General features: G+C 57.7%; 7 protein-coding genes across 12 annotated transcripts in view; 3 read left to right on the forward strand and 4 right to left on the reverse strand.

Annotated features, from left to right (window-relative positions):
• The window catches only part of CNFN (cornifelin), a 1,373-nt gene extending 118 nt beyond the window's left edge, over window positions 1–1,255 (forward strand). The window contains exons 2-4 of the mRNA XM_052655792.1: window positions 365–475; window positions 931–1,067; window positions 1,166–1,255. Coding sequence (XP_052511752.1) covers window positions 365–475; window positions 931–1,067; window positions 1,166–1,255 — 338 coding nt within the window. The remainder of the gene's footprint in view (window positions 1–364; window positions 476–930; window positions 1,068–1,165) is intronic.
• Window positions 1,256–4,905: 3,650 nt separating this feature from the next.
• Window positions 4,906–45,990, reverse strand: MEGF8 (multiple EGF like domains 8). Of its 2 annotated transcripts, XM_052655756.1 has the most exons (41): window positions 45,196–45,990; window positions 39,305–39,468; window positions 38,862–39,068; window positions 37,721–37,901; window positions 37,546–37,634; window positions 36,429–36,844; window positions 35,839–35,984; window positions 35,596–35,718; window positions 33,521–33,675; window positions 33,066–33,185; window positions 32,589–32,733; window positions 32,332–32,495; window positions 29,886–30,086; window positions 29,303–29,503; window positions 28,650–28,886; window positions 27,711–27,829; window positions 27,484–27,615; window positions 27,294–27,407; window positions 26,603–26,851; window positions 25,902–26,101; window positions 25,452–25,662; window positions 25,107–25,356; window positions 24,457–24,589; window positions 22,738–22,985; window positions 22,536–22,646; window positions 22,257–22,375; window positions 21,676–21,883; window positions 20,978–21,158; window positions 20,043–20,206; window positions 19,263–19,407; window positions 18,010–18,241; window positions 16,755–16,878; window positions 16,404–16,617; window positions 16,035–16,249; window positions 13,084–13,291; window positions 12,728–12,887; window positions 12,111–12,303; window positions 11,264–11,434; window positions 11,044–11,174; window positions 10,239–10,371; window positions 4,906–7,816 (listed from the first exon to the last, which is right to left on the reverse strand). In XM_052655756.1, the coding sequence occupies exons 1-41, from the start codon at window positions 45,380–45,382 to the stop codon at window positions 6,548–6,550; spliced, it is 8,370 nt and encodes a 2,789-aa protein (XP_052511716.1). In that variant the 5' UTR covers window positions 45,383–45,990; the 3' UTR covers window positions 4,906–6,547. The 2 variants fall into 2 exon arrangements, with proteins under 2 accessions (XP_052511716.1, XP_052511717.1); XM_052655757.1 differs by lacking the exons at window positions 4,906–7,816; window positions 11,044–11,174 and having other exon boundaries at window positions 10,245–10,371.
• A 628-nt stretch (window positions 45,991–46,618) lies between these two features.
• On the reverse strand, window positions 46,619–56,377 carry TMEM145 (transmembrane protein 145). The gene is made up of 15 exons (XM_052655772.1): window positions 56,258–56,377; window positions 55,324–55,398; window positions 55,140–55,217; window positions 54,974–55,060; window positions 54,792–54,893; window positions 54,607–54,691; window positions 54,432–54,503; window positions 54,245–54,313; window positions 53,839–53,919; window positions 53,674–53,752; window positions 53,431–53,524; window positions 52,530–52,702; window positions 50,521–50,641; window positions 47,823–48,029; window positions 46,619–47,348 (listed from the first exon to the last, which is right to left on the reverse strand). The coding sequence occupies exons 1-15, from the start codon at window positions 56,375–56,377 to the stop codon at window positions 47,100–47,102; spliced, it is 1,692 nt and encodes a 563-aa protein (XP_052511732.1). The 3' UTR covers window positions 46,619–47,099.
• A 1,884-nt stretch (window positions 56,378–58,261) lies between these two features.
• On the reverse strand, window positions 58,262–59,439 carry PRR19 (proline rich 19). Its single transcript, XM_052655780.1, has 2 exons — window positions 58,821–59,439; window positions 58,262–58,734 (listed from the first exon to the last, which is right to left on the reverse strand). Exons 1-2 carry the CDS (start codon window positions 59,437–59,439, stop codon window positions 58,262–58,264), a joined length of 1,092 nt encoding a protein of 363 aa, XP_052511740.1.
• Window positions 59,440–63,173: 3,734 nt separating this feature from the next.
• On the forward strand, window positions 63,174–65,961 carry PAFAH1B3 (platelet activating factor acetylhydrolase 1b catalytic subunit 3). Its single transcript, XM_052655785.1, is given in 7 exon segments — window positions 63,174–63,198; window positions 63,201–63,309; window positions 63,506–63,599; window positions 63,800–63,889; window positions 64,571–64,687; window positions 64,766–64,888; window positions 65,664–65,961. Coding segments are annotated over 7 exon segments (849 nt in total). The 3' UTR covers window positions 65,955–65,961.
• Window positions 65,962–66,803: 842 nt separating this feature from the next.
• On the reverse strand, window positions 66,804–94,284 carry CIC (capicua transcriptional repressor). 4 transcript variants are annotated; one of them, XM_052655759.1, is made up of 21 exons: window positions 94,253–94,284; window positions 88,287–91,082; window positions 76,160–76,309; window positions 75,838–76,072; window positions 75,608–75,737; window positions 75,330–75,512; window positions 75,084–75,249; window positions 73,709–73,911; window positions 73,395–73,620; window positions 72,698–72,801; window positions 71,336–72,551; window positions 71,058–71,245; window positions 70,558–70,679; window positions 70,295–70,461; window positions 69,906–70,196; window positions 69,487–69,809; window positions 68,951–69,204; window positions 68,698–68,852; window positions 68,485–68,616; window positions 67,891–68,022; window positions 66,804–67,787 (listed from the first exon to the last, which is right to left on the reverse strand). In XM_052655759.1, exons 2-21 carry the CDS (start codon window positions 91,069–91,071, stop codon window positions 67,420–67,422), a joined length of 7,530 nt encoding a protein of 2,509 aa, XP_052511719.1. In that variant the 5' UTR covers window positions 91,072–91,082; window positions 94,253–94,284; the 3' UTR covers window positions 66,804–67,419. The 4 variants fall into 4 exon arrangements, with proteins under 4 accessions (XP_052511719.1, XP_052511721.1, XP_052511718.1 ...); XM_052655761.1 differs by lacking the exon at window positions 94,253–94,284 and adding an exon at window positions 93,467–93,576 and having other exon boundaries at window positions 68,698–68,849; XM_052655758.1 differs by lacking the exon at window positions 94,253–94,284 and adding an exon at window positions 93,467–93,576.
• Window positions 94,285–106,163: 11,879 nt separating this feature from the next.
• On the forward strand, window positions 106,164–112,971 carry ERF (ETS2 repressor factor). Of its 2 annotated transcripts, none has more exons than XM_052655773.1 (4): window positions 106,164–106,288; window positions 110,709–110,943; window positions 111,330–111,445; window positions 111,565–112,971. In XM_052655773.1, exons 1-4 carry the CDS (start codon window positions 106,267–106,269, stop codon window positions 112,848–112,850), a joined length of 1,659 nt encoding a protein of 552 aa, XP_052511733.1. In that variant the 5' UTR covers window positions 106,164–106,266; the 3' UTR covers window positions 112,851–112,971. The 2 variants fall into 2 exon arrangements, with proteins under 2 accessions (XP_052511733.1, XP_052511734.1); XM_052655774.1 differs by lacking the exon at window positions 106,164–106,288 and adding an exon at window positions 107,368–107,420.
• The last annotated feature ends 4,059 nt before the right edge of the window (window positions 112,972–117,030 follow it).

Below are 117,030 nucleotides of genomic sequence, written 5' to 3' on the forward strand. Positions count from 1 at the left end.
GACAGACGGCGCCTGCTTGCACCCCAGAAGCCCTGAAACGCGGGAACCCAGCACCCCAAGCCCAGACCTGGAGGAGGCGGCGGCACGTCTCGGCCCCGCCCACATGTGGCGCCAACCTCCCCTAGACCTGCAGGATGCACCCCTTACCCCCAGCTGAACCAGACATGCAGCAACTCCGGGGACAGAACGGGGGTGGCGATGCCGAGAAGTGGCGGCAGGGACTGGGAAGACGCAGTGGTGTCCCCTCGGTGGGCGGCCTGGTGGCCTTGCCCGGACTGCCCGGCAGAGGGAGGGGCGGCAGAGGTGCCAGGGCCGGGGAGGTGCTGCGAGGCTGCCCGCTGACCCCCGCCGCCTCCCTCTGCAGCCATGTCCTACCCAGTGACCAGTCAGCCCCAAAGCGCCAGCACCTGCTACCAGACCCAGCTCAGTGACTGGCACACCGGCCTCACGGACTGCTGCAACGACATGCCCGTCTGTGAGTACCCTGTCGCTCCCTCTCCAGACCTGGGAAGGAGCGGGAGGGGAAGAAGGGTCACCCTCCTCGCCCTCCTCACCCCACTCCCCCCGGTCCCTTCCGTGGGCCTTGAATTCCCGGTCTCTAACCCTCCCGCCTTTCTCCGACGCCCGATACTCCCTAGGATCCTGGCTTCACCACACCTTCCAACTCTCACGGGGACCCTCCTCGTCCCCCTTGCACCCTCGACTGTTTTCCTTGTGGCTCCAACTCCTTCTTTAAACCCTCTTTCCCGCTCTGGAAACCCTAACTCTTCGGGCCCCTAATTTCCTCTGGGACTTTCACTTCTTCCAACACTCAGTAGCCTCTGGGACCCTCACCCGGCGCCCCGCGGACCCCGCCTCGCCCCTCTCCGAGGCGGAGCCGCCCGGAGGCAGCCGGTGGGCCCCGCCCTTAGCGCCCTGCGTGCGCTCCAGGTCTGTGCGGCACCTTCGCCCCCCTGTGCCTCGCCTGCCGCATCTCCGACGACTTCGGCGAGTGCTGCTGCACGCCCTACCTGCCGGGAGGCCTGCACTCGCTGCGCACCGGCATGCGCGAGCGCTACCGCATCCAGGTGCGTGCGCGCCCGGGGCCCGCGGGAGCCGAGGGCTGGGGGACTGGCCTCCTCGGGTGCCAGGTTAGGGCTGCTAACCTCTCTCTCCCACCCTCCAGGGCTCCGTCGGGAAGGACTGGGCGGCCCTCACCTTTTGTTTGCCCTGCGCCCTCTGTCAGATGGCACGGGAACTGAAGATCCGAGAGTAAAGAAGTTTCCCCCACCTTCTCCTTGCCCCCCGTCCCCACCCTTCTCCTCTTCCCCACCGTGACGCCTGCCCTCCTCTGCCCTCTCCTGGGAGGGCCTGCCCCTCCACCCCATCCCTCACCAAAAATGCGACCACAATAAAAACCTGAAAACCAACTCCGCCTACATCCTTTTTCTCCCAGGGAAGGAATCTGGGTGGAGAAGGAGGTTCGATGGGGGAGGCGGAGACACAAGGGAGATGCCTAGGTGTGCAGGGAGTTCCAGAGGAAGATGCTTGACCTGCATCTGCTGTGTACGTCGTTGGCAAGTCTCTTCCTTCACTAAGTCAGGGAGTCCTCGCTAACAAAGTAAAACCACTAACTCCTTAGCTGCCAACCTAAAGCTCTGACCGGAGCCTGAAAAGAAGCAAACCCAGAAAGGCTGTCTGGGAACCATGCAGGCACTAACCCTTCAAAGAACAAATTTAGAAGAGTCCCCTTGCTCAGTCATTGCCTGTGGACTCTTGGTCTACATACAGTGCTAACAGATTTGAGGGCTCTGTCTTCAAAGCACAGAACTGTCAGGTTTAAAATTCTAGAGCTGAAAGGAACACTCAAGGATCATCTGATTCAATCCACCCTCTATTGCAAAAGCAACTAGCAGATTAGAAACTGTTCAGGTTTCAACACTGGACAGACCTGTCCAGTGACTCTTGCCACTTCCTAGCTGTGTTATCTTAGTAAATTAATAAAACTTTCTGAGCCTCTTGCCCCCACAAATTCTGGTGGTTCTACTTGCAGAACATATCCAGAGTCTCCCTTCTCCCCACTCTACTGCAAGACTTGTTCCAACCACAGTGGCTCCGCCACTGAGCTTCCTGCCTTACCTCCAGCCCGTTTTTAGTTTCTCCCCCACAGAGGAGCCCTGTGGACATGTGTGGAAGTAGATCACATGTCTCCTGGGCTCAGAACCCTCTGATGGCACCTCCTGCATGGAGGAAAAAGCCAGAGTTTGGGGACTTCCCTGGTGGTCCAGTGGTTAAGAATCTGCCTTCCAATGCAAGGGAAATGAGTTCAAGCATTGGCCGGGGAACTAAGATCACACATGCTAGAGAGCAATAAGCCTGTGAGCCACAACAAGACACAGCTAAGGTATGACACAGATAAAAATAAGTATTAACAAAAAAAGAAAGAAAGAAACAGCATCCCCACAGCAACTCAAGGACCTGCACAATCTGCCTCTTTTTCCCCCTGTGACCTTCCCTCTTTATTCTCTTTATTCCACAGGAGGCTCTTTATTGTTTCTCTGAAATGTTAGGCACGCTCCCATGTTAGGATCTTTGCTCTGGCTCTTCCCGCAACTCAAGAGTTCTTTCCTCAGATGTCCTTATGGCTGATTCCTTCACTGCTGCTCACATCATCTTAAGAGCGAGGCCTCCCTGGGACTTCCCTGGTGGTCCAGTGGCCAAGACTCCGCAAGTCCAGTGGCCAAGACTCCGCAAGTCCAGTGTAGGGGGCCCATGTTTGATCCCTGGCTGGGGAACTAGATCCCGCATGCCACAACTAAAGATCCCGCGTGCTACAGCTAGGACCCAGCACCGCCAAATAAATTAAAAAATCAAATGAAAACTCATGCCAAGCACCAAGCACAGTGCTGGAGTGCTGTAGGCCCTTGGTAAAATTTCTCCTGAAGTCCCTAGGATGTGAGTGGCCACACACAGGCTAGAATCCAGGTCCCTAGCCTCCCGTGTCCAGGCTTTCTCTCACTTCACTATAAGCCTCTTGCATTCAGGTGTGTGGATACTAGGGAGAGGTGCCAGGCAAGGGGCTGACATGGAGGAAGGAGGAACACACGCCATGGGGCATCTGTACAGGGACATCTACATAGCAGGGTTGGAGGGAGGGTAGCTCTGTCCCAGAGGAAAAATCCAGTCCAAGAGCAAATGTTCTGCTTAGGAAGGCAAAGTCACAGCGTGAGTGTTAGGCAGAGGCCTTCCCAAAGGGTCTGAGCACAACATGTAGGAGTCTGGAAGAACCTCAGCTCCTTTCTGGTTATGCGTGACCACTGGCTCCAGGCTCCCTGAGGCAGCATGTCCCACTGCTATCTAGCTTCCCCAGTTGGGCAGTTCTGCCTTATCCTGAGCACAAATTGGCCATTTTGAACACCGACTCCTGGCGTCTGCTCTGCGCTGAGATAGCTTTCAGTGAGGTCGATCTGTGCTGAGTAATGCCGTCCTTCCTTGGGACGTGGAAGAGCCTGGTGGTCAGGAACGTGGGTGAGAGAGTCAGAAGGTCTGGGTTCATATGGCAGCTGTCACTCAAAGAAAAAGAAAGTGAAGTCGCTCACTCGCATCTGAGTCTTTGTGACCCCATGGACTGTAACCTACCAGGCTCCTCGGTCCATGGGATTTTCCAGGCACAAGTACTGGAGTGGGTTGCCATTTCCTTCTCCATAATGTCTATGAAGTACTGTTTTTTCATCTGCAAGATGGAGACTACGTGGTACCTACCTCATACAATTGGTTGTTGGAAAGATAAAATGAAAAGATCAAGCGAGCCATCTAGCATTGATACTTAGCGATGTAAGTTCACAGTCACGTCTTGGAGGTCAGGTGTGACTATCATCTCATGAAGGCAAAATGTGTGTGGGCAGAGCAATCCCCCCAAATTCCTTAAACTGCCCATCAAGTCTGAAAAAATCATGATAGTCACAGGCTGCACTGAAGGCTCACTGGCCCCCTCGATGCAACACATTTCTGTGTTCTTGGCTAAATAGCAGAGGTGGCCAGCCTGTGCCTCAGGGCTGGGTTTGCAGAAAGTTAACTTAAAAATTTTTTTTTCATTTATTTTTGGCTGCGCTGGGTCTTCCTTGCTACAAGGTTACTCTCTAGTTGCAGGGCGAAGGTTTCTTGTTGCAGCGGCTTCTCGTTGGGGAGCATGGGCTTGTCGGGCCTCAGAGGTTTTGGCTCCGATGCTAGAGCACAGGCTCAGTGGTTGTGGCACCTGGGCTTAGTTGCTCCGTGGCATGTGGGATCTTCCCAGATCAGGGATCGAACCCCTCTATCCTGCATTGGCAAGTGGATTTTTTATCACTGAGCCACCAGGGATGCCCCCCACAAGTACACTGTTGAACACTCCCAGCCACACTGAAGGGATGGGGTCTCCTGTCCCTACCTTCCCTCACAACAGGGCTCTTGCTCACCCAGGGGACTGGCAAATAGATGTTTCCATGCTGCTTTCCATTTGGGTTGAGAATCTACTTGAAATGGAGAACACTCACTGTGCCAAGGCCTCATTTCAGTCTTTGTGCTGCCTGAGTTCACTTAATGTCAGGGGCCAGAATAAAACCCGAACTTGGGACCAAGGCAGGCTGTTTTCCTTACTGAGCTGAGTAAGGGTCTCTTCTCGATAGGGATCTGGGCAAGGGTAAAAGGTCTCACTGCCCTCAGGTCCCCTCAGTTCACGCCTTCTGGGAAACAAGAGCTTCTGTAGTGATACCACCCCCATGCCCACCAGAAGACATGGTGAAGAGTCAGGCCCTGGCCACATGGCTTGGGGGACGGGGGCACCAAGATAAGGATGTTTATCCGAGGTAACCAGCTCTCAGGTGCCAGGTCAGAGAGCCAAGCCAGCCCATCTCCTACAGACAGCACTGGATACCGGGTCTTCCACACACTCTTTATTTGTTGCTTTTACTGCTCCCCCAATTTCCCACAGCCTCTGATGGCACACAGGGATCAGCCTCTTAGACGAAGGCCCCCAGCAGACAGGAAGACACAGGGTCCCCGCTTTCCAAGGTTCAAAACACAGCTGGGGGGGGTGGAGTCTTGGGAAAGGAGTCCGAAGTTCAAGATGGTCAGGAATGGGGGAGGCGGGGCAGTCCTAGGGACAGAAGGGCTCAGAAGTCCAAGGTGGCAGCTGGGGTGAGGGGAGGCCCTGGGGAAAGGCCAGATGCTGCTTCAAGGCAACGTCATCTGGGAAGAGAGCTGTAGGTTGAAAACTGTCATTTCTATTCCCAACCTGGAATAGTTCTATTCCCCTCCCCCACAACCTCAGGCAGCGGCTTTGTCTCCTCATGCGCCCTGGCAGCGCAGCGACACTGGCCCGGGTATCGGGGAACACCACCTGAGCTCGTCCCTGCAGCCTCGTGGTAGCAGAAACAGCATCTTGCTGTGGCTCGCTGGGCGGCTCCACTTCCAGTCTCCTCTCAGCAGCACCCCTCCTTCACTACTGGGCCAACCCCCACACTCAGCCCCCTCTGCCGAGATCCTCAGGGCAGCGGCTGTGTCCCTGATGGGACCTGACTGAGGAGATGTCGCTGAAAGGCATCTCAGGTCTAAAGCTGGACTCCTACTAATCTTCCCCCACAGCCCGTCTGTCCCACCTTGGCCCACACTTTGGGCCACAAAGCTGGCGTCAGCCTGGCCTCCTTCCCTCCCCTGCTCCGATGTCCATGTATGCCGTCCTAACATCCTTCCACTCACCTCCCGCTTCTGTCCCAGACTCCTCTCACAGCCTCTGCCCTGACCTGGCCCATCTCGGGTCCTGTCCCCCTGCGGCTTCTCTCGGCATCTCTTGTCTATTCTCCACACAGCTGAGTGACCTCTTAAATACATCGGATCCTGTCATTCTCCCTCAGAAGACTGTCCAATGGCTTCCCAACGCCCTGAGAATAAAACCCCAAGCCCTACTCGGGGTCGATGGGCCCCGGGTGATCCGCCCCCTGCTCGACCCTGACCCCACCGCCTCTGCACATCTGGTCAGGGCCACACTGGCCAGCTTTCCGACCCTTTTCAGTAACATCAGCCACTTCCCGCCTCTGTCCTCGCAGTTCCTTCTGCCTGGATCCCGCTCCCCACAGCTCCTCCCACAGTCGGTTTCCTTCTTAAAGTTGAGCTTCGAGCTCCGCACACTGAACAACTGACGACCCCAAGGTCCCTCACCCCGTTGCTAACTCACACCGCTAGCCCGGTTCAGACATGCTTTTCCTCGTTTGCGCGTGGGCGCGCGCATGCGCACGTAGACTGACTCCCGGCACTGGGCCCTAAACTCCCGCGAGACCAGGGACCTTGACTGTCTCGGTTCCTACTCACGCCCAGTGTCTTCAACAGTGCCTGGCGCATAGTAGGTACGCATAGTAGGTAATCAGTAAGTAATTGTTGAACGCAGAACAAAGAAGGCTCTGTCTGGGGACCCTCCCCCCAGGGGAAAGGAACCGGAGGTCTCTGAGAACAGTGTCCCAGTTGGAGGGACCCCAAGTCCAGGGCGGCCACCCTAAAGGGACTCGACTGCTGGGGCTGAAGGTCCCGCCAAGGGTCAGAGGGACATGCTGGTGAGGTTGTCCTGGCTCAGCAGCCCCTTCCGGCCCGCACCAGCCCCGTGCCCACTGCCCCCAGCGCCCCCGCCGCCACCGCAGTACTCGTGCAGCCGGTGCCGCAGTGTGACGAGCGCTGACCCCAGGCAGGCGCCGTTGGGTGCGTGGGGCCCACCAGGCAGTTGGAGCAGCAGTGTGGCCACGCCGGCCATGCCATCCTCTGTGGGCTCAAGGGTGATAGGCCCGGCTCGCAGGCCGGCAGTGGTGGTGGGGATGGCCGGTGGGCAGCAGCCGCCTCCTACAGGTCCCCAGGGCCCGCCGGCCCCCGTCAGCAGCAAAGGTGCCAAGAAGGGCTCAGAGCGGCGGAAGGCGGGTGGCGGGAGCCCGGCAGGCTTCCAGGCAGGGGCTGGGGCGGCAGGGTCCGGCGGGAAGCAGACGGTGACCTTGGCGAAGGGGCGGCTGGCCATCTTGGTCATCTCCTGCAGGTGCCGGCGCTGTTCCTGCCGGTGGTCCAGGGCCTGCTTGGCCTTCCAGAGCAGCACACAGAGCGAGAGGAAGAGGAAGAAGCAGGAGAAGAAGACGGAGAAGAAGACAAACAGGTCAATGTGGGCCTGGTCCTGCCGGAAGAAGAGCAAGCCCTGCGAGTCAGCTGAGCCGTTGGCACTGGGCCCACTTGGGTCTCCCACACCCAACAGGAGCAGGTAGAAGCGGCTGGACTTGAGGGTGTGGTGCTCGTGTGGGTAGGTGATGACCAGCCGGTCCCTCACGCCACGGACCACCAGCACCGCCGACGGCTCTGTCACTGTCACGTAGGTGATCAGGCCCCGTGGCCAGACCTCCCGCACTCGTGGCTCTGCTGGGGTAGCCGGCCCACCTCCAGCCCCGGGTCCCCCCAGATCCCCAGGTCCCCGGGGACCACCGTCAGCAGGGGGTGGGGGGGGTGGGGGAGGCGGTGGCGGCTGGATATGCACGGTGTGGACACCGGTGTCAGGAGCCACGCGGACCACGAAGGTGTCATAGGAGGTGGAGACATAGAGGTCCACGGCGCCAAAGGTCACGTCCAGCGTCAGGCGGATGTCCACATTGGTGAACTTGGGCTGCACTCCAAAAAGAACAGTGCGGCCGGGGCCCAGAGCCCGGCGCTTGGGCTCGTGGAAACAGTTGGTCTGGGACGTGGGGTCCAGGCAGTACTCCTGCTCCACGGAGATGAGGCGGTAGCACTGCTGGCCCCCTAGCGGGCTCCCGTGGAATGACTCTCGGCACTTGGCACACTGCGGGCAGGGCAGGGTGAAGCAACTCAGTGTCCAGTCCTCCAAGGAAACAGACTGTATTTTGTACCTACTGGTAAGTAACCTCTGCCACTGTACCAGGTCCTCTATTTTGTATCTACTGATTAGTTGTCCCCATGTCCCAGCAGCTTCCCTGTGACCCCGCCCCCCCCAAACGTCCCTGACAGTGTGGACACCAACAGCAGCCTACACTCCAGCACTGCGGTTCCTGGTGTTACCCCAGCAACCACAGCACCCTGATGGCGAAGCCTCTGGAGCTCTGAGACACAGCGATGCAGAGCTCTGTTGAATCCTGGCTTGACCACCTCCCTAGCCGTGTGGCCTTGGACTAGTGACCTACCCTTGCTGAACTGGAGACTTCCTCTGTACCCGGGGAGCAAACACTGCTGAAATCATAGGCTCCGCACGAGTGGGCCCGCCTGGCCTGCTGGCCTTGCTGTTTCTGACTGTAACAAGTAGGTCCTCCCTCGGGGCCTTTGTACTGGTTGAGCCTCTGCCTGGATCGCTCCCCTGCTCCCCCAAGTCTGAATGTCCAGTGTCCTCACGTCCATCGGGTCTTTACTCAAGTGTCACCTTGAGTGACACTTACCTTCTCGCTCAGGCCTTTCTTGGCCACTGTATCTACCATTTCCACTCCCCCACACCCCCGAGCCCTCCTCTCTGCTTCATTTTCCTCCTTACTGCTCATCACTAACACCCTGGGTGTCTGACTTATTTTTCTGTTTATTGCTGGACTTCTCCATGAGTTTGCCAGAAAGTGAAAGCATTAAGTCACTCAGTCATGCTTGACTCTTTACGACCTCATGCCCACCAGGTTCCTCTGACCGTGACGTTCTCCAGGCAAGAATACTGGAGTAGCTTGTCATTTCCCTCTCCGGGGGATCTTCCTGACCCAGAGATCAAACCCAGGTCTCCTGCATTGCAGGCAGATTCTCTACCGTCTGAGCCACCAGGGAAGGACAGAACATTTTGCCTGTTTTGTTCCCTTCTGTGTCCCAGCCCTCTGCGTAGTGCCTGGTGTAACTAGGTGCTCAGTAAATATGTGCGGAATGAATGAGTGGATGGGTAACAGCTCACTTGATTCCTGCAGTCCAGTAGAAATCACTCAGTCTCTGAGGTTGACCAGAGCCAATCCAAGCTCCAAACCCACGCAGCTGTTTGACCCCGGACAGGTCTCTGAGCCTCTTCCTCTTCTGCCCACAGCTCACTGAGGCCTCAGCACAGCCTTCCTGAGCCTTCCGTGTGTGCGCTGTCTCCACTGTATCTGTGGCATAGCTCCAACTCAGTGGCAAGCACTCCCTATATAGTAACTACCACTGTTATCACGGGGTGCTTCCCAGGTGGCTCAGTGGTAAAGAATCTGCCTACCAATGCAGGAGACGCAGATTTGATCCCTAGGTCAGGAAGATACCTTGGAGAAGGAAATAGCAACCTACTCCAGTACTCTTGCCTGGAGAATCCCATGGACAGAGGAGCCTGGTGAGCTACCATCCATGGGGTAAGATTCAGACATGACTGAGCAACTGAACAGCAACAACTGCTGTCATTAGAAATGAAAGAAACTGCTTTATCAGAGCCCCCAAACAGAGCTGCTGGAGGAGAAGGTCTGAACTCATCTCCAAAGCTGTCTGTTCAGACAAAGACCAACAGGCCTTTTGATTAAACATCAAGAAAGCAAAACTGGTCCTGGGTGACACCTGTCCCGGGTCAGACAGCTGTGGGTTTGGAGCTTGGACTGACCCTGGTCAATCCCAGGTGTGAGCACCTGGATCTGGCCAGTCCTGAAGGCAGACTCCAGAACTCAGTTTTGAGAGCCACATTTTGTTTTTTGCTCAGCTACTATGATATGAGTTTTCCAGCATTTGCCATCTTTAAGTTGTGACTACCTGTAATGGAGCCTGTCTCCTTACCACCCTGAAAGCCCCCCAGGAGGCTCATTTCTGGGTTCCCAGTATCACGCTGAGGGCCTGACACTGACTGCTGCTGCTGCTAAGTCGCTTCAGTCATGTCCAACTCTGTGCGACCCCACAGACGGCAGCCCACCAGGCTCCCCTGTCCCTGGGATTCTCCAGGCAGGAACACTGGAGTGGGTTGCCATTTCCTTCTCCAATGCATGAAAGTGAAAAGTGAAAGTGAAGTCGCTCAGTCGTGTCCGACTCTTAGCGACCCCATGGACTACAGCCCACCAGGCTCCTCCATCCATGGGATTTTCCAGGCAAGGGTACTGGAGTGGGGTGCCATTGCCTTCTCCGTAGGGATCAGTTTATCAAGCTGACCTTGATCCCCAGGACCACATATACCAGAACCATATTGTCAGTCCTGCCTGAGCCAGGCTGCCTCATCCCAGCTCGGACCTCTTCTGGGCTTGGTGCCCTTGACCCGTAACTTGCATCTCCAGCCGTACCTGGTATTTGTAGCAGTCTCGGCGGTCACTGGGGGAGCTGCCCTGGCACGTGCCTGTCTCTGTGTTGTTCTGACATGGGCAGCCTGTCCCATCCTGCTCATTACACGTGTCCGCGTGGCCATTACACTGGCATCTGAAGAGAGGGAAGAAGATGCGGGTTATAGAGCTCCCATGACCTACAGGGGCCAGGCTGGATGCTACAATCCGTGAGGCCAGAAGAGGAAGCTGAGGCTCACAGCAGTCAAGCCGTTTACCCCAAGGCCACAGAGCTGTTCGGTGGCTGAGTCAGGATTAGAACCTAGGTTGGACGGACTCCAGGGTCAGAAGGAAGGGGATGGAATGGGGAGACTGGCGTGAAGCGTCTCCCTCAGGGTCCTATTTTTTATTTTTAAATTAAAAATGTTTTTTAATTTTTGGCTGTGCTGGGTCTTCGTTGTGGCATGTGGGCTCTCAAGTTGCAGTGCACAGGCTTAGTTGCTCCCCAGCATGTGGGATCTTAGTTCTTGGATCAGGGATGGAACCCATGTCCCCTGCATCAGAAGGTGGATTCTTAACCACTGGCCCACCAGAGGCATCCCAGGGCAGTCTCTCTGCCTAACAGTCTCCACCAGGGCTGCTTAGCAGCCTGCATTTCAGTACCAGCCTCTGAGGTGGAAGGTCTCCTACCTGAGTCTATCTATTGCCCCCAACCCTGGCCTCATGGGACCCCATCCTTGCCTGAGGGCTGAGGACTGGGGAGAGGACTCGGGCTCTCAGAGCTGCTCCTATTGGGCAAGGTGGAGGTCCCTGGCCCGCCTCCACTTACTTGGTGCATTTCCCGTCGAGGAGAAAGTAGCCGTGGAGGCAGCTCTCACACTTATCCCCGTAGCTGTTATTCTGGCAGTGCACACACACAGCCTCATCTTCACTGGGACCCTCTGTCACCCACTGTTCAATCTGGCCAAGGGAGGACAGGGCGATCGCCAACCAACACGGACCAGACCCCTCCTTCAGACCCAGGAGCTCAGGACCCCAGCCTCTTTCACCTCATCTGGATCCAGCGAGTATTTCTCCGGCTCCCTCCTGGCTATCTCAAGCTCCTTCCTGGAGACGCAGACGTGGCTGTTGCCGCGACAAAAGGCGTGGCAGGGCCGGCAGGTCCCTCCCCCCACGGCTGAACCCACGAACAGTGGGAGGCACTGCTCACAGTGGCTGCCCTGGAAAACCAGGGACAGAGTGGTCAGAGGCAGTGAAGGGTCCTAGCGGGTGTGAGAGTGGGGGGAGGTTCTGAGAGCACCCAGCTTCCCTGGTGGCTCAGACAGTAGAGAACCTGCCTGCAATGCAGGAGACCCAGGTTTGATCCCTGGCCTGGAGAAGAGTGGCTACCCACTCCAGTATTCCATGGACAGAGGAGCCTGGCAGGCAACAGTCCACAGGGTCGCGGAGAGTTGGACACAACTGAGCAACTAACACTTTCCACTTCCTGAGAGCACCATGGGAAGGCAGCAGTGGCTCCGGCATTTGGCTTGGGCCACCCCAGCCCCTCTACCGTTTGGCCCTCCACCTTCATTTGCACACCTCCATTGACGGGGTCTCAGTCCCCTTCAGTCCGGGGTGTTGAGGTCAGAAAGCCATTCCCTACCTGATCCTAAATGCTGTTCCACGTGCTCACCCTCCCTGGCCCAGCACTAACTGTCACACTATTCCCAGGCACCCCACTGTGACACAACCCCAGAAGGTGTCCCCATGGTCCTTCATCCCCCCTGAGATGGGGCTATGCCTTCTCCTCCCTGCGTCTAGCTGACAGGGGCTTCGGACAAGGCTCAAGATGCCTGAGCGCAGGCGGAAGGCCAGCAGGGCCCGGGGGCAGGCCTGGAGATCCCGGACGGCCACCTTGGTGTGGTTGTGGCAGAGCAGGCAGTGGTCGCGGGCCCCCACGCCGGCGCAGTCGCTGTGACGGTTGCAGCGACACTCCGTGGAGCAGTTGCGGCCAACGAAGCCGAAGTGGCAGCGGCAGTGGTCGGGCTCCACACACGAGCCATTCACGCAACCCTGGGCGCACACCGGGCGGCACAGCCCCGTCACACTGCGGGGAGGGGGTGGGGGTCAGGGCAGGGCAGCAGCCGCCCCCTCCCCAGGGCAGACCTGGCTGGCGTCAGGGTCCTCACAGCTTCTCAGAGCCCACCCCAACCACCCACCCTCTTCTCCACTAGTCCACCCTGCCCCAGGTCTGTTCCACCACTGCCCTGCTCCAGGGTCCAGCCCAGAACCTCCTGCGGGAGCGATGGCCCCCCATTCCAGGGCACCCTCTCAAACCAACATACCAGCCTGCCCTCCCTGGACCGAGCGCCTACCTCACGCCCTCCTCCACACCTTGGACTGTGTTTCCTTGCATCCTACTCGGGTCCATGCCCCATCCTTAACTGCTCCTCACAGGCTCTCCCACTCCACGGTCAGTCTGGCCTGCTCCCCTCAACCCCACCAGAGCCCTGGTCCAGCCGGAGCCTCACTTGTCCATGGTGTAGCCTGCCTTGCAGCTGCACTCGTAACCGTGGGGCCGGTCGTGGCAGTTCTGGGTCTCATTGCAGTCATGGTGCCCGTTGGCACATTCGTCCTCCGGGGGGCAGGAAAGAAAGGCCCAAGAGGCCCCAGGTCGCCCACACGTCAGCCCTGATATGAGGATACCAGGCTTCGCTGGGAGGCAAGAGCCTCTGTACCTCCCACCCAGCCACCCTGGCCCTTGCTCCCACTTTCCCTGAACACCACCTGTGAGGGCCCGCAAGTTCATTCTCCACACCAACCCCCATATCGGAACCCAGACAGGCGCCAGCCCTCCTCACCCCATCCCCAAAGCCGTCTGTCTCACCGTCACGGGGGCCACTGAGTCCACCCTCCAGGCAGCGGCCGCCCCCATCCTGGGCCCCCCAGGTACACCAGCCACAGTGGGGGCGCCGCAGGCAGAGGGCGCACTGGGTTGCCTGAGCACAGCCCAGGGAGCAGCTCTCGGGTCCGCGGAGCAGCCGCCCACAGCCTCCGGCCATACACCGCAGGGGCAGGTAGGACGGGCTCAGACACTGCGGAGAGCAGAAATGGCAGAGGAGGGGCATCAGACACACGTGTCCTGGGGAGCTCCCTGGGCTGCACCCTCTTCTTGGAGATCTCACCCCTGCTGGCCACAACCAGGTGGGCCAAAACGGACATCACCTGGGGCCACAGCATCCTCCCTTCTCAGCCTTTGTAACTGGAAGTTCAGACTGGATGTCAGGCTAGGGACAGCCTTAAAACTAGACTGTGTGGACCAGGGCTGGCCGGGCCGTTTGGATAAACATGTGACAGCAAAGGAAGAGAGTGGGGAGGGGCAAGGAAAGAGCAGAGGCAGAAGGCAGCAGAGATGAGACCCACACACACTAAAGACGAGAGAGGCAGCCTTCCGGGCTCCGTCTCCAGTGCCTGGCTGCACTTCCCACCCGCCTTACCAGGGGCGCCGCTGTGTTGGTGTAGCGAGCCCTCTCTACCACCTGGCTTGGGATACAGCCGTTTCTTACAGTCAAGGAAAGGCAATGGTCCCAGATGGACACAGAAACAAGATTCAGGAGGGGGATGCCAGCCACAGTCTCTTAGAAAGAACGTGAAGAGGCTTCCCTGGTGGTCCAGGGGTTAGGACCTTGAACTTCCTCTGCAGGGGTTGCAGGTTCAGCCTCTGGTTGGGGAACTAAGATCCCTCATGAGGCACAGAGTGGCCAAAAAAAAAAAAAAACAACCACTTTTTTTAATTAAAAAAAAAAAAAGAACGTGGGCCCAGCCGTTGGGGCAACAGGATCCTCCTGCCCTTGGCTGGGAGGATTTGGGATCTGTGGTCAGGCGCTGCAGTGCAGCTCACACACCATCACTTATTGTGTCCGGGCACTCAGACAGGGTATGCAATGAGGTCAGGAACTTACCTCACTGTATGATAGCATTTTATTTACAGCTCTGGCCTTAAGTAAAGTACAAGGGGAAAGGGATTAGTCTAAGCTGTCTGTCTGGATGCACTCAGGAAGAAACAAAGCAATTGTGCATTCCTGAAATAGAAAACCCTGATTGCTGCGGCCGGAGCTCTGAACCCACTGCGGGCTATGCCGGTGATGAGCTGAGCCTGGCTGAACAGCCGGAGCCAAATTCTCCTCCAGGTCAGGCTTCCAGATTGAAAATTAGTGCCCCTTGACAGACAGCAGGGCCATCGGGAAGGGGGCCGAGAGAAGCCCAAGGCTCCAGTCGGCCAAGTGTTCTCTTCTGGGACCACTGTAGTGGCCCAATGCGATGCTGCCCAACACCACTAACTGCGTTTCCTGGAAGAGACGCAGGGTCCCAGCTTGTCTGCTGACCTATGCCCACCGCCTGGCAAGGTGCCCAGCATGAGGAAGGTGCTTGGTGATGAATTTAGTGAAAGAAGAAAGGGAGGGAAGGAAGAAGCCAGCCAGTCAGTGGGGAAGACAGCACCCTGTTGCCTGCCCCAGGCTCTAAGGCCAAAGTCATTCAGAACAAAGTCTGACAGTTACAACGTGGCTGCCCTTGAGCCACAGCACAACAGGTCTTGTCTGCACACCTGTTACATTTGATCTGTTGTTGGGGGATGGGCAGCAGTATTTTTTTATGTTTTTAGTTTTGGGGGGTTTTTTTGGCCACAAGGCATGTGGGATGTTAGTTCCCTACCAGGGATCAAACTCGCAGCCCAGCACTGGAAGGTGAAGTCTCAACCACTGGATCGCCAGGGAAGTCCCCTTAACCTACGTCTTTTAAAAAAAACCCTGAGCCAACACACTTTAGTTTTTAACTGCTTCTCCCAGAAGTCAGACGTGGCAGCGGCCTCTGACATTCCCACGCAGCTTCAGCTCCGTGGTATCCACTCAGCCGCCCCACCACTCCCTCTCGCCTCCCAGCTCCTCAGCTGCCTGCAGGCTCTCTGGTGTTGTCTTCCAGTCCCTGGAATCCCAGTAAAGACAAATAATACCAACCTCAAAAATACTTAGGGAGACCTTGTATCACCAGAAGGAGCCCAGGCTTGAGGATGAGAGAGGCCCTCTGCTTGTTTGAGGAGCCACTGCAGGGGGCCTCTGCCCTTGCAGCCACACTGAGCGCCCCCACAGGGAGCAACCCCCACCCCCAGCCACTGTACTGACCCTCTCCGTGTGGCACAGAGAGTTGAGAATGGAGATCTTCCCGGGGGTGGGCGTCGGGGGGTGGTATTACTGAGTTTCTACTGAACAGCAGGCACTGCTCCAGGCTCTAAATAATTCTCCCATCTAATGTGGACGACCCTCCTATGGGATGGAGTGGTATGACGCCAAATATATTTGGTCTTTGTCCCGGGTTCCTGGTACGGAGCTACTAAAATGCACAGGGGTTCCTGAGTGATGGGACGTCCTTTGTTATTCACAAGGAACCCCTTTACACCTAAGTTTATGTTAATGGAGTGACTTAGGGGAGTTACCAGTCACCAGGGTTTAGGGCAGAGACTGAGGTCTCTAAAAACACTTGAACAATGAGATTCAGGGACTTCCCTGGTGGTCCAGTGGTTAGGACTCTGCGCTTTCACTGCTGTGGGCACAAGTTCAATCCCTGGTTGGGGAACTAAGACCCCATAAGCCCCGTGGCGTGGCCAAAAAAGAACAAGACAAGGAGGAAAGAGATGTGAGGAGAGAAAGTGGGAAGGAAGAGGAAGGGTGATGGCGGGAGCAGACCTAAGCAGAGGAGGACTGGGGCAGAGGCGGTGGTGGTGAGAAAGGTGAACGTGGCGGGGAGGGGAGGCCCACCCGCACCCCCGGCCGGGTGTGGTACCTGCTGGAGGCTGCTGCTCCAGACGCAGTGCTGCCAGCCCCCGTCAGCACCCTTGGAGTCCAGGCAGGAGGTGCAGTTGGGCAGGAGGTGACAGGGTGTGGGGCAGGGCAGCGGGGGTGATGACTCCACCGGCATCGGGGATACATTCAGCAGCGAGTGGCTGAAGCACGTCCAGTCGTAGGTGGGCTGCACCGAAAGGATGCGGCGGGTCTCCCCTGAGGTTGGGGGGTGCAGGGATTAAGAAGTGGGTCCAGGTCCCTTGCCCACTCCCCACCTCCCCCCTCAGACCAGGCCGCTGAGCCCCTGGCGTCCCTGGAGCAGGATCCAGGCCCCCGGACTCTCCTCTCGGGGAGCAGGCCTTGCACTCACCTGTCCTCTTGAACTGCCGCGTCCACATGCACTTGCCCTCCCTGGTGCACTGCGCGCAGTCGGCCGCCCCGCACACGGCCTCAGAGCAGTTCCCGGCCCAGAAGACCTCACGCTGGTTGATGCGGCAGTCGTTCTCTGAGGTGCAGGACCCACTGCGCCCGATGCAGGCACCCTCGGGGCAGTTGGTGCACCACTTACAGCGGGGGGCAGCGGCCTGGGGGGGGGCACCGGCTCAGAGGGGTCGTCAGGGCCCCCAGCACCCCCCCAGTCTCAGCTGTTGCCACCTGATCCAGGTGAAGAGCCCCGTGGTGCCTGACACACGCTCCCCAACCCCCCTGCCCCATCACTCACCTCTCCATCTCCAGGCTGCAGGGTCCGGGGATGGCGGGCCAGGCACTCGCTGCAGGTCCGCAGACGTCGACATTCCTCAGGGGAGTGGGGCATAGGGGAGCAGGGGGCGCCGCCACAGCCCAGCCTGGGGAGGCGGGAGGCCTGGCCCATCATGCTCAGCCAGGCTCCATCCTCCCCGTACCCAGCGCCCCTCCCTGGTGCCTCCTGGACTCTGGTCTGCAGGCCCCGCAGGTCCATCCCAGTCTCAGCACAGGCCTCCCAGACTGGCCCCTCCTGAGCTCACTTGGTGACGGTCCCACGGCCACCTGTCATCCCAGAGACACTGGACAACACCCCATGTCCTCCTGGCACTCCGCCCATGGAGGCCTCTGCCTCCTAACTTCTTCCCTGACCACCCCCTCCTCCCCAACCCCTGCAGCCCCCTGCCCAGGTCAAGGCTCCTCCTCTCAGGCCTCCACCTGCAGCCTCCCCTCCCCATCCCCTCCTCCATGAGCCCACCCCTGCCCTCTCCTGCTCACCCCTTCAGTGATTCCCCATCACCCACGTGGAGGCTAGCAATCCCTGACTCAAAATCCTTGAAGGAATACACGTTTCAGAATTTTCTAGGTTTTAGAAAAGCAGTGGGTATACCCACTGTTATGTAACACCCCAAGCAGAGTCTGGGGGAGCACCCTAAAAATCAGACCCTATAATAGTCTGTAGTAAACACGGTGACACATGTAATGGGACAAAACAAAGCCCATTAGTAGCCTCACGTCAGCAGAGGGTAACTGCGGCCAGTACAATTTGTGCTAAACCCAGCAAAGTACTTTCAGCCTCCCAAGATAGATGCCTGGATTCCCAAACTACAGAAGAGGAGTCTCCGGAGCTGGACACAGCCCAGGGCGGCTGGGCCCTGGAGCCCCCTCTGAGCAGACCCACCCACCTCTCCAGTCTCAGTCTTCCCCAACTCAGGTGTTTCTAAAAGCCACTAGACACAGCCCTACTTTCAAATCTTCGTGGTCTAAATGACCCCAAGCTGGTCATTTGGGGCCCAGTTCAGACTCAGCTGCCCCAGCCCACAAACAGGGCTCCCCACTCAGGCACTCCTCATGCCTGCCCCGCCTGAGATGAGCTGGCCCTTCTCCCAGGGGAGCTGGTGTCCCGACCAGACAGTACCTTCCTGAGGCCTCCCCAACAAGCCTGGCCCAGCACAGAGCCCCCTTTGGACGGCACCGGTACCCCCCACCCATGTGCTGTCGGTCTCCACGGTTACCTGTGGGCCTGGTCCCCGGACAGGCAGGCCCCATGGCACCAGGTACAGGCCCCAGTCTGGTTACAAGCTTCAGGCAAGGGCAGCAGGCGGCAGGGGTCAGGGGGCAGGGACAAGGCCAGCAGGCGGCCCAGGGCCACTCCCCCAAAGCCTCCTGAGATAAACAGGCGACCCCCTACCGCATCCACAGCGTGAGCCACAGACTCTTCCATTGGCGGTCCCACAGAGGCTGGGCCTGGGGAAAGACAGAAAAGTTCAGAGACACAGAACAGGTGGCTGGAGGCAGAGATCCACACACAGGAGCCAGTCAGAGAGGGATGCTGGGCAGAGAGACGGCCTAAGAAGAGCAGAGACAGGCAAGAAAAGGCAGGGAGAAGACAGACAAGGCCAAACAGAACAAGACAATCACACACACAGCAAGACAGAAAGAGGGAGAGAGACACACCAACAGGAAAAGGAACAGAAAGAGTGGAATAAAACCAGAGGCAAATTTTGTGGAACCAGACCACATGGTGGTGCGTGAACAACACTGCAAAGGTACTGAACGTCACTTGACTCATTTTACAGTGGCCAATTTCATTACCTGAATTTCCCCTAAATTTTCATTTATTTATTTTTATTGGAATATAACTGCTTTACAATGTTGTGTTAGTTTCTGCTGTACAACAAAGTGAACCAGCTATATGTATACATATATCCCCTCCCTCTTGGACCTCCCTCCCACCTCCATCCCACCCATCTAGGTCATCACAGAGCACCTACTCTTTTTTAAATCCTAAAAAAATAAATAATTAACAGAGTGGTGGAAAAAATAGATTAAAAGCAAAAGAAAACTAGAGATAGAGGGACAGAGAGAGAAACAAAATGAAAAGGAGACAGAGCCAGAAACACAGTCAGTCACTTACGATGGTCAAATGAAATACGAAGGCAAGATACAGCCCCTTGCCAGCCTATGAACTAAGAGGAAACACCCTCACATATGACAGTCATCTCTAGAGAATGGGATTATGGGGGATGCTTTTTTTCCTGTTTTACAAATTACCTACCACAACTTCATAATCAGAATTTAAAACATTCCTAACAAAAAAAAAAAAGGAAGGAAGGTGTTTCCGTGGGTGTTGAGATAATGTGGAGGACGGGAGCTTTGCCTGTCAGTCTGAAGGGGTCCACGTGACTGCCAATGAGTGGGGGGTCTCAGACCAGGCCAGAGCGCCCCCTGGTTGTCTCGAGGCCTCCCGGGAGGGTGGCGGACTCACCGATGAGGTCAGGCAGGAGCCAGGTGTTGCAGTTGACCTGGTAAAGCAGCACGTCGCTGCTGAACTCGTCGGGGTCTGAGCGCCCCCCAAGGACCACCATGGTGTCCCCTAGCAAGGCCGAGGCGTGGAAGAGTCGGGGCCGGGGCTGTTGGGGGAACACGCGGCAGGGTGGCCTATGAGAGCCCACATCCTCCACTCCCTCTTAGCCTACCCAAGAGCCATCTCCTTTTTGTGAACCCCTAGGACCCTCATGCCCCATGTTGTTCCCCAGGAAGCCAGCCTGGATGGCTTGAGATGAACCCCTGGTTTCTCGTGTGACCTCGCCAGCTGAACTGGGGGTTCTCCTGCTGAGGCTCGTACTTCCATCTCCCTTGCAGTCTAGCCCCAAGAAGGGCTTGGAAGCTTGTTCACAGATGGAAAATGCAGCTGTCTCTAGGCACCCAGGTTCCTGCTCTCACTCACACTGATGCCTTTGGCCTTGGAGGTGGAAGCACAAGAGACCTCAGCTCCCTGCTTCATAGCTGGGGGTGCCAGAAAGGGGAGGGGCCTGTCCAGGCCACACCCAGAGTGTGGGAGCACCAGGTCAGAACACAGGCCTCTGATCTCCTGGTGGATGATTCTTACCTCCAGGTCAGATAGAAGAAGGGGAGACTTGGGGGAGGGAACTGGAAAGGAGGCAGAGTAGGAATCCAGGGTTGAGCCACTCCCTGGGGCACTGGGAAAGGAGGGGCCCTCCCGCCACCACCCCCCCGACTCATCTGTCTGGCCCTTTTTCCTGACCTTTGCTCCCTGAGAAGGGGCCAGCAGGCTCCAGGTGCGGTCAGGGCAGTGCAGGGAGTAGAGCTCAGGGGATGGGGCTGCCAGCTCCACGTGGAAGCGGAAACCCCCAAACACGTAGAGGGAGTCGGTGGCCTCGTGATACACAGCAGAGTGACCGTAGAGACCTGGGGGGAGAGTGAGCACAGAGGCTGGGGGAAGAGCTGGGGGCCGAGAAGGCCCCCTGGGCTCCCCTTCTCATGACCACGACACCACCCTACCAGGCCCTGACGCCGGAGACCTGGGAGCCTTTCTCAACCCCTCCCTCTCCCTTCAGTGCTAAAGGACAGCCACTGGAGACTCTGGGAAAGGGAAAAGAGAGAGACAGGGTGATCAGAGGGACCTTGGGAACAGTGATCAAAGAACGGCAGAAGGAGAGGGCCTTCCCTGGTAGTCCAGTGGTTAGGAATCCATCTTGTAATGCAGGGGATGAGAGCTTGATTCCTGGTTGGGGAACAAAGGTCCCACAGGCCACGGAACTAGAGAGCCCTCATGCTACAACTACTGAGCCTGTGCGCCACAATTGGGCAGTCTGTGCGCCACATCGAAGGATCCCACGTGCTGCAACTAAGATCCGGCGTAGCCAAAGAAGGAAAGAAAGAGGAGAGGGAGAGAAAGGAAAATATCTGAGGGGCAGTGTTCTCGGGCCTGGGAGAGGGAAAGTGTCCCACTGCTACTAGGCAGGAGGCGGGGCAGCTTCTCAGGAAGTCTGGGAGGGGTAAGGAGAGAAACTGAACTTCTCAAAAGACAGCATCCTGAGAAGGTGGGTGAGTGATGGGGTACACAGGGAGGCAACAGGCGTAGGGGCAGCGACCACAGACCGGAGGGGGTAGAGAGGACGGTCAAGAGTCAAAAGCGCTGTGCCCAGCCCCCAGGCCGCGCCCTGTTCCCAGGCCCACCTGTGGGGGGCGTCCCGCTCTGAGCCCCGGACACCCAGGTGCCAGTCGCCAGCTGGTACTCAAGCAGCTGCTGGTTGAAGCCATTTTCCGGGGAGTAACCACCCACCAGGAGCAGAGATAGGCCTCGGCGGGCAGTAAGCGTGTGACCAGCGACGGCTGGCAGCTCCACAGTCTGAGGGGCCTGGGGGATGAAGGGTGGAGGTCACCAGGGAGTGGGGCAGAGATCAGGGGTCATTTTGTGCGTAGAAGCAAGGCTCAGAGCTCCCCATTCTCCCCTTGAACCGCTAAGGGGGAACAGGTCAGACCCCAGGCCTTCCCACCAGTCATGGTCCCGGCAGGTGAGCAGACCTGTCACTATTTCTGCCTGCTTGGTGTCGCTTCTTCAGGTGGGAATAGCCCGGGGTTCCTCTGGGAATCCCTTGCTCCCCGGCTCTTACCCTGGCTGCACAGGGCTGAGTGTACCAGCTCGACAAGGGGACTGTGTCCCAGCCTGGCCACCCAGAGGGTCAACATCCCCTTGGCTGGGGACTGGCTCAGGAATTAAATGTGACCCAGGACGGCCAAAGAAATTCAACTTCTGGGACTTGTGCTGGGGCCCCAGGAGGAAGCATCCTCCTCTGGGGGCAAGAATGGCTGGAGCTGCTCTCGCCATCTCTGCTGGAGCCTGGCTGTGGGGACCTGGGGATTGAGATGCTCACCTTCTCCTGCCGCCACTGCAGGGTGGTGAGGTTGAGGACCCAGAAGTCCCGGGAGACGCCCCCAGCTGTGAGGCCCCCCAGCAGGTACATGGCCCCACGGCCAGCAGGCACGTAGGCAGCAGCGTGGAAAGAGCGAGGGGAGGGGCCTGGGCCCCCATCCTCGGCTCCTGCCAACATCTGTGTCCACCGCCGTTCACTCACCGAGTACCTGGGGCCAAGATGCCAAAAAGCAGCCTCACTATGTAGCAGTCAGCCCATAACCCCCTGGGGCAACATCCCCCCACTGGTACCCCAGCATCCCCTGGAAATCACCCCCCACTTGGCAGGTACCCCAACACCTCTAAGGTGATCCTCCTATGACAATCACTGTACCATCCTCTGGGGTACCACCACCTCAATAAGCACCCCAGCCCCTGAGGTAAGCCTCCTGTGACAAGCATCCCAGCATCCTTTGGGGTATCCTGCACCTGTGGAGATTTTTCTGCACCCTCCGCAGGGGACTCTTATGGGACAGGCATCTCAGCCTCCCCCGAGGTGACCTTTTGTCATTCAGGTGTCCCACCTTCCCAGGCCGTCCTCACCTATACAGGTTTCCCAGCAGCCCCTGGGGCAGGCCCAGGCCCCCAAACATCCACAAGGTGGCATCAGGTCCCTCCACCATCGTGTGCCCCAGGCGGTGCAGGAAGCGGCTGGCAGTGTCCTGGGGGTGGGGCACGGACAGGAGAGCTCAGGTGAGGTCATTACCAAGTGGCAGGCTGGGTACAGGGTCTCTGGGGGTAGTCTGGGGAATGGAGCAGGGAGAATGATCCAGGAGGCGGGCTGCACAGCACCTCCCTGGGGAGTGGTGTCCCATAACTCACAGCTGAGAGGCGGCTGTCCATGAGGGTCTCCCAGACCAGCTGCCCACCATCCAGCTTCGTGGCACAGTCAGGACCCCCGAAGCCCTCAGCACAGACGCACACGCCCAGGCTCTGGGGGACATCAGAAGAAGCTGGTGGGGGGGTTGCCCTGATTACTACTCCCACCCCCCGTCCCACCTGGCTTGCTCTCGTCTACCCGTACCTGATTACACGTCCCCGCCCCGTTGTGGGCATTACAGTTCTCAGGACACACAGCCATGCGGCAGTGCGGGCCAGCCCAGCCTTGGGGACACCGGCAGAGTCCACCACCTGGGACCCCATCCTGGGGCACACACTCCTGGGGGACAGGGCAGCTCCCAGGGCCCCCTGACCCACAGCGGGCAGAGCCCACGGAGGCGTTGAAGCCCCAGGATGAGGAGCCATTGGCCTCCCAGTGAAGTACCAGCAGCCCTGTTGGAGGAAAGAGTCCAGAGGCTTGTCACAAGGTCGCAACAAAGTGATATTTAAAGAGACAGGGGTTGGGTGTCCCTGGTGGTCCAGTGGTTGAGACTCCGCACTCCCCATGCAGAGGATGAGTTTGATCCCTGATCAGGGAACCAGATCCCACATGCCGCAACTAACTGCATGCTGCCAATTAAGAGCTCACATGTTGCAACTAAGCCCATGCCACAACTAAGACCCAGTGCAGCCAAATAAAGAAATAAATATCTTTTAAAAATACAGTCGGTAGGCCTGCAGGCTCTCTGACCTCATACCCTCTCACCCTTCCAGCTCTTTGCACTCCAGCACCACTGGCCAGCTTCCTATTCTCAGAACAGGAAGTTATTGTTTGTCGTCGTTGTTCAGTCGCTAAGTCATGTCCGACTCTTTGCGACCCCCTGGACTGTGGCCTGCAGGGTTCCTCTGTCCACTGGATTTCCCAGGCAAGAATACTGGAGAGGGTTGCCATTTCCTTCTCCAGGGGATCTTCCTGACCCAGGGATCAAACCTGCGTCTCCTACATTGGCAGGCCAATTCTTTACCACCGAGTCTCAGAGCCTGGGCATCTGCTATGCCTCCCTCAATAGTCGTCCTTGCCCACACCGCCCCCTTCAGGCCTCAACTAAAATTTCACTTCTGCAAAGAATCCTTCCTCATCTGCCCAGACAGGCCAGGTCCCCAGTCCTTTCCATTTCCTCTCGTTCCTTCTCAAAAAAGTGTCACTATTCTGACTATAATTTGTTCACTGCTGTTTGTCACGTTCCCTTCTGCTGTGAGTCCATGAAGGCAGCGCCTGTGTCCCTGATTCCCTTCGACACGCCCAGCATGGAGCCCAGGAAGGCCCAGCTTGACAGCAGGGTGCTCAGTAAACATTTGCTGGGTGAAATGACACAGAGGACCCCTCAGCTCTAGCAGCTCGCTGTGCAGGGTCTGGGTTTGCATGCCATCGCCAGCAGAACTCCAACTCTGCCCTCTCACAGCCTTGTAGCCACTTGGTTTTACAATATGAAGAGAAGCATTTCCAAAGACAGGCCCTTTCACTGCAGAGTAGTATCCCTGGCCCCCACTCATGGGATACCCCTACCCATGGGATACCAGTAGTACCTCCAATTGTGACAATCAGAACATCTCCAGACACAGCCAAATACCCCAAGGGGCAAAGTCACTCCTGGTTGAGAACCACTAGGCTGAAGAGAGAGATGCTCGGGGGCCACACCAGCTACATTCTGTGTCCCCCACTTGGACCTTCTTTCCAGAGACACAACCCAGGCAGTGCAATCTTCAGCTGAAAAAACTGAGGCCCAGAGGTGGCAAGGAATTGCATCACCCAGCAAATCAGGTGCTGGGACAGTCAGGCTGGGTCTTGAGCCCACCTCAGGCAGCAAGGTACAGGGACAAAGGACAGTCCAGGACCGCAGTCCCATTCCCCCAGTGCCCATACCAGACAGGGCCTGCACAGTGAGGGGCCGGTCCCGCCGCTGGCCGCAGAACGCAGCGATGAGGCTACGGTCCGACTGGACAACACCAGTGTCCAGGAAGCGTGGGAATCCATCAAAAGCCAGGACGTAGCTCAGCTGGAGGGGTGAGGAATCAAGGATCAGGGGATGATGAGGAAGAGACAAAGCGATCCTTGGGGTCTGGGAGGAGAGGAGCTCAAAAAGAGATGGCAATCTGAGACGGGGGCAAAAGCTGCTTGAACCACCTAGTTCGACTGTCACGCTGTGGCATGGAGGCCACCATTCCCAAGCCTGTGTTGACAGCAGACATGGCTAATCAATCAGGCACTTGTGCCTGGAGGCTCTTTCTCAATGCACAGATCCTGGCAGCCACTACCAATCGATCAGAGTTGGCACTCAAGGTACAAACGTTTACCATGCCTGGACTGGGGAATGGGAAACTGGGGTCCAGGAAACAGGAGGCAGCCTGGCAAGTGGGAGGGTCTGTGGGCTGAGGAACAGAGGGGTAGGGGCCTGAGGAATAGAGTTGGGAGTTTGATGGATGAAAAAGCAGGGACGTGGGGGCCAGGGTCTGTCTGAAGGTTCCCCCTAGGTGGGGGAACGTGGGCCTGTCACGAGCGCCCTTGGTGCTCACCGTGCACGGGGTGCTGCTGTCGGGGGAGAAGGTGAGGGTAAGCGGGGGACAGAGGGTCCCGGGGGCACAGGGCTGTAGCACCTCAGTGGCCGAGACAACCCATACACAGTAGGACAGGCCAGGCCCCGCTCTTGCTGCCCCGCCACCTGCAGGCAGGAGCCCCCCAGACCGGCGTGAGCCCAGTGCCACTGAGGACACGTTGGTGAGGAGGGCACGACCCCCACACTCCCGGAAGCAGGAGCCACCTGCCCTGTGGAGAAGAGAGGAGAGGCAGCGTCAGATCAGTCCTGCCCCGGCCCGCCACATCCCTGACCCCCACCCTGGCCTGGCTGGCCCCTGGCTCACCGAGGGTCCCCGTAGTAGCCAGGGGAGCAGAGCTGGCAGTGGGCACCCTCAGTGTGGTCCTGGCAGAAGCAGAGCCCGCTGAGGTTGTCACAGTGGCCTTGGCGAGGGTCCCCATGCCCATTGCACTGGCAGGGCCGGCAGCCGCCGGAGCCTGTGGCGTTCCCGAAGCTGCCAGGCCGGCACCGCTCACAGTGCTCCCCCCACGTCCAGTCTGTGGAGGTCCCCATGGGCAGGAGGCAGGGTCAGGGGCCAAGGCAGGAAGGAGCCCGACCCTGTCTGATCCCACCTGGCTCAAAGAGGGGCAACTGGGACCCAGACTGAGGAGGAAGTGCAGATCCCAGGAGGGAGGGCGGGCGCTGAACAGGCAGTGGGACCGAGGGACCTGGAGCTGGGGGGTGGGGACTCAGGAGCCCCAGGGAGGTGCCCGAGGCCAGCGGGCTGGCTGCTCACCCTGGCACTCATCGCAGAAGCCGGGCCCCCGCTTGTGGCAGTGGCTGTGGAAGTTGCAGCCACAGTCCCGTGAACAGCGGGGCGCAGGGGGGCCGGGGGCAGGAGTTGGAGGGGGCAGGTCCGATGTCCAGCCCAGGTCACACACGCAGGTGAAGTCTGGGGGGCCACTGCACACACCGTGGCCACAGTCCTCCAGGCACCTGAGGGGGCGTGGCGGGGGTGGGGGAAGGATAGGCAGGCCTGGAGCCCCCAAGGCATCCACCCTTCTCCCTGCTCCACCCCAGTATCTCCATGGCAACACCATCAGAAGCTACTGCCTGTTCCAGGATCCTGGACTCCGTGGGTCGCCCTGTCTCCAAGGTAACCCCATCACATGTAGTAACTCCTGTCTCTATAGAAACCAAATATCACCACTGGTGATCTGTTCTCTGTGAAAGAGAGACCCCTTTCCACTTGGTCCTCCTCCATCTCTATGGCAACTGCGGCCTCTAGTCCAAGGGTGACCCGTCTCCACAGTAACTGTGTAACACTGAGGACCCTGTCGGTCTAATGAGGGCCTGTTCTGCCAGGTAAAAACCCAAGGCTCACTGCGGAGGCTGGCTCCAGGGAAGGCAGCCTAACACCAGCATCAGTTCCGCCCAGCGTCACCGCCCGTACCCGCCCTGGGCCGACATCTCCATGGAAACCCAGGCCCCACTCACGTGCGGTTGCAGTAAGTGACGCCATCGCCCTGGTAGCCCCTCTGGCAGTGGCATTCATAGCTGAGGGGTGTGTTCAGGCAGGTTGCCCGCAGGTGGCACCGCGCCAGGCCCAGGCGGCACTCGTCCACATCTGGACAGCGGGCATATGCCCAGCGGGCGGGGAGGGCCACAGACAGCCCCAGGCCCTCCCCGACCCACAGGGAGCAGTTCCCCCCACTCAGAGGCCCTGAGAAGTCCCCCTGGAGGCAACTGCGGGGAGAGGGGTTGAAGAAGGCAGTTGGGGTGGAGGGGCACAGTAAGGAGAGAGACAGAGAAACAGGGACAGGGAGAGAGGAGATAAACCAGAGAGACACAAAGATGAATACGGAGACAGACAGAAAGAGAAATGGAAGACAGGGAGAGAAAAACCCAGGGAAGCCAGGCAAAAAGGATTTTAAAGGACAGGAGAGGGGGCCAGGATATAGACAAAGGGAGGCAAAAGAGAAACACAAAGATCAGAAGAAAGAAAACAGAAGGGAGGATGAGAGGAAACAAGTCACAGAAACAGGGAAAGAGTTGGGAGGGAGAAAAGAGAGAGAGAGAGAAGGGGGGAGAACAGAGAAAAAGGCCAAGGGGCAGAGAAACAAAGAGGCCGTGAGAATCAGGGTGGGCAGCGAGCCCCCGCGGCCCCGCCCCAACCCCGCCCCCTCACCGGCCCAGCGTGGGGTTGTCCTCGTTTCCACACCAGCCACACTCGTGGCTCTGCAGACACTCGTGACAGCTCGGGAATCGGTCACAGCTCCGGCACCGAGGCTCCGAGTGCACGCTGCGGGGAGGTGGGTGTGAGGCCGCCGCGCCCCATCTCCACCCTCCCCTTCTGCGCCCCTGCCGCCCGGCCGCACCTGTCGTCCCAGCCTCGGCAGCCCCCGTGCGGGTACCGGGCCAGGTAGGCGGCGAACAGGAAGCAGGTGCGGGTGGACTGGCACCAGGCGCACTGGCTTGAGTTGGCCAGGCAGTCGTCACAGGTCAGCCGCCTGGGGGCAGGCAGGGCACAGGGGCACCGGGTCAGGGCGCCGCCCAGCCCCCCTACACCCTCACACGCCCTCTCCCAGGGCCCAGCGGCTCTCACTGGCTGCAGAGTGGGGGGCACTCTTCCGGACTCTTCAGGGCGCCCCGACCCCGGCCGCGCCGGCTGCACGCTGCGTCCCCCTTGCGGCTGGTGCTCTGATGCCACTCACAGAAGGGGTCCTGGGAGGACGGAGGAGGGAGAGCCCAGCTGAACCTTCCCCTGGGCCTCCTGGCGCCAGGTCCCCAGCACCGGCTCACAGATCCCTGGTCCAAGCCCACCTCCCTCCTGCAGCCAGGGAGATCCACGGGTTCTGCCTGACCCACACGGCTCGCTTTGGGGGCAGCAGCACCACTTTGTGTGGTCCAGGTGGGGCTGACCCAATCCCCAGGATCCAGAGATGGGCAGGGGTCACCCTCTCTTCCCCCAGCCTCACTGGTCCAGGAGCCGGCACCAGCCCCAACAAAAGCACAGGAAAGGCTCTTTGGCAATCTCTGTTGAGCTGAGGGATGAGGGTGCAGTGGGGACAGGAAGGTGTTGTCCTTCCCCTTGGGACTCGAGTGCCCGGGGTGGGAGTGGGGAATGAAAGTCTGGAGCCCTTGAGGCTCCCTTGACCCTCCCAAGGAATGAACTTCTAGGGAAAATGAGGACATGGAACAGAAGGAGGTGAATGGCTGACTAGGTGGCTTGAACTTCTGGAGCCAGCAGGCCTCAAGACCTGCTCTCGGGCTCTGCTCTCCAAGCAGATAACGCCCCTCTGGTGCAGAGACGTCCAGCTCGGTTCTCCGGTCCCTGCCACATGCAGAGTCATGCCGACGTCAAGCCTGCTCTCCAGCCCCTCTCCCACCTGACTCTCACCTGCTAACACAAGGGCCCCAGATGTCTGTCCTCACCACTACCCAGGGTCTCTCAGCCAGTCCTGGGGACCCTCCCCCTAGGGCTGAGTCCGCCTGCTCTGGCCGACTCCATGCCAAGACCTCCCAGCTCCAGCCTGGTGGGCACCTGGGTGCAGGCGTGGCAGTCGCGATGCTCCTCGCAGAGCGGACAGAGGGCAGGCACCAGCACGAGCAGGGACCCACCGGCCCCAGCGTCCCCGCAGTGGGCGCCGCTCTGGCGCAGGTGGCAGGTGGCACTGGCCAGGCACCAGCCGCAGCCCTGGTCTGCCAGGCAGCCCAGGCAGGAGGAGTAGGAGGCGCAGGCCGACGAGCGGTAGGGCTCCAGGAAGAAGAAGGAGATCTCCTGGGGGTGGGGGTGTCAGAGGAAGGTGAGGGCTCCATGCTCTAGGTCAAGGTTTGGGATAGGGATCAGTGTTTGGAGCGAAAGACTTCAGGGTTTGGAGACAAGGCTGAGAATTTGGGCATGCAAAAAGTCAGGATCTAGGACACTGGCAGACGAAAGGGGATCAGGGTTTGAGAGAATCTAGAGATCAGAGGTCAAAGTAGGGAGGGCAGAAGTCAGGGTCAGCGAGGTCAGGGTGGGAGGCGTCGGAGATGTGGACAGCTGTCAGAATATGAGACCAGGTCAGACGCCGGAGGTCAGATGCTGGGGTCTGGGAGGCTGAAGTTAAGGCCCAGAGTTCAGGAGTAAGGGGTGAGGGTCAAGGGAGTTAGTTCATGGCCCTGGGCTCAGCAAGTCCAGGGCGTCTGGGTACTCACGCTGCCACCTGGCACGCCAGTCCGGTCCCACAGCAGGGTGAGCTCGCTGTGCCCGGGGCCTGCTGAGCCATTGAGCTGGCCCCGGATCTCTACTGCATACTTGTGGCCCCGGCCGGGCAGTGGGAAGAGGCGAGCTGACCCTGGGCGCTGCAGCCGCCTCGTCTCCTTCTCCTGCTGTGCCACCCAGCGCCCCACCTCCTCCTGGGGGACAGACGGGGCCCCTGAATGTGCCACCCACACTCTGGCTCCTGAAATCCCCAAGAGCCCCAAACCCACCGAGCACCCACTCCCTCCAGGGAAGAGGAGGGCCTCAGAGTTCCTTGGATCCTAAGAACCTCCCAGCACCCCCAAACCTCCCAGCAACCCACCTTCTCCTCAGCAGAGTCTGACCTGGTAACTGAGAGCTTCCACTTTTTTTCAAAATTCCTCTCTAATTCTGTTCAAATGAAGACCCCCTCAGGCCCTCCCTCCACTAAGGATACATCCCAGGCCTCCAGTTTCTCCCCAGTGCTGCTCCCCGCCACACACCCACACCCCCTGTATTTACCGCAAATAGCCCGCTGAGTCTCCCAGGCATTCTTACCATGTTTTCTGCATCCGGGCCCCGGGCCATCCGGGCCAGCACATGCAGGCGCTGCGCCCGGGCCCACACGGCCACATCCTCAGCCCCAGACCCTCCAGGGCCTCCCGGCAGCAGCGGGTGGATGAAGCCACGGTAGACCAGGGACACATCGGTCTCTGAGCTCGGCGTCAGGGTGATGGTCGTGCTGCGGACGATCAAGACCTGTGCCGGCCAAGGTGGGGAGGCGAGCTTGAGGACCTCTCTGCCCGGCCCTGTGCATCTCAGGCCTCTCCAGCCACAGCCGAGCCGAAGAGACCAAGCAACCCAGTCTCCTCCTGTTTTACAATATGGGAGTCTGAGGCCAGGATTAGGGGTGCAGCAGAGACGGAAAGCTCACCCATCATTACTCTAGGAAGGGAGCTGGGCTCCAACTCGGACAGCAGGCAGCGGGGTCCCTGCCCCTGCTCATCTCCACCTCCCAGTAAACTCCAGGGCCCTGGATCTCTCAGCAGCTTCTTCCTCAACATCCTATCTTTCCACCTAAGCCCTTAAGAGTCCAGCTCCCTTAACTAGGGGGTTTGGAGAACTTCCAGGTTACAGGTCAGTGAACACATTCATGTTCCAGGAAGATGTCTCACCCTAACTCCGTGGGGACAGGTCAGATCCCTTCAGGACCTCACCCTATGTATCCTGTTCTTTGTTGTAAAATGAACCAGTATGTAAGTTATACGTTAAAAAGATAAAAAAAAGAGTCCAAATCCAACATTCAAAGTAACAGACATATTACATGATTTACTGCTAGTATGTGTTTTTATAATTGTGAAAGGGGGAACAACCCAAGTATTCATCATGGGTACGTGTATGCTAAGTTGCTTCAGTCGTGCCTGACTCTTTGCAACCCTATGAACCATAACCCAACAGGCTCCTCTGTCCATGGGATTCTCTAGGCAAGAATACTGTGGGTTGCCATGCTCTCCTCCGGGGGAATCTTCCCAATCCAGGGATCAAACCAGTATCTCTTATGTCTCCTGCACTGGCAGGCAGATTCTTTATCACTAGGCCACCTGGGAAGCCCATGCGAGACTGTTTAAATAAACTAGAACACTGCAGCATTAGAATGTAAATGGAATATTATGAAGCTGTTAGAAAGAGAGAGAGACAGAGAGTGTTTCCTAAGTTCTGCTACAGGAAGCTTGCCAGGATACACCAAGAAAAAAAGGGAAGTGGCAGTACAGTGTAGACGGCATGTTACTTTTTCCGCAAGAAGCAAAAATAATTAAATATCAATTTACTCATATTTGAATAGGTAAACTGTGGAAGGATAGATTAGAAACCCAAATCCGCCACAACTACTGGGCCCCGTGCACCCCGAGTCTGTGCTCTGCAACGAGAAGCCACTGCAATGAGATGCCCGTGCACTGCAACAGACTATCCCCCTCACTGCAACTACAGAGAGCCCACCCGCAGCAACGAAGACCCAGCACAACAAACAAACAAATTTTTAGAAAAGGAATAAAGGTCTGACACATGCCACAACACGGATGAGCCTTGAAAACGTTTGCTGAGTGCATGAAGCCACACACAAAAGGCCACGTATTATATGATTCCATCGTACGACCTATTCAGTTCAGTTTAGTCGCTCAGTCGTGTCCGACTCTTTGCGACCCCATGAACTGCAGGACGCCAGGCCTCCCTGTCCATCAGGGTTAACATAGCCAGATACAGAAAAAGGTGAGTGGTTGCCAGAGGCCAAAGGGAGAGGGGAGTGGAGAGTGATGCCTTAGTGGATCTGGGGCTTCCTCTTGGGGTGATAAAAACATTTTCAAACTAGAGAGTGGTGATAGTTGCACAATATCGTGAATGTGCTAAATATCACTAAGGGTAAATTTTATGTGATGTGTTATCTCACCACAGTTTTTCGAGAAAAAAAAAAAGAAAAATTAAGTCAATAAGGAAAATCAGATTCTTGAATGTGAAGACTTTAGGGGTAAACACAAGAGTGATAAAGGTCCATTTGAGGGCTTCCCTGGTGGCTCAGTGGTAAATAATCCACCTTGCCAATGCAGGAGACACAAGTTCAATCCCTGGTCCGGGAAGATCCCACGTGCCATGGAGCAAATAAGCCCCTGCACGACTACTACGGAGCTTGTGCTCTAGACCCTGAGAGCTACGACTACTGAGCCTGCGTGCGGCAACTACTGAAGCCCACAGGCCCTAGGGCCCGTGCTCCTCAACAAGCAAAGCCACCACAGTGACAAGCCAGTGCACTGTATCTGGAGAGCAGCCTCTGCCCTCTGCAACTCGAGAAAAGCCTACGCAGCAATGAAGACCCAGCACAGTCAAAGCCAAAGATAGACAAACAAACTTTAAAAGTTTTTTTAAAAAGATCCATTTGAAAAAAAATGAGAACTCTTAAGACCAGGCCCTTCGACACTCCATGCTGGGCTCCTCACCCTGGCTTCCCCACCTTGTCAGGCTGGGAGGCGTTGGGTGGTTGCTGGAAGGTGAGCAGGTGCAGGCCAGGCAGGAAGCTCTGGGTGACACAGGCCTCCAGGGAGGTCACAAAGACAGGAGCAGGCCCCCACCAGCCCACGGTGCCGGAGATCTGCTCCCCACGGCAGCGGGCCTGCTCTGTGGGGACAGGAGGGTCAGGAGAGGGAAGTCGGTGTGCGGTGGCTGGGCCGCCCCCCACCCCCCCCGCCCACACTGCCACTGGACACTCACCAGGCCGAGGGAGGCAGCTCTCATTGTGCACACACCAGCCCAGGGCACCGGGTCCCCGGGGGGGAGCCGCACTGCTGCTGAACGCCAGGCAGGCCTGGCAGTCACCCAGGAGACGGCTCAGGCCCAGGCAGCTGGCAGCCAGACACTGCAGAGGAGGGACACATGGCAGTCACCACCCACGGGAGCCTAAGGGACCTGACACTCAGGAGTCTCGGGGCAGAAAGGTCAGGAAACTGAAGAAAGGGACTGAGAGCCGAGTTGGAACCAAAAAGATCAAGAGGACAGGGTGGGGGATCTAGGGACAGATCAGAAGTACAAAAGGATGGGGAAGAGGGTCAAGGGTCAGGAATGCCCATCTCAAGTGTGAAAATGAGTCTCCCAAGTGCAGCAAAGTCCGTCTCGACTTGGTTTAGGCAGAAGACGACACTGAGGACCAGGTCTTGTGCTAGGGGACAGAGGACGAAGACAGTCACTCACAGCCCCCGAGGGAGTCCCAGGAGGCGGGGCGGCTTGGCAGGCCCCCTGACACCAGCTGCATTCGGGGTCTCGGGAGCAGACGCTGTGGTCCGTGTACATGGAGCAATAGTCCAAGTGGTACTGCAGACAAGTGGGCAGGGAGGAGGGGCTGCTCAGACCTGGAGCCTTCTCCCACACCCCCACTCACTCTGATGGTCCCAGGGGACCCCAACTGCTCAGAACATTGAGGACCCCAGTCCACTTCTCCCCAGCCCCAGGGACCACTGCTCCTCTGCCCTCAGCCCCAGGGACCACCATTCCTCTTCCCCTGCACCTGGGGTCTGACCTCCCTCCCATCACAGATCTCAGGATCTCTTCCCTTTCTCCCAGGGACCCTCCCCTAACAACTTCCCTTAACCATGGGAACCAGGCCACCTCCTCCCCAGCCACCCTCTCCCTGTCACCCCAGTGCTCACGTCTGGAGCAGGCGCCTGGAACACAAAGGGGGGTACTTTGTAGGCCATCAAGTCCCCACGGGGCCGGCCACTGTACCCCCCGGCCACCAACAGGACGCTGCCACCAAGCACAGCCGCCACGTGTGAGTACCGGCCACTAGGAGGCGCTGCTCGGCCTAGGAGAAAACAGACCCCACAAGGACATGAGACCACCCCCGCAACGCCCCCTCTCACCTTCATGGTTACCCACCTAGAGGACCACCCCTGACCCCCCCATGCTTCGACCCCACTTGTCAAACACTCCCAGCCTGCCTGGCCCTGCTCTGGCACAAGTTCTCTCACCTCCTGGAGCTCCCACACCGCTGCCCGAGTTATCTTTCAGACAGAGCATGCTCTCTGGGATCAGAAGGACTTGGGTTCAAATCCTGGGTCTACCACTTCCTTGCTTTCAAATCACAGATCAACTGCTGACTAGTTGTGTGACCTTGGGCAAGAGACTAGATTTTTCTGAGTCCTGGTTTCCTCCTCTGTAAATGGAACCTCGGGGAGCCGAGGTGGGCTACCTGGCTCACATCTGTCTGACACCTGCGCCTCCCTCCAGGGACAGCCTCTGCATTTCCTCTGGGAAACCACCCCTCCCACTCACACTCCCCAAGACTCAAGTCAAGCTGGCCTGGACTCTGGCAGCAGTGGGGCTTGAGCCTAGGCTGATCAGAGTCAGTGACTAGTTCAGGGAGGGAACGTAATTCCTACTATTCCTGGGGAAAAGATACTGTCTTTTTCCCAGGCATTTTAAAAAAAATTATTTTATTTTTAATCAAAGGATAATTGCTTTACAATATTGTGTTGGTTTCTGCCATAAATCATTATGAATCAGCCATTGGTATACATCTGTCCCCTCTCTCTGGGCATTTTAAAGGGGGTGACTATAATCACAGAGCTGCTGGTGACCATCTACAAATGCAAACCTGCCAGAGACTGAAGGAAACCGGGCTGAGAACTGGAGGGAGACATGGCTGAGGCCATCACAGGAGCACCTGGGTCCAGGCCAGCCTGCAGCCAGTTTTCACGCAAGGGAGTCAAGACATTCTTCTTTTTGCTTAAGCAATGGGCTTTCTGTTGCTTACAACCAAGAGTCCTGACTGATGGGTAAGTGGTCAGGGACTGGTGACTCCCTCACTCTCTTACCTAAATGTTCTGTAGGTGCAGGGGACCTGGCCCAGGGATCAAAATCTATGAAGAAAGAAGAGGCCTCCAGAAGCCTCACACTCTGGGATATCCAGTGAGGGAGCCTAAAGGGGGACTGGGATTGGAGGCCTCCAATGCTAGGCCAAGGCTTTATTTCTGACGGTCAAACAGAGTTCCTTAGGGACCCCTCTTCCTGCCCACCCCTTAAACGTTACTGTCCCTTCTCTTATGCTTGTCCTTTGTCCCCACCCTTCTATTCAGTAGGGTGGGGGGAACAGATGGGCCTCTGGGAAGTCCAGAGCCCGCTGAAAGGATATGCCTGGCTTGTGCACACAAGTGTCTTTCCAAGGAGAGGGCCTGTGACTTTCTTCCTATTTGCAGAGCTACCCCTGATCTCCTGAGCTGGCAAGGTTTCTCCATGTGCCCTCCAGGTGAGCCCTCTGGCCCTGCACTCTTAGGACGGTGTGTTGGGCCCTCCCTGGACAGTGCTCACTTGTTCTTCACTTTATCAATTTATTCTCATCACAGCCCGGAGGTTTAAGTGCTATTACAGTTTACAGAGGGGGAAGCTGAGGTACAGAGAGATTAAATGATGGCTTTTATACAAAAGGTTGTTGAGGAATGGCCATTCCACTTCAGCATTTGCCCACTGTCTGATCTTGAGAAAGGCGCTTTGGAGGCAGTTCCCTGGGACGGCTGAAAACTGGCAAAACCTCAACTACAACCCAGATCTGATGCTACTGAATACGTCTCCCATCTCCACAGCAACAACAGCCTAGGCCTGCCTCCAGTGCAGCCACGCCTCCTGAGGCCAGCTCCAAACAGGACCGGGTGGCTTCTGCCCCACATCACGGTGGGGGCGTGAGTGACCCTCAGGAGCCCCTGACAGAAACAGAGGGGCCACTCACCCTCCGGAGTTCCTGGAGGGGCAAGCTCGGCCCCTGACACCCACTGATGGCAGCCCAGGTGGTAGAAGAAGATGCCGTCTTCATAGCACTTTTCCTCCTGGTAGTGGGTGTGCACGTTGCCCCCTGGGGAAGGAGGAAAGGGGCACAGCTGGCCAGCCTGGGGGAGGTGAGGGCATCCATGCAGGGGGTCTCAGCTCAGACGTGGGCCCCTGGCAGGCGGGCGGGGACAGGGCGCCTCCTCACCATAGACCAGCATGTAGTTGCCCAGGACGCTGGCCGTGTGGAAGGCTCGCTCCCGTGGGCCCTGAAGTCCCTCCCGGCCCTTCAGGGTGGTCCACACACGCCGATCCACGTGGAAGAGCTCGGTGGAGTTCACCCGCACAGAGAATCTGTCGGGGAGGGGTGGGAGAGGAGCTCAGGGCCGGAAGGGCCTCTCCCTCCTCTGGGTTCTTAGGAGTCATGATCCCCCAGGGTTGAGACTGGCTTTACTAGATATTTATCCTCTTGGAACTAGCAGCAACTCACAGGCAGGACCCAAGTCCGACACATCTCTGGGTTCCCTGCATAATCTAGCCAGGGCTGGACACCAAGCAGAGGTGAGGCAGATTGATCGGCGAGTGGGCATGCGTGGGGAAGCATGTGACCGAGAGGCTGGATGACAGAGTAGAGACCGGGTGAGTGGGTGAGCGAATGAATGCATGAAGGAAGAAAGGAAGGGGTGGCTGAGTGACCGCAGGAGTCTATCAGTGGGCGAAGACCGCCAAAGCCTAGAGGCCCAGGGTGTCGGGCCATGCCCAGCTCTGCAAGGCGGGGGTGGAGGGAAGGTCACTCACCGGGCAGTGGAGGGCCGGTGTCCACCGTGAACCAGCAGGGCACGGGAGGGGGCGTGGAACACCATGGAATGGCCGGTGGCGGCAGGGGGCCGCCCACCTGCTGGCATCACCTGCTCCCAGTAGCCCCCACTGGTGCCGTCGAGGCGGAAACGGAAGAGGCCGGAGGAGAAGAGGTCGTGCTGGGTGCGGCCACCAGACACATAGAGCCACATGTTGTCCACGAGGGCTGCTGCGTGACCTGCCAGGCCGGGGGGCCCCGAGGGACTGGAGGCAGGTGGTGCCAGAAGCTCCCAGCGGCCACCACCCATTGGGCTAAAAGCCCAGATGTCGCTGGTGAGGGTACCATCAGCCAGCTCACCGCCCATCAGCACCAGGGAGCCGGCCCAAGCCACAGCCACGTGGGAGTGACGGGCAGCCTGCAAGGAAGAGACCAGGATGCAGAGATGGAGAGGGAAACAGGTGGTGCTACCCAGAAGGACAGGGACAGCCAGCCAGACAGAGATGCTGAGACAGGGCAGGACGGAGAGACAGACAGAAGATGCAATAGAGGCAGAGAGAAAGACAGACACGTGCTAAGAGAGAAAAGAAGAGAGACCCTGAGAGACAGACTCATGCAAATATAAAGAGGTGTGGCAGAGAAACACAGCAAGAGAAGGAGCAGTCAGGGAGAAATGACGGAGACCAAGAGAGTCAGAGACACAACCCAGGGAGCAGGAGACGCAGAGACCCAGGGAGCAGACAACTCAGAGTCAGGGACAAAAAATAGAAAGATGAACCGAGAGAGACGAGAGACACGCGAAAGGTAAGATGCAGAAAGGAGGATAAAGGAAGAAGAAAGAATGGCAGGAGTGGGAGGGGCCGGTGGCCCTGCATCAGGCTGCAGGGGCTGGGGGTGTGCGGGGCAACAGGGTCACTCTGGAGTGCCATTACTCAGTGGATCTGAGTTTGAGCAAATTTGGGGAGATAATGAAGGACGGGGAAGCCTGGTGTGCTGCAGTCCCTGGGGTCACAAAGAGCCAGACATGACCGAGCTACTGAACGACAGCAACTGGGATGCCCTGGCTGGCTCTGACAGAGGGGACAGGCACCCCTGGCGAGGCAGAGGTGGGGTCCATACCGGGGCAGGGCTCAGGTCCCAGCGCTCCCAGCTGTTGGCAGAGAAGTTGTACAGGACGAGGTCCCCCAGCGCGCGGTTGAGGTCCTGGCCTGTGGAGAGGAGGACAGTGTCAGGCCCTGGCCACAGGCTGCCAGGCCTCCAGACCCCAGACTCAGATCATGTGCCATCTGCTCACCTCCGAAAACAGCCAGCAGCCCCGGTGGGGACAGGAAGGCCCCAGCTGCCCCGATACGGGCAGAGAAGGCGGGGTCCCCGGCACTCACGTTGTGCCACCAGCCAGCCCCCTGGTTCTCCCACAAGTGTAGGTCACAGGCACGTCCCAGGAAACCAGGCTCACAGCGGCACGGTCCCAGGGGCTGGGGGGAAGGGGACACACAGGCAGGGACAGACAGACAGACAGGGAACAGAGACAAGAGCCAGAGTGAGACAGGCAGAGCAAAAAGTGAGAAGGAAAGAGATGAACACAAAAGGGGACGATGGAAAACCGAGAGGCAAGGAGAGAGACAGGAACGAGACGGCAGCAGACAGAGGAAGAGACGGACACAGAGACACAACCAGAGGGAGGTAGAGAAGTGGAGAGAAGTCAGACCAGCAGAGAAAGGAAGAGAAAAAAGACCCGGAAAGAAAAACGAGGACAGACAGACAGACAGGTTGGAGAAAAAAAGACAGTGGTGAGGTCAGGGTTGGCCTAGGCTGGAAGAACTCAGGTCCAGGGAGGTTAAGGCAGAGAGGGCTCAAGGCTGATCCAGTCCCAGAGCTGGACACGCACGGCTTAGGCCCCGGGTCAGTGGTCAGAGGTCAGAAGTCATGGGATTTCCCTGGCAGCCTGGTGGTTAAGATTTCACCTTCCAGTAAGGGGGTGCCTCCCAGCCAAAAAACCAAAACATTAAACAAGCAATATTGTAACAAATTCAATAAAGAGTCAATAAAGACTGGGGGAGCGGAGTCAGAAGTCACAGCTGGGCACCCAAGCCAGACAGAGTGGAGGGGTGGGAGGATGGAGTCGGGCCTGGCTCGAGAGGAAGGCAGCCAGGTTCACAGGTGACAGGTGGGTTACAGGTGAGGCTGGGACTGGGTTCAGGCTGAGGAGGGGCCCCCTGATGAAGTGGGATGGAGTCACAGGTGGGGGAGTGGGGTGTGGACGGAGAGGGGAGTTCTGTAGGAGGGAACAGGGTCCCAGGGCAGGGCTGGGGGGGGGGGGTCAGGGCATGCTGGCAGGGGCTGTCTCAGGCAGGGGCAGAGTCAGAGCCAGGAGGTGGGGCTGGAAGGTGTGACCACAGGCCGGGGTCCAGGGGGACACGGGGGGACAGGCTCACCGAGGCGCAGGTGCCGTGGCTGCCGCAGTAGGCTGAGCACTCCTGCAGGCCGCAGTCGGGGCCCCCCCAGCCCGGCTCGCAGACACACACCCCCGGGGGTCGGCACTGTCCATGGCTGCGGCAGCCGCCGGGGCACAGGGAGAAGCGGAAGGAGGCGTTGAAGCCCAGCAGGTTGTAGTTGGCATCGCTGAAGAGGTGCAGCAGCATCTGCAGGCATGGGGTACAGGGCTCTGGGGTGACACGGAGGGGGGTCTGCTCCTGTGCCCCCCACCCTGGGGCGCCCCATCTCCTGTCTTTGTCTCTCTCCACCTTTTTTTGTCCCTGTATCTTTCCGATGGATATCAAGTGCCCCGGCCTCGTGTTTCCCTCTGTGTGTCTACCCCCGTGTCCTACACACTCACTTGGCTCCTCCAGCCACGGCCCCGCAGCCCAGCCCCACCAACCTTGCCCGAGGAAGCCTCGATGGGCGGAGGCCGCGTGCTCCCACTCAGACTGGCCAGCAGGGGCCCGCGGGGGGAGTCACCGTCATACACAAACAGGTAGTCGTAAGTGCATTCTGTGTCCAGGAAAAGGAAGTCCAGTAGGATCCGGTGCTGGGAGCTCGGGGCTAAGCGGTGAGAACAGGGAGGCAGGGCTCAGACGTGGACCCTCCCCTTCCCGCCTCCACGCAGCCCACCCACAAACACCAAGCCCTGCTCCTCACAATGCTGGAGCCCCAAGATGAGTCAGGCCTGGGCTTTGCCTTCAAGGGGCTCCCAGGCTCCCAGCCCAGGGAGGATGGGGCTGCAACAGCAAGAGGGACAGAAGCTCAAAGAAGAAAGGACAGTATCAACCCTGGGAAGGGCTCCTGAGATCAGGCCAAACACCCCCTATCATTCAGAAATTGGGAAAATTGGTGTGCAGAGAGGAACCCCATCCCAGTGGTCACAAAGAACTGTTCCCATTTATTCTTGAGCCTTGAACACGCCTAAGCCTGAAGGTCAGGGTTCACGCCCGAGCAGAGAGGCAAACTCCCAGACGGAAAAGGGCCTTTGTGGGCATCCTGTGTTCCAGGCTCAAGAAACTCTAAGAGAAGAGGCCTATTTCTTCCCCCTGGGCAAAGACCGAAACTTGGAGCACCACAACTCCTCTCTGCTCTGACCCAGTCTCTTCTCTCTGTGTATCATACTAGCTAAGGGCACAGCCTCTGGAGCCGGACTGCCTGGGCTCAAATCTTGGCTCTGCCACTTACTAGCCACTCGTAAGTTGTGTGACGTCGGGCAAGTCACCAGACCTCTCTAGATCTGTTTCTTCATCTGTAAAATGGGGATATGACCACTGTGGTCGATTCAAACTTCTTGGTCACTCCTCCCATCAAGAGATGAGGGCTGGACTTCGCCAGTAGTACAGTGGATAAGAATCCACCTGCCAATGCAGGGGACACAAGTTCAATCCCTGGTCTGGGACGATTCCACATGCTGCGGAGCAACTGAGCCTGTGCTCTGGAGCCCGTGCTACACAACAGGTCACCGCAATGAGAAGCCTACACGTCATAACTCGAGAAGCCCCCCACTTGCCGCAACTAGAGAAAGCCCATGCACAGCAACGAACACCCAGTGCAACCAATAAATAAGTAAATTTTTTAAAATTAAAAGAGAGAGAGAGAGAGAAGGGCTGATTCGTGACCCCTTGTATCTGGGAAGAGACTAGCTTGGCCAATACACAACAGCAGACCTGAGGCTCTGGGACTTTCACGGCTAGATCAGAGGAAGCCTACCACTTTTACCTGAGCCTCGTAGAATACTCCTTCTCAGAACCCAGCTGCCATGCTATGAAAAGCCAGCATCACGTGGAGGGGCCATGTGTGGGTATCCCAGCTGTCATTCCCAGCTGAGCTGCGAGTTGCCATCAACTGCCCGCCCATGACGGAGCATCCTGAGTGCCTGGCCCAGGGGACTGTTCCGATGACTGTGACCACATGGGAGGCCGTAACGGATAAGGCGCCTTAAGTGCTGATTTATGATGGGGCCTCACACTTCATAATGCCACTACTCCTGGCACTGTCACCATTATTGCTCTCTGTCTGGTTCCAGAAGGTTCTCTGACCCCATGTCTCTCACTGGGGGCTCAGGGTGGTCTTGTGGGCTCGGGCAACTAGGAGACCCGGGTTCCAGCTCTGCTCGGACCTGCTGGAGGACCAGCACCCTTTCCCATGCTCCTCACTACACCCATCTGTGCACTGGAGGTGCTCATCCACTCTTCACCAGTTCCTGGGGCTCTTGGGGCCTCAGTTTCCTTGATGTAATTTGGGGATGATTCTCACCCACCAATGCTGGTGTGACGATCCCAGATGGGGACTTCAACATGCCAGGGCAGGCCTCCTTCCTCACCTCCTGTCTTCCCCTGACATGACTCCCTGAAGGATCCCCCTGGCTCGACCTCTGGTCCTTACCCTCCCCTGCTCAAAAGCCCTCGGTGATTCCCCACCACCTCCAGGAAAAAGTTCAGCTCCCTAACTGGGGGTTTGGAGTCTCAACCTGCCCCACATCTCCCCACGGCTTACAGTTCGATCAGGAGCTGGGCCTTTGCACAAGCTCCTCTCTCTGTCTTGAGCGCGTTCTCCCTTCCTGCCAGCACACTTCCCCCCCTTCTCCAGGAAGCCTTCCCCGATGCCCCCTGGCTGGATGAAGGGTCCTTCCAGGTTCTCACTTTCCAATACAACCTCCATTTCTCTGGGCCAGGACCATCTGTGCCCACGTCTGTCTCCCCTGCAACTGAAGAGGCCCACAGGACAGGGCCTGGGCCTGCTCATCTTGGGAGTCCCTCCCCGATTCTGCCCAGCACAGGGCCTGGTGCTGAGCAAGGGCTCAGGAAATACGGGATGAAGGAAGGAAGAAATACACCAGACAGAATACTGAAGCTGGCACCTCCCCTCTTGGCTCTGGCCGGAGCCCCCAAGAACATCACGCAGAGACCTCGAACTGTGGTCTGGAGTACGCAGAAGAACCATTCAGCCAGGCCGGGCAAACAGACCTCCCGGAATCTTACCAGCCTCAACCACACTATAAAGCTCTGTCCCTAGAATCACAACAAACACATCTTTGTCAAGTGTCTGCTGGCGGCCGCCGGCTCACCATCTGCCTTCCTGAAGTTCCTCCCTGAGTCCAAGTCCTTCTGTTTCCATCCAACAAGGGCCTAATCCCTAGACCATGCTGGACAGAGATCTGAGCCCAAACGCCCCTGCTTTTCAAAGGCTTAATGCCTCTTATTCATAAGGATGTTATGAATCCTTACGAGGACTGTGCCCAGTGAAGTGTGAACATGGTGGAAAAAAAAGAGTAAGTGCATCATTTGTTTACTTTTTAATAGATGGGGGAACATGTTGTTTCTTAGAGGTGACAGACACTGGGAAGGATAGTGCCTCAAGGAGGGATCCAGAAGTCTCCCAGACTCCTCCTGACCCCAACATCCAGCCAACCGCTCCCCAGGTCTCATGGGTGAAACGTCACACATCTCTCAGCATTCTCCATGCCTCTCCACCCACTTAGTTCCTACCCCAATTCAGAACTCATCCTTTCCTACAAGACAAGCACACCGAGTCTCCAGTTTGCCCCTCACCCAGCCTGACAGCGACACCTCACTCCTCCTCAAAATCCCCCTCTGGCTCCCCATCAACCCCCAGAGAAAAGTCAAGCTGCTCATTGTGATATTTAGGGCCTTTCCTCCCCTGTTTCTGGCCTGCTTTGCTCTTCCCAGCCAACAATTCAGCCAGATCAGACGAGCTGAGACATGGCTCTGAGACCCACCAGTCCTCTCTTTTATTTTGCTGGCGGCACATGGGATCTTAGTTCCCCAACTAGGGATCGAACCCATGTCCCCTGCAGTGAAGACTTAACTGCTGGACCACGAGCAAAGCCCTACAAGCCCTTCTTTTGTCTTCATGGGGCTGTTTCCTTTTTCACCCGGTATACTCCTAACCCTGAATATTCATTGGAAGGACTGATGTTGAAGTTGAAGCTCCAATACTTTGGCCACCAAGTCCAAAGAGCTGACTCACTGAAAAAGACCCTGATGCTGGGAAAGCTTCAGGGAAGGAGGAGACAGGGGTGACAGAGGATGAGATGGTTGGATAGCACCCACAGACTCAATGGACATGAGTCTGAGCAAACTCCAGGAGATAGTGATGGACAGGAAGCCCGGCGTCCTGTAGTCCATGGGGTCGCAGGAGTCAGGCCAGACTTAGCAATTGAACAACACTCCAGCGCATGTTTCAGAACCCTGCTCAGTGGCTGACCCTCTGTGACTCCCAGCAGAGTCTTTTCACTCCTCTAGGCTCGTCTACCCAACCAGGCACCTCCTTCCGTCTCAGCCCTGAGCACACTGGAGGCTGAATGTCTGTGTCTAGCCTTACCATCCCCAACCAGCCTGGAGCTCTTCAAAGCCAGAGAATAATTTACATCCCCAGTGCATACACAAACTTCCCATTCTCTTCTCAACCCCTAGATGAGGATGGCCCCCACACTGGGGACAGACACACTCAACCCCAAGAAACATGCTTCACCCATACCCCACACAACAGCCATAGAGATCTTCTAAACCATAAACTGAATCATGACTTTCCCTGTTCGAAAACCTTCCAAGGATGCCCTGTGTCCCCAGATAAAGACCAAGCTCCAAAGCCTGCAAAAGGAGGTCTGGCATGACCCCGGCCCTGTCACACCTCTGGTCTTTGCCCAGGATCTCCTCTGGGGGACTCCCACCTCTCTCTGGAGGCTAGCTCCTCATTTGCTGCCAAGGGAGGCCTTCCTGGACTTCTCTAGCCACTGCCTTAGATTGCTCCTCCACCTCCTTATTGTCCTCAGGGCACAGCTCAAAATCACCACATCCTACACCTTCTGGTTCCTCCCAACCCTCCAACCACTGTCTTCTTGGATTCTGTCCTAACACACAGATATCTTAAATAATCTGCCTGCAATGCAGGAGACCTGGGTTCAATCCCTGGGTCGGGAAGATTCCCCTGGAGAAGGGAATAGCTACCCACTGCAGTAGTCTTGCCTGGAGAATTCCGCAGACAGAGGAGCCCGGTGGGCTATAGCCCATGGGGTCACAAAGAATGGGACACAACTGAGCGACTCACACACACAAAAGCATCATATACTCTTATTTCCGGGCCTTTGCATGGGCTATTCTCCTTATCTGGAATGCCCTTTTGCTCTCTCCTACATACACCTCTGGTTTCAGGCATAGCCCAGGCTAAGTCAGATGCCATCTCTGAGGTTCTCACTCCCTAGGGGTGGGTTTGTTTCCCCCACTAGACTGGGAGCCCAGAACAGTAAAGATGGGGCCTTTGCACAGGTTATTCCCTCTTCCTGGAATGCTTTTCTCCTACTCCTGGCTGATTCCCATAGGTCTTTAGTCCTCAGCTCAGACATCTCCTCCTCCAGGAAGCCTTCTCTACTTTCACTCACCCCACAAGATTAGGTACCTCCTCTGGGCATCCCCAGGTCCGTGGGGTTCCTCCATCACAGCCCCGACCACTCCGGGTTGGACTATTAATGTGTTTGTCTCCCCGACTAGATTCCAAACCCCAAGTCATCATGGATTGCTGAGGCTTGTGGGTATCTCTGCTGAATCCCAGTGGCAAAGACAATACCTGGCACATGAATGACTGAAAAAATGCTTTCATTGAAGTACTTTAAAAAGAACAACACTAATAATCCTAAGGACATTTATTGGATATTTACTAGGTACCAGGCACAGTAAGTATCTGTTCTCATTTAATTGCGATAGCCCTATGAGGTGAGTACTATTACTATCACCACATGCAGAAAGGGAAAGCCAAATCTTAGAGAAAGGAAGCCACCTGCCTAAATTCACAAAGCTAGGAAGAAGCGGAACCCAAATCTGAAGCCAGGTGGCTGGGCTCAAAGCCTGAGTTTCCAACAACTTTTTTTTAAATGAAGCTTAAAAAAATTTTTTTTTAACTTATTTTTACTTTTTTGGTCACATCAAGCAGCATGCAGGATCCTAGTCACCACCAGAGATGGAACTCACGTCCCCTGCCCTGCAGTTGAAGCACTCTTAATTGCTGGACCGCCAGAGTAGTCCCTAAGTATCTAAGGATTACTCAGAACAGCCCGCACTGATGCTGTGGCTTGTAATTGTCCATCTGGGTCTGGTTGCAACTCCCCGATCAGACTTCAAGGCCTTCCAAGGCAGGGCCCAGGTTGGCTGCATTTTAGAGCAAAGGGCCTGGACCAGAACGGATTCTGGGAACGTGGTCAGTGGATGAATGAGGGCACAAATAAATGAATTAGCGCACCAGCGGGTGTGTGACCCAGGCGGCCCCACTCACCCTCGATGAGCCATTCGCAATTGCCATTGACGCTGTAGTTGCCCGCACCATCTGTCACGAAGCCTGGAGCCTCCCGCAGCACTTGCCGCTGCCCCTTGCAGTCCCCTGCCTGGGCTCCAGGAGATAGTGGCCCCAGCACGGCCAATGATATAGCCAGCGCCACAGCCAGAGCCCGACCCAGGGCCATCGCCGCCTCCTCCCGTACTGACGGGTCGTAAAGCCCCGGTGAGGGCCTTCCACCCCGTTTGAAGCCCTGCAAATGCGACCTCTATGGATGGGACATGGCCTTGTAGACCAACGGGGTCCAGGAGCCGCTGGGACAGCCGCTGTCGCCGGGTTCTGGAGATGGCGGGGTGGGCCCTACAGACCCATGGAAAACCCTATAATGGGGGTCGTTATGGACGGGGCAGACCCTTAGGGGCCATGCGAGTCTCTTGTAGACATGGGCCCCCATAGGCTAGCTGACCCCATAAACGATGTCCAGCAGTTACAGTCCCAGGCCGCTGCAGGCCGAAACGGACCTTATAGACCACTCGGGTCCCCAGTGGGCGAAGGGGTGTACAGTTCGGCGGGGGCCTACATCAAGGATGCGGGCACGTCCTGGACCGGAGGGTCCTCCGAGAGAGAACGCTCCAGCCAGGGGCGGAGCGCGAGCGGGAGCCCAGGGCGGAGTCAGTCTTCAGGGGCTCAGGCCTGGACCCCATAGACCAACTCGCTTGCTCACCCACCCACGACTCCCGTCCGAGCCGGATGAGCCAGATCAGAGAGACGAGGGGACGGGAGGGCGAGAGCGGCCACGGGAAGAACGCGGGGAGGACCGGAGGGCGGGGGCCTAGCGGCCGCTGTGGAATAAAAAATAAAGAGGAGGCGAGAAGTTGCAGAGACGCAGGTCAGAGCGGCCCTGGGAGGACTGCAGAGCACCCAACCCCACCCCTCCACAAAGGGAGACTTCCGGAAACTTCCCCGCCCATTTGTTCCTAGACGCAGGCGCAGCAGACCGCCTCGGCCGGAGAAGTGAGAATTACACATGCGCGGTGCTAAAATCTTAATTCGAACTCCTGGTGCAGGTGGCTGAGCAAAGCATCGGCCACTGGAGGGCGCTTCTACCTATAACTGGGGCAGAGAAGGTAAAAATAAAGCTGTACTGTAAGAGGACTCTGCTAGATAATGATTCATACCTTCAGGGCTCTCCGATTATGGGTCAACAAAAGGGCAGGTTATGCAGGTCCCTCACAAGATACCATTTCACAGTTGGGCACACTGAGGTCCCGAGCCTGGAACGGTTCGTGTTCAGCCCGGTCTCTGAGCACTATCAAGATGTGAAAGAGTCCATCTTAAAGATAAAAACTCAACGAATCCTCTTTATTTTGGCAAGAAGGGGGAAAAGTCTTTCTGCCAAGGACCTGAGGGAGGGCCTCCGGGATGGAGATAGGGTGGGCAGAGTACGGGTCCGAGGTCACAGAGATCCAGGGGAAGGTTTCAGAGTCGAGGGTAGCTTCACAATATCTGTCCTGGGAGCAGTGGCTCGGGGTCGCGGATTCCTGGAGAGCCTCAGGCAGGGTCCCGGCGATCGTCACTGGTGTTCCGGGGTCCGGCGGGGTCAGAGGTCTCGGAGGGGGCCAGGGGGCCGGAGGTCACGGAACAGCGGGAGCCCAGAATCCGGTGCTGCTCGGGGCAGGGGCTGAGGGAGGGGACGGGGAGAGCGGCTCCCGCGGGACCGTTTGGCACAAGAGTCAAAGGGGGACTGGGCGGGAACGGGACTCTACGCACCCCTACCTGGGCACGCGGGGTGGGGAGGTTTGGCAAGGCCGGGGATGGCAGAGCCCTGGGGCCGGATTAGAGAGGGGATCTGGAGCCCGGCCGGGGCCCGGCGCGGCCCATGGGGCAGGGGCGGGCAGGGGTGCTCAGACCGGGGGTGCAGTGCCCCCGGCCGTGTGCATGCTGAAGTACTCGGTGAAGCCGGTGTGCGGCGCCGCTGTCTGGGGCACGAGCGGCTGGTAGGGCGGCGTCGGGCCATCCCAGCTTGGGTCGGCCGCCTTGGGAAACCGAGAGGAAGGGGGCGGGGAGACCGCGCCCGGCTCGGCCACGGTCACCACGCGGCCCCTCGGGGCCACCGCCGCCGCCACCGCTGTCTCCTCCACCTGCTTCCCGGCCTGGGAGGGGGGTCAGGATCAGATGCTGTCCTGGACCCACGGAGGGGCAGATGCAGCCCCGAAGGCCCGTCCCCCTCCCCGCGATGATCCCCCTTCCCGAGGTGTGGGCGCAGGGGGCAGGCAGGGGCGCCTGGGCAGTGGGGCCAGGTACTCAAGCGGGGGAGTCGGGGTGCGCCGGGCCAACTCCGGTGGTGGCCGGGGAGGTGGGGGAGAACCGCGGAAGGCCAGCGGCGGCGGGGGCACCGCGCGGGGTGTCTGAGGGGGCGTACGCAACAGCGCCAGGACCCAGTCTGGCAAGGTGGGCGCGGGCGCCGGGGGACGGTCGCGGCGCGGCGTGGGGGCGCGGGTGCTGCTAAAGGCAGGGGGTGGGCTCAGGCGCCTGGGCGTGGAGGGAGGTGGAGGGGCCGGGAGCGGGGTCAGGTACTCCAGGGGCGGCGCCAGCAGCTCCTCGGGCGCCGGGGGCGCGGGGCTTACGCAGGAGGCGGGCGGGGGTATGGAGAAGAGCTCCGTGAAGTTGGGCACCGAGTCGCTGATGAACGTCACGTTCCCATAGACGTGCTGCGGGAAGGCCTTGTCTGCGGATTGGCTGCCTCCAGGGCCCGGGGTTCCGGCCGAGGCGATCTGCGACGTGCGCACGTGGTATGGGAAGTTCTTGTTGGCCGCCGAAGGGCGTGTCATGATCTGGGGTGAAGGGCAGGCGCAGGTTGGAGAAGGGCTGTCCAGGCCTCAGGCTGCCTTCATAAACAGGAGCCCTAAGGATTCTCCCGCTCACTCGATACCCCCGCTTCTCTGAAACCCTTGAACTTGGCACCTCCTCTGGGCTCTCACAATGTCCTGGGCTCTAACTTTCATTCCGTCACCACTCTTTACTACTCTGCAGGCGCTTCCTCAGTCAAAGCTCTGAGCTCCCAGTTATCACTGAATGGTTAAGCTGCAGCATCCTGATATCTAGTGGGATGTGGGTGTGCTAAGTCGCTTCATTTGTGTCCAACTCTTCGACTCCATGGACTGTAGCCCTCCAGGCTCCTCTGTCCATGGGATTCTCCAGGCAAGACTACTGGAGTGGGTTGCTGTGCCCTCCTCCAGGGGCTCTTCCCCACTCAGAGACTGAACCTGGATCTCTTAGGTCTCCTGCATTGGCAGGCAGGTTCTTTACCACGAACACCACCTGGGAAGCCCATCTAGTACAACAGTTACTAGCTACATGTGGCTATTTAAATTTAAAATAACCAAAATTAAGCTAAAACTTTAATTTCTCAGTCACACTGGCCACATTTAAGTGTTCGGTAGCCACATGGGGTTAGTAGCTATTGTATGGGACAGCACAGATGGTAAAATATTTTCATAAACAGAAAATTCAATTGGAGAGCAACAGACAGACTCTAGAATGTTAGCTCCTTGATGGCAGGTACTTGATGGTTCTTTTCCGTGCTGAATCCCCAACATCTTCTAGAACAATGCCTGATACATATAAGCTCTCAATAAATAATGGCTGAATGTAGAGATGTCTCCGGATTAACTGGGAGGCCACAAGGACAGGGACTGGGGTGACCCTAGCACTGCACATGGGAGCCCAGCTCAGTCCCTCCAAGGTTGTTGCTGAATAAGTGAACAAGGAGCTGAAACCAGAGCGATGGAATGCCTGCTGGTGGTGGAGCTGCTCTGAGCTAATGTGAGCATTTTTGAAACTGGGCGAAGGTGAAGTATAGCAGAAAGGGTACTGTGTTCTGAGCCTGCACCCCACCTCCTGGCCCCACAGTTCACTGCGTATGGGATCTGGGGCACGCTGATTAAACTCCCAGAGCCTCACTGCACAAAAGGAGTTGCAGTGCCTACGTGGAAAGATGAAAAGAAGGTGGAAATGAAAACCGCTGGTGCAGACTCTGGTACATGGTGTGTGCGTGTGTGCTAAATCGTGTCTAACTCTGTGCGACTCTGTGAACTGCAGCCTGCCAGTCTCTATCCATGGGATTCTCCAGGCAAGAGTACTAGAGTGGGTTGCCACGCCCACTCCCAGGGGATCTTCCCAACCCAGGGATCAAACCTGCGTCTCTTAGGTCTCCTGCATTGGCAGGCAGGTTCTTTACTGCTAGCACCGCCTGGGAAGCCCTGGCACATGGTGGGTTCTCAGCATTTTGCCTCTCTCTGTCCCTCTGTGACTTCCTGCAGAGCGTCAGGAGGAACCGTCCCAGGAAAGTGAGTCTGTACCTAAGTCAGGTTCCAGGGTAGAACATGGGGAACCTGGCCCCCTCCCTCAGTGGCTGAGTATATTCCCGACAAAGAATATATGGTGGACCCGTCAAGTCAGGAGCTGGGACCCTCAGCAGTGCCTACTTCCCTGTCTGGTTCCCACTTATGTCAGATCTTCGGTCTACTAGAGAACTCCACCACCCCCAGCAATAGCCATGGAGCCTGGCAGGTCACCTCCCCACTCTGGGCGTTAGCTTCCCCTCTCTGTAGAGTGGTTTCAATGACTATTATCCATCCTGCCCTGGGGCTGCTCTGCCAAGTAAACAAGACAGCGGAAATAAAGGCATATGGGTGTTTCTAGCATGAAACAGGCTAGTTTGAGAAAGGTGCCCACTGAATGGTTGATGGATGGATGGAAGAATGAATGAACAGAAGGACTGGACTGTCTCCCAGAAAGCCAGATAGGATGTAAACCAGCGCAAAGAAGAGAGCTGGTGCTGGTAACCCCTGCTGCCATTCAGATCTAGGCCCCCTGGAGCCCCAGCCTGACCCACCCCTGTGGCTTCTTCCTGTGATGGAGTGGCAGAGATGGGAGAATGTGAGGGGGTGGCGGGGGAGTAGAGACCAAGGGGCTTAGGGAAGGCTGTGGGGATACAGAAGGGGAAAGTGAGAGTCTGGGGACCCAGGGTCAGGATGGAAATGGGGATGGGGGCAAAGAAAGAGCATAGGGCTGCGGGAAGAGCCCAGGACACAAAAGTAGGAGAAAGGAATAGAGGAGGGTGGACTCTGGGGGATACAGTGGAACAGCCTGAAAAGACCCAGCAGGCTCTCAGTAAGAGTATGTTGAATGCCTAAAGGATGAATTGAAGGAAATGGATCAAGCGCTCAGAACAGAAATTCAGGCAGCTCAGGGGTGGATGGCCTCATGCATCCTCCACCCGCTGGTTTCCCACCGCCTCCCACCCCGGATGCCCAGCCTCACCAGGAACACGCCGTGGGCATACAGATGGATCCCCAGCTGGATTCCATTGACAATCTTCTCCCGGGCCCATTTAGGGATCCCAAAGTTGGCGATCAGGGCCATGACTGGAACTGCAAAGAACCTGAAGGGGAGGCAGTGGGTCTGTAGAGACACCATCCCTGCCTTCCACCCCACCCCATGGCCCCGAATCCCCTGCTATGCACACACACACACACACACACACACACACATACACACCCCAAGTGGGTCCCAAACTGGAGGGAAGCCAGTGTGACCTTCAGAAGCCAGACGTTAAAAGGACACAGGAATCCCACTGGCCTGGGAAATGTGGTGAGGGGGGTGGGCAAGCAGTAGGTTGAATTTAACTCAGTTCTAACCCCACCCCAATTTCTGGCACCTGATAGGAAATCAACAGATGTTTGATGACTGAATTAACATATAATAATAATAATTAAGGACTTACTGCATGCCAGACCTGTTACTAAGCATTTCATGAATACACACTCATGTAACTCTCACAGTGACTCTATGAGGCAGGTACAATTTCTGTTCCTATTAAACAGGTGTGGAAACTGAGGCAGAGAGAATTTAATTGATGTGTGTAATGTCACACAGTTTACAAGCTTTAGAAAGTGAAGTAAAAGTGTTAGTCACTGAGTCATGTCCAAGTCTTTGCAACCCCATGGACTGTAGCCTGCCAGGCAAGAATACTGGAATGGAAAAAAAAAAGAGTATTGGAATGGGTTTCCATTCCCTTCTCCAGGGGAATCTTCCCAAACCAGAGATCAAACCCAGATCTCCTGCTGCACTGCAGGCAGATTCTTTACCATCTGAGCCGCCAGGGAAGCCCCACAAGCTTTAGAACTGGGATCTAAATCCAGGTAATCTGGCTTAGAATCCACCTACTTGGGACTTCCCTGGTGGTCCGGTGGCTAAGACTCCACAATCCCAGTCCTGAGTTTGATCCCCGGTCAGGAAACTAGGTCCCACATGCTGCAATTAAGAGTTCACATGCTGCAACTAATGATCCCACATGCCTCAACTAAGACCCAGCGCAACCAAATAAATAGGTAAACAAATGTTTAAAATGCACACATGAGAAAGTAAATCATTTAAAAGAATCCACCTACTTTACTGCTGTGTGTGTGTGCTAAGTTGTTTCAGTCGTGTCCGACTCTGCGACCTTCTGGACTGTGTAGCCCACCAGGCTCCTTTGTCCATGGGATTTTCCAGGCATGAATACTGGAGTGGGTTGCCATTTCCTCCTCCAGGGGAATCTTCCCCACCCAGGGATCAAACCTGTGTCTCTTACATCTCCTGCGTTGGCAGGCGGGTTCTTTACCACTTGCACCACCTAGGAAGCCCGTAACTTTACTGCTGCTGCTGCTGCTAAGTCGTTTCAGTTGTGCAACCCCATAGACTCTGTGTGACCCCACAGACAGCAGCCCACCAGGCTCCCCCGTTCCTGGGATTCTCCAGGCTAGAACACTGGAGTGGGTTGCCATTTCCTTCTCCAATGCATGAAAGTGAAAGTGAATTCTCTCAGTCGTGTCTGACTCTTAAGAACCCCATGGACTGCAGCCCACCAGGCTCCTCTGTCCATGGGATTTCCAGGCAAGAGTACTGGAGTGGGGTGCCATTGCCTTCTCTGAACTTTACTGCTATGCCATGTTAAATGAAAAGAATCACAACTACTTTTTGTTGGACACTTACTATGTGCCACACTCAAAGCCCTTATCTGTTGCTCTATGCACTCTCAAGACACCCATCTGCAGAAGATACTCTGGACAATTCCTCTTTCTGGGTAGGTGACCTGAGGCTTTCATATTTTTTTTTCACTTTGGGAAAGGAATTGTTTCCAGGTTACACAGTAAGTAAGTGGCAGACTCTGGTGACAGCTGCCTAACTTTAAAGTCCATCTGCCTCCCAGAAGAGGGTCTGAGTTGAAGACAGCCGTTTCTGGGGAGCCGGGGAAGATATGGACAGGTTGGGGGCCCAGCACATCTCACCAGAGGGTGTAGGCAGCAAAGAAGGGCACGTAAAAGGGCTGCTTCTCCGGGAAGTGGCGCAAGGAGACGAGCACAGCATAGGAGAACCACACGTAGGCGGCCACCTGCAGCCCAATGAGCCCGTAGCCCGCTGGCGACTCATAGGTGTACAGGACCTGGCCCGGGTCAAAGAACTGGACCCAAGGGAGAGGGTCAGTCACAGCCCTGGCCTTTGGCCCTCCTCACAGGGACCCCAGACCCCACCCTCAAATACCCTCAAAGGGCACACAGGCACTTGATCAGGACAGAAGCAGTAGGAGAATGAAAGATGGAGATGAAAGGATAGACGCAGAGAGAGAGAGTGAAAAGACAGAAACTATCTCTGCTACCATGGCCCAGCACAGAGCTGAACACCACCAAGTGTAAGTTCTTCTGTTTGCACCAAGTTGATGAAGCAGGTCTTATTTTCACCCCATTTTACAGAAGGGGAAAACTGAGGCTAAGCAGAAAGCCTTTCAGCCAAAGTCAAGGTGATATATAAAGCCTTAGAGAAGTCCTCAGGGGTAGGTAAGACCCTCCTCATTTTACAAAAGAAGAAGCAGATCTGGGGGTGGGGTGGGCATCAGTCAAGGTCAACCAGCTGGGAAATGGGAGACCCAGAGTGGACTCCAGGTCTGTGTGACTCCTGAACTTAGTCACGACACTGAGCATGAAATGTGACAGACAGCGAGAGACAGAGGGAGGAGGAAGAGAGCCACGTAGAGAGACGGGAATGCACTTAGGGAGACAGATGGAAAGGCGGAAAACCACAGAGTGGGAGACAGCGAGCCAGGAAGAACACTAGCAGGCAGGTGGAAGAGGCCACTAAAAGCCTTGGGGGTGGGGAGGACAGAGCAAAGCCTGAGCTTTTAGGGGGACTCACCTCAGCCTCGTAGATGAGCAGCGCCACGTGTGTGAGGGTGTACAGGGTCATGTAGACAGACAACTTCACCGAGCCCGAGTGGCTGATGCGGCCCCTGGCAGCAGGCCATGAGGGGAGACAGCAGGGGTGGGGGCCGTCAGAGAGGAGGGCGTAGCCACCCCCTTCCCCAACCCAATCTCTGCCCTGCCCCCCTGCCCAGCCACCCCATCCCTGCTGTGCTCCCTCCCGCCCCAGCATGGGCACCGTGTCACCGTGAATCCCTTCCCCAGAAGGATCAGCATCAGCAGGAAGATGAGGAAGCTGGAGGAGAAGAGCAGCTTGGCTGGTAGAAGGAGGAGAGGGCAGCTCAGACACAGGGCTCTGCCAGGGGAAGAGCCCCACACCCTCCCGGGCCCACTTCTTTCTCACCCAGGATCTTCAGACTCTCGTTACCAATGCCATCCGTGGCATACTGGCCCCAGTAGATGCAGAAAAATAGGAGGCTCAGGACTGAGGGGCGGACAGGCAGCGAGAGGAAAGGACAGACACCGGCTTTAGAGCATCACTCTTCCCTAGCACTGTGATCCAGATGACCAGAGCCCTTCGTTCATCCCCATCAGGATTTAGACTCACTACTCCTGCTGACTTCCTGGGATGCTCTGAAGTCCAGACCCCCAGCCCCTCCTCCCTCAGACCCAGGAGTCCAGACCCCCAGCCCCTCTTCCCTCAGACCTAAGAATCCAGGCCCCCAGCCCTTCCTTTCTTAGGCCTAGGTATCTGAGCCCTAAGCTCTTCCTCTCATAGAACTCGAAAGTGAAGATACTCTAAACCTCACCCTCCATTCCTGCTGCAGCCATGAACATTTTATAAGTTGTATGAAGCAACTGACGACCTTTCAGCAAATCTAGGAGGAGGATAAGGGAAGGCTGTACACAGACAGGTTGGCTGCCCTCCAACCTTGTCCCCCCTCCCCCATCTTCCCTCTCCCCCATCGCTCCACCCCCGCCATGGGCTGGACTCACATCCAAAGTAACAGGAGAGGAGGAAGATGAGGATGAAGATGAGGAGGAAGGTCACATCCGTCTCCAGGATCCCTGCCAATTTGGCAGAAGGAAACCCTGCAGTCAGCAGGGGTCTTCCCTCAACAGGCTCCCAGTTCTAGGTTCCCATTGAGATGCTGGGTCCCCACGTGCTCACCAAACTCATCAGCAGAGAAATGCCGCGTCCAGAAGGACTTGCCGTTGGTGAGGACCATCTCATACTCCAGCTGCAGCCCATCTCCCTGTGGGGAGTGTGGCGGCCTAAGGAAGGGGGGTGGGGGTAGCCCTGGGCAGGGAAGGGGTTGACAGGAAGGCAAGGAGGAGAAGGCCCCAGTCACTTACACCACACTTGCTGAGCGCGATGTACCACCACCTTTCACGCACCGAGCGGAAGCTGCGGCCACTGGAGCAGCTCAGGTAGCGAGTTCCTGCCTCTGACACCACCTGGGGAGGAGCGAGAAGGCTGAAGCCTGCCTGGACCTGGACCTTCAGCACCTGCCCATTCCCCCAGGCCGGGCCCATACCTGACAGCCTGACCAGGCATACTGGGTAGTGAGGTTGATGACCTGGTTGTTCTCTGGCCTGATCACTGACTCCTTGGCCAGGCAGTCCTAGGCAAGGACAGGGATGTGGTCACTCCTTGGCCAGCTTCAACCTTGTCCCCACCCCAACCTTCCTCACAGACTTCACCTTGTCCCCTGCCTTGTACACGGCTGGCCACTGGGATGGGTCGTCGAAATAGAGGAGGATGTTCTGACAGCACTTGGCCTGCAAACCCAGAAATGTGGGGAGTTGGGGAGCTGGGGTAGCCCTTGCCTTGGGAGGCCAAGGGGGTGTCCAGATTCAGCATGGTGAGTGGTTGGGCAAGGCTCACCTCAGGGTATCGGAAACGGAAGTCTAGTCGGCCATAATCCGAGAGGAAGCAAAATCTCGTCAGGAACACCCAGTCCTGGAAAAGGGGCCCACTCAGACTTTTTCTGAGCCCTTTGAGAACTCTCCTTGACTCCACAGTGCCCCCCTCAACTTTTCCTCCCTACCCTGGAGTTCCTGGTTTCCTAAGAAGCATAAAGGGGACCAGGTCACCTCCAAAATTATTCTGTTATCCTTTCACCTTGGTTCCAGGATTCCTGCTTCGGATGTCCCCCAAGTTTCTTTCCCTCCTTTCAAACACTTCTCCCATTTCTCAGGTGCCAGAGAAAGCCTGGAGGGCCAGATCCCCATCCTGGACATCTTTTGTCACAGACAGACAGACAGACAGACACACACACACACTGGACATCTTTTGTTACAAACACAGACAGACACACACACAGACACAGACACACATACCCCACAGACACACGCACGCGCGCGCGCGCACACACACACACACACACACACACACACACACACACACCCCACAGTGGTCCCAGAGCCCATCAGATGCTGGCGAGTATTCCAAACGGCCCCATCTGGGTCCTGAGCAGGAGTGTGAACTCAGGCTCTCTTGCAGTGAAAAGTGCTGTCCCTTCAGCACCACCTCGGTTCCCCCACCCCCACCCCAAACTCTGACTCTCCCAACCCCGCCCCCCTCCTCGCCCAACTCTGACCTCAATGTCTCTCCTACAATTTCCGAGGCTCCTCTCTATCCCCCGGGCCTCCTCAGCCTCAATCCAGACCCAGTCCCTCATCGCCCCTTGCTCCACGCCCCCAGGCTCTCAGGGACCTTCTGGGAGGGGCGGCAGGGGGCGGGGCGGCACCTTCCCCCTTCTCTCCCTCCGGTCCCTCGGGGGCCCGGCGGGTGGCAGGGGAGGGCCGGACGCGCTCACCTCCTTGGAGCTGAGGTTGCCCCGCACGTACTTGGCCCGGGCGCGGGGGGGCAGCGGCAGCATTAGGAGCAGCAGCGGCGGCAGCAGGCGGCGCAGAGCGGGTGCGCGCGGGGGCTCCATTCCATCCGCTCCGGCCCCGGCCCCGGCCCGGGTTCCGCTCCCGCTCCCACTCCGGCCCGGCGACGGCGGCGAGAGCGCGCGGGCCGGCTGGCGCGCGGCCCCGATTAAAGGGGCCGCTGGGCACCGCGCTCCCTGCCTTCTCCTCCGGAATGACCCGGCCTGGCCCCTACTCAGTCACCGTGGGAGGGGCCGCCCCTTTCCTATCCGCACCACCCCTCTCCAGCCCCAGTACTCCCCTTGGGTAGTCTCTTTAATACCTCAGGCTCCCGGTGTCCTAAAATGAACCCCAATGCATTCCCCCAAGTCGAGCATCCTCCTCCAGGCTGCCATCTCAGGATGACCCACAACCCCCAGGCCCCAGCTCTGTTCTGACCTCCCCTCAGTTTAGCTCCCAAATAGCTCTTTGATTACCCATCCCCGCCCCCATAACAGCCATCACCAGCTGTGGCCACTCCAGATCCCATGCACCCTGTGAAGTTCCTACAGAAACACGGAGGCAGAGTGGGTAAACCACCTGTTCTGGGTCGGGTCACACAACTCCAAGTGGTAGAGAGCCCTCAGCCACAACCGCTACTGCCTGGCCCTGTCCTGTCACTGCTTACCAAAGTGTGAAAATCAGTTGCCATGAGGCAGAAGGGGTGGTGTTACAAGAAACCCACAAGCAGACTCTGAAATCAATTGCTTGGGTTCAAATCCCAGCATTGCCATAACCTTCCTAAAAGACCTCAACCGAGTCACACCGTGTGTGATCTCCCAGCCAGCCCTCTACATCCTGGTACTGACTTTACCATTTCCCAGTGGGCAATGGGGAGCCCTGGAAAAGCTTTACAGAGTACAGTCCAAGCCCCTCAGCTTCATTTTCCCAATCAGATTCCAACACATGTTTAGCTTCATCCCTCCCCCTCCACTGCAGAAAATTTGCTGCTCCTCAAAATATCATTTAAAAAAATTTCCAAGTTAAGAGGCCAAGCAGGAAACATAAGCAGGTGAAATGGAGAGTGTTGACCCCACAAAAAAGGAGCCTCTGCAACTTAGCTTCAGCAAGTTTTCAATAGGAAGGAGAGTAAGTCTGATATGCCGGTTTCTCTGCTTTCATTCTGTTTTTTTTTTTTTTTTTTTTTGAGAGAGAAGCCAGAAATTTTTTTTTTAAAGCTGATTTGTAACAGTAGATAATTGATTCAAAAATGTTAAATATATTGTAGACCGAAGAAAAAAGTCTGCCACTACATCCAGGCTTCATCTGCCATTCCTGCCCTGATCCTGCCCACACACTGTTCTTGTGCCCACCAGACCAGAAGCCTCTCATAAGCAGAGCCCAGATGTGACTCATGCTAAGTCCCAGCATGGTCTAGGGATACAGGCAGAATGGGCCTTACACGTGCTATTCCATAGAGAAGCATTTCTAGATTGCCTGGAATGTTCTTTTTCTCCTCTACTAGCAAATTTTTACCGAACTTGAAAAATACAAGGGTCTTTTGTCAACTCCTCGTCAGCAGAGTAGAGTCATCACTCCCTCCTTGGACTCCCCAGCCCCTGGACTTCTCTTTCAGATGCCACAAGGGCTAAAACTGTGTTCACCACTGTACTGGGAGTCCCATGGAGACACAGCCTCAGTCTCACTCACTCCAGAGCCCCAGCATCACCAGAGTCAAGCACAAAATTGGCCTTAGTGGGTGGACCTGTTAGACTGACTGGAGGTCTCTGAGCCGAGGACGGTGACAGAGGACAGTACCTTCCCTTCCACTTTGGACCCAGAACTCAAAGCTCGGGAAAGCTGCTGTCCTGAGCCACCCACTCACTAAAAATCAAGAGGACTGTGAAGAAGACACTTTATTGAGGTGATCAGAGTTGGAGATTCCTGCCCCCAACCCAGCCTCAGCCTGCTCAGTACAGTCTCATGGGTGGAAAGGACCAGGCCTCTGGGCTGCTCTGAGCCACCATCCAGGAGAGGCTGGGCAGTGGTGCTGGGGGGCTGGGGCTCCAGTCCAAGGCAGAGCTCTGGGGCAACAAGGGTGATGGTGGCTGGGGCAAGAGTTGTGGTGGGCCAACCCCCCAAGGCCGGGGAGGGGGCGGTGTGGCTACCAGCCAGATGCTTTTCAGTAGATCAAAGGCTGTTGGGGGGCCCCAGGCCGCCCCAGATGGTGAAGGCAACGAGGATAATGGGGGTGGCCAGGGACCTTTCCGTGGTGCCAGGCTCACTTGGTGCACACTAGGAGTGCTGGAGGTGGGAGGCACAGCAAAGGTGAGCTCCTTTGCCCCCTGCCGCCTCCTCTGCCTCCCCTCCCCTGGGGCCTGCTCAGGACTGTTGATCCAGGAAGATGTCATCCTTTGCCTCTTAGGGGTCCCAGGCTCGGTCCCTGGCACAGAGGAAAGAAGCATGAGGGACAGCTGAACAAGAGCAGACAAAGGAAACGGGAGTTTAGGAGGCAGGAGTTAAGCTCACCTGGCAAGTGTGGCTGGCAGCCCCGGAGCACCAGGGTAAGGTCAGGCACACAGCCGTGGCAGGCCTGTAAGGTGCCCACGATAGCATCCCTGGCCTCTTGAACTAGGTTTCTCCTAGGGAAGGCTTGTGGCAGAATCAGCTGGCATTGCAGCTCCCCCAGCAGCTGCTCCAAGTCAGGGAGCTGTGGGGGACTGGGGGGGCCTGGGCCCGAGCCTCCAGGCACCTGGTTTTCCTTGCCCCTTGACTGTAGGGATGGTTGTTGGCCCCTGCCTGGGCTTGGGGAGGACTTGGTGGTGAGTGCAGGGGTGCCCGACTCCAGAGACTCACTGCTAAGCAGCCGGGCCACGTCCAGAGATTTCACCTCATGGCTGAAGAGACCCCGGTGGTCCCGGCTCAGGCGGCCCTGGGTTATGACCACGAGCTTGGCAGCAGTAGGGGCCACAGAATTCCGCAATACCATATGTGGATCCCAACTGGCCACAGGAGGGTGCTGATAGGCCAATGGCTGCCGACTGCCCGCCAGGGCCTCATTACGCTCCCGCCTGGTCTTCCGACGGCGGACACGACCAGGCTTCTCAGGCTGCTGGAAAGGCTTGGGGGCTGGCTCCCCGGGATCCATGGTGACCTGGAAGATAAAGACAGGGTAGTCATATGAGAAGAGTTGGTTTGGGGTGAAGTGGGAGTACTGTTTAGAGACTCAAAATGAGAGAAATGGATTGGTAGAGAGCAATCGGAAAAGGTTTGGTCAGGGAACGACGAGGGAAAAGGCAGAGTCATAGGGGCAGGATGGGGTCAAGGGAGTCATGCTGAATGGGAAGATCTGTCAGAAGATCAAGGGTTAGATGGAACTAGGATGTGAGGAAATCCTTAAAAATAAGAGACGGGAAAGGGATCATGATACTGGAGGGATCTGGTGAACCAGATAGGGACTTTGGACAGAGGAGAAATCCAGGGGGAGAGGAAGTACTGGAGAATGCAGAAAGTGGAGTGAGATGGTAGCAAGAGAAAGGCAGGAAAGAGAATAGAAGTTGGAGAGACAGAGTAAGCCGGCAGCAGGACAGAAAGGGCAGCAGAGGAGCTATCAGGGACTGGGGCCTGGTCATGGAAGAGGCGTAGACCTCAAGGCTTGGTGAGGTAGGTGAGGTAGAGATGGGGGTACAGTTGGTGAGGAGGGGCACCTCACCTTCCCCTATGCCCAACGAACCCCGCCCCGCCCTGCCCACTCCACGTGGCTGTGGGGGACAATGGCTTCTTTTCCGCAGTGACCCCAGCTCTCTCGAAGCGCCTGACGCTCTTCCGGGCCTCACACAAGGCCTCCTGCACGCACGCACGCACGGACGCACGCACGCATGCGCGAGCCCCTCCCACGCCCTTTGGCATCCAGTTCCGGAGAGTCACAGGCCCAAAGGCACGTGCCAGCTGCCCGCGGTGCCGGTTATAGTCCCGCCCCTCCCAGCCTCACTTTCAGAAATCTCTTTCATTTGTCCTAAGCACCTTCTATCCACCTTCTATCTACCAATTGGCCTTGGTCCACTAGGCCCGCCCCCTTCCTCAATGCTGATTGGTTTAGACATCTATTGGCGGACTTTCTCTGTTGAGTGGCAAGGTGCGGCGAAGGCAAAGGGGAGAGGGGTCGTTGCAGCCTCTATATACAGCCAGTCCCCACGCAGTCAACAGGGTTTATCCCTAGGGAATCAATATAGTGTCGTCATTTGGAGCAAGGCTTCAGAGTCACACTACCTAGGTTCCTATGCCCAGACTGGCACATTTGAGCTCTGAGACCTTGGCAAAGTATGTAACTGCTCAGAGCTTCAGTTTCCTAATCTGTAAAATGGAGTTGATATCTTCTCCTTCTTATAACTGCTGTAAGTATGAGGTGTGCCAGCATCCAATTTGAAACAGCGCTTTTTGAATGGATGCCTATAAACTTTCCCACTACACTTGTCCCCCTCAGTCCCACCCCACCCCCACTCCCCACCCCCGCCAACCCCACCCCGCAGCTTGCGGGATCTCAGTTTCCTGACTAGGGACTGAGTCCCAGCCCGCGTTGTGAAAGCCTGGAGTCCTGACCACTAGTCCACCAGTGAACTCCCCCCTCAAACTCTCAAATCGAGCTATACCAGGGTTTTCCCAATACCCTAATAAGCTATATTGTGCATTACCTGGTAATATTCCTTGTCCAACCTTCACAATCTTACAAAGCCAAACGCCTTAGGTACTACTTCTAAGAAATCCTTCACCCTCAGAATCCATCTCTTTCTCCTCCCACAAAGGTCCCCTGTACCTTTCTTAATCACAGCCTTGATCCTTCCCTCAGTCGTGTGTCTGGAGTCTGCCTCCTCCAACATGGCTAGAAGAAGGTCAGAATCAGACCCATTCCTTTAATACTCATTCAGCAAATACTTGTGAACAGCCACAGATAGTACTTGGTACTCTGAGTCAACTCTGAAATCTGTATGCAGGTCAGGAAGCAACAGTTAGAACTGGACATGGAACAACAGACTGGTTCCAAATAGGAAAAGGAGTACGTCAAGGCTGTATATTGTCACCCTGCTTATTTAACTTATATGCAGAGTACATCATGAGAAACGCTGGACTGGAAGAAACACAAGCTAGAATCAAGATTGCCGGGAGAAATATCAATAACCTCAGATATGCAGATGACACCACCCTTATGGCAGAAAGTGAAGAGGAACTCAAAAGCCTCTTGATGAAAGTGAAAGAGGAGAGTGAAAAACTTGGCTTAAAGCTCAACATTCAGAAAATAAAGATCATGGCATCTGGTCCCATCACTTCATGGGAAATAGATGAGGAAAGAGTGGAAACAGTGTCAGACTTTATTCTTGGGGGCTCCAAAATCACTGCAGATGGTGACTGCAGCCATGAAATTAAAAGACGCTTACTCCTTGGAAGAAAAGTTAGGACCAACCTAGATAGCATATTCAAAAGCAGAGACATTACTTTGCCGACTAAGGTCCGTCTAGTCAAGGCTATGGTTTTTCCTGTGGTCATGTATGGATGTGAGAGTTGGACTGTGAAGAAGGCTGAGCGCTGAAGAATTGATGCTTTTGAGCTGTGGTGTTGGAGAAGACTCTTCAGAGTCCCTTGGACTGCAAGGAGATCCAACCAGTCCATTCTGAAGGAGATCAGCCCTGGGATTTCTTTGGAAGGAATGATGCTGAAGCTGAAACTCCAGTACTTTGGCCACCTCATGCGAAGAGTTGACTCATTGGAAAAGACTGATGCTGGGAGGGATTGAGGGCAGGAGGAGAAGGGGATGACAGAGGATGAGATGGCTGGATGGCATCACCGACTCGATGGACGTGAGTCTGAGGGAACTCTGGGAGTTGGTGATGGACAGGGAGGCCTGGCGTGCTGCGATTCATGGGGTCGCAAAGAGTGGAACACGACTGAGCAACTGAACTGAACTAAACTCAACTCTGAGTCAGGCCCTGTTCCAGGCAAGTGGATTGAGGCAAAACATAAACATAATAAAATGCATCTCTGTACCTCAGCATCAACCTTCCTAGAAGGAATGAATAGCTATGAAGGTCTCATTTGGGAGTGGAGCTTCAGGAACATGATCAGGATTATTTGGGGGTGGGACCCCGCCACCTGGTCCCCCAGAACAAGGAGATCTGGGAAGACGAGGTCTGAGATTAATTTGGGGCAGAAGGTGGGAGTCAGCTACCTTAGATGACCTTGGCTATGGATGTAGGTTTCAGAGCCCAGACACACCCAACTGAAGTCGGTCAGCCATAGGTTTAGGGAGGGGAGCGGAGGCCACAGATCTGTAAGGTGAGCTGCGCGGGAGGGGCGCCAAGCTAATTTGGCCCTTGCAGCATCTCTAATTTCCCTTATCTTTCTGCATCTTCTACTACCCTCTCTGCAGGGTCAGTGATGTCTAATGCTGAGACATATAGTTTAGCTATTATGTCACAAAAACTGGTGATTTTGGCAGGGGAGGGCCATGAGCACAGAGACTCACTAAAGTCCCAGCACTGCCTTCAAGTGTCGCCTTCAGCTTAGCCTCTAATTTTCACATTTTGCCGTCCTCCTTTTCTCTCCCCTACGTCTGAAGAAAATGGGTGCGTCCCTTCCTAGCCAGGTGCGTACGAGCCACCCCCTCAAGAGATCCAAGGAATGGACTCGTCCACTCACTCCCCCACCACCACGTGAATGAGGGACACACATACAGCCCCACCCCGGCCCCTCCCCACACTTCTCGCCCTACAGCAAATGGTTTCTTCCCCCAGGACTGGCGCTAGATTTTCCCCGCCTACTCTCGGCCTTCAGGTATTTCGCTCCTCCCCGTGACGCCGGTAGGGTGGTTTCTCCCCCCCTCCCCACGGCATGCTGGATGGTCTCGCCTGCCCCCACGCCCCCCGGTGCCTGGGTGCGCCAGCCGCCGCCGCCGCGGCCCGAGTGAGCGGCCGGAGCAGGAAGCGCCGGACGAGCCCACTGCGCGGCCGCCGTGGGGGAAGCGAAGGTTCCCAATTACACCTCCCCTCCTAAGTGAAGGTTTCCGCCCCGGGAGCGGGGGCGGTGCCCGGGAATCCGTCGCGCTCTCCGCGGGAGTGCGGGCTTCGGGACCGTCCATTGTTGCCTGAGGGGTAGGGGTGGGCGTGGTGGCGCCACCTCCTCCCGGAACACTGTCCCGCCGACCGCGCTCGCTCGTCCTGCAGGAGCAGAGGCGCCAAGATGAGTGGAGACGAGAACCCAGCCAGTAAGCCCACGCCGGTGCAGGACGTGCAGGGCGACGGGCGCTGGATGTCCCTGGTGAGCGACCCCGCCCGCGATACTCCGGAGTCCGGGGCTGGGGGCGGGGAGGGCGGGGAGAGGAGAGCAGCTGGTTCCCGCAGCTCTCCCTGGGAGATTGGGAAACTGAGGGCAGTTGGGGTGGTGCTGCCTAAGGAAGCGGGGTGGGGCGGGCGCCGCAGCGTGCATGCCATTGACTCCCCTCCTTTACGTCCCCAAAGCACCATCGGTTCGTAGCAGACAGCAAAGATAAGGAACCCGAAGTCGTCTTCATCGGTGACTCCTTGGTCCAGCTGATGCACCAGTGCGAGGTGAGGCCCGTCCCTCTCCTCCTGCCCCACCCAGGCCTGTGCCTTCACTGACTCTCCTGAACCAGAGCCCGGGCTAGGCGGTGTGTGGGGTACTCAAAATACCCTCACGTAACACCGGACACCCAGATTTTCTGTATAATGTGTCACGTTCTACTGAGAAGGAAGTGTGTTGTGTCCTGGCTTTTTGTCGTATTGAGTTTGTGTATAGTGAGACTTAAAATGAGGCTTCTTGCAAGATTGCCTACCATGAGGCTCTTTGTTTGCTTAAATTAGTGCACAGCCCTAATGGATTTCCACAAAGCTATAGTTGTTTCTACAAAATGAAGGTCAGTAGGTCTCTACTATGGAGCTCAATTATGCTACCTATTCACTAAGAGGTGTTAAACCATGGCTTTCCTCAAAGTGAAGCTCAACTGGAATGCTGTTGGTTTGATACCTGGCTCAAGCAGAGTGAGTTTCCATAAAAGGAGTCTTGCTTTTATCAGGATTTATGAAAGTGAGACCATGATGGGTTTGTGTAAAGTGAGGTTTGACCATATTGGGGTTTGCTTAAGGTGAGATTTAACCAGACTGCTTTCATAAAACAAAGCTCTAACATGACGACATTTGGTTAACCTTTGGATGGAGAGCGATGGTCCATGCTGACAATGCCCCTGTGCCCACACCACTTCTTGCCCACAGATCTGGCGGGAGCTCTTTTCCCCTCTGCACGCACTTAACTTTGGCATTGGTGGTGACAGCACACAGCATGTGCTGTGGCGTCTAGAGAATGGGGAGCTGGAACACATCCGGCCCAAGGTGAGCAGGGCTTGGGTGGGCAGCCAGAGCCCCCTTAGCCTGCCCCCCTCACCACCGCTCCATCCTCTCTTTCCACAGATTGTGGTGGTCTGGGTCGGTACCAATAACCACGGGCACACCGCAGAGCAGGTGACTGGGGGCATCAAGGCCATAGTGCAGCTGGTGAACGAGCGGCAGCCCCAGGCGCGGGTCGTGGTGCTGGTGAGAGTGGGGAGGGCAGGGGGAGGAAGAACGGCTGTGGTCTGGGACCCCTTCGGGTGTAGCCACAGCTGCACGGCTCTGGGCAGTTCTCAGAGCAGTGGCTTTCAGGCAGAATCTCATGTTGAAGCTTGCTGTGCCCATCAGAAGGGCTGTGGTGAAGGACATATTCGGGGGCAAATAGCCCCTTTTGCCCAAGGGACTGCTGAAAGTCACTCTGTTGTGTCTGACTCTTTGCGACCCCATGGACTATACAGTCCATGGAATTATCCAGGCCAGAATACTGGAGTGGGTAGCCTTTCCCTCCTCCAGGGAATCTTCCCAACACAGGGATCGAACCCAGGTCTCCCACATTGCGGGCAGATTCTTTACCAGCTGAGCTACAGGGAGGGCCAAGAATACTGGAGTGGGTAGCCTGTCCCTTTTCCAGGGGATCTTCCTGACCCAGGAATTGAACCAAGGTCTCCTGCATTGCAGGAGGATTCTTTACCAACTGAGCTATCAGAGTGTTGAAAAACTCAAAACACTTAAATAGCCAAGAGTAGTCAGACATTCCCAAGGTGAACCTAGCTAGCTTCCATTACTTCTAGAAGGTTCCACGTCTAGAATGAGCTGTCAGGACCATAGTTTGGAATCTGTGTTTCCCAAACGCCTGTTTTCCCATTCCTAGTGTATTCTGGAGCTTAGGACTTCCTGATGGACAGAGAAATCTGACACAGGAGCAGGACACCCAGATGCTGGTAGGATGCCTCCTCACAACTCCTTGTGCCTTCCCCAGGGCCTGCTTCCTCGGGGCCAGCACCCCAACCCACTTCGAGAGAAAAACCGACGGGTGAATGAGCTGGTACGGGCAGCACTGGCTGGCCACCCTCGGGCCCACTTCCTGGACGCAGACCCTGGCTTTGTGCACTCAGATGGTACCATCAGCCACCACGACATGTATGATTACCTGCACCTGAGCCGTCTGGGGTACACACCTGTTTGCCGGGCCCTACACTCCTTGCTTCTGCGTCTGCTAACCCAAGACCAGGGACAGGGTGGTATCCCGCTGCCGGAACCCAGCCCCTAAGCATCTTCCTTCCTACAACATTAAATTTCCATTTTTCAGTCTTCCATGTGCTGCTTTATGGCCAAGCCTGTGTGGGTATCTAACTCTGATGTCTATGACCCTGCAGCTCTGCCCAAGAGAGGCCTCACCAATCCATCAAGATATTCTGGTTCATGTAGTCAGACAGATTTCTGCCATCACAGTAGTGCTCCAAGCAGGCACCGCCAATCAATAACCCACTAGGTGAAACTGGTTTGCTAACATGACCCTGTAGCATCAAGGTCAAGTGAGAATTCTGGGTGACCCAGCAGTCAAAGCCCACTGACTGCTGCACTCTGACCTGAGCTTACCTGTGACTTCCTGTGACAGCTTTCTGACTTTCCCACCCCCGGCAATCAGCCCTCCACACGGTGTATGGGTATTTGTCTTCCCAGAGAAGCACTGTCCAAGGCTGTATGATCGAGGCGGAAACCAGGAGAGTATTCCTCTGACTTGGCTGCAGTGCTGGCTCAGGCCACACAGGGGCAGCAGGGGTCACTGGGGACAGGGCGGTACTCTGATCCCACCAGCTTTCCCACCCAGTGCCTGCCCTGGTTCAGACCTTGAGAGTTCACCTGGAACATCAAGGGTGCACTGCCCTTCTCACAGCACCCAGTCAAAGGCCTTCCCCAACCGTGCCTGGCCGAATGGCTGAGTAGGCAGACTCTGCCCACCAGGTCTCACTGATGTAGGGGATGGTCCTGGAATGGTACCCCACTCCTCACAGTGGTTGGGGGCTAAGCCTGTAACCCCACGGCCATCTGGGGGCCAGACTGGTATGACCCACATCCCTTCTCCCTTTTGAGCTGGCAGCCACACAGGTGTGTTAAACAGCTTTAATCTCGGTCATTGCGTCTTCTCAGCACAGTAAGAAATATTGCACATGATCAACATGTTTTGTTCTGGGGATGGGGACGAGGGTGGGGGAATCACCTTCTTAGAAAGTACAACCCAAGTTGGGAGGGCAGAGGGGGTGGGGAGAGAACCCTCCCCGTGCCTGTGGCAAAGTGCAGGAGCCCCCACCCCCAAGCTAACCTGAGTCCAGCCCCTCTGGGGAAAAAAGGGGTACATGAACTCCCCCTACTCCACAGGCACCTCCCTGTGGCCTGAGGCCCACACTACCCTCCAGCTGGCAGCCCTCACACGAGCCATTTTGCATAAAGTACAAGTGAAAAGGTCTGAAGGTAACACACTCCAGGTTATGTACAGGGGCTCGGTGGAGGGAGACTGTGCCCCGCTTCCCCTCAGTCGCCCCCTGTCACAGGGGGGGAGCTGTCGGGGGAGGGGGGTAGACAAGGGAGCAGGCCTCATTTCGCCCCCAACTGGAAAGGACGAAATGGCTTTACTGGGGAGGAGGCAACCATCCTGCCCCCCCATTCCTGCCACCTAACATACTGTCCATGTCCTGAGGGGGGTACTGTGGGTCTGGGGTCTTCTCAGGAGCCCCTCACCTGCCTGTGGCAGCTGTCGAGGGACCAGAGGGGGGTGGTGAGGGTTGGGGGGGCCCCTCCCAGCCAGGCTGTCCAGGCCCCGGCTCTGGGGGTGGAGGCAGTGGCGGGGCAGCCGGGGCTGTGCCAGAGTCCGAGCCAGGTGAGGTGGGGTCGGGGCCCCCGGCGGGGCTGGGAGTGGGGACAGGGGCAGCAGCAGTGCCAGTGGGGGGCGGTCCGGGGAGGGGGGCCTCAGCTCCCGGGGGCTGTTCTGAGGGAGTGGCCGCCTGCATGATCTTCTGGCGCACCTCACGGATCTTCAGCTGCAGACAGACCTTGGAAGGGAAGATGTCCGCGTAGCGGGCCTGGAAGGCTGCCGTGGCCTGGGCTGTGGGCAGCAGGGGCAGGTGGGGAGGGGGAGAAGGGCAGGGTGAGATGAGTAGGTAGGCCCCCTCGAAGTCCCCCGCCCCGAGACTCCCGGCTGTGCTCACCTGATGGGAAGAAACCGTGGTCCTGGAAGAGCTGCATGACCAGAGCCCGGCGCTGGTCCAGGGTGCGCCGCAGCGACGAGTAGGGCACTTTCTCATACTCCAGCTCCCCGAGCACGTCTTCCGCTTCTGTGCCTGTGAGCAGCACAGGGAGCCCGGTCAAGCCTCCCACCACCGTACAAGGGTCCACTCAGCCCTCACTGAATCCTGTTTCACACTGGAGTTCAGAGAGGGAACCTGCCCAAGGTCAGATGGGACCTTAGGAGCCTGTGAAACTCCAGAACCGAGACACAACTACAGAAGCCATTGCATCCTGAGTCTGTCCTCTGCCGCAAGCAAAGCCGCCACTGCAGTGAGAAGCCCGAGCACCTCAACTAGAGAGCAGACCCCGCCCGCCACAACTAGACAAAGACCATGCAGCAACGGAGACCCAGCACAGCCAACAAAGCAGAACACCTCCACAGCCCACCCTTGGCCTGCTGTCCTTGCTCTCAGCGACTCCCGGCCCGCTCTCTGACCTTTAACCCTGTTCCTGAGACCCCACCCCTCTCGGAGGCCCTGGGTCCTCCACAGCTCTGCCTGCCACCACGCCGGCACCTGTGCGGTCAAAGGTGAAGATGTCGCCCTCGCACTTGGCACTCTTGGGGGTGTTGGGCTCCGAGCTGCAGCTGGAGCGCCGCCTCATCTTGCGCTTGGGCGAGGTGGGGTCCTCGGGGGCCGAGTCCAGGTCTGTTCAGACAGAAAGCAGGCTCAGGGGCCTTGGCCCCCACCTGTCCCCCTCCTCCCCCGGGCGCCTGGAGCTTGGCCTACCAGTGGAATTCTTCCTCTTCTTGCGGTAGGAGCCCAGGATGGCCCGGGGGGAGGTGGCCAGAGACTGCAAGGTGGGCGAGGGCAGCACCTCCTCAGGCCGGAACTCAGGCAGCTCGGCAAAGCGCTCTTCGAAGTCCACCTCTGACAGGACCCTGCTGGAGAGCAGGCAGGGTCACCTCCTCTGCCCCCGCCTGCAGCTGCCCCCTCTCCCAGCAACCCGCACGCTCCGCCCAGTCCCCCAGCCCATGCTCACTTGTCCACAGAGTCAAAGGTCTTCTTCAGGGGCGGGGGCCGCACCTTCACCTTCTTGCTGGCACCAGCCGGCTCCTTGCGCTCGGGGGTGTCCCCGGCCGCCCTCCCACTGCCGCCCTCGCTGCTGCCGCTGCTGCCACCAGGAGCTGGGGCTGGAGCCAGGGCTGGACTGGGAGGGGTGGGAGGCTCCCCACGGCTCTCCAGGCCCAGCCCGGGGACACGCCAGTCTGAAGACGAGCTGGGGAATTTGCTGGCCTGGGGGGTGGGGTGGGGAAGGAGATGGAGAACACTGGGGTCAGACTCACCAGGGCAAGACCCAGAAACAGAGAGGGATCACAGAGATGGATACTGACCGCCGAGATACAGAATTGTGGGCAGGACCCAGTCGTGCAGACAGACAAGCCCGAGGCCAGAGGAGAACCCACAAGGGTGTGGTTCAGACAGGTAGAGGGAAGAGGGGTGGGACAGAAGGGCAGACAGGGGACAGAGGAGCAGAGCCAAGCAGTGGTGGCCACCCCCAGGCTGCTGGGCACTCACCATGGTCTCAGGGGCCTTGGTGCTGGTCTGATCCTCGGCAGGTGCGGGCAGCGGGGGACTGCTCCGGGCTGTGGGAGTCCAGGTCTCGGGGGGCAGTGGAGGGGCTGGTGTTGCTGGCCTCCCCTCAAGCTCTGACTCGGACGCTGGGGGCTCACGGGCTGGGCCAGGCTCCAACGGCTGCCGGGGTGCAGGGCCTGGCCGCCCAGGAGCACCAGCCTCAAAGGAGCCCACGGGAATGCTGGCGATGGCCGCCTTTACTTTCTGGGGGGGTTTAGGGGTGGGCCGCTGGGCCTTGGGGGCCACTAAACTGTAGGTCATGGAGCCTGTGGGTGTAGAGAATATTTGCTGAGCCAGGCTTGACAGGAACCCATCCCCTGGGTCCACCCAGTCAGCCCGCCCTCACCTGGCCTGACACCCACCTGTGGCACTAGGGAAAGGGCTGGCAGGGGCCGGGGTGGCAGCAGTGGGTGCCGGTGGGCCCTTGGGCAGGATGGGGGCAGCAGGTGGGGTGGTGCTGGTCGCCACAGTGTAGACCAGGCCTGGGGGAGCCTGGGATGGCTGGGCCAGAGGTGCTGAGGAGGTGGGTACAGGGCTGCCGGGGTAAAATGCTGTGATGACAGGACCACTGGCGGCTGCGCAGGTGGGAGGCAGCTGGGGGCTGGGCACAGGCGATACGCCCACCTGGCCAGGAGCCAGCAGTGGGGCTTGGCCTGTGGAGAGAGAGACAGCAGAGACGGGGGACCAAGTTAGGGCCTGGGCTGCCTTGGCCCCACCCATGGTCCCCAGATGCCAGCCGGGCCCACTCCACCTGAAAGCAGGGGCTGCACGAAGGCGGGGCCGCTGGGCCCCAGCGAGGTGAAGCCCAGGGCAACTGAGCTCGTGGGTCCATACGAGGTGACTGTTCCAGGCTGACTGGACGCAGGACTGGTGCCCAGGGGCAGTGCGTGCCCACCTGCTGACTGCACGTAGGTGATTCTGCAGTAGGGAGAGGCGAGGGGAAGGTGTGAGGAGGGCCGGCCCCCCGAAACCCTCCCCTGCGCTGACTTCCAGATGAGGGCTCAACTGCCATACCTGGTGGAGGAGGGCAGCAGGACCTTCTGAGGCTGCGAGGCAGGGCCGGGGAGTGGGGCCGGGCTGAGTGGCGGCACCAGGCCGCTGGGTGTGCTCACAGACACCGGAGTCAGCTGGATGATCTGTGGGCAAGGGAACCACAGGAGGGGCTGAGCTGGGGCCCCAGAGTGAGGCAGGGGAGGCCTGAGACCTTGGAGGCTGGATCTCAGCAGAGACACGGAAGGGAGACATCAGACTGGGGCTAGGGAGGATGAAATCAAGGGAAAGAAGGCAGCAAGAAGCTGGAGACAGAGAAGGGACAAGGGACCAATGATGAGGGCTGAGGGCAGAATCAAGATGCTCAGACATCAAGCCAGACAGTGAGACAGAGGCCCAGACACAAAAGGGGAGAAAAGGAAGACACCGAATAACAGGCAGACACAAAAACCCCGGGACGCAGAAACGAAAGCCCAGAAGGGAGAGGCAAGGGACAGGTGGGGCTGCCACTGAGGTGCCCTTACCTTGCTGGGTGGCTGAGCACCGTTCTGCACAGGTACTGAGAAGGGCGGGCTCACCAGGGGCAGTGGCTGGCCGGCCCCACCTCCCCGCACTGACATGCTGGGGGTGGCCAAGGGTACGAGTACCTTCCCGGGCAGCAGCTGGGCTGAGCCGCCAGGGGGCGGGGCCTGCACAGGAGACACTGACTGGGCTGCAAGTTGAGAGACGGGGGAGCAGGTGGTCATACAGGAGCGGAGGCAGCCAGGAGCCCGCTCCTCGTGCTGCCCAGCCCGGGCCTCACCTTTGGGGGGCGGGGCGGAGGGTACGGACTGCAGGATGGGGATGCCAGGAGTGGGTGCGGTGGCAGCCAGGACTTTGCCGTTGGTGGAGGTGCCCGGCGGGAGGGTGAAACGGATGCTGGTGGTGGGGGCAGGGCCGCCGGGCGCCGCTGCCTTGGTCCCAGGGGCCGGTGCCACTTGTAGTTGCTGGGGCAGCGTGGGCAGAATGTACTGCACCTGGGTGATGCCCCCAGCCTTGCCCAGGGGACCCGGCTGCAGGATGCCCAGGGGCACTGGCCCATTGGGGCCACTCCCAGCACTGGCCCCCGAGCCGGCAGCCGCCCCGCTGCCAGGGCCCCCCTGGGCAATGAACTGGACAGCAGGTGGCGCTGGGGCCCCATAGCCCGGGGTGCCCACCAGCAAGTTGGTGACAGTGGCCGGCGCCTTCCCCACAGTGCCCAGGAGGGGCCCAGCCACCAGGTGTGGGGCCGTGGAGGTGGCAGCTCCTGACTTCTTGTCCGAATACACTAAGCTGACGCCCAGCGGGGAGCCCCCCGGTGCCCGGGACCCAGTGACCGCCTCAGTCCTGGCGCCAGCTGTGTCACCAGGAGACGCTTCGGCCCGGCTGGGAGCGGGGAAGGGCTTGGAGGCGATGGGCACAGGAGTGCTGCTGACGGGCCGCACCACGTTGGTGACCATGGTGGCGGCTGGGCGGGACAGGGGGGTTGCTGGGGCCCCGTAGGCCAGCGAGGGCGCTGGGGCTGAGGGCACGCGCGCGCCACTGCCCTCCCGTTCCTCCTTGGTTGAGGGCAGGACCAGTGTCTGCAGGACGCCTCCTCCCCCGCTGGGAGGCACCGCGATGACGGAGGGGCCGGGGGGCTCCAGGCCGCCCACGCTTTCAGGTCTCTTGCGACGGAAGGTGACAGGATCCGTGGGGAGAAACCGGGTGGCCTTGGAAGGTGTTGCTGGGCCCCCTGTTCCAGGGGGTGGGGGACGGAGGGGGCCTGTGGTGCTGCCCTGACCTGACTCCTGGGCCTTGAAGGTCCCTGAGCCCAGCGGAAAGGAGGTGGCGGCTGAGGAGGAGGAGGCAGCAGGCGAGGACGCGGAGGAGGTGGGCCCGTAGCCTTTGCTGAAGCCTGCAGGTGGATCTGGGGGCCCTGGAGGCTCAGGGTCCATCGACGGACGGCAGTGAGTAAAGGAGGAACGGATCACAGGCGAGAACACCTTCCGGCCAAAGCCCTGAGTGGAAGGAAAAGCGAGACACATGCATGTCCCCATTCCACGTCCTGCCTGGCAGCCAGGCCCGTCGAAGGCCTCCACTCATCAAGGAACATTCTCCCTCCCAGGACACACGGACCAGACAACAGCAAGCCCCAAGCCCGCACCTTGCTGCCCTCTGGGTCCTCCCCGGAGCTGTCTCCACTCTCGCTGTCAGTCACCCGCTCTTTGCACTTGAGGTCGATGTCAGTGGTGCCGAAGCCGTCGTCAGCTGAGGGAGCAGACGCAACAGTGTTGGCAAAGGGCTGGGCGCAGGGCTGCCCAGAACGGAGGGTCTGAAGCCTGGCTCTGGCCTCAGCTCTGCCCTGTGCTGGCTAAGTGTTGTCCAGGAATGCTGTTCCTCAGCCCAGGTGTGCCCACCTGCCTGCCGCCAGACCCTGAGAGCAGGGAAAGGCACCTGACCCTATGCCCCAGTGGCCCAGCCACACTGGTGTTCTCAGGCTTCCTGTCTGGCCTGCAGCTTCTTCTTTTTTTTTTTTTTTATAAACATTTATTCATTTGGCTGCACTGGGTCTCAGTCACAACACTTGGGATCTAGTTCCCTGACCAGGGATCAAACCTGGACCCCCTGCATTGGGAGCGTGGAGTAGTCTTAGCCACTTGACCACCAGGGAAGTCCCTGACCTGGGGCTTCTCGAGGGCAGGGCCAGACTACCTTGGTAGGGCCTGAACTAAACAGGCCCAGGATCACAAATGGGGAAGGGAAGGAAAAGGGGCCTAAGGACCTGAGCCAAATCGCTACCTACTTTCCCAACCTGAGCCTGCTGTTCCCCGGCTAGGACTCTGGGTCCTGAGACAGCTTACCAATGACATCGTCGTCCCCCTCCTCCTCACAGATGACCATGCGTTCCTCATCACTGGTCATGTCCTCACTGGCTGCACGCTGGGAGCGGGAGGCCCGGGTGGGGAGCAGTGGGGGCCGTCCACTGGCTGCCAGGGTGCCTCCCTCCCCAGGCGCCGCAAAGGGGCCTGGAGCCCCATACTGGGTGGAGGGCTTTGGGCCAGCGTAGGATGCAGGGCCAGACACCATCTGCAGGGCAAGTGCAGGGAAAGTTCAGCCAGGGCAGTCATCTCCCTCCCTGCCCGTCGCCCCTACCCCTGCGGCCCGCCCTCCAGACCTGAGTCAGTTCCTGCAACGCCTGGCTGTCTACCTCCCCACCATCCAGGCTGTGGACCCCGCTGTGGGAGAAGGCGCGGGGCCGGGCTGAGCCAGGTCCCCCAACAGCGTGCAGACGCTCTCCCCCACAGGAGCCGCTCCCTGGAGTCTTGGTGTCTGAGCTTAAGAGCGTCTGGGCCGTGACAGACAGGAGCTCTGAAGACACTGCAGGGCGGAAAAGAGACAGAGTTACAGTCAGGAAGCCTGCTACCAGAGCCTAGGCTGGCCAAAACATCCACAGACACTTCTAAATACTGGGTGGAAGCAGGTTGGACTTCCTGGGCCACCAGGCAGAAGAGAGGCACCACCCACCAGCCCAGCATTTCCCACTACTTCCTGTCCTCTGGGGTTTCGAGGAATGAGCCCACTGCTCCCTGAGAGGTGGCCCTTCTGAGGGGAGAAAAGCCTGGAGACAGGTACGTGCAGCGCTGCTTAACCGACAGCCACTGGACTGTCTGAGCCTATGTTCCCTGGTCTCAGAGCGAAAGGAACATCCCTTGCAGGGCTGTGGGCCTGAACCCAAGGGATCTCCAGAAAAGTGCCTCAGGGCAGTGCACTCTATAGACACCCTCAGTCAGCAGCAGTAGCCAATAAGGGCCTTTTCGGACTGAGGCCCTGAGAGCCAACAAGTTGGGGTTTTGTTTTTTTTTTTAAATGACTTTATGTACTCATTTATAGGCTGTGCTGGGTCTCTGTAGCTGTGCCGGCTTTTCCTGAGCTGCAGTGATCCCTAGCTGCGGTTTGCAGGCACCTCACCACAGTGCCTTCTCTTTTGCAGAGCACCGGCTCGCGGGTGCATGGGCTCAATAGTGATGGCTCGAGGGCTCCAGAGCTCAGGCTCAGTAGCTGCGGCACACAGGCTTAGTTGCTCCGTGGCATGTGGGATCGTCCCAGACCAGGGATCGAACCCACGTCTTCGGCAATGGCAGGCAAATTCTTTACCACTGAGCCACCAGGGAAGCCCCCAAGCTGGGGTTTAAATTCAGACTCGGCCACTTCCTAGTTTTTTGTGACTTCAAGTAAGTGATTTTGCTTCTCTGAGCCTCAGTTTCCTCATGTGGAAAATGGGCTTTGGTTTTGAATGCTAGACATTATGCTCTAAGAAGTGCCTGTCACGTAGTAAATAGTCAGTAAATGACACTTGCTGTTGAGATTTGTTTGGACGTATAACCTCCTTGGACCTCCCTGACTCCTTCACCACAGCTCAGTGTCAGGGCCTTTGCAGTGAGGGGATCAAAAGGAATGAAGCCGAGAGGAGCTTCTGGGGAAGCGGGCTGAGCAAGCAAAGGGGAGACTGGTGGCCCACAGGAGGGAAGAGGGCAGAGGGGCTCACTGACCTCCGGGGGCAGCGGCAGTGCCTGTCTCCGACATGCTCCGCTCCCTTGGCTCCTTGTGCCCTCCTGCCAGCCCTAGGCTCGTGGGCTTGGCCTCTGAGCTGGACTTCTTCCGGTCCTTGTTGCACCACTTCCAATCTGGGTGGGCCTTAAAGTGGGCCTCTTTCACCTAGCAGGAAAGGGCAGGGAGACCCTTCACTCATCCACCCAACCAGAGGAAACTGAGGAGCTGAGAGGTGGCGGCGTTACCTGGAAGGCCAGGTCATGGTACTTCTGCTTCTCCTTGGGCCCCAGGGCGTACCACCACTCGCCCAGGATCTTACTGACAGTCCGGTTGTCCTGGTTGGGGTGGCGCTGGTGGACCAGGGCCCGGTGCCTCTTGCTGAAGATCATGAAGGCATTCATGGGCCGCCGGATATGGTCCTTCTCCCGCTGCAGAAGACACCGGCCCGCAAGGGATTGTTAGAACCCGGAGGATGGGCTTGAGTGGCCTCAGGGTGAGCTAGGGATGGGTGGAGATGAGACACCTTGTTGGGGCTGCGTCCGTCCTTCTCTGAAGATGAGTCTCGTTCCTTGGGCAGAGCGCTAAGGGACTGGGTCCGGCGTTTCCCGGGTGGCAGGGGCAACTGGATCTCAGGAGACATGATGGAGAGGAAGCTATAGGGAATGAGATGTGATGGAGAGAGAGCAGCAGGGACAGGGAGGGCTGAGTCTCCGGCCACGCCCCTCCCCTGGTCCCAGACCTCAGGGTACTCACGCATCGTCGTGGTCACTCTCTGTCTCACTGTCCAGTCGCGGCTCTCCTGGCGGTCCAGGGGCCTCCTCCTCCGTGGTGGGAGGGGGGCCCTTCCCAGGTTCCACCACCCCCAAAGTGTGGGGGGGTCCGGGCCCTGGGCTTTCAGGGCATGTGGCTCCTGGGGGCCGCCCCGGGTCAGCATTCCCTGTCCCACCGGGTGGCTGCTCGTGAGCAACGGCTGCCGACTCAGCAGGTTCTGGGGGTAGAGCGGCGGGCGAGTCAGAGGGCTCCGGGGCCATCCCGACCCCATCCTCAGGCCTCCCCACAGCCCCCCGCCCCTCACCTTTGCTCTGGTTGGAGGCCACGGGGTGGCTGGCAGGTTGCTGGGCCTCACTTGGCTGTACAGAGGGGTCAGGCTGGCTGGGGGCCAGGAAGGGGACTAAGGAGTGCCAGGGGAACACGGCCACAGAGCGAGGTTCCACATTTGTCCACACTGTGGGAAGGAGTCAGCTGAGTGGTGTGGCAGGAGAGCCAGGCCTTGACACCCCCCTCCACCCAAAGCAAGCTCTTTTCCACCCTGGACAAGGTGCCGCCCCCTCTTATTTACACCCTCTTCCCCCATCCCAGAGCGCCCTGGGCTCAGGCGTGTGACATCACTCAGGAAGAGCTCCTCGCTGACAGATTTCTAGATTTATAAGAACGAAAACAGAAGCAGGGAAAGAGTCCTCACACTCCACGCCCTCCCCCACCTCTACCTCCACCAGCCTTGCCACCAGGGACCAGGCCAGAGGAACGACTGGCTCCTGTCGCAAACCAGGCCATGTTTGCATGCCACCTCACTCTGCGAGAGGCTAGAGACCCTCCCCCAGTCGCAACCCATTCCCGTCACCATGCCTCATCCGACAGAGCCCCTCACCTTGGCCTCACATTCCCTTTCTCTTTTCTTGAGGCAGATGGCCCAACCTCCTCTCCCACTCCTCTCCTTCCTTCCTCTCCCCACTACCCACAGGGCATGGGATCTCAGGCCTTTCTCCTTGCCTCCCTCCCCCTACCACACACCCCAGGGACCCAGACCTGCCCTTCCCTGGCTGGGCACTGGTGGCTCCAGCATCCTTCTCTTTTCTCCTCAGAGAGAAGTCTACTAATTATGAAGAGGCCTCCCCGCCTTCCTCACTTGAAACTCCTGTGCTTTCCTCCAGTACAGTGGCCAGCCCTCTTGCCCAGAAAGATGGGAGGGTGTGGTAAGCTCCTCAGAAGAAAAGGCAGGGACAATAGAGCAGACAACAGAACTGTTACAAGACCCTGCCCAGGCAAGGCAACAGCGCCAGGTGTTTCCTTGAGAATATCCACAGGAAGGTACCTCCCGCACCAGGGGCCAACCTTCTGTTCCAGGAGCTGGGTGATAAGAGAGCCAGCCAGAGGCTGCGGCCCACCCCTGGCTGGACTCCTGGGGCTGGCCCAGGTTGGGAGTGGGTCTCCTCACTGCCAGCTCCCAGGGGGAAGTTGAACCCACAGAAAAGGCCCCTGCTAGGGGAAGACCATGAAGACAGGAGGAAAACGCCCTAGCCCCAGTCCCCATCACTCCAAGCTCCCCCTGATCTAGATCAATTTGACCTCAGCTGACCCCCCCCCACAATGCCTTCAGAAGGCTATCCTCGTGGAGCCCCTATGGGAGACACTGGCCTCAAGACCTGCTTCTGTGAGATGCTGCTAAAACAAGAAGTAGACATCAAGGCAACAGGAAAGGGACAAAGAAGCCAACGCTGGAGAGGACTCTAGATACTATGAAAACCCCATCCCCACTACTGGGGCCCTGGAGCCCCACAAGCCTGCTGGGCCCTCAAACCCACAAGAGCCTCTAGCAACCTGGGCAGGTCCCTCTCTTCACAAAGCTCTTGCCTCCTGATCTGCTGGGTGAGAAAGAGGAGGCCCAGCAGACAATGGGAGGACCGTCCTTTGGTCCTGCCCCTCCTGAACTCCTCCTCAGCGCACTACCCTCCAGGTTCCTGGGTCTTGCCCTCTCTCTCTCTGAAGAGCACACCACAAACACATCACTCTTGAGCAGACAGCGCCTCACTCACAGACCCAAGACCTGTCCTTAGCCCACTTCTCAATCACAGCCCCCAGCGCCTCCCCACTCTGTTTCACATCTGGGACCAGGCATCACACTGCTACGATTCTAACCCATGCTCCAGACCAAGGTACTCTGCACCCCTCACCTCCTATGACAACATACCTGTTCCACCCCGCACCTAAACCGCACAGCTGTCCCCAGCTACGCCCCACTCTGCACTCTTATCACTCTGCTACACTCCCACCTGCCGTCACTAACCACTTGGCCCAGCCGAGCTCTGTAACTTTCCCCTCTACTCTGCCGCCACCGTTCTCGTACTGTAACCCCATCACCATTACTCTGCACTCAGCACCCCGACATCTTGACCCCTGCAGTCCCAGGGCCCAGGCGCTACTGACCGAACATGCCGAGGCCACGGGAGGCCGCGCCGGACGCGGGCACCAGGGGCCTGTGGGCTGAGTACATGGTCCGGCGCGGGGGGGCCCGGCCGGGGCTCGCGCCTCCTCAGCGGCCGTCGCCGTTCCGCCCGCCGCCGGCTCCTCGGCCGCTGCCGCTCGGGCCCGGGGGGAGCTGGAGGCCGTTGCCACATGCCCCCCCCACACCGCCCCCCTCCGGCCGCCCCACGCGGGGGGTCTCTGCCGGGCGCGCCTGCGCACAACGCCGCCTGCCTCCCGCCGCCCGGGGGGCGGGGGGAGGTCAGAGCGCGCCGGCCCCGCCCCGCCCCCCGGCGCGCGCGGGGGCCGTCACGGGGCGCGCGGCACGGGGGCCATCGGCACCGCCCCCTCCTTCTCCCTCCTCCCGCGCGGAGCCGGGCGGGCGGGGCAGGTGGGGCGGGGCGCGGCGCGCGTGCGCGGGGGCGGCCCCCTCCCTTCCCCGTTCGCTGGCTCGCTCCCTCCCTCCCTCGCAGCTCCGGCGGGTAACGGCTCTGGCCCCGCGCGCCCCGGCTGCCGGCACCGCGCCCCGCCTTTCCGGGCCTGGAGCCCGCGGTTCAGCGCGGGGTCGGCCTCCGGCCCCGGGCGGGCAGACGGACGAGCGTGCGTGCGTCCGTGCGCTCCGAGCGAGCCCCGCGCCGAACCACCGCCGCCTCCCCGCCCCGCCACTACTACGCGCTCCCCTCCCCCCGCCGCACCTCCCCCCGCCCCTTCCCCGCTTCCCCCGCGGCCTTCCGCGCAAGCCCGGCCCACCGCGCGCAAATCCATTGGCTGCCGCCGCCGCGCGCGGGTCAGGCCCCGCCGCGCCCGCCCCCATTGGCCGCCCCGGGGGAACGTCAGTCATATGCAAATAAGAGCAGGGCGGGGCAGGCTCCGGTTGGACCCAAGCCGGCCCGGGGCGGGACCGCGGGAGGAGGGCGGCAGGGAGGGCGCACTGCAGTAAAGGCACCGAGCCAGGGGGGCGGTTCGGGGCGCCTTGCTGCAGAGGCCCGGGGCTGTGGGTGGTACTTGTGTGTGTCCAGTCCGCGCGAGGAACACGCTCACGCGCGGCTCGGCCCACCTCCCTCACGCCCACCTAGGGCGCGCACGGCCCCGCAAGGCAGACGAACTGCGTGTAGGGTTGGGCCGGCCACCCCTGAGCCCTCACCAACTCTCACAACAGCAGTCACAAACTCACACACACAGACACACACTCCTGACAGACCTTCCTACCACACCCTTTACCTTATACACACCCCAGGGTCACATGTACCCTCCCTCTTACACTCTCACACGAAGTCACACACCTAGAACACTTCCTCACATAATGTACTACCTCTGATACTAACCGTCCATCGTGCCCCACCCACAGTTACACACACTCGTTCTCACCCATCCTCTTCACATCACCCATTTCATACATGCCCTGTCATATATGCTTCATCAAAGCATATACTCACACATCCCTGTGAATCATCATACAAACACACGACATATTAACAGGCAGAATTATCTCCTACACCTCATCACACTCACTGTCCACTGCACACACCCTATGTCCCTCTAACACAACCAACACTCGTGGCCTTCCTGGCACTCCCAACCGCAACACAGGTAACTCTCACAAGTGCCATCATACTGACCACACACACTATATAAACTTACCCCAGTGAGCACTACTTCAGTACCCTGGCTCATCAGGTATACAAAGTGCCATGGCTGTTTGCCATCCCTGAGCAACCCTACCTGACACTTAGCGGCCACCTGGGACCCTCCACCTCACAGTGTAACACAGGAGGCCACTACTCTAGGTTGTGAGTCATTCTTTTCAGAAGAAGGAAGAGGGGAAACTTAACACTGGGGCTGCTCTGTTTGGGGAGCTTGTATGTATGACCCTGTGCGTTGAAACCTCACAACCACTAGGGAAGTACACTTTATTATGCCCATTGTTCAGATGAGAAAGTGAGGCTCAGAGAAACAATAAATGGTGCAAGATCATGCAGCTGGGACATAACAGCCCAGCACTCCAACTCAAGTGCTCTTTCCGCTACTGAAAATTCAACCTCAGGGTGGACACAGGCAGAGACTCCCAACCCAAAGGTCTGGGAATGTGTTCAAAGATTTGGAGAGACTGATGAACTATAGAAAAGTCAGAGGGTACACGAAGAGTCACAGACAAGGTCTGGGGCCTACCAGGCACAGAGGCAGTGGCCTTGGATCATGTAAGAGGGGCCCTGAGGTCACATCCTGTGAAGGCAGAGGCCTGGGGTCACAACTGGGCAGGTCAAGACTGCACAGGCTCAGATGGACTGAGACTGAGCTCCTACACAGGTGGGATCAGTGACAGGCACAAACTCTTCCCAGCCTTCTGCACCTACAGAGATGAAGGCATGGAGAGGGGGCAAAAACCAGGTAACCTGAGCCCAGCGGGAAAGGGGAGGTCTATAGCCCTCTGGCCTCCAGTGACTGCAGGGCCAGACTCTTGGCTGTGAGCCTGGAGAGACCAACACAGGGACTATTAGGTGACCACCCCCTCCTCCCTATGCAGCCCCAGACTCAGACCCTCCATTACCTCACTGCCCCAGGGACTGCAATGTGAAGCAGAAATCAAGGCTGAAATCAATGTGGCCTGCTCTATCTCCCCAAGGCTGCCCCCTCCTCTCCCCACCGGTGAGTCACCTCCTGGCAAGTTAACCCCTTCCCCACTGCAATGCAGCTCAGGGACTGAGCTCAGAGGAACCCTGCCCCCAGTACCCCCACTTCTGCTGCGTGAGAAAAGGAGCTAAGCCTGGCACAGGAGGGAAAGAGGGCCCCAGGCATCTGGGAGGGTTGCACATCTGGTAGAAGGCAGTGCCCACAGAGGAGGGATGGGAAGAGGCCCCTTACAGGGTAGGGGACAGCCAAGTGGGGGCCCAGCCTAGCAGGGAGGGGCCCGAATCCGGGCGGGAAGGGCCCCCCTGCCCTGGGCACTGGGCCAGCCCTATACTTAGTTTCCATTGTTTGGAATGGAGGAACCCTGGGTGGGGGTGATTAGGAGTAGAGAAGAGGGAGCAGTTCCGTGTGTTCAGCCATCCCCAACTCTAACTGGGGCCTCCCTGGTTGGAAAATGCTGAGGAGGTTCCCCAAACCAGGGCCTCAGCCCCATGTGAGAGGGAGTGCTTCACCACCCTTCACTCAGAGCAGGTACTGGGCAGAACTACAGTGCAGCTCACCCCTGCACTACCGCATAACCAACTCCACAAAAGGTTTGGCCCCAAACAATCCCCAGGGCACCACTCCACCCCAGCCTGGGGACAGGGAGCCCAGACAGAGACAGCAACTGCCACCCAGGGTGGCACAGGCTGAGGCCTGCCCAGAGCCCTGGGGCGCACAGCCAGGGATGCTGACAGACTGAGGGACAGGCAGACATGCCCTGAACTCGCGGGCCCCCGTTTATTGAGCCCGAGAGGCACCGCGCCCTGCCGCCTGCGGCTCCCCACCCTGCTCTCCAGGCCCGGGTCCCCGCCTCGGCTCACCACCCCGGTGTCCCCAGCTCCCCTCACCCGCTCTCCACATACACACCCACCCACCCACCCCGGGCGGAGTCGGCGACGGCCAGGGTTGCCTGGGGAACGAGCCCAGGATTGGGCTGGTGCTGCTCGGGAGGGATGGGGGCCTAAAAATAGCGCCGGGGTGAGTCAGTGTGAGTGGGGCTGGGGTAGGCAGGGGGACCAGAAGGGAAAGAGAGGCAAGCGAGAGGTGTGGGGGAGGCTCCCCAGGGATTGGGAGATGAGCGGGATAGGATGGAGGGAGGGATGTGGATTTGGGGGTAGAAAAAGGAGTCAGGGGGGAGTGTACAAGTGCCGGGGCTGAAAGGGCTGGTCCGCGCGGGCTGAGGGAGGCGCCACTGCCTGGGCGGAGGAGGGGGCGCCGCCCTGCGTTCTCCTCCCCAACCCCGCGCTCACGAGATTTTCCACTCGCCGCCTGGCCCCCAGCCAGCCCTTGGCGGGCCCCACAAAGCCGCTTTGTGCTGGGAGGGCGGGCGGGCGCCCGGCCGGCCTGACACCCACGCGGGCCGCGGCGGGGCGCGGGCCAGCTGGCACCCGAACTGTCTGCTGGGGGGGAAGGTCCCCCACCCAGCCCGATAACGCGGCCGCGCAAGGGTTAATGGCGCAGGGGCGGGGGGAGCAGATCTCGACCAATCGGCGTCGGCGGGAGCGACAGCAGCCAATGGGAAGACCTGAGGCCAGACGCCCCGGGCCTACCCCCTAGGGCGCGGGAATGGGCGCGGCCCTGACTGGGTGCAGGTCTGGACCCACAAAGCCCCCGATGCACCCTCTTTCTCTGGCTGCTTCGCATGAAACAGGCTCAGAAGGGGGTAGGATCTTGCAGTCAGGAGGTGGCACGATCAAGATTTGAGCCCCGGTCTGCCTGGCTTCACGATTAGCTTTTCCACCGAAATGAGGAGACGGGGGTTCCCTGGCCCAAGCCCCCAAGCGGAGCGGGAACAGGGAACGGGGTGCAGGCGGAGGCGGCGGCGCGGCAGGCGAGGGTCCAGCCGCCTGCGGTGCAGCCGCTGCCGCCGGTGGTAATGGGAGCCAGACGCCGTCGTCGCCGCTAATGCGCCTCCCTCCCTGCCACTAATGGAGCCATTAATGCCCGGGCGCCGGGGGCTGCGGGCCACACACCACCGCGGCGTTGCGCATGCGCAGGCCAGCAACCCCAGCCACCCGCCGCCACCAGGAGGCAGCCTGACCCCTTGCAGTGCCTGGCGCTCGGGGTTCTTCCAAGAAATCTCCAAGACTCACTCCTGCTACCTCAAAAGAGCCTCTTCTCTCCTCTCTCCTGTAATTCACCCTCTTTTCCCAGGCTAGGTCTCCTTTCTTTCCAGGGGTCTTTGACAGCCTGATCCAACCCTCTCCCTCTGCTCTGAACCGTTTCTAGGCTCTTCACGGGGCTGACACTCAAGCGTGGCTCGGCTGTACCTGTCTTTCTTGGCACCCTTCTGCCAAGCCTAGGGCCCGTGTCAGCTCCAGCCTCAACTGGCCACTTCAAGACCATGCACTTTCACCCCTCCTGGCCTTTGCTCCTGTGGCTGCCTATGCCTGGATGGCCCTTCTCTTCTACTACCCTGAAATCCACTCATTCTTCCTGCTTCAGCTCCAATGTCACCTCCAGTGAGAAGCCTACCTGAACCTCCCTCATCACCTCATTCATTAAGCCAGAGTTGCTTCTCTCCTCTGTCCTCCTCTGGCTCTGGGCCTCCCTCTGCTCATCCTTGCCTGTGCCTGCATCCACATATGCCTTTCCCACCCACTTTACCCCAGGGCTGCTCAGCTTGGGCCAGGGAGAGGGGTGAAGAGAGACTTCTGGTGGGAGAGAGGGTGGTTATTGTTGGAGACAAAACAGAAATTCTGGTTGGGCAGAGTATGGATCTGCGGAGTCAGGAGGATTTCCCCGTCACCCCGTTGCCCCCCCTGGCTCTTCTTGGGGCCTCATTTTCCCAACGTACCCAAGCACAGTGGGTGGATACTGCTTGGTCTCTGAGATTCTGCCTGTTGGGATGGACTACTCGTGGGACTCAGTTAAATGCAGCTGGCACCAAAGTGTCTTCTGAAAGGTGATGGGGGTGGGGGTGGTAGGGGTGATCTGGGTCATGCCCTCGAGCAGGTGGGTGGGCAGAGGAACTGCTTTCCTGCTGCTCCCCCACAGCCGGATCTCCTAGCTTGGCCCCCAAAGCCCCCACCTTCCTGCCTGTCTTGGGAACAGGTGCTTGGGTGTTGATGGGTCTGTAGGATAGCTCCCGGTAACTCTCAGTAGCTTTCAGGACAGGAGCGGACATTTGTCAAGGACCAAGAAGGGGCCTTCAGGCCTAGACATTACCCCAGCACTCCCCAAAGAGGGAGCAAGAGACCTGGTGCTTAGCAACTCTCAATGACTTACAGGAACAGAGTTCCTGATGTGCGCAAAGTAGGAGTGGGGGCTAGGATAGGGGAAGCAGGTCTGTCTAAAGAATGGGGGAAGGAGGACCAGAGGGTAGGCCAAGGGTGGACCAGAGACAGAAGCCCACGACTGGGGCGGTGGGGGGGTGCAAAAGAGAAAGAGGGTGGAATGAAAGCTCCAACGAGGACTGATATCTAAGGAGGTACAAACCAGGAAAGCCATAGAGAGCCAGACTCAGGGAAAGCCAGACGGAAGTCCACAGAGGGAGACTCAGGTGCAGAAACGGAGACCTGGGCAGACAGACATAGGTACCCAAGGGAGAGACAGATACGCAGTGGCTCAAACAGGCAGATGGGCAGACAGGCCCAGGAGAAGGGGCACTGCCTGTCAATACAGGGAACCCAGGCAGAAGCCAGGAGCTGGAAGGCAGGCCATGCCAAGCACGAGGCTGAGACATCTGGCCTCCTAGGCCAGGGCTGTAGGCCCTGGGGCGGCTTCCTCTCCGGGGGAGCAGGCGGGAAGAGTCAGAGGGAGGTGGCGATGGCAGCTGGCTGGCCCGGCCATGCACAGAATGCGGAGAATGCCGGCCCGCCTGCTCCAGCAAGTCCCCCAGCGGAAGCAAATGCCTGGCGGGGGGCAGAAGCAGGCAGGCTGCCCTGGGCCACCCCCTCACACCTGCTGCCCTGACAGAGGGTCAGGCCCTGGCATGGGCGGGCCAAAGGGTGATAGCTTCACTGTGCCCCTGGGCACAGTCTGCCCTGTCTGGGCCTTAAGACAGAGAAGGCCCCAAGGTGCCTACCTCCCGAGGCTTTAGGGAGGCCTCTGAGAGAAGAACAAAAGGGCCCACTGGCTGGGAACCTGAGGGCAGCCTGGATACCTCAGCATGGGTGTAGTCAGGGAGGTGCGGCTCAGAACCGCCAGGACAGGCACTGGACAAGTTCTGACGACCAGGTGGCTTCCAGCAAGGGGCCTCCCCTCCCTGAACCTCAGTCCCCCTCCCGCTACCGACGACAAGGCTGGAAACTGGTAATCCCTATCTCATAGTGTCAGGAAGTTTCAAGGAGGCAGCCCCATCCCTGCGGCTGGGCAGTGGTGTGTGCTCAATAAAGCGGGGTACTGTTATTGTCATCATTACTGAGAGTAACGGGCTCTGGCGCCAAACAGTCTGGGTTCAAATCCTGGCTCTCCCTGTTCCTATCTGGGTGACCACGGGCAAGTCACTCAGCCTCTGGGGCTGCAGTTTCCTCCTCTGTCCAGGGGAACTAATGGTCCTGCTGAGCTCCTGGGGTGTGATCACGACTCAAGTGAAGGTGCACTGAGCACTTACTGAGCAGTGTGCCAGGCACATGCATGGGTGGTACTCAATACTCTTACTTCTGGTAGCAAGGGTCCTGTGATCTAGATCGAGAGATCTGATTCAAGACACAGTCCTGCCCCTTCCTGGCTGGGTGACCTCCATCAGGACTCATGTTTCTGTCAGGGCCTCACTTTTCCTCATCTGGAAAATAGTAGCAGGAACCCTGCCAGACCACCCTGGTAGGCCCCAGGTCACCCTCCCCACCCAGCTGCAGTGAGGGTCATGACCCAGCGGTGCTATATGTGAGGGCAGTGTCAGGGGGCTGCAGGCATGTGGGGGTTGGGGGGCTGAACGGGATGGTTATAGAGTCCTGCTTCAGTGTCTTTATGTGCCTAAGGACAGAAATCCCTGCGGTGCCCACTTTGTGGAATTTTGCTCATATCAGCTACAAAATAACAAATGTAACAAATGTTAGGGGTGAGCATGAGGGGAAAGCGCTGTGCCTGTGTCCTCCGCCCTGGGTCTGGGCAGGAGCTGAGTGAGGGCAGGGCCTGGGCTCCTTCCTACACTAGTCTTTGTTTCAGCCCAAGACACAGCGGCTCCTACAGAGATCCACGTCTACCTCCTTCTTCCCTGGTTCCAGGGGCTGGAACTCCCCCTATATGGTACAACCCTCCATAGTTTCCTAGTGCCCTCAGGATAAAGTTCCCAAGTCTTAGAAGGACCTTCTATGATCTGGCTTTGATGTGCTGCTCACCTATGCAGCCACACATCCCAACACTCACCGATGGTCTAGAGCCCTTGACTTTGCAGATTCAACTTGCTTTAAACTTTGGCTCTTGCCTCAAGGCCTTTACACAAACTCTTCCCTCTACCTGATGGTCCTCCTGCCGGCCTTGCCAGGCTCCCTTCTGCACACCCTTCAGGCCTCACTTTAGAGGGCTTCCTTGGTGGCTCAGACGGTTAAGAATCCACCTGCAATGCAGGAGATCTGGGGGTTCGATCCCTGGGTTGGGAAGATCCCCTGGAGAAGAGAATGGCTATTCACTCCAGTATTCTTGCCTGGAGAATCCCATGGACAGAGAGGAGCCTGGCGGGCTATAGTCCACAGGGTTGCAAAGAGTCGGACATAACTAAGCGATTGAGCATGCACTCAGGGCCCCTTCTCCAAGAAGTCCTCCCTGACCACCCCAGCCCTGACCACTCTGGACAGCAACTATCTGGGGACAGGTTTGTCTACTCCAGGAACCAGGAGCCCTGTGAGGATGGGGCTGTGTCCTTAGCGTCAACCAGCACAGGGCCAGGCACAGAGAGGGCCCTCAGTCAACAGTAAATGAATAGGTAAATAAGAAAAAGATGCTCGGGAAGGGGTGAGTGACGGGTTTGTCACCCTCCATGAAAGTTGCTCTGACAAGGCCCAGGCCAGATGGTTCTCCAGCCCCATCTCAGAAATGTCTTGCCCCCACCCCTGGCCTCAGCCTTCTAGCCACACCGGCTGTCCTCAGCTGTGCTCCTTCTGACCTCGGAGCCTTCCCATCAGCCTCCCAGGAGGTTCTTCTGTCCCAGGGTTGCAGGTTCCAACTTCTCCTCCAACCCCTGGCTTACATGTCCTGTCCTGAGGGCAGCCAGACTAGGTTCACCTCGGGAGGCATGCCCGGCACACCCCCGGATCCCCGCCAGGGCACTGACCACACCTGTGCTATTTACCAGGTACAGCAGTGAAGATGAGGTCTCCAGGCCTGGGCCTGCCACCACCTGGCAGAAGGACCCACTGGAGCCTCAGTCTTCCCATCTGTAACCCAGGACTGTGGCCAAGTGGTCACAAGACAGCCAGCTGGGTTTGAAGGCTGGCTCCAGGATTTGCTAGCCACGTGACCCTGGGCAAGTAACTAACCTGACCTCAGTTTCCTCTTTTTTTTTTTTCTGGCTGCATCATGCAGCCGGAGAAGGCAATGGCACCCCACTCCAGTACTCTTGCCTGGAAAATCCCATGGATGGGGGAACCTGGTGGGCTGCAGTCCATGGGGTCGCAGAGTCAGACACGACTGAGCGACTTCTCTTTCATTTTTCACTTTCATGCACTGGAGAAGGAAATGGCAACCCACTCCAGTGTTCTTGCCTGGAGAATCCCAGGGACGGAGGAGCCTGGTGAGTTGCTGTCTATGGGGTCACACAGAGTCGGACATGACTGAGGTGACTTAGCAGCAGCAGCAGCATCACCATGCAGCAGCTTTCAGGATCTTAGCTCCCTGATCGGAGATCAAACCGGGGTCCCCTGCAGTGGAAGCGTGGATTCCCAACTACTAGATCGTCGAGAAACTCCCAGTTTCCTCTATAGGAGCCTACTCACAGCAAGGTTCAGTATGGTGTGAGGTTAGGAGACATAACCTACTCACAGTGCTTATCACGGTGATGCCCCTGTCAGTTCTCAGGCCATAGCAGTTGTCATCGTGATTACCATCTCTGTTACCCCATCAGCTCTAGTGGGGTGGGAAGAGTGGAGCTGGCTTTGAGCCTGCACTCTCAGCAAAGGTCTGCTGACTGGTAGACCCCAACCAGGAGGCCTCTGGAAACACTGCACTGACCCTTCAAAGTCCACATGCTCAGCCTGACACAGGAATTTCCATGGGAACTTCTGTGCAGATGGGAGGCCAGCCTCCCCTTGAAAGCCCCCCGGGGTGGGGAGCTTACCTCTCTCAAGAGCCACTTTGCCAGTCACCCAGTACAAAATGAGCCCTCACCCAGCCCCTCCAGCAAAACCTCTTACCTGTCCCAGGCCGGCCCATGATGACTTCCTTTTTGGGGGCAGGATGGCTGGTATAGCTGCTGGGCACCAGGACAGGCAACAGAGCAGCGGGTGAGGGGTGGAAGGCCACCGGCTGGAAGGGTGAGGAAGCCAGGCCAAAGGTGGGCATCGGCTGGGCCACGGCAGTCGGCGCAGCTGGAGGCACAGTGATGGGTACTGGGGCTGGCAGAGGTGGGGGCAGGCCAGGCTTCCCACTGGCCACCCCTGGGGGCACCGGGGTCTCTCGGCAGCCCCGCCCGGGTCCTCCGGCCCGGGCCTCACTGCCAGTGCCCACCTCCCCGGGGAACTTGGAGGGCAGTGGCACGTCCGGGTTACGGACGATGACAGGCGAGTCCCGCTGCACGGCAGGCACCCGGCGCACGGAGGGCCCAGGGTCCGAGGTCAGGCCGGCAGGTGGAGGCAAGAGCAGCAACGGTGAGGGCTGGCGGGAGCGGGAGAAGGGCACGGCGGGCGACACGGCTCGGAAGCCGGCCGGCGTGGAGGGCGTAGGTGTGTGGGACACCGAGTCCACGCCAGAGTCTAAGCTGTCACCCTTGGGAAAGTCTGGGGCGGCACCTCCACCCGCTGTGCCGGGGGCCCCCAATGCCCCTGGGTGGGGCAGCAGCTCCGTCTTCCGTCGCCCAGGGCTGATGGGCACAGTAAAGGTCAGGTTGGTCTGGAAGGTGGGGAGGATGCCAGAGGAATGGCGCTCTCGGGGGGCAGGTGGCGGCGGGTGGGGGCCCAGGTCTGGTGGTGTCAGCACGCCCGCCTTAGGGGTGCTGGCGCTCAGGTGGCGGCTGCGGACAGCGGTGCGCTGTATGACGGGCGAGGCGTTGATGGGGCTGAAGTTGGCAGGGCGGAAGCCGAAGAGCGGTGATGGCGAGGGTGACGGGGCTGGCGAGAAGGGTGACTGCGTAGACACAGGGGAGAAGGAGGGTGTGCCCGAGCGAGAGCTGCCCAGGGACACCAGCATCACCGCCGCCTCACACTCGTCAAACTCAAAGCGAGACAGGTCAGCGGGGGCCACCAGGCGTGGACGGGAGTCTCCGCGGGCTGCCACGCTGCTGGCCTCGCTGTCCCGCGACGTCTCGTCCCCCCAGTCGAACTCGGTGCTGCCCTCGCGGGCTGCCACCCCTGCCGGCCGCCCAGCCCCACCTGGGCCGCTGTCCGCCAGGCCCTCCATCTCCTTGGTTCGCATGGACAGGTGACGGGAGCAGTAGCCCCGCCGCTGTGACTCCTTCATGCAGCCGTCTCTTGAGCACAGCCGTCGCCACTGCTTGCCGTTGAACTTCTTTCGGATTCCGTTGGGCGTGCAGACCACGTCGCCCTTCTTGTACTTCTGCTGGGCCGCTGTCAGGGGCGTGCGGGCCCGGGCGGCCGGCGCAGCCCCCTTCTCCAGTGAGGCCACACTGCTGCTCCGGCTGCCGCCCTGGCTCCCCTCCTGGCACGGGGAGGGCTGCTCACCCGGGCGGCCTGGGCCTGCGAAGGCAGGAGACTTGGGTGGTGGTGACAGGAGTTGGGGCGGCAGTGGGAGCAGAGCCGGGGTGCCCAGGGCGGGCGGGTGCTTCTCCTCACCCTCCTCACAAGCCCCAAGGTTGCCACCAAAGCTGATCTTGGAGACCTCGGCGTCCTCAGGCTGCTTGGGGTCCAGGGCAGCAGGGCAGGGGGGCAGGGTGGCCCCGGGCTCGGCCTGCTCCTCCTCAGGGCCTGCCGGGGGCTTCCTTGGCAGGGCTTCAGGCTCCCAGGGGGGCCGCAGCAGGCGGAGGCTGGAGCGGGCCACCCACACCGCCTCCTCGGGCTCCCGGTGTGGTGGCTGAGGCAGCTGCGGCAGGGCGGCTGGGCCCAGCTGGGAGCTGGGGCCAGGGCCAAAGCGGACCTTGTAGGCGGCGGGCTTGGTGGCCACCTCCACCACCACACCCTCCCGGTAGGCTGCCATGCTGGGCTCCACACAGGTACAGACCGCTGTGCCCACCGCCAGCGCCCCTGGTGGGGGCGTGGTATCCAGAACCACATCCACACCCCCGCCAGGCACCCCCTCATAGAAAGTCAGGGCCCGGTCCCCATGGAACTGCACACCCAGGTCCTGGCTTCGGCGCACCTGGCGCACCACAGCCGGCAGGAAGAGGCCGTCCCCGCGCCGAGCCAGGACTCGCTGCGACCGCAGCTGCCGCAGGTCATAGCCCCCGCTGGTGCTGCCAGGGGGCCAGGGGCCCAGACCACAGGCTTCGGCCGCCTCATCCTCCAGGTCAGCTGAGTGCTCGCTGGCTGTGTCGGTGGAGGAGGAGCGCGTGGAGGTGGGTGGCCGTGGAGGCACCCCCAGGGCGCCGGCTTCCTCGGGGGTCCGTGCCCGCTCTTCAGGGGCACCCGCCGCTGCACTGCTGCCGCTGCCGGCACCATGCTCCTCCACATACTTCTTCTTGGGCGCTCGTGACTTGAACGTGGCCGTCTTTCGACTGAGTGATGGCTCCCAGCGGCCCGCCTCCCCCTCCACCTTGGGTTCTTCGGCTGGGCCTGGGGCCGAGTCATCGGCTTGCAGCTCCTGGGGCAGCCCCTCGGCCCCCGGGCCCCGCTCAGCTTCCTCCTCCTCGCCCTCCTCAGCCTCTTCTGGCCCCGGCTGTTGCTGCTGCGCCTCGTCGTCTTCCTCCTCTGGCTTGTCCCCTTCCCCAGCCCCTCGCCGCCTCAGGGCCTTGGCCCTGGTGGCTGGTGGGGACTTGCCACTGCTGCCAGAACCTGGAAGGCTGGTGCACGCCTTTTTCATGGGCTTCATCTTTTGTCCGCCTGCCGGGTGAGAGGATAGACAGGGATCATTGGGAGCAACCTCAGGAAGCCCCCCTAGACCCAGTGTCCCCCAAGACTTCCCACTTGCTGGGGTTACTTCCTCAACTCCATGATCCCCAAGGTCTCCTGCCTGGCTGTGTTCAACTCCTGTGGGCCCCTGGCCGGCACCCAGACACAGACTGGCACCCATATGCCCTGAGCTATATGCTCTGGTGCCTTGGGAACACTCACATACTCTGCTTTCTCTGCAGAGGACAGTAGGTGCAGGCACACACTCTGACTGTCCCAAGGGAACCACGACTAAAAGTAACAGTTCACACCTATGGAGCACTCACTCTGTGCCAAGCCCTGGGCTAGACTTGCCTTTATTAACCCATTGCATCCTCACCACAGCCCTAAGAGGCGGATGCTACCATCAGCTGCATTTACACGGGAGGAAATTGGGGCACAGAGAGATCAAGCCACTCGTCCACATCCATCCGGCTGGGAAATGGCAGAGCTGAGATCTGGACCCAGGTAATCTGGCCCCAGAGTCTGTGCTCCTAACCATTTCAGTGTGCTGCCTGTCACATGATCCAGAGGGCACACTTCCTTGCACTGTCACTGCCCAGAGAACACACGCACTCACACACACAAATGTACAAGCACACAGTCACAGAAAGGGAGGTGACTGGGCTGCGATGTGAGCCTCTCTCTACCACCCCCACCCCAGCCCCGGACAGCCTGGCATGGCCAGGCATTGTGGGAAGGAGTGGGCAGCTGCAAGTCCCAAGGGACAGCTGCCCACTCTGTTCTGCACCCCAGGCCTGCCAGGTACAGCCATCTCCCCAGATCCTGGCAGAGAACAGGCAGGGGCAAGTCTGGGGCAAGAGCTCATACCCAGTGCTACCACAGGGCTGTACATAAGCGCGCGCGTGCACACACACACACACACACACACAGCACACACACACACACAGAGACACACACATCACGCAGTGGAACACAGGGCTACACCCCAGGGTTTCACGGTCCCTCTGGATGGGAGCCTGCCCCTCCCCCCACAGCACCCAGCGTGATACCCGAAAGCCCAGCCACCCCCCTTCTGGCCTGCTTGCATCCCCGCCCTGCCCAGGCTGGCTCTGGCAGGGTGGCTGAGCTGACTAGACCCCCCTGGTCCCCAAATATGCCCTCGGACTCCAGGTGGGGGTAAGTGGGAGAAGGTCAAAGACAGCAGGACAAGCCCAGCAGGCCAACCTCACCCACTTCCTGAACAGTCATTACTGCCCGCCCCCTTTCAGGCTGCCCTGAGAGAAGAGAAGGGAAAAAACTTCACTCTGAAGTGACTAAAAGAACCTGAGAGGCCAAAAAGGGGGCCCCCGGCAGGGTTGGGGGACCCAGGACCATAAGCCAAAGAAGATCCGAGGCACCCCTGACTCAGCCTTCAGGCTCCCACGGGACCCCGACCTCATGCTCTCCCACTTGGGGCCTGCTGCTGCTTAGGAGCCTGCAGTCCCAGGCTGCCCCTTCTCTGAGACAATCCTGGGGTCCTCTCGGGCAGAGGCTGGGGGCCCCAGGGCTTCTCACAATGGGGCAGGCACCCAAGTATCCAGGAGTTGGACAGCCACCACCACCTTTTCCCACTGACCCGCTGGGCCACCGTCCTGGGCACTGAGACCGGGCCCAACACAAACCTTTGCATACCCGCCTACAACCACACTGCCTGGTCCAAGTTCTTCACACCAGAAACCAAGCCTCTTTTTTTTCCCCTGGGGCCTACTCTCTTCCTGTCCACCCTCTCAGGATAACTCCCACCCAAGGCCCTCTTGGGCCCTCACCTCCCTCAGAATCTAAGCAGTAACTCCTGAAGCCCAGGCTGGCCTAGGCTTCTCAGGGTCTCATGTCCTCTGCTCCCATCAGGCCTCCTGACACCAGCGTCTCTGCCACTCTCTTTCCCATCCTGTCACCATCTCTATCTCCACCTCTCTCTTCACAGGCCCTAGGCCCCCTCCTCTGTCACTCCCTCCTTGTCACCCTCATCTATCTCTGTCACCCCCTCCTCCCAGTCACTCTCATGTCAGCCATCTCTGGACCTGTCACCTTCTCTCCCCATCACCTCTCCTTGTCACCCCCTCCAACTCTGTCTCCTCTCTATCCCTGTCACCCTGATCTAGACCTGTCACCCCTCCATTCCTGTTACCAAGTCTCTGCCCACCACCCCCTCCTTGTCACCCTTTTTCTGTCACTCCTTCTCCCCACCACTTCCTCTACTCTGTCCCACCTTCCCATCATCCCACTCACCCCTTTTCCCCTGTACCCCTTCCCCGTCCCTGCCACCTGTCCCCTCTCGGCCCCCAGCACCCCAAATCCCCCCTGCCTGTGTCAGCCCTGGCCCCGCCCCTCACCTCGGGCTCAGCGGGGTTTCGGGGCGGGGGACCGTGGCCCCGGCTCGGTCCGGTCCGGTCCCTCCCCGCCCCCCCTCCGGCTCTCCCTCTCGATTCTCCCTTTTTTTTTTACTCCAACACACAAAATGGTGAATGGACCTGCAACAGCTGGAGCAGTCAGCCAATCAGCGGCCACAACCCCGCTGACCGGCGCCGTCCTAGACCAATAGATACTCAGAGCCTGGTCGGCTCCGCCTCTCAATGACGAGCGACGCTTGCCACAGCCAATCCTGCCCACCCGGCAGCGCGAGGGGGAGGGGCCAAAGTCCAAGATCGGCCTCCCTCTGGGACCGACACCAACCTGAGCCTACGACCGCCCGATCAGCCTAGGGTCCTGCCCTACAACAAGTGATGGACATCAACGTTGACCAATCGTAGTCCGTCTTAGTTCAGAATGACGAATACAGTACCCAGTCGTCTTACACTCTAGGCCGGAACCCAGCCTCTATGAAGGACAGTAGCCAATGAAGTGCAAGAAGGCGGGGCTAAGGGACCGGCTCTCCAATGAGCAGGCTTGGAAGGCGTGGCCTGAGCGTTTGTTGACTGGCTGGTCGCAATTCCTGCTGGGAATGATAGTCTTCTTACGTCTCTGGCCCATAGTCGACAGTACATGGCAGACTACAACTCCCATGTGACAGAGTGCCTGGAGCTCTGAAGAACCCGTGAGAGGAGAAAAAGTCGACAGGGCAGTTCCTCGTGAGTCTCACTGGACGCCAGGAGCATGTTAGACCCAGGGCCCCGACTCACCCGGATTCCCGGCTCTGGCGTCGCTGCTGGCTCCTCTCAGTGGCGGCGGTAGCGGCTCAAGGGGGAGGTGCGAGGAGCAGCCAACCGCCACCCTCGAGCCCCGTACCCAATCAGCAGCGGTAGGGGCGGTGCAATGACCTCACCGGGTTCTACTCTCTTACCCCTCCCCCATGTGGTTGTTGCTGCCGGTAGCTGGGAGTAGGGAAGTTTGGGGGGGGAGGGAAGGAGCATAAGTGATGTCACCTTTCCCCCGTTTGATTGGCTGCCGGGTGGCCGCGACTACAACCAATCAACAGTCTCAGAAAGTCTGGCGCGGCCCCGCGGAAAGCCCTGTTGCCATCGGGAGGGTAGAGAACTAGCGCTTGTGTGGTGGCGCGCGCTACGGAGTTGTCCCCGCGCGTGGCCTGGGGCTTGGTGACCCTGGGGACAGGCCACCTTCCCCAAGACTTTGACATTTAGGGCCGCTCAGTTTTCTGATAGCGCCCCTGGGCGTGGGGTGAGAGGAAGGCTTGAGATGGGGAAATACAGCCCTTCATGGAGCATCACTGCCTTCCGTGAAGAGCTTACACTTTGTAGGTGTTCACACCTGCTGGGGGGAGGGATCACACTGGGGTTGGGAGGAGAAGGATATGCCCTGTTGGTAGTAGATTCCTGCTGCCCAGATACGGGGTTCACACCACATATGAAGAAAATGCACCCAGACTATTGCAGGGCCGTATGCCTATAACATTCACACTACAAGTGAGAGAGTATATTGTGACATGGTCAGTTCACTTTGAGTTATAGGGAAATCTCAGTTGTCCAGTGGGATTCACTGAGTATGAAGGAGATTGACATTATCCATGAGATTCACATTATCAGCTGTCCACAGATTTCCCTTGAGAGTGGCAGAAATTTCACTGCCTGCAAGAAGTTCACACTGGGAAAGAATCTTACACTATTTCTTATGCTATTATATTACAGGGTTTCCCAGCTGGCTCAGTGGTAAAGAGTCCGCCTGCCAATGCAGGAGATATGAGTTCAGTCCCTGGGTCAGGAAGATCCCCTGGAGAAGGGAATGGCAACACACTCCAGTATTCTCGGAATATCCCATGAACAGAGGAGGCTGGCGGGCTACAGTCCATGGGGCTGCAAAGAGTCAGAGGCAGGTTAGCAACTGAACACACTATATTATGTTATGACTTATACTACCTTATACTGTCATATTATTACTGCTATTTTAATATTATTCTAAAAGAGAGTTTGCACTTCCATATTGAGTGGGCCCATACTGAGTTGGCCCAGATTGAGTGGGCCCTGAGTTGAGGGAAATTTTACAGAGCTGTTTATACTATGCCCATAGGGTAGACATTAGCTCAGTTCAGTTGCTCAGTCACGTCCGACTCTTTGCAACGCCATGAACCGCAGCATGCCAGGCTTCCTTGTCCATCACCAACTCCCAGAGTCCACCCAAACCCATGTCCATTGAGTCGGTGATGCCATTCAACCATCTCATCCTCTGTTGTCCCCTTCTCCTCATGCCCTCAAATCTTTCCCAGCATCAGGGTCTTTTCAAATGAGTCAACTCTTCACATCAGGTGGCCAAAAGTACTGGAGTTTCAGCTTCAACATTAGTCCTTCCAATGAACACCCAGGGCTGATCTCCTTTAGGATAGACTGGTTGGATCTCCTTGCAGTCCAAGGGACTCTCAAGAGTCTTCTCCAACACCACAGTTCAAAAGCTTCAATTCTTCGGCACTCAGCTTTCTTTATAGTCCAACTCTCACATCCATACATGACCACTGGAAAAACCATAGCCTTGAGTAGATGGACCTTTGTTGACAAAGTAATGTCTCTGCTTTTTAATATGCTATCTAGCTTGGTCATAACTTTCATTCCAAGGAGTAATCGTCTTTTAATTTCATAGCTGCAATCACCATCTGCAGTGATTTTGGAGCCCAGAAAAATAAAGTCAGCCATTGTTTCCACTGTTTCCCCATCTATTTGCCATGAAGTGATGGGACCAGATGCAATGATCTTAGTTTTCTGAATGTTGAGCTTTAAGCCAACTTTTTCACTCTCCTCTTTTCACTTTCAAGAGGCTCTTTAGTTCTTCTTCACTTTCTGCCTAAAGGGTGGTGTCATCTGCATAGCTGAGTATGGGTGGGTCTGAACAAACTTACATTCATCAGAGAGTTCCCACAGTGCATTTAGGTAGACCCTTGGAAAATGGTTCATGCTGTCCCACAGGTGTTCACAGCAGCCACAGAAAGTTCCCCATGCTTAGTGATGTTCACTGTCTGTGTTAACTTTGTCACAGATATGAAAGAGATTAAGTATACTGTCCATGGGGAGGTGCATATTGGGCCAAAGTTTACATAGCCCATTGGGAGCTTACGTGGTGTTGGGGAGGGGAGGATTTCCATTGATTGGGATGGTGTTTCATGCTCCACAGTCAATCTGTATCAGGCATGAGGGAGAATTAGACTCAATGAGCTCTGCAGTCTCCACAAAGAAATTCACCCTGCCTAGGGAGCATAATGCTACAGTGACAGGGGTTCTCTCCTGCCCAGGCTTCCCAGGTGGCTCAGTGGTGAAGAACCAACCCACTTGCAGGAGACGAACATTCCATCCCTGGGTCAGGAAGATCCCCTGGAAAGAAGGAAGGAAATGACAATCCACTCCAGTATTCTTGCTGGGAAAATTCCGCGAACGGAGGAGCCTGGTGGGCTACAGTCCATGGGGTCACAAAGAGTTGGACAGGACTCAGCGACTGCTTAACAACATCAACTGTCTGTTCAAGATTGTCTCTGAATGTGGTGTGTTTTTAATGTCCACAGAGGAACCCCCCACTGCTTATTCTAGTTACACCATGCATAGAGGAGACCCGTCTGTGACAGTTCACACAGTCCAAGGCCTATTTCACATGTCCCTGGAAGAATTACGTAAAATGTCGTTAACTTAGTTACACAGTTCATCAAAATTCCACTGTCATGTGGAGCTGGGGGAAGTGGTGCTACAGGAAGTGGGATAACACAGGGTTAGCCAGGTTGCTCAGGGTGGAACTGAGCTGGGCTTCTTCCCAGCTGTATGACCTTGGGCAAGTCATGAATCCCTTGTGCCTCAGTGGCTACATCTGTTACAGGATAATTTTTTTTTCAATCCTATGGCATAGGGTTGCTACAAAAATGTAAAGAATTAAGATGTGCAAAGCTGAAACTAAAACCTGACATAGCCAAATAAATAAATATTTTTTTAAAAAAAGGATGTGTCAAGTATTTTTTTGTCTCCTCATGTCTTTTGAGGGTAAATCCTCAGAAATGTCAAGTATTAGACTTCCCTGGTGGTGCAGTGGCTAAGAATCCACCTGCCATTGCAGGGGACATGGAATCAATCCCTGGTCAGGGAAGATTTCATCTGCTGGGAGATTCCGCAGGCTGTGGAGTGCCACAGCTATTGAGCCATGTGCTGCCTCTCCTGAAGCCCGTGGGCTTAGAACCTGTGCTTCGCCACCACAAGAGAAGCCACCACAGTGAGAAGCCTGTACTTCACACGGAAGAGTAGCCCCTGCTCACAGCAACTGGAGAAAGCCTGTGCACAGCAATGAAGACCCAGCACAACCAAACATAAATTAATTAATTTTAAACATATTAACTACTGTGGTGAGTAGTAGTATTCAGAAGGAACTTGTCACCACCTGAAGAGTTTATGTTGTCACAGCCTTACTGGTAACTTTGTCCATAGTTTGTGTGTGTTGTGGGGGTGCTGTGGTAGTGCTTTCTGAAAGAATTCCAGAGTGCAGTGTATCTGAGGGGCATTTATCAATCCATCAGGAGGCGTTATGGTGTAGTGCTTGAGGTCCCTTTGTAACGATTTTTAGCTGTGTAGCCTTGGGCCTGGAACCTCTCTCAAGTCTCACTCTCCTAATCTGAAAAATGGGCATCATTCAAGTATCTATCTCATTAGGTTGAGCTGAGGATGAAACGAGATGGTGAGTCTAGGGCCTTGCGTATAATAAGTGCTCAGTAAATGGGAGCAGTGATTTTTTATGTGCTCTGTCCTGCACTAGACTCTGGGAGTCCCTGCTTTTCAGGAATTCCCTGCTGGTTCAGTGGCTAAGACTCCATGCTCCCAGTGCAGGGGGCCCAGTGTTCAATCCCTGATCTGGGAACTAGATCCCACATGTGCATCCTGCCCCTAAAGATTCCACGTGCTACAACTAAAAAAAGATCCCACGTACTGCAACTGAGACTGGTGCAGCCAAATAAAAAATTTTGTAAAGAATTCATCATTTCTTGGCCTTTATTTGGGGCCTATTCTCGGTGATGGGTTACACCACACCTTAGGGAGTCATACTGTCAACACAAGTCATAACACCTTGTGTTGAAGGGGAGTTGGGTAAATTTTACTGGAGAGTTAAGACTTTCAGGCTTGGGAGGATATGTGAAGTTGTATGAAAATTACACAGGCTTCCAAGGGGGTGCAGGTGTAAAGAATCCACCTGTCAATGCAGGAGATGCAAGAGACATGGGTTCGATCCCTAAGTTGGGAAGATCCCCTGGAAGAGGAAATGGCAATTCCAATATCCTTGCCTGGAGAATCCCATGGACAGAGGAACCTGGCGGCTATAGTCCATCGGGATCACAAAGAGTCAGACGTGACTGAGCAACTGAGCGCATGCGCACACACATGAAAATTACGAAAGCCCAGAGGGGTTTTTAAATGTTAATCGTCTTTCAACTTTATTGAATTTTTTAAAAAGAACTATTATCGGTTAGATTTAAGTCCAGACACAAGCAATAGAAATCCAAACAACAGTGGCTTAAACAAAATAGAGAGGTGTTTTTCTCTTTCCTCTGAAGAGATAGAATCACCTTGCTGTCTTTTCAGTCACACTTAGTTCTTCTACCTCAGTGCCTGCTGAAGCTCTTGCCATTGGCTCCAAATTCCAAGCAGGGATATGGGGTGTAGGGGGTTGACACTGAGTCTTTTAACAGCTTTTGTGGAAGCCCCACTCTATCCATATGTCTTATATCTTATTTGCCAGATGTATTCGGCCACCTCTATTTGAGCCCAGAGGGTTTGAATGGAATAGTGAGTTTCCACCTGTCTGTGGGAGAGGGTTACATTATCTATGACTTGGTAAGACTGACAGTGACGGGACTTCCCTGGTGGTTCAGTGGCTAGGATTTGGTGCTCCCAGGGCAGGGGACCATACTCAGTCCCTGGCCGGGGAACTAGATCCTGCATGCTGCAACTAAAGATCTCACATACTTCAACGAAGATCAAAGATTCCACAGGCTACAACTAAGACCCTGCAGAGCCAAACACATAAATATGTTTTAAAAACCCGACAGTGACATTGGTGTTTACTGCACCTGTTGGTTGTGTGTTAGTCACTCAGTCATGTCTGATTCTTTGCCACCCCATGGGCTCCCCACTGGGTTCCTCTGTCCTTGGGATTTTCCAAGCAAGAATACTGGAATGGGCAGCCATTCCCTTCTCCAGGGGATCTTCCCGGCCCAGGGATGGAACCCGGGTCTCCTGCATTGCAGGCACATTCTTTACCATCTGAGCCAGCAGGGTTGAGGCTACACTGTCCACAGAGTGGTTCGCCTGAGCCGTGGCATTTTCCACATGGGGACACGTGGTAGGTTACACTGCCTGAGGCCATACTATGGGGTCACACTGTTCACATGAAGACTCCTTCTGCTGCTTGAGGTGACCCTGTCTACATGCTTACCTGCACCATACATGTGAGGTTTACCCCGGGGTGGGAACTGACCCTACTGCTAGAGGAATTCACACCATGTTAAGCAGGTGATGCTGCCTCTGTGGCAGCGCACACTGAAGAGGGAACAAGTCATTTGTACGCAGTACACCTGGTTTATTTGTTTCCTTACCATCTGTACGGGGCTCACACTGTTTATGAGGGTTACACTGTCTCCGTGGGGTTTATACCATTTATGTAGGTTGCCCTGCTATATGGATCCACCCGGTTTACAAAGTTTGGATGGAGTTGTTCGAATGGAGTTCGGATCACTTTATGAAGGTGAGCATATCTGGACAAGGCTAACAAGGGTCATGCTGTTTAAACTGGAGTTCATACTGTTTTTGAGCATTACAATGTTTATTGGGGCTCTACACTGTCTACGCAACAGTCATACTGTATATGTGCTTTACATCCGTCGCAGACACTCTGTATGGGTTCTGACTGTCACCTTATCCCATCTGTTTTCGGACTCAGTTCACTTCAGCAAGTACATATTACCAGCCTACTCTATGGCTACAGCCTACTCTTTAACGGTGACCACAGCCATGAAATTAACAGATGCTTACTCCTTGGAAGGAAAGCTATGACAAGCCAAGACAATGTATTAAAAAGCAGAGACATCACTTCGCCGACAAAAGTCTGTACAGTTAAAGCTATGATTTTTCCAATAGTCATGTACACATGTGAGAGTTGGATCATAAAGAAGGCTGAGCACCAAAGATTTGATGCTTTTGAATTGTGGTGTTGGAGGAGACTCTTGAGAGTCCCTTGGACAGCAAGGAGATCAAACCAGTCCATTCTAAAGGAAATCAATTCTGAATATTCATTGGAAGGACTGATGCTGAAGCTGGAGCTCTAACACTTTGGCCAGCTGATGCGAAGAGCTGACTCGCTCGAAAAGACCCTGATGCTGGGAAAGATTGAAGGCAAAAGGAGAAGGGGATGACAGAGGATGAGATGGTTAGACAGCATCACCGACTCAATGGACATGAATTTAAGCAAACTCCAGGACACAGTGGAGGACAGAGGAGCCTGACCTGCTATAGTCTATGAGGTCGGAAAGAGCTGGACATGATTTGGCAACTGAACAACAGCTCTATGACGGACCTTGGTCTAGGCACTGGCTTAAGACTTTGTGCTTCCCGTGCGGGGGGTGCGCGTTGATCCCTGGTGGGGGAAATAAGATCTCACATACCGGATGGTACAGCAAAAAAATAAAAGGAACCCACAGGGTCTGGGAAGGGGCCTCCAATATAATAGTGGTCAGGGACTTCCCTGGCAGCTTAGTGGTTGAGAATCCATGCTTCCAGTGCAAGGGGAGTGGGTTCAATCCCTTGTGGGACAACTGAGATCTCCATGCCACACAGTGTGGCCAAAGCATATAGACATACATATAGGTATATATCTGGGTTTCCCAGGGGGCGCTAGTGGTAAAGAATCTGTCTGCTAGTGCAGGAGATGCAAGAGGTGCAGATTCAATGCCTGGGTCAGGAAGATCCTCCGGAGTAGGAAGTGGCAACCCACTTCAGTGTTCTTGCCTGGAAAAATCCCATGGACAGAGGAGCTTGGTGGGCCACAGTCCATGGGGTCGCAGAGTCGGACACAGCTGAGTGCACACACACAGATAGTTATGTATGTATATCTATGTAGTGGTCAGGCCTAGTACCGGGAAGATGGTGTTTGTTTTTTAATATTTTTAGTTTTATTTTAAAATTTTTGGCCATGCTGTGCGAGTTGCAGGATCTTAGTTCCCTGACTCGCCCTCAGCAGTGAAAGCTCAGAGTCCTAAACACTGGACCACCAGGGAACTCTTGAGAAGGTGGTTTTGGCGTAGAAACCTGAAGGGAATGAGGGACAGAGCTATGCAGACTTCTGGTGGAAGAGCCCTCAAAGCAGATAGAAGAGCATGGGCAAAATCCCCGAGGGAGGAATATACCTGGCAAATTCAAGAAATAGCAAAGAGGCTGGAGCTCACTTGGAGGAAAAATGAAGTGGGGAAGGTGGGAAGTGAGGTCAGGAGGGGAAAAGGGCATTGCAGGCAAGGAGTTGTTAAAGCCTCCCAGGGAGTGGAGGGGCTGATGGAGGGTTTGGGGCAGTGAAGGGATGTCATTTGGTTGACTGGAGCACTTCTACCTGCCAGTGGAGCACAGACTATGGGGATGAGGCAGCAGAGAGACCAGTGAGGAGTCACCAGACCAGGGGGATGGTGGGGGATGTGTGTGGGGGGAGGGTGACTGAGTCTGAAAAAGCTGAAGGAAGACCTGATGGGAGGAGTTCCCTTCAGACTGGATGTCAGAGAAGAGAAAGGAGTCAAGGATGACCCCGAGGTATTCTACCTGTGCAACCAGGAAAACGGTGCTGCAATTTCCAGGGATGGGGAAGATTGGGGGTGAGGTCACTTTGGGGGTGCTCTGCTGCTACTGCTAAGTCGCTTCAGTCGTGTCTGACTCTGTGCGACCACATAGACGGCAGCCCACCAGTCTCCCCCGTCCCTGGGATTCTCCAGGCAAGAACACTGGAGTGGGTTGCCATTTCCTTCTCCAATGCATGAAAGTGAAACCTGAAAGTGAAGTTGCTCAGTCAGGTACGACTCTTAGCAATCCACGGACTGTAGCCCACCAGGTTCCTCTGTCCATGGGCTTTTCCAGCCAAGAGTACTGGAGTGGGGTGCCATTGCCTTCTCCGTGGGGGTGCTCTAAGAGATCTTTTTTACTTGGAAAACTTGAGAAATCTAAATGGAGATACCGATGAGGTGGTTCAATGTGTGAGACTGGAGTTTGGGGTAGAGTCCTGAGATGGAGACAGAAATTTGGGTGTAATCAGCATAGTATATAGTGTATAAAACCATGGGCCTGGTGGAGATTGTCAAAGGAATGTGTGTAGATGGAGAAGAGAAGAGGACCTAGGACTGAGTCCTCGAGTCCTTCAGCATTTCAAATCAGAGAGACCAGCATGGGTGATAATCTAATGGGGTTACATTTTCTGTCTGGCAATGGCTACACAGTTTAGGTGGCTTCACTCTCTAAATCAGGGGTCTCCTACCTCTGGGATCCGTCTAATGCCTGATGATCTAGAAGCTGATGTAATAATCACAGAAAAAAGTGCCCAATAAATGTAATACGCTTTAATCATTCCGAAACCATCCCCCTCTCCCTCATCCATGGAAAAAATTGTCTTTCATGAAACCCGTCCCTGGTGCCAAAAAGGTTGGGGACCGCTGCTCTAAACAGTGTGGGTGGGGCCCGCTATTTCTAAGGGAATGGCAATGTTCACAGAGTAGTGGTGGTTCGTCACTGTTCATAGGGGCGATGGGTGGGCGATGATTATGATTTTTATCATCCACATGGTCTCCTTTCCAGGCGTGACTCTGTGAAGGGTTGTGACTTCTGTAGGGGTAGGTTCTGTAGCTTCTGTCCATGCCTTTGCCTGACAACAACAGGATAACTGTTTTATCTGCGTCAGGACAGTAAAGTGGAACAGGAACTACTAGGTCCACGGGAGTGGGGTGTCTCCTCACTGTCCAGACAGAGGTGTTTTCTCCACGGAGCGTTACCCTGTTCATCCCGGGCACCTCTGAGGTCTGGGAGAGGCTGTGCTTTTTCCCAGCCTCAGGGGCATTTGTGAAGGCTTTCTGGGGAGAGTCGGGGGAGGGGTTGGATCCTTGTCCACTGGAGTTCACATGGTCTTGGTTGCATAGTATGTCTTCAAGGATTGACCAGCAGTGAGAGCTCTCATCACAAGTTCACAACCTCTGGGTGTTTCACACAGTAATTGTGGGGCTCACCATTCCTGGAGGTGGTTTCCAGTGTTCACAAGGCAACTGAACTATCCAACACAGTCCACACTTCCATGGTGCAGTCGTGTTATAATATCTGTGGACATGTCATTTTCATCAGCGGTTCCCATTCTCTGTGGATGGTTGAAAGTCTCCCCTGAGGCACGCCCACCATCCATGACTGTGTTTCACAGAAATTGTGGGATTGAATTATCCAGCTGAGTCAGGGTAGAATTCTGCCATTAACAGGCAATTTCACTGTCCATGCTTGTGTGTTTGCTGCCTACAGTTGGACTCTCTAGGCTTACATTGTCTACAGGTTATGCTGCTCACTTCTGCTAATTATCACCAGTATTTATTGCCTACTTATCTCAAATCTCTGATTTCTCATAATAACCTAATCATTAATACCCCCATTTTACAGATGATGAAGCTGAGGCTTAAAAAGATCAATTCACTTGCTCTATACAATCTCTCTCACATACAGGAAATAGCAGTTTGGGTTGCCACCCTGGTCTCCGTCCTCTGGTGGGAGTATAGAGGTCTCTGAGGCTGTAGTTTGGATCTATTATCTTTTAAACTTGGCATTATCTTTTTCTGAGGGGTGGGGCAGTAAAAGACATAATAAACTATACTGGTTAAGGGTGGTGATTTTGAATTGGATAGACTGGATTTGAATCCTGGCTCTGACAGTTTCTGAGCCTTGCTTCATTAATCTGTAAATGGGGCTAACAATAGGAATTCCCTTCTTTGGGGTTTTGTGAGGCTTCAGTGAGAAGATGTCCCGACAACGCTTGGCCCAGCGCCTGGCACATCATGAGCGTTAGCAATTCGGGAGCTGTTATGATAACAATGATGATGGTTATTATTGCTGGACCACACTGCTCCCAGAGGGTTACAATATCCGTGGGGGAGCTGCACTGTCCATAGGCAAGGTTACATAATTCCCCAAGGGGGTGATGCTTCCTGGGAGGCCCTGGTCTCCCCGAGGAAGAGGCCTGAGACTTGTGAGGCACTGCTTAGGGACTGCCCTAAGGCCTCTAGGAACCCACCAAAGGAGGGTGGGCTTGAAGCCCTAAGCACCCAGAACCTAACCCTTCAGGCCTTTCCTCTTTATTCACTTCTCCCTATCTTGGTTTCACTCTCTCTGAGCATCTGCTCCCCAACCCCCTTTCCTCTCTTTTGGTACCTCATAGTCTTTTCTGAGATTGTTTCCAGGATCAGCCTGTGAATATAACTGCTATTTGCCCTCTACCGTTGGCCATCTGATCATTGCTGATTTCCTGTTTCCCAAAGCCTCAGGCTCCATCCATTCCTCCCAGCTGCAGAGAACAGACTTAACACATCCCTACGCACTGGCCTTCATCCTTAAGCCCTGCCTTCCTCTCTCCTGGCGACCCCTTAGTGTCCCTGGGGAGCACATTTGTTCAGACTTTGGTCACCCCCTCGCATCCTGGCTCCACCCCCGGAACCCCCCTGCCCTGGCGGTGGAAGTGGGGGTACCTCCGGCGCCAGCCGTGTTCCCAAGACAGCTGCAGTCGCAGATGGGGGGGCGGCTCTTGCGTGCTTTCTCTCTGGTCACTTCCTCCCCAGATGGGACTGGGGCTATCTGGAAGGCCAAGACCCTATCCCTGGAGGAGCGGAGGAGGCAGCCGCCTCCCCATTTCCGACACTGGGAAATGCTTCCCACCCATTCCACCCCACCCCTGGACAGCTGCCCCCAGTCAGGCTCAGGGTTGGAGGGGGTGCGCATGGTAAGGCCAGCCTGGGAAATGTGGTCTGGATCATCCCCTGAGGTCTTGACCCGACGCCCCCCCCCCCCCCCGCCCCGTCCCCCCACCCCCGGCCTCCTGCAGAGAAGGTTCTGCCTCTTCCGAAAAGGTCCATATTCCTCACAAAAGTTTCTGACACTCATCATAAGGTATCCCCCAACCCCTCTTACAGGCTTCCAAAGAAAATGTGGACCCCGCAGTGGGCAGGAGAGGAGGAGGAGGGGCGGCAAGTCGCGGATCCTGAGGACTTAAAAGTTATCTTCAGACTTGGAGCCTCAGAGAAAGGTCATGACCCCCAGGACCCCATCCTATCCCAGCCCCTCCTTCTCTCCTCCCCCGTCGCGCGGCCCCTTTAAGCCTAGCGCCGGCCGGTCCTCAGTGGCAGCGCGCCGGCGAGTGTGTGTGTGTGTATGTGTGTGCTTGCGCGCGCGTGTGTATGTGTGCCTGTGTGTGTCTGTGTGAGTGCGCTGGGAGGGGGCGGGCACAGTGTCTCCATGGCGACGCGGCGGTGACGTCGCCGGCCGGGGGGCGTGGGCGTCCCGGCCCCGGAGTGCGATATTAACCCGGGAGGCGGCGGCGGGGAGGGGAGAGGCTCTGAGAGGCGAGGCCGGGTGAATCGGCGAGGGCGGCCCGACGTGCTCGGGACGGGACGGGGCAGCGCGGGCGCTGGGAGCTGCGGCCCGGAGTCGGGGCGCCTAGCCCCGGGCCCCCCAGCATGAAGACCCCGGCGGACACAGGTGGGGGCGGGGGCAGCACGTGTGGGGGAGACTTGTTGCCCCGGGAAACCAGGCGGAGAAACTTTGGGGGGGCTGAAGGGTTCTGGGGGAGCCCGAGTGTTCCCCAGTTGCGGGGGACCCCCCAAGCACTCGAGACCTGTTGCTTCTTGCGGTGCGAGCGGGGGTGTGCACCGGGCCCCCAATTCCTGGTTCTGGGCGCAGTGGTTGGGTGCTGCGAGTCCTGGTTCTTTCCCTGCCTGGACCCCAAAACCTGGGCTCTCCCTGACACCCGGGATCACGGGGGTGGCTGGGTTCCTCCCAGCCGCTCTGTCACGTTGCACTCCGGGGGCCGGGACGTGTGCGGGGTGTGTGTGGGGGGGCGCTGTCCACAGGGCCCGCTATTCCCGGTTCCGCGCTGCACGGTCCGGCCCGTGACCTTCACCGCGGTGCGTGCCCCGCACCGGCTTAGAGGGGGATATGGGATGGCCTCTAGGAGGAGGGCGTGAGTGGGGAGCCCGGGACTCGGGGTCCGGGCTGCGCCGCCCCTCCCCCGCCCGTCTCCGCCGGCTCCTCGCTCCCCCGCCCGCGCCGAGTCGCAAAGTTCCAAAGCGCAGCCCGAACGTTCGAAAAAGGAACTTTTTGTTTCCGACCTTAGAACGCGCGGCTTTAAGGTCGCTCCGGAGAGACCTGGGAACCCTCCTCCCTCGCCGCCGGGGACCTGGGGTTGAGGAGGGTGGGGAAGGTGGGGGGGACGCGGAGGCTCCCCCCCCCCCCGTTCCCCCTCCCTCATCCAGCTCTTCTCTTTCAACCGGCCGTCTCTTCCCTCCGCCCCCCTCTTCCCCGCCAACTTGCTCCTCCTTAAGGGACCAAGGTTCCCCTCCCCCCCTTCGGTCGGCGGGCGGGGGGCAGCAGGATTAACCCCCCCCCCCACTCGGACTTTCCCCCTTCCCCTCCCCCGCCGCCCCCGGGCTCTCCCAGCCTGGACTTTGCGCCCGGGCGCGCTGGGGGAGGGGTCCCAGCCGCCCCCTGCCCGTCTGCCCCGTCGGAATCCGGCCCGGGGCGGGGACGGGGGAGGGGGAAGGGGGCCGGGCGCCGCTGTTCAAACTTGTTTCCTTCCCCCGGCGGCGGCCGCGGCTACGGCTCCTGTGTGCGGGTGTGTGCCCCGACCGGCCCACCCACCCCGCCCCCCCTCGCTGGGCGGGTGGGGGCGGCTCTTAAAGGGCTCCGAGCAGGGCTCGGGCGCCTGGGGATTGGGGGCCGAGGAGGGGGCTGGGTGTGGGCAGGGGCTCGGAGTGCAGTAGGGTCAGTCACGTGCGTCCCACATACTCTCTGGCTCCTAAAGGCTCCAGGGCCGCTGGGCCTCGGGGGCAGCCGGAGCCTCCCTTCGCCGGAGGAGGGGGCCGAGGGACCTAGACAACCCCGCCTCGTCTTCGCTCCCTGCTATGGGCCTTCGCCTGGTGGGACCGGCTGGGCCGCTCCCCCATCCCAGTCTTGGGGCCGCGCCGTGTGTGGGTTCTCTGGCTGGGGGAAGGGGCGGGAGCCTCTTCTGGCCTCCCGATGGGTCCATGGGTCCATCTGCCTCCTGGCTGGCCGCTGCGCGCCCCTCCATCCGATCCTCTATCCCGGCCCCACTCTCCTCTGCCGCGGCTGTTTCCCACTTCCTGTTTTCTTCCCGGCCCTGGCGCCACCGAGGGCTGCCTGGAGTGGGGGAGGTGGTGGGGCCCCCCAGGAGGCCGGCGTGTTCTTCCTCTACCACTGCTCCTCCCTTCCGACCCCCATAGTCCTTTTGAAAAAAGTTTGGGCAGTTAAGGTGAATTTGAGGGGTGCGCGAGAATTCTGCAACCCGCGCCCGCCCCCCACCCCCAGGTTTCCACAGTCTGGGAGATTCCCTACCCCGCCTGTGTGGGACCCAGGTGTGTCTTCTGGGACCCCGCCATCCCAGCCCTTCCTGTCTGCTGCCTCTTCTCCACCCTGTCTGGCAATGTCCTCAGTTCTTCTGTCAGCTGCTCTGTCTCTGCCTCGCTGTCCCCCACCCCCCCGTGCTCCAGAGGTCCTGCATCCCCAGGCTTTCTTGGTGTAGGCCGGGTGGTTCCCTGTTTTAAGCACGTGGACTCATACACAACACACACTCACACATGCTCCCCTTGCCCGTGCCTGGCTCCTGGCTCCAAAGCCTGGGGAACAGAGCCCCATTGAGACACCCTGACGTCACCCCCCGTCTTCCTTCTCCCCCCAAAGCTGGGAACAGGCCCTCATGTATGCCGTGTCCGATGAGGAAAGCTGGCTTTGGGATTGGCCTGGGAATGCGGAGGGTCCCTGCCACGAGTGGGAGCCAGGGTCCTGGCCCCGGGGCAAGGTTGTTCAGGGAGGGGGCTTAACTAAGGGGGCCTGGGTCAACCCCCAGAATGCAGCCTGAGGCCTTTCCAGAGCCCCCCACCTCCCTTCTGAGTTCCCTTTGTGTTGCATGTAGTCTCTCTCACTCCTTCTCTTCTGCAAAGTTTATTTTTAGCCTCCTGCTCCCCCGCTCCCAGGACTGTCGCTGCACACACGTTGCCTGGTTACCGGGACAAGGAGGCTGGGGCGGGTGGGCTGGGAAGGGTGGCTTTAATTTTGGGGGGAGGGTGGAAATCAGTACACCCTCCCAACCCTAGACTGATGTCTCAGGGGCTTCGGCCCCCACCCCGAGTCCAAGAGCCAGATTGGGGCTTGTTGGGGGTGGGGGCGGGGGCGTGAAGCTTGGTGCCATGAAGGGAGACAGGAGTTTTTTGGAGAAGGTTGGCGGGTACATGAAGCAGGCGGTCTCTTGGGTTCCCAAGAGCCTCTGGGCCCTGAACAAGACTGTTGGACCTGGTTCTCTAGCAGGGTGAGGATCAAGGGGTGAACACCTGGATTCCCAAGAGAGGGATGGGGCTGTGGATGTTGGGGTCCGTGGAAGGTGCTGTCAGGGGCTGTCACTTGTGAATGGAGCAGGAACTGCTGGTACAGGACCCCGGGTCTGTGACCAGCTGAGGTCATGTGGTCGTATCCCTGGAGCCCTGAGGGACTGACTGGAGGCTGGGATTTCTGAATGGGGCAGGGACCAGGTGGGGAATGCTGGCCATCTCAGTCTGCCCAAGGCCAGGGGTCAGGGTTTAGAGTCAGCTCTGATTTAGAGGGAGTGGTCCCTTTGGGACCAGGAGCTGCTGATCCCCAGCGTCCCCATCGGGAAGGCTCCCCTGTTGGATTCCAGACTTGGGTGGGGGCTTTCAGGGAGATTCCATGTTGCCTCAGGTTGGGGTGGTGCCGTCTTCAGCTGGGGTTTGAGCCAGGGCCATGGAAGAAGGCTGGCCCTTGCAGCCTGACTGGGACTTGGGGACCCGCCCATCCTTAGCTGTCCACCTTGGCCTTCTCCCTCTAGTGGCACCAGGGTTCCTGTCCTGCCTCCCCCCTTCTTCTCTTCCTCCCTTTTCCCTCCTCCCACCCCTCCATTACCGGCTGCCTTGTGCTGAATTATTGATGGCCCCTGATTACCCGGGGGTTTGGGAAATGACAACAACCGCAGCCCCCCAACTCCCCCCACTCAGGCTGCCCACCCCCTCTAGGGACATACCAGCCCACCACCAACCTCTACCCAAGGTTAATGCTGGGGGTGGGTAGGTAGGTGGGCAGGGAAAAAGCTGAAGATGAGAAGGCAGAAGGGGGAATGGGTTGCAGTGAGCGATGCCTGTTCAGTGTTGAGGCCCTCCAGCCAGGTTGGGTCCATGTGCCTGGGTCTGGGTAGGGCAGTGCAGCACAGAGGGTCCCGGGCTTGATGGGGGGGCGCTTTCTCAGACAGTCTGGGTTTCACTCTCCAGGGAAGACAGAAGCCTCTGTGTGTGCAAGCGCTGACCTCATCGTCAACCAGCCACCGCACCCCTCCTGGTCCTTTTAAGAAAAAAAAAAAACCTTCTCCTCTTGGGGGCCTAGGGTGGGAGTAAGGGCTCCGGTAGGTCTTGGGAGGGAGACAGTGTATGTTCCTAGGAGGGGAACAGAGGAGGTTGGGGGGGCAGGGGCGTGGTAATGACTGACCCTGAATGGGAGTGAGGGTGGGCTGGGGGTGGCTAGCCCCAGCCCGTCTGGCCACGTGTGCCCCTTCCTGCCCCTCCCCCACTGGCAGCCCTGCCCGCCGGCCTGGCCTGGTGCCTGGCCCCCTGGCACTGGCCCCGGGACCCGCCGCCGACGGTTTCCTGTTTCTCCCGGTGTCGCTGGAGCAGGCTCCAGCTTCCCCTCCCCCCAGCTCCTGTCTAGCCCCCCTCACACACACAGACACGCACTGTCTCCCTCTAACCAGGTCTTGGCTTGGCAGAGGGGAGACAGGTTTCCCCATGGTAAGGGCGGGGATAGGAGGTGGACCCTGGGATGGGCCCCAGGGCCCAGATGCGGCGCCCTGACCCGGGGCCGCTCTCCTGCCTCCTGTCCCCAGGCTTTGCCTTCCCGGACTGGGCCTACAAGCCGGAGTCGTCCCCCGGCTCCAGGCAGATCCAGCTGTGGCACTTTATCCTGGAGCTGTTGCGGAAGGAGGAATACCAGGGCGTCATCGCCTGGCAGGGGGACTACGGGGAGTTCGTCATCAAGGACCCCGACGAGGTGGCTCGGCTCTGGGGGGTCCGCAAGTGCAAGCCCCAGATGAACTATGACAAGCTGAGCCGGGCTCTGCGGTGAGGAGGGCAGAGGCCCTGGGGCAGACGTGGACAGCCCCCCCCACCCAACACACCAGTTGGGAGCCCCCTGGCCCGTGGGGGTGGGCACTGGGTTTGACTTCTGGCTGTGCCACATGGTAGCTGTGTGACCTCGGGCCAAGTTCTAACCCCTCTGAGCCCACGTGTCACACCAAAGCGAGAACGTGGTCATGGATGTGGCCTGTAGTCTGGCCCCAGAACTAAGGGGAGAACTGGTCCCCACCCTCTGGACCTTGATTCCTCCCATGTGGCCCACGTTTCTCAGTCACCCTTTGCGAGCAGCACTAATACAGGTCAAGGTTTGGGTTCTAGATTCGGGTCCCCTGTGACTGACCCTCTGGTGAACGGTGTTTCTGCACCCCCAGCTATTACTACAACAAACGCATTCTGCACAAGACCAAGGGGAAACGGTTCACCTACAAGTTCAACTTCAACAAACTGGTGCTGGTTAATTACCCTTTCATCGACGTGGGCTTGGCTGGTGAGTACCAGGGCTGATGGGTACGGCCTTAGAGGGAGAGCAGGGTCTACCCGAATGTCCAGGCGAGGCGGAGCGGGTGGTGGTGGGGGCTTGACATCACATCTTCCCTCTCCCATCAGGGGGTGCGGTGCCCCAGAGTGCCCCGCCAGTGCCGACAGGCGGCAGCCACTTCCGCTTTCCTCCGTCGACGCCCTCCGAGGTGCTGTCTCCCACCGAGGACCCCCGCTCACCGCCGGCCTGCTCTTCATCATCATCATCCCTCTTCTCGGCCGTGGTAGCCCGGCGCCTGGGCCGGGGCTCGGTCAGTGACTGTAGTGATGGCACGTCAGAGCTCGAAGAGCCCCTGGGAGAGGACCCCCGGGCCCGACCGCCTGGCCCCCCGGAGCTGGGTGCTTTTCGTGGGCCCCCGCTGGCCCGCCTGCCCCATGACCCTGGTGTCTTCCGTGTCTACCCCCGGCCCCGGGGTGGCCCTGAGCCCCTCAGCCCTTTCCCCGTGTCGCCTCTAGCCGGGCCTGGCTCCCTGCTGCCCCCGCAGCTCTCCCCGGCTCTGCCCATGACCCCGACCCACCTGGCCTACACCCCATCCCCCACGCTGAGCCCCATGTACCCCGGTGGTGGCGGGGGCCCCAGCGGCTCGGGGGGAGGCTCCCACTTCTCCTTCAGCCCCGAGGACATGAAACGGTACCTGCAGGCCCACACCCAAAGCGTCTACAACTACCACCTCAGCCCCCGCGCCTTCCTGCACTACCCCGGGCTAGTGGTGCCACAGCCCCAGCGCCCCGACAAGTGCCCGCTGCCGCCCATGGCCCCCGAGACCCCACCGGTCCCCTCCTCGGCCTCGTCCTCCTCTTCCTCCTCTCCATTCAAGTTTAAGCTCCAGCCGCCCCCCCTGGGACGCCGGCAGCGGGCTGCTGGGGAGAAGGCCCCTGCGGGCGCTGATAAGGGCGGCGGCCTGGCCCTCGGCGGTGCAGGCGGGCTGGCCGAGGGTGCCGGGGTGCTGGCCCCGCCACCGCCGCCACCGCCACCGCAGATCAAGGTGGAACCGATCTCCGAAGGCGAGTCGGAGGAGGTGGAGGTGACTGACATCAGCGACGAGGACGAAGAAGATGGGGAGGTGTTCAAGACGCCTCGTGTGCCGCCTGCACCCCCAAAGCCCGACCCAGGCGAGGTGCCCGGGGTTGCCCAGTGCATGCCTCTCAAGCTGCGCTTTAAACGCCGCTGGAGTGAAGACTGTCGCCTCGAAGGGGGTGGGGGCCCTGCTGGGGGCCTTGAGGATGAGGGTGAGGACAAGAAGGTGCGTGGGGAGGGGCCTGGGGAGGCTGGGGGGCCCCTCACCCCAAGGCGGGTGAGTTCTGACCTCCAGCACGCTACAGCCCAGCTCTCTCTGGAGCATCGAGATTCCTGAGGGCTGTGGGCAGGGGACCCCCATTCCCCCCACCCCCATGCCTCTTTTGCTGCCTTAACCCCCCTATTACCTGGAGGTGAGGGCAGCTTTTTAGGCTCGCTCCGCCTCCTCCTCTTTCCTGTCCCCCATGTTTTGTATAAAACTTTTAATTTTTTTTTTTTTAATGGTGAGGGAGGGTGGGTGCCCAGGGTGGGGGGCCATCCCCTTTCCCTGTGGGTTTCTAAGCTCCGGGCAAAGTGGTGGGGGTGGGAGGGAGGGGGGAGTTAAGGGGGCCACCTCCATTCTGGGGAATTTATATTTGAACTGAGGCTCCGGCCTCAAAGCCCAGGAACTTTTTTATCACAATCGTTTAGGAAGTAAAGCCTGTCTCCCTCCCTGTCCTCTGCCTCTGGTACCTCTCTCCCTGTCTATCCCCGGCTGTCCTCAGCCCCAGTCCTGCCTTCCCCGCCCCTCCAGGGGCCGTGAGTGCCTGGGTTTCTCATAGCCCCACAGGGTTGCAGCAGAGGAGGGAGGGACATTTTATGATGAACCAAAAATTCCGTGTTGGGGGGGGTTGGGGGCAGAGGAGGGTGAGGGGTGCCGCCCATAGGCCACAAATCTCTACAAGTGCCTGCTATCCCTCTCCTGGTCCCCACCCCAGTGCCAGTCCAACCCCTTCACCCCCCAGCTGCTCCTAGGACTTGCCCCATAGGCAGGCGGGTGGGGAACGGGGTGCCCTGAAACCAAACTGGAAGCCCCCTCTGCCTCCCAGCTGGAGCCCCTGGGGTGGGGGTCTGTGGTCAAGCCTTATTCTGTATTGGGGATGGAGGGTGGGTGGGGAGGGAAGTTGGGGGCTGCTGGAGAATGTATTCAAAACAATAAAAACTTTGGACCTTTGGACGCAGTGATCTGAGCGTTGCACGCAGCCACCTCAGGGCCACATCCTTGGCCCTGAGTGGATCCATGGCCAGAGGCCCTAAGCCCATCTGAATGGGTCAAGTCCAGGCCTGGAAAATGAACTGACCTTGGGGGGCACTAAACCTCTGGGCCTGGTGGTGAAGGTCTTGGGCATTCTCTGGCCCTCCTCTGGGGATCCACTCTTCCTGGGAGCACTTTTTGGCTCTTCAGTGCCAGGCCATGGCCCTTGTTCTTCTGCCTGAAATGCCTCTCTTCTCTGTGAAGTACTGTTCATTCCTCCAGGCTCTGGTGAAGGCCTGGCGCTCCTTCTGCACTACCTTTGGTGTCCTCTCACGTATCAACTCTTAGAGGTGCTTATGAGTTCATCTGGTAGTCCTTTGGTGACAGGCTTGCAGTGTCTTGCAATATAGATCTTTCAAGGCACTTTAGTGATCTTCCCATCAACCCATGGGAGCATTCCACTAGTAAATTAAGAAGAGACTGGCTTAATTGCAGTTGCTGTTCACCTACTGTGTGCCAGGTACTTAGGAGCTGGAGTTCTTTATCTCCAAGGTGGGAGCTAGTGGCTCACTTAAATGACTTGCCTAAGGCCTTAAGCCCAGCTGGGACTTTAATGAAGTCTGTCTCTGAAATACATGTTCTTTCAACAACTTAATTCTAAAGCCAGGATAGTTGATTCTAGACCAGGATCTCAAGTTCCTAAGGTCTGAGAGAGGTCATAAAGCCAGAAGCCCAAGTTGGAGAGCTTGAATCAGAGATGAAAGAATCAGGAGGAGGTATCCAAGCCGGAGGTGCTTTGAGACAGCACAACCCATCCAGTGCAGGTGAGGGGCCTGAGGCCCAGAGAGGGAAAGGAATTTTCCAAAGGCCACACAGCTGCTAAGAGAATTGAGGGCCCTGGTCTTGCATGGCTTCACCATGAAACCCCACCCTATGCAACTCTGGGGGAAGGAACTGGAAACTCCTACCCACTCATTTCATCCTCATTTCAAGCCAGCCCCGGGTGGGTGGTCCCTGATGATGCCCGTTGGCAGTGAAGAAAGGATCCAGGGCTGGGGTACTGTGAGGCTCCTGTGGAGGCCTGCAGGCAACTGCTCCCTCTCCTGGGTGATGTAAGTCACTCCCTTGGGGTGGGGGCCACTGGGCTATTTCTGGAAGTAGGGATGAGGCGTGTCTCCTGGCAACATAGATGCAGCTAAGTTGGTGGTGGTGTGATGGAGAGAGGGGGATGTCATCACTGAGGTAGGAGGGAGGACCCTGACTAGTAGTCTCAACACCTGATTCTAGTGCCTTCAAAGCACCTCTAAATCGGATCTACCATGGAGTCAAAGGCGCTCAGCTCCAGAACCCCTCTCCAGATCAGACGACAGCACAGCCAGATTTCTTTCCCCAAATTCTGGCTGAGTGGGATGTCACAGGTGGCCTCTCATCTTGAAAACTCCAGCAGCTCCTCTCATTGTTAAAGTGGCCCATCTAAATCTATTCAGTTTCTGCAAGGTCATACCCTTGCTCCCTTCCACATCTTTCAGGATCTCTGATACCAAGTAAAAGCTCTCTATAGATCTCAAGACACTTCCATCAATTAATTCATACTGTCAGAGACCCTCTCCTTACCTATAATCCCCAGCACTCCCTCAGTCCCCAGAAATTCCTTTCTTAGGCTTCTCAACCATCCCTCACTTCTTCAGGTCCCTCAGAAATACCCTCAGTCACCATCAGTTTCTCACAGTCTCCCACAGACCTTTTACAGACACCTCAAGTCCTTTCTGACTTCACTCCTCTCCAGGAAGACCATTTTACCTCTTCACACCTCTAAGCATCTCTAGACACCCAGAGGTCCCTCGTAGCCGCTTACAAACCGCTCTAGCACCCTTCAACAAACGTTCTCATCTCGTACAGACATTCGGATAAGATTCCTTCAGACTGACTCCCTCAGACTCCCACGGACCCCCATATCCTCTGGCCGTTGCACACGTGCGGCCCACTCCGGACTTCCCACGGGTTCTGGCCGTTAAGTAACCGCCACTATTCCGCCCTGTTCTCTTGCCCTTGTAAGGCTTCTTGGTCCAGGTTAGGATTCCTCAGGATTTGGGGCTTGAGTCAGATTTTTGCTTTTGGACTCCGAGCCGCCGTCAGAGGGCAGCAGGAACTGTTTGACTGAGGGATTACTACAACTCCCAGAAGCACCCGCTCTGGACTATGCAGTGATGTAGCCGCATTCATTGCGAAGAGAGCGGAAGTGTGACTGTGCTTTGCCTTCTGGTTAATGTAGTACGAAAGGCTTCAGAGTTACTATCCGTCCTGCCCCTGGAGTTCGTGTCCGCTGGGAATTGCACTCAACTACAGCGTGGACGAGACTTTTTTCAAAGGGCAGGGCAATTAGAGTGATCACAGGATCTGATTAAAGTGAAGCCTAGAACTCCATTTCCCGTCATTCCACGAGGCAGGAGAAGAGGGTGACTTCATTTCAGTTACAAATACTTCCGGAACACACAGACGACATATTCACATGAACTCTTATTTCCCAGCACACACTCACACGAGCTCTGTATACACACACACACTCAAACGAACTCCGTTTCCCAGCGCGCTTTGGACTGCCGTCCTTCCGGGTATTAATCGATAAGTGGGGGCAACATAATGCGAGCACAAAACGCGAGGCTACTCCTAGCAGCTGGCTTCCTTCTTTTGGGCCTTCCAGGATCCTGTAATTTAGGAAGCCTGCGGATTCAAAGAGCTTAATGGGATGTTCAAGATAAATTGTGTTTTCATTTTTTTCAACCTTCAGTTCAGCCTCCAGGTGCAACGTACATTGTTAGGAAAAGCTAGACAATATCCGAAGACTGTATTGTCTTGAAAATCCCCCGGAAACTTTGTTTCCTAAATCGTTGGCGGGGAGGGTTTTCCTTCCGGATTTGTGGAAACTTGGGAGTGTTTGCACTCCATTTTCCAGTAGTCCCTGATTGACTTCGGCTCTTTCTTGGGACCTGGCGTCAGGAGAGGAGGCGTTGAAACTTTCCGCAGTCTCTTTTAGGCGACTGCCTTTCCCCTTTCGCTCACGCTCTTTCCGGCAAACCTCAGCTGTCTTCTCACAAAGGGTCGGGATCCGGTCTGGACTATTCCCCAGCATGCTTCAGGATTACGGTAGACCCCGCCCCTTCAGTCAATGGTAAGGCCGCCTTGAACTCCATTTCCCAGAAGACACAAGGCTCGCTGTAGCAACTACCCTGAAGCCTCGGTGTTGACTACATTTCCCAGCAGGGACTGCGGCCTAGCGAACGAG

Source organism: Budorcas taxicolor, chromosome 18 (assembly GCF_023091745.1).
Source record: "Budorcas taxicolor isolate Tak-1 chromosome 18, Takin1.1, whole genome shotgun sequence".
Lineage (NCBI taxonomy): Eukaryota > Metazoa > Chordata > Mammalia > Artiodactyla > Bovidae > Budorcas > Budorcas taxicolor.

Coding starts and splice junctions, on each gene's coding strand:
- MEGF8 (XM_052655756.1), bottom strand. CDS start 45,382: ATGGCCCTGGGTCGGGCTCTGGCTGTGGCGCTGGCTATATCATTGGCC. Junction 28,887..29,302: donor CTGGCGTGCCAGGTGGCAGC/GTGAGTACCCAG, acceptor CCCCACCCCCAG/GAGATCTCCTTCTTCTTCCT. Junction 21,159..21,675: donor TGCAGTGGCGGCAGGAGAAG/GTGAGCATCTCA, acceptor TTCATCCCCCAG/GCCCCTCAGACTGTGGAGCT.
- ERF (XM_052655773.1), top strand. CDS start 106,267: ATGAAGACCCCGGCGGACACAG. Junction 106,289..110,708: donor GAAGACCCCGGCGGACACAG/GTGGGGGCGGGG, acceptor TCCTGTCCCCAG/GCTTTGCCTTCCCGGACTGG. Junction 110,944..111,329: donor AAGCTGAGCCGGGCTCTGCG/GTGAGGAGGGCA, acceptor CTGCACCCCCAG/CTATTACTACAACAAACGCA.
- CIC (XM_052655759.1), bottom strand. CDS start 91,071: ATGAAGCCCATGAAAAAGGCGTGCACCAGCCTTCCAGGTTCTGGCAGC. Junction 75,250..75,329: donor ACCATGACCTGGCCTTCCAG/GTAACGCCGCCA, acceptor CTTTCCTGCTAG/GTGAAAGAGGCCCACTTTAA. Junction 69,810..69,905: donor CCCTTTCCCTAGTGCCACAG/GTGGGTGTCAGG, acceptor CTACACCCACAG/GCTCCATGACCTACAGTTTA.
- PRR19 (XM_052655780.1), bottom strand. CDS start 59,439: ATGGATCCCGGGGAGCCAGCCCCCAAGCCTTTCCAGCAGCCTGAGAAG. Junction 58,735..58,820: donor CTGCCAGCCACACTTGCCAG/GTGAGCTTAACT, acceptor CCTCTGTGCCAG/GGACCGAGCCTGGGACCCCT.
- TMEM145 (XM_052655772.1), bottom strand. CDS start 56,377: ATGGAGCCCCCGCGCGCACCCGCTCTGCGCCGCCTGCTGCCGCCGCTG. Junction 55,061..55,139: donor TGTACAAGGCAGGGGACAAG/GTGAAGTCTGTG, acceptor GTCCTTGCCTAG/GACTGCCTGGCCAAGGAGTC. Junction 50,642..52,529: donor TTTGCTGCCTACACCCTCTG/GTGAGATGTGCT, acceptor CCTCCCCTTCAG/GTTCTTTGCAGTTCCAGTCA.